Raw genomic sequence first — 132,815 nt, forward strand, 5'->3', positions numbered from 1 at the left:
CCAGAACTTGCACTTGAGTGTGTTTGACTCCAAAAATCATTTCTCTATTTCTTCTCATTTTGGAAAAAAAAAAAAAATGGAGACGGGGAAATTGCAGAGAAATTGACTGCCTGTCTGAATGGAGGCAAGGCTCTTCCCTTGAAACACAGTATAAAGTGGGAAGCTAAGTCTTTGGAGCCTTCAGAGTGTTCCTGGGCTGACCTAGACTGAGTCCAAGTGCATATTGTGAAGAATAAAGCCCCTCAGAGGGGACACTAGGCATCCAGGACAGCCTGTCTCCCAGTCTCTTCTCTCCATTCAGCTCCTGACCTGCAGCATCCTTAGAACCTGAGCATAGGCCAGGCTCAGTGGCCCATGCCTGTAATCCCAGCACTTTGGGAGGCAGAGGCGGGTGGATTGCTTGAGACCAGGAGTTCAAAACCAGCCTGGCCAACATGGCGTAACCCCATCTCTACCAAAAATACAAAAATCAGTCAGGTGTGGTGGCACATGCCTGTAATCCCAGCTACTTGGGAGGCTGAGGCATGAGAATTGCTTGAACCCAGGAGGCAGAGGTTGCAGTGAGCCAAGATCATGTCACTGCACTCCAGCCTGGGTGACAGAGCAAGACTCTGTCTCAAAAAAACAAAAAAAAACAAAAAACAAAACCTGAGCACAGAGACCATATCGAGCCGCACAGAGGCTTGCCGAGGGCAAGATGAGCCTTGAAGCAGAAAGGTACAGATGGAGAGACACCAAGATTTAGAGACAGACAAGGAAGAACTGGAGATCGTCACAGAGACAGAGAGAGATACAGCCAGACAGAGACAGCGACACAGATTCACAGGCCCTTGACAAGACACTAAGAGGTAGAAACAGGGACATGGAGCAGCCAAGAGTAGAGGCCAAGGGGATAGAAGCCGGGAGGTCACGAAGCAGAAGAGCACTCAGTGGCATCCGTCGCACTCGGAGGGTCCAAGCACCCAGCAGAAATAGGGGAGGCACTTACTGAAGAGGCAAAATAAGCCCTTTCCAGGATGCTCTGCATGGGGGCTGCACACAAACCTACAGTCCCACTCCTGGGTAAGAACGTGCACACAGCCCATGCCCAGGGGTTCAGCCCATCCCTGATGCCCTTTACCCACCCTGGGGATGACCCAACAGACTGCCATCTTGAGCTCAAGTGTCTTCTGGGCCTGGACTTTGGTAGGCCAGTGCTTTCCCTGACCTTGACCCCAGTAGTGGTGTCCGGGTGATTTAGGTGGCGCTAGCCCTCCCCTCAATTACCAGCAGTCGTGAGCAGTCCTAAACAGGCAGGCAATCTTCATAAGACAGCACGTTTGCTATGCAAAGCCAGCAGGCAGTGTCTCAAGCCCCCATCCCGCCAGTCCACACTCCAGCTTCCCTCATATGGAAATCTTCCAATTCCCACTGTCCGGTCATGCCCCCAGGCTAGATAATTGGATGACTTTCTTGAAAAGGTCCCTGCTGGTTTCCAGCCGTGTCAAGGGTACAAAGTAAACAGGAGATGCCTGGCCCCTAGCACACAGTAGGCACAATCATGAAGACACTGCGGGCAGGGACCCCTCTCTCCTCCTGGTCCCCTTCTTACCCCACCCCCTGGGCCAGTGCCAAGAAGGCCCAAACTGGAGAAGAGCAGGGACTTTGCCTCTTCACCTGGGCAGACAAGGGGCACGGGGAAGGCAAGGAGGCCCCAGGGCAGGCCCCGAGTCTCACTCCGATCTGTATCCCCGCTTGCCCCTGCCCCAGCCTCAGATGGGCCGTGGGCTTCTCTCTCCGGGAAGGTAATGGCTTCTGGCCTGAAACAACTGAGCCACTGAGCCACTTCAGATTCGGTGTCTCCTCTTCTCCCCACCCCTACACACACACTTGGTGGCTGGAGGGAGGGAAGGGAGTTCAGGCTCCCCTCCCCACAGGGCAGGCTGCCCCAGACTGGCTCCCCATCCGCTCTGTGCTCTCCTAGATGATGAGCCTGAACAGGGTGGGGAAAATTGCAGTGGATCCCAAAAGTTTCCCTTCTCCCCAGCCATCCTCCTTTGCGGGAAGGGGTTTCAAGAGCTCATTGGCTGTTGGATTCTTTCTGCAGTCTGCCTGTTCTGAACTAAAAACCATAGTAACGATAATAGAAGTTCCTACAGCTTGAGCACCTACTAGGTGCCAGCCACTCTGCTACCTGCTTTACATTTTCTTTTATAGATCCTATGAGGAAAGTATTGTTTTCATCCTTATTTTAAAGATGAGACCTGAGGCACAGAGCGGCTAAGTACCTTGCCCAAGGATACACATCCACTAAGGAGTGCAGCAGGATCTGGACCATGGCAGGGCTCTGGGGAAGAAGGCCATGGTCCAGCCCCCACCTGGAGGTTCCCTGGGTGTGGGGGGCCTAATTTTTCCCAACTTCACTCCCTCTAGCCCCATAGGCCTGGGAGCATCCCTGACTTGTGCACCCCTGGGACGGGGCTCCTGCCTGCATGGGCCTCTGCCCACAGCCTGGCTGCTGATTAATTGTGACCAAGCACTCTCTACAGCCACCTAATCAGATCTGCCCCATTGGTGACCAGAGGAAGGCTTTCTAAGAGTGAAATTGGGCCCAATTGCCCCATAGGGGCCTAGACATCTTAATGGGGGGTTCGGCTGCCTGGTGGGTCCTGTCCAGTGGATCAGGGATGCCCCAGAGAAGAGGGTTTGGTGGGATTTCTTCTCAAGGGTCTGACTCTTCTGGCTTCTCCTCCCAGGGACTCCGAACCAGAAAGGCTAGAGGAGGAAAAGCCAGTGAGAGAACCAGGCCCAGACAGGGCCAGGGCTTAGCTATGGCTACACAGGGAGGGGAACATGCCTCTCTCCCCCATCACTCTCACTGACCCCAGTAGCCAAAAATACCCAGAGCACATCTTCACCCTGCCATAGAGCGTCCCATCCCACCATGACTGGGATCCCAGGGGTCAACCCAGGCCATCTCAAGGTGGATCCCAGACTCTGGGGATAACTCACACACACACATACACACACCCCCTCTGTGTGTGTGACAAGAGTAGTGGGTGTGATGGACACACAGGTGTACACATGCACGTAGCATGGGGGCTGGAGGCAACAGCCGGTGCCCTGCTTGCTAAAGACTTATTGACCCTGACCTCTCTTTCCTCATTGATCCAGTCAGCCACAGGGTCACTCCATCACTGCCTAGGGCATGGGGTGGGGTGCCCTCCATGCCACAGCAATTACCCTCTGCCACTCTGGGTTTTTAATTTAAATTTTTTTTCTTTTTATAGAGACAGGGTCACACTATGTTGCCCAGGCTGGTCTCAAATTCCTAACCTCAAGCGATCCACCTGGTCAGCCTCCCAAAATACTGGGACTATAGGTGTGAGCCACAGCGCCCAATTCCCTGTGCCACTATGGCAACAATTCAATGTCTACCATCTGTCCATTCAAAGGATTGGTCTCTATCAGGAGTTGCGTGTGTGTGTGTGTGTGTGTGTGTCAGAGACAGAACAGTGCGTCCATCACCATTGTATGTGTCCATGATGAGTGCCTGTCTGTGGTCAGTGTGTGTCCACAGTCATTGTGTGTGATGTGATGCTTGTGCGAGGGGTGTGAGGCTAGAGATACACATTCCACTGACCACAAACACATGCTGTATAAAAACATATATTACCATGGATGTACACAGACTGTGGACATACACTAAGCATGAACATATGTATGGACCACGGACACACACTGATCACACACAATGGGCGTTTTACAAATGGAACGAGTCTGAGCCTTTCCCACATCCTGAGTCGGGTAGGCTTGGAGCTGGGTTCTGTGTCCTTTTTCTCGATGGGTAAAAGGAAGCCACTCTCTCTCTCCCCTGCCTCCTCCCTGATAACACCTCAGGGAAGGGGCAGGCCCAGAGGGGCCTGGTGAGGAATGTCTTGGATCCCCAGCCCTGCAGAGAGGACTCCTTAGCCAGAGTCACCAAGAGGACTCAGACTGTTTCCATGCCAGCGTCCTGCCTCAGTCTCTTCCACCTACCCTGAGAAGGCCCCAGTTGCAGAAGCCCAGACTGGGCCCAGACTCCAGAGACAGGCCACACTCAAACACACACTCACGGACAGTAACACACACTTGTCCTTAAGGTCCTTCAGAGGAGAGAAGCTGCAGGGAGGTCCGTGGGAGAGCCCAGGTGCAGGGCTGTGCACCAGTCCTACGTCTACATAGGCTGGCAGGGACACCTTGTGTCACGGAGGGATTCTGCTGGAACCACAGGGAGGCAGGCATCTGAACATCAAATTGTACATCTGTGAGTCTGCGTGCGCTTATGAGCCGGCACGGGCCTGGCTATGTGTGCTGGCGCGGCCCCGTGCGTTCGCGAGTGTTTTGGGGCTTGGGAAGGCGATCGTGGGCAGCGCGCGGGCGCCCGTGGGCTGGTGCAGGCACGGCTATTGTGGCCTGGGTGTGCGTGTGAGTGTGCGCGCCTGGAAAGTTTGGCTGTGGCTGTGGCACGGCAGGCGCGCCCGCTCCACCCTTTCGCGGTTGCCCCTGCAGGCAGGTCCTCCATTCACCCGGCTGGAAGAAGTCCCGGCAGCCAGCCGGGGGGAGTCTCCGTCCCCTCCGCCCGAGTAAACTTTTCCCAAATCCGCCAGCCGCTTAGGGCGAAGCCGCCCCCGAGGCCTAATCCGCGCCCCCCGCGGATCTGCATAATCGGGTTAGCGGCCGCGCTCCCTCCCGCTCCCGCCGCCGCCGTCGCCGCCGCGCGCGATTCTCTCGCTGTCACTTAGGGAGGCTCAGCGCGATTTGCGGCCTAATCCCCCGGGATCGCTCGGCCGCCGCTCCCCGAGGGGCCGCCAGATTGTTCCCTTCATAATTGATTGACTCTATTTGCCGGATTGGGACTTCAAAGGGCCGGCGGCGCAGGGGCGCCTGGGAAGGAGCAGGGCCCGCGGCGGGCGGGGCGGGGGCCTGGCGGGCCTGGCCCAGAGCTGCAGCCCCGCGGCTGCGTCGCCCGGCCTGGGAGGCCACAGCATGAAATGCACAAGTGACGAGGCGGTGACCACGTCCCGGCCTGGCACCGCGCTCAGAGCTCCCCGGGTCCCCTCTCTGAATCCTCCTCACAACCACCTCAGAGCCTGCAGGGTATGTGATTAGCCCCACTCTCCAGGGGAGAGAACAGGTTCAGAGAGGCCTCTTCCCTCTTCCAGCGCCTTCTGTGCACCCAGCGGGGTTTAGGGTTCGGCAGATACCCCTGTGAGCCAGACCGACCCTGTCTCTGCCTCCGTGGAACTTAACTCTAGTGAAGGAGGCAGGCGACACACAGGAAACAAGAAATAAATGAACAGAAAATAAGGCAAGGTGATGTGGCAGTGGCTGTAGGGGAAGGAGAGGTAAATGGGACTGAGTGGTCAAAGACGGCTTCTTAAGGAGGCGCGTTTTGACTGAAACCTGCATGGCATGAAGGAACCCGCTCTGAGAATGTCTGGAGGACAAGCATTGGGGCAGAGGGTAAAGCATTTTGGGGGAAGTCCTCAGCCAAGGGCGCACTATTAGCAAATAGTAATGCAGAGACTGAAACTCGGGGCCGCCTGACTCCAAAGCCCAGAGGCTGAAATGCCACATTTTTTTTTCACCCACCCAGCCTAGACTGATCCCAGCCTCCACAAAGGCTAAGCTCTTCACAAAAATGCCCCATACCCACAGGCACAGGCAGGTGCAGTGGCTCACACCTGTCATCCCAGCACTTTGGGAGGCTGTAGTGGGTGGATGGCTTGAACCCAGGAGTTCAGTTTCACACAGCCCACCCCACTGCTGGCCCTTGTGAGGGATAATTTTATTTATTTATGTATCTATTTATTTATTTAGAGACAGGGTCTCATTCTGTCACCCAGGCTGGAGTGCAGTAGTGGTGTAATCACAGCTCACTCCAGCCTCAACCTCCCAGGCTGAAGCAATCCTCCCACCTCAGCCTCCTGAGTAGCTGGGACTACAGGCAGCTGCCACCATGCCCAGCTAATTTTTTGCTTTTGAGTTTTTGTAGAAACAACGCCTCAACATGTTGCTCAGGCTGGTCTTAACTACTGAGCTCAAACAATCCTCCAGCCTCAGCCTCCCAAAGTGGTGGGATTACAGGCAGAAGCCACTGTGCCCGGTCCCCACTGTGTAGTTCCATATCCCATTGATCAAAGGTTGCCTTAGTGGATGGACAGCCCTTTACTCAGAACCTTCCTGCACCTAGGGCCTGTTGTTTCCCTAACTCCTGAGGAGCCAGGAACTGGGTAGGGGGTAATTAGAGGGGCCCCACTCCCTGCCCAGCCAGAGCCACGCTCATAGGAATCCCTAGCCCAGACTTGGGAATCCCCAGAAACGCTTAATTAATTCTTGATTACTCACTGTCTCTGCAGCTGCCATTAACTGCCTCCTCAGCCTGGGCCCAGTTAGGCCATGTAATTAAATTAGCACAGCAAGAACACTTCCAGGCGAGAGCAAGGTAGGCCTGCTGGGCCTTGCAGAACTTTTAGGGGGCTGATGAGGAAACCAAGGCTCAGAGACACCAAGGGGAGCACCCAGGGTCACTCACTAGGGCTAGAACAGAGGCCCAACTATACCTCCCAGGAATTAGTTCTGGTTCCCTCGTCCCACCTCTCTTGAGACCTCTACTCTTAGCATGTATTTTAAACCTTAAATGTCTTTAAAACGACGAGAGATTTGCTGCTGTCCTTAATTAAATTTATGCCAATTCACTGAGCTTTTGGAGGGATGGATTTGGGACAGGGGAGGGGAGACCGGGATTTATATAAGGTGGGAAGCAGAAGACACAGGCTTTGCAGCCTGGAGGCTTTTCCCACTTATAGGATCAAAGGGGTGGGGCAGGGAGAGATGGGGGCAGGATTCTCCTAGCAGGGTGGTGGCAAGGGAGGGAGAAGGACATTAGAGGCCCTGTCCACAGAGGCTCCCTTGAGTGAAGGGAGGGGAGGAAGTCACTTTCCTTTTTACAGAGGAAACCAGAGAATATAGAATCTAGCCTAAAAGAACACCCTAACGTTGGAAACATATGCATTATAAGCCGAGGCAGAAGGGGCTGGAGAACTTGGTCTCCCTGTTCAGAGTGAGGAGGGCCTAGCTGGAGTCTCCACCACTCCATCCTACCAGCCAGGCCTCCCTCCCTGCATCCTTCCCTCCCTCAATCCTGGGAGATGCTGGCTGACAGCCCTCCCTCCCCCCAAACCCAGCTCCTTGTCACTTCAGAAAATCAGAAATAAGCCTTAGTGATTAGAGGGAGACGAGAGTGAGATGGGGCTTAGAGGCCCAGGCTCAGGGAGGTGTTAAGAGGCGAGTGGGACTCAGAGTATTAGGGGGGCAGAGCTAATAGCTTCTCTGGCTGCCCTCCCCCGGGGACTGCAGTACCCAAGGAAGAAGGGAGAAGAGGAGGGGAAAGAAAGAATGAGAAGATATGGGGAAGAATGTGTGGAAGGGACAAAGGAGGTGAGGAAAGAGGGGGGCTGAAGGAGAGACAGGAGCAAGGTAGGAGGGAGGGAATTGAGAAAGGGGTGAGGCACGGAAGTAAAGGAGAAGTGAAGACGGAAAAGAGATGAGGGAAAAAAAGTACAAATCAAATTAGATGAAAATAAAATAATAATCTTTTTTTTTTTTTTTTTTTTTTGAGATAGCATCTCAATTCATTGTCCAGCCTGGAGTGCAGTGACACAATCATGGCTCACTGCAACCTCAGCCTTCGGCTCAAGCAATCCTCCCACCCTCCCACCTCAGCCTCCCAAGTAACTGGTACTACAGGCGTAAGCCATCACGCCCAACTAATTTTTGTATTTTTTGTAGAGACAGGGGTTTCACCATGTTGCCCAGGTTGGTCTTGAACTCCTGGGTTCAAGCCATCCACCCACTACAGCCTCCCAAAGTGCTGGGATGACAGGTGTGAGCCACTGCACCTGGCCAATAATTATTTTAAAAAAGAGAGTGCCCAATACTGATGAAAGTAGGGTGAAATGGAGACTCTTGGGAATACAAATTGGTACAACCTTGGAGGTTCTGGAGATAAAGGGCAATTATTGATTAATTATTTGGCAATAATTATCAAAATTTTAAATATGCATCCCCTGTAGCCAAATAATTCCAACTCTAGGAATCTGTCCCACAGAAAACTTACAGCAATGTGAGTACAGAGGTGGTCCCTGCAATGATGCTTGTCATTGCCAAACACTGGAAACAATTAAATGTCCATCAAGAAGGGGCTGATTAAATACATTAGAGGGTGTCCAAACCATGGAATACTATGTGTCCAAGGAAAAGGAGGAGGTATAGAAAGATTCAGGAGAGGTACAGAGGGAAAGTAGATGAGGGAAAAGAGAAGTACAAACTAAATAAGATATCACTGGTTGGTGAAAAGCATAAGTATGGGCTGGGCACGGTGGCTCATGCCTGTTATCCCAGCACTTTGGGAGGCCAAGGCAGGCGGATCATTTGAGGTCAGGAGTTTGAGACCAGCCTGGCCAACAGGGTGAAACTCTGTCTCTGCCAAAAAAAACAAAAATTAGCCGGGCATTGTGGGCATGCCTATGATTCCAGGTACTGGGGAGGCTGAGGCTGGAGAATCGCTTGAACCCCGGAGGCAAAGGCTGCAGTGAGCGAAGATCACACCACTGCACCTCCAGCCTGGGTGATGGAGCAAGACTCTGTCAGAAAAGAAAAGAAAGGGAAGAGTAGGTATGAATAGTTATATGACTATTCATATACAGTGTGATCCCAATTTGAAGATGTTTAAAGAACACTTAAAACTATGTTGGGGGGTTGTAAACGTGTAGAATCCAACATCGGGAAGAAAGGAGAACCCCCAATTACTGACAGCAGGATTTACAGGATGGGAGGTAGAGCAGGATTTAGCTTTTCATTTTCTTTTCTTTTGCATTATGTTTTTACAAGTTTTTGCAAACCTTATGTATTGTGTATGTACATTTAAAAACAATGATTGTTTTTAGAGAGGAGTAGGAAAGGGGTCGGGAGAGAAGAGTAAGAAGGAAAGAAGGTGGTATAGGGCAGGAGGGAGCACAGAGGGGAGCAGGCTGGCTGCAACAGAGTGCTAGTGCATGGGTTGGGGGGTTGGCCAAAGGGCGGGAGTACCGCCCAGGAAGTGTCCAAATACATTCCTCACCCCTGTCCCCACCACAGAAAATCTGACTAAGGCCTGAGTAATTGAAGGCTAATTGGGTTTTAGGCTTGTTAATGCTCCTGTGAATGTTTGCACTGAGGAGAGCCAGTCGATTGGATAAATGACTCCCCGTGGGACACAACGGTGGGAGGAAATGCGGAGCAAGAAGGGCCTTCTGGATGATGAGCAGGACGGCAGAGTTTTTGAGCCCACTCCAGAGGCAGGGGGTGCTGTGCACAGACAGCTGAGGAGCCCTTAGACTTCTGTGGGGCAGGGGCAGTGAAAGGGAGGGGCTGGTCCAGGTATGTTCTGAGGCCAAGCTCTGGTGGGGGCAGAGTTCTGGCAGGCAGTAGGGAGGAGACCACGAGGGAGGCAGGGACTGGCAACCCCAGCCCAAACCCTACAGACTGCAAGGTCAAGGGTCTGGTCTCCAAAGGGAGGGAGGAGATAGGTCTACCAATGATAGGCACTGGGGGGCTACCAGGGCCTCTGCCCACACCCAGAGAGCAGGTTATTTGGTTTGCAAAGAGATAGGGTCCCTTTTAGAATGATTTCCTGGGCTGGGCTGGAGTAGACCCCTTCATATCCACTGAAGCATCATGCAGTGCCTGGGTCTGAGGCCACAACCTACTCCCCCAAATTCCCCTCCACTGAGTCCTTGTTTGTGACCTATCCCCTGGGCTAAAGGGTCTCTGAGGCTCTCCCATCTCTGACAGCAGGTGGTGTTGGCTTCCGATTGTTGACACCAGAGGAGGCATCCTGAAGGGATGTCAGGCCCAGGCAGCTAAGGAAGAGAGAGACAGAGACTCTTAAAGAAAATGGAAGGTTTTGTTTTGTAGAATTGTTGTTTGGAGGAGTTGTGGGTGTGTTATAGGGGCTAGAAATGCCATCTCCCTAGGAACCCACAGAGAGGGCCTTCCAGGGGTAATCCTCACCCTCAATAATCCCCTCTTCTCTTCTCCAGGGTCAGAAATACAGGATGAGATTTAAAAGATCAGCTGCACATTTGTTTCCTCCTCCTCCTCCTCCTCCTCCTCAGGCTTGACTCGGGGACTAGGGCCCCTGGGACAAGGCAGGGAAACGTTTAATGAGTTTGTATTCCCCGAGAGCACAGTGACTGACAGCTGCCCTGGGGGTCACCGCTCTTCTTGTCCTGGAAGAGGATGCCGCAGCTGTGGGGCGGGTTCTGTGTGTCCCTGTGAGTGCCCGCCTGTGCCCCTGTGCAAGTGCACCTGGAGCAGGGCTACAGAGGGACTTCCCAGGACCTCCCTGCTTGTGAAGAGGCACTGCTGCCAGTATCTGGGAAAAGGGGAAGAACTTGGGGGACTGCTGTCCTTTGGGCAGCAGGGTCCCTCTGGTCTGAGCCGCAAGCCTCAGCCCTCTACCTGATCTCCTTAGGTAACCCTCCGCACACAACTTGGGCCAGGTTGATGGGAGGGAAGCCAGAGGCTGCCCACAGTGGGGTTTGGAGGAATCAGGGGACATGGTCGATGTGGAGGCCTGTGTCTGCATGGGTAATGAGACCAGGGACTGGCTTGTCAATAGCATTTAAGTACTTTTCTCCCATTTTCAGGCCAGACTGAATTATTTATTCGTTTCTAGTCAATCGCTGGTAATGTCATTAGCATTTGTCCATCAAAGGTAGGGAACAGAGTGGGAGTGGTCCCCCTCCACTGACCCCACATCCCAAACTGACGCTCAAAGGTCAATCCATCCCCTTCCCTGGCCCTGCTCTCAAGTTACCCTGGGACCAGCAGTTTTCGGAGGCCCTGCAGGCAGGAAGGTCTCCATTCCCACAGAGCTTCAAGCCTGATGGCACCAAGGAGCCAGCTATTCTCCAATGCTCTCTCCTGTTGTTCTCCAATGCCCTCCCATTATTAACACAGAGACCCTTTCCCCCCACATGCAGGCATCACGCTGGCTGCCTGCTTGGAGAGCCAGCCAAGGCTGGCAAGCAAAGACCCAGCTGATGGTGGGACCAAGGACCCAGTAGAGCAGGCAGCTTGGGTTGGCGCCGGCCTCTTCTCTTGGCCTAGAGGCCAGCCTGCAACCTCAGACTCAGCTCTCAGTATAGAGTCCTTCCTCCCTGCTCAGAGCAGGTTCCCAAGTCAGACTTCTGCCTCTCCTCTCAGGCCAGACTCGTGGGGAGTTGGAGGGAGGTGTGATTTGTTTCCAGTCTTAGATGAAGCTCTCAGGCCAGGGTTCTTTCTCATTCCTTAATCAGCTCCCCAGACAGAATCTGCCTCCCCCTTGAGGCCAGGATCCCAGACTGGCTCTCCAGGGCAGGACCTCTCTCCCCGCTTGGCCCATGGGGCTGCTACCTATACCACTAAAATTAAAGGAGCCCCGAGGAGGATTAATCCTCAGAGAAGGGACTGCTGGTCCTCACCTGACATCCAGGTCAGGAGCTCCTAATCCAGACCCTTCCCTGATCAATCTAATCTTCTATCCTCGAACCTGGGACTTAAGAAAGTGAAAGGTGAGATTTCTTACAGAGATCGGGAAGGGAGTGTGCAGTGGGGTCTTTGGAAATGTTCTGGGGAACAATGGCCTGGTGAGGCAGTAGGGACACTGCACTGGCCAGAGGGACAGGTTGAACTGGGCTACCCTTGCAACAGTGGCCTCGGCCCCTCTCACATCCCATTCTGCTGCTGGGATGGCCTTTCAGAGGTGTCCCAGATTGAAGTGGGGAGGCCAGACTCCCACACTAACCAGTCACCTGTGGACTGCCCCCAACAAAGGGACATAACCTTGTGTGAGGCCAGCTGAGGACACTTCCCCAGGAAGGAACTCGACCGTGAGGCCACAGCGGCCAACACTCCCAGCACTGCAAGAATATCTCGGCCCTCGAGGGCAATCTGGGCAGCACCACAGCATCCACTGCAGACTTTCTGGGCAGAGGGATGAATGGGCCCTAGCGATGGCTTGGTTCATGGAGAAGTAGGTGGTAATGAAGGTTGGTGGACATGGCTAGATGGGGCAGTTTTGGCAGACACAGCAGGATGAGAAGTTTTGAGGTTATGTGGAGGGCTGGGGCTCTGTGGAGGACAAGGCAGAGCAGGATGGTTTGGAGGGACATGAGACAAAAAGTTTGGAGGACAGAGGGAGTGGATGGGTATTCATGCTGCTCCTGTTGGGCCTGGGCAGCCCAAGTGGATGGGAAGAAGCCCCCCTCAGCATGACAGCTCCTCAGTCGCTAAGCAGGATTAGCCTCCTCTTCCTCAGAAGGAGGGGCTCCACTCCTGCATCAGCCACCAGCTCTGGCCCTAATCCCCCTCGCTTTCTAATCCACCCACGACTTTCTTAGGCATTAGCGTTGGGCTCTCAGCTCCCTAAGCCCCACCCTGAAGATGGGAGCCAGGCTCTGAAGGGAATTAGGCCAGCCTCAGAGGATGGCTTGCCAAGCAACTGGAGGGAAGCTGAGAGCACCACCCACCCTTCAGCCTTTCCTCCTCTGGGGCTCACCCCCACCCCCAACCAGGGACCAGGGTGTCAGAGGGATCCCTACCAGCTCCCTGCTAGGATCAGGTGAGGACAGGGCAGAGGGGGCTGAAGAGGAAGAGGCTCCCCACCCCTCAGGTCGTTGCCGAATCCAGAGGGGATGCTAAGCAAGGATACAAGGGTAACCCATAGCTTGGCAAAGGCAGACAGAGTGGAGCTCAGGAGACGGTGCCAAGAGAGAAACCAGAAGGCAAACTGAGGTCAGATTTTGTAGAGCCTTGAATGCCAGCTGAGGGGTTTGGCTCTCCCCTGGGGATGCTGAGGAGTCATGGTGGGATTCAGAGCAGTTGGTTTGGTGCCTATGAAGCCTGGCTGGGGTGGGCTGCAAAGGAGAAAGGGCGAAGGAGTGGGTGGCACTCTCCACCTCCCTCCAGTTGTCTGGCAAGCCGTCCTCTGAGGCAGGCAGAGGCTGGGGTGAGGCTCTTGCTGTGATGTCAGTAACAGGCAATGAGACCCCGAAAGAACACCCAGCACCGGCTCCCAGGCAGCCAAGAAGCACAATGCCCTGTGTGGCAGCAGGGACAGGTGCAGCCTGAGTCTGGAGGGTGGGGGCTCCACATGCACCTGTGAGGGGCAGAGCTGGGGGCACCCAGGGAGAGGTAAGGTAGGGCAACAGCCCATTACCTCTCGGCAGCTGCCCTCCAGAGCCTCATAATCGTCTATTATTCCAACTACTAACAACAGGCAGCAAGAGTCTGGCTGCAGTACGGGACGGGACGGGAAGGAGTGGCCTGGGAGGCGGGACCTTCACCTGCCCAAGACACCCCTTCCCGGAGTTGGGAGACCCATCAGCCCCACTCCAGGCCCTGAGAGTGGCCAAGAGCTTCTTTCCTATTAGAGAGGTCCAGGCATGGAGCTGAGAAGGCAGGGAGGGTGCCAGTCTAGAGGTGTCCAGGTCCCAAGCACCAGGAACGGCCTGTGGTCTGTTCATGAGCTGCTTCCTGGGAAAACCTAGCATCTTTCTCTCCCCTTCAGACCCATCCCTTCCTACCCCCACCCCCCAGGCTAAGTTGTCTGCAGATATTGCGGGGGTGGTTATTAGTATTCATTAAGCCAAAAACTTACTAAAATTCTCCTTATCCTAACCCTTGGCCTGGGCAGCTGTTGTTCACCCATTTTTTACAGATGAGATAAACGAACTTCAAAGGGAAGTCACTTTTTCTAGACCCACACAGCTGGTGATGACACTGAAACCAGGGAGGCAGAGAAGGAAGGACAATCATGTACAATCCAGGAAGGCAGAGTAGTACAGTGGTTACAAGTGTGACTGTCGGAGTCTGATGGATTGGGGTTCAAGTCCGCACTCCGCCTGCCTCTTTCTAGCCGGGCAACCTCCCTGAGCCCGAAGTTTCTCGTTCATAAGTGAGTTAATCATGCCAACTCACAGGACCCCTACAGCACGGGCCTTATAGGAGAATAGACACACTGTGATCCAGTGGGATCTCTGGGGGGATAGTGGCTGTTGTCACTGCCCAAGGCCACTGAGTGGACAGGTAGAGAAGCAGGGCCTGGTTCCCAGCTCTGTCTGCTTCCAAAGCCCTCAGATGCACCTTCCAGAGGTGGTGGTAGGCAGCTGGGGTCCCCAGACTCTGTGAGGGGTTGGGCAGTAGGGCAGATGAGTCAGGGTATTGAGCGGGTGGTGGGATGCTAAGAGGCTGAGAGGTTCATCATGGCAGGTCCGTTAGGCCATCCCAGCAGAGCCCTCTCATTGGGCCTCGCTAATGAGCCTCCACTGGATTATCCGCTCCCACCTCCGCTCCGTTTACTCTGTCAAATCGAGTTTGCATTTTAAATGGGAATTTGACAAGACGGGCAATTTGTCTGCTGACGAGGTTAATGGGTGTTAGCCCTGCGGACTAGGGAGGGAGAACCCATGTCCCTGCACAGTCTGGCCTCTGCTCAGATCAGTGACCCTGGCTGCTGCTCCTCTTCACTCTGCAGCCACTCTGGGCCTCCGTGTATCCAGAGGCTGTCCCTGTGTCTAGCTCACCTCCTCCAGGCAGCCTTCCCAAAAGCACCCTGACCTGGGTCACCTCAATTAGTCAGGCTGGGTGATGTCCCCTCCACCTGAATGCAGATAGGATTCCTGAGGGGTGGGCCATGTCATCCCCTCTCAGAGGAGGGGCCTCCTCTCTCAGCCCAGGCTTCTAGGGCAGAGCCAGATTTTCCCTCAGAGTTGGGTTCCCAAGGGCTGGGGTGTCTTCCCTCCTGCTTCCCCCTACTCCCCACTCCCATATGGAATTTGGAATGGAGCCAGCAGAGCTGGTGTTGCCACATCCTGAGTTTCAGTGCTGGGATGCGGACTGGTTGGCAAGAAAAGGTTTTGAATCCATCACCTCCAAGCCAGCACCTTTGTGGAGCAACTCCCAATGTTGGGGCTAACAGGAGAGCTGGGGAACGACCTGAGACGTCCTGATGAGGCCCGAGTTGACCTCTTCCACATGGGTTCCTTCCCAAGATCCTCTCCCTCAAAAATGAGCAAGAATCCAGAACCCAGGGGCTGGACCAGGCCAGGATGGGTTGGGGCTATAGAAGAAGCAGCCTTGGCCTCCCCCTCCTCCTGGGCGCCCAGCGCCCTTCCCCACCCCAGCTAATGTGCCACAATTACTTCCTAAGTGCCCAAACAAATGTGGCTGCTGGGGAAAGTGACACGGGCTCCAGGTGATGGATTCGTGCCATCGGGGAGCCGGGCGGAGCGGGCTCCGAAAGGGGGGGCAACACTAATATTGTATCAGCGTCGGCGCCGGCGCCACGAGCCGGTGATGAATATGTGTCACTTTACACGGCGCACACTCGGGGGCCTGGCTGCGCAGGCATGGAAAATAGAGTGTCTGGGATTAATGATATTGAAAATGATAGAGAGCAGATTGGAAATGGCTTCGCCCGCCCGACCCGCAGAGATGGAAACGTACCTCACAGCTATCTGCCCAGGCCTGGCCCCCCACCTGCCCCCCTTCACCTTCCACAAGCTGCAGAGGCCCACAATGAGGACCCTGAGTCTTGATCCTGCCAGGGGCTCCTCAGGGTGGCACACATTGGGGTGGGTACACCTGTGAGCAGAGACACAGAAAACAAGAAAACCTCAGCCCCAATTCACCTTTGACCTTGGTCCCAGATGAGCCAGACCCCAGTCACCCAATGAACCTTGGCCTTGTCCACAGACCAAGCCCTGACCCCAGTTCCAGCTGAGCCCTGCCTCTGGCCACGCCACAGAGTGAGTCTGCAGAAGCTTGAGTCTCTCACAAGACCATGAGGGTGGAGGTAGGGGAGAGGGGTCAAGGGTGGGGGTGGGTGGTTGTAGAGGTGAGGCTGGAGAACATGGACCCCTGAGTGTAATGCACCCCACTGCCAGAGGGAAGGTCGAAGCCCAGTCTGTTACTCCATGGTGTGGATGCCCCAGCAAGCAAGCAGGTGAACAGGTGTCTTCTCCATTGATGTCATTCTAAGTGTCTATGTTGGGTTACATGACTGTGTCTACACACATACGTACATACTTGCAGGTATGTGTACATGTATGTGTGCATCTGCTCACAAATACACCTGTGGGGTTGTGTCTGGCATGTGCAGGAATGTCCATAACTGGGTTTGTCACTTTGTGTGCCTTGGTGTGTGTACAGCATCTCTGAGGACTGTATGTGTATGAGTGTGGCTTGCCTGAGGCCACTCTGTGCATGGAGATGCCTGTGGTGAGCACACATGTGTGTTTTTGTGTGTGTGTGTCTAAATGTTTACCCATAGATGAAGGGACTCCAGCATGTGGCCATTAGTTAAGAAAAACTCTGTTTTATGAGGCCTGACCCTGGTCATAGGCTAAATTCCCAACATCAGGACAAGATGCCTTTCCCTGTTGGAATAGACACTATTACACTAGAATTTGATCAAATTTCCCAGATGGACAGAAACCCTGAGACCATCAGTCCAACCTCAACATCCATCCCAACATCAGTCCCCATCCAAACCAAGGTCAGAGGATGCACCTACATCAACATTATTAATTCAGTCAACAAACACTCCTTGAAGGCTCATAACATGGCAGGTGCCATCTCTGGTGAGCAGAACAAACACAGTTCCTGACCTCATGGAGGTACAACCCATCAGAGGAGTCTGACCCTGAGCAAGTACACAGATGAGGAAACACAACGACAGTGTGCAAAAAGGGCCACAAAACAGGTGTTCAGAAGACTGTGATAGAGATTCATGGGGTGACCTGGCATTTAATCGGGGTCGGCTCCTCTGTGCAGTGACATTTGAGCTGAGGAATGAGGAGCCAGCTCTGTGGAAAAAGGGGAACAGAAAGAGCACTGGACATATTCTTGGTCTTGTCAGGAGACAGAGGTGGGCAGAGAGACAGGAGGAGAGGCTGGGGCCAGCAGGGGCTTCGATTTTGTTCACCATGGGAGGTAGAGCCACTGGAGGGGTTAAGCAAGAGAGTGTCATAATCATATTGCATTGTGTTGTTTTTATTTATTTATTTAGAGATGGGATCTTGCTCTGTCACCCAGGCTGGAGTGCAGTGGCTATTCACAGGTGCGATCATAGTTCACCGCAGCCTGGAATTCCTGGGCTCAAGCCGACCTTCCTGCCTCAGGAAGAGCACTCTGTTGGGTGGATGAACACTTGGAGGTATTGATAACAGAAGCTGGTAAACCTTTCTGAAAGTTCTGGTATCCACACCAGGCCCAGGGTCCATACCCTCCCAGCAATAGCAGCAGCGTGCACACATCACAGCCATCACTAATACCACCAGCTGGTGCTTCCCAGCCGCATCTCGAGGGCCTGGGGTTCCCTGTCCACTTTCTCTCAGTCCTGCTACTTTACTCCTGCCTGGGAGAGTGGCCCTTCCTCAGCTCCACTCTCTGTCCCATGGGGTTGCCTGGAAATGCTCTCTCCCCAGACCACCTGGATCTTCCCAGCTCTACTATCATCCAAAGAACCAGACCTGCAAAAGCTAGGAGTTCCTATGAAGATAGGAGAGAAGAAGGGAGCTTCAAACTGGTAGTGAGAAGCCCTGGTCTGAGCAGAGAACCCTTTGTGCCCAGAGTCCATTTCTGGAGAAAGAGGCACAACTCCCAGGGCAGCCCCACCCCCAGCTGTAGGAACTCTGAACACACCTGTCAGTGTCCCCACGGGGTCCTATTGCACTGCACAGCAGAGAGCCGACCTCCTGAAAAGAGAAAATACCAGCACAGGGCTGGCACAAGGGTAGCGCATGGGAAATGTGAGTGGAGGGGAAGGACAGAGTCCCATACTGGGTGCAGGCAGAGCTGGGTGACCTGACTGCACCCCAGTCTCAGCACCAGCCCCCAATCCTACCCTGTTGCCTGCAGCCCGGGGCAGGCAGGCTCCCTGTTGGCAGTGACTCTGTGTTTGGAGGAGGATGAGGGGCTGAGCCCTACCCCGGGCTGCCTTCTCCCTCTCTGCTTCCGTCTCTTTCTGCTCGCCTGCTTTCTCTCTCAATCTCTCTCAATCTCTCTTCGTCTCTGCTCCTTTCTCTCCCTCCTTCCCTGCCTCTCTCCCTGAGTCATTTGCAGAGCGGAGATGGCCTAGCCCATCTGGGAGCGAGAGCGCGGCCCGGTGACGGAGGCGCAGGTAATAGCCAAGTGGAGGAGAGAGACGTGGAAATTTATGACATTGAAAATGACTGAGAGAGAGTGTGTATGTGAGTGTGGGAGAAGGAGAGGGCAGGAGGGGCGGGAAGGGAGAGGGAGCTCGCTCGCATGTGCTCTCACCGCACTCACGGCCCTACCCCTCCCACCAAGGGAGACCAACCTTGTAGAGAGGAGAGGACAAGGGTGAGCGGGAGGAGGCAGCCAGACCAAAGACAAAGGCAGACAGACAGACAGATGGTAGGACAGGGAGGGCAGGTGAAAGGAGGGGAGGGAGAGGAGCAGGTGAGCCCAGGACACAGAGCAAGGCTGAGAATCACTGTGGAGAGCCGCCCAGAGTGTCTGGCTTGTCCCTGTCCTGGCCCCCCCACCCCAACAGGAGCTCTGCTCTGAGGGGAGGGTGTCCCCATGGCATATGGTAGCATGGAGGCTGGAGTCTGAGCTGGAGATTTTCTAAAGGAGGAGGCCCAGAGGAGGCCAGGCATGCTCCAGGTTGTACAGCAGGTCAATGACCACATGGGGCCTGAATCCAGAACTTTCTCCCAACTTAGGCTCCATGTCCCACAGGTGCTGGGGTATGGGGAGCTAGGAGGTAGAGGAGCTAGATCTTGTAGCCATCTGCCCCTCCAACAGCTCTTCCCTCTGGACCATGGGAGGCAGGGGAATGGCCAGAATGACCTCTCCATATCCTCTTGTAGTCAGAAGAGAATCTGTTTCCTTGGGGTGCTAAGTCCATAATCCTCTCTTCCATAGCCACCCTCAGACCACCTGGGACTCTGTTGCTGAGGACATGAATAATTAGACATCCTCCAGAGAGCTGATCCCCTCACCTCCACCCATGGCCACCCAGACCCGCAGACGACACTCCACCCCTCAGCCCCACTCTGCTTCCTCTTGGCTCTCATGCAGCTGAGTCCCCGCCCTGCCCCAGTCACCATCCCTTGCCCTGGGACTCCATTCTTTGTTCAGATACCCTCCCTCTCTGGGCCTCAGTTGCCTCATCTGTAAAATGAGAATAACAATACCTTTCTATGCCCATTATCCTGGAGCTGGAGGAGCAAAGACAAGACTCAGAGGGTACACCTCAGTCTCCTCAAGTCTCAGAATTCTTTTTCATTGGAGCATGGAGGTTATCTTAACTCCAGAGGAGTTGTCAGTAGTTGTGGCTGATTTTGTGGGTGATGTCGGCGGAAACAGGACTCCCAGGCATCCCAATAATATACACACTCAGCCATCTCCCAAGGAAGCTGGTGTATCAAGTAGTCAAAAGGTAGAATCCTCCATGCCCAGGTGCAGGAGAAGGTTGAGTCCTAAATATGCGGGAGGCTGTGTCCCAGGCAAACAGCAGAGGAGGTCTGATCTCGGCCCTAATCCTCTAGCTCGGGCTCTGGCAAGACAGGTGGCTTCCGGCTCTTAGAGACCTTGCCCCCTACCCCCAGCAACTTGGGGCCTGACTGAACAGGTATCCAGGTTTCCCTGACTGGAAAGTAAAAGAGGTTACTCCCCACTCCACATCCCTGCCCACTTCCCCCAACCAGCCTTCAACAGGCCCCCCCCTTCCCTCTCTTTACCTCCCTCTCCTGCTCCATAGCACTCTGGAACATGTTCTCTGATTAACCTCTCCCAGCCAAGAGCATTCAAAGAGGCTGTATAGTGCAGTGGTTGAAAGCACCAGCTTTGGGACCAGAAAAGCCCCAAATCACAGCTCTGCCCTTTGCCTGGGTGCACTTGGGCTCATCATTTAACGTCTCTGAGCCTTGTTTCCTCATCCTCATCTGGCAAATGGAGCCATAAATGCCCGGGTCAAGGATTGTGTGAAGATCACATGAAGTCATGAAAGCAAAGTGACTGGCACAGAGGAGATGCTCAGCAAATGCCAGCTGCCATCTCCCTCCCAACCCCGTATTACATTTAACTGTGTCTTAGTTTTCTGCTGCACTTAGAGGATAAGGATGAGAGCTGAGGGTAGGGAGAGAAGAAAGAGCAGCAGCAGTAGCAGCTTCAGGAGGCTCCTGATCACTTAGAAGAGACAAAGACTGAGCTAAAGTAGGAGAGACTCAGGTTAGCCCTGAGAGGGACTTCCCGTACTGAGACCCTGGAGGAAGCCACATTTCAAAGGCCCCGCGTGTTTAAGTTCAGTCTGTTCCCAGGACCATATCCTCATCCTAGAGGCAGCTCTGAGGAGGCAGCAGCTGCCCTGTCTGGGGAGCAGTGGGGGAGGTGAAGAGTTCACTGGGCTCCGGGGCTGTGGGCTGCAGGCCTCCCACCCAGCCCTGGTGCCCTGGCCTGGCCCATTGTGGCCACATAAAAGGTGACGGATGGTTAATAGGGGAGATAACAGGATTCATAAGGGAAATTTATCGGTCACTCCGGTGGTATAAATATGTTTATAGCGGACCAAGGGGAAATGAAGAAGCCCCAATAAATCACCATGAAGCCACCAGCCACTAATAGGCAAGCAGCAGTGGGAACCCCAGTGTTGGCGATTGCAGACACCCCCTCTGGCTGCCCGCTAATGGCATGGTGGGGCTGGAGACTCATCAAGCTGGACAGATGCCCAACCCACGCCATGGCGGGAACAAGACCCCAGGGGCCACCTCTGTTGGACCTGAGCTGCCCTGCCTGCTGTGCACCCCCCACTTCCCCCAGTCTGGATTTGGCCAGGCTGGAAGGGCTGCGGGAACAGGGCAGTGGGTATATGAACCAGGTCTAGGAGGCTTCATGGTGCCTAGGTTAAAGAGTCTCTGGAGTCAGAAATGACTTCAAAACTTTATCTGCCGTTTTCCAATCCCTGCCTGTCTTAGAATTTCCTTGTTTGCAAAATGACTTCGCAACCTTAGAAAGCTGTTGTGTAGAGTAGAGAGATAATCCATTATCATAGCGCTTGGTATTTTGTAGCCTCAAAAATGGCACCTCAGCCTCCTGAGTAGCTGGGACCACAGGCATGAACCACCACGCCCAGCTAGTTTTTAACTTTTTTATAGAGACAAAGTCTGTTGCTCTTGAGCTCAAGTGATCCTTCTGCCTTGGCCTTCCAAAGTGCCAGGATTACAGGCATGAGGCACCTCCCCTGGCCATCCCCATTTCATAGATGAGGAACCTGAGGCTCAGAAGTTAAGAAGCTTGCCTGGGATCCCACAGTTAGAAGAGAAAGGCTCTGTTTGATTCCCAAGCCTAGAATCTTCTCGTTGCCCCAGTGTAGGACCCCATTCCTTCCTCAAAGTCACGGGGGGGGGTTCCCTGAACCTCTTCCCCCAGAAGAGACCTAGGATTTCAGGGGCCATGAAGCATTCAAGTCAAAACCCCGGGGCTCTGGCAGTGACTTGCTGGTGCTGATGACAGCTCTCCATCTATCCCTTCTCTCCCTGCCCCTGCTACTTCTTGACCCCTCTCCCCCAGCAAGGGCTCAACTCAGCTCCTGTGACCTCACCCCAGTACGGTGGTTGCCTAAAGACTTCCATCTGATCTGTATGGGAGGTCCATATCTGGGCTCACTGGCCCTGCCGGCCCTGCCATCTTTGTCACAGCCTCATGTCTTCTAGCTCAGCTTACTCCTTCATTCATTCTTTCAGAAACATTCAAGGACCTTCTTCCAAGGGCACAATACCCAGCAACATGGACAAGGCCTGGCCCTATGGTGAAGTCAGGTCTGGATCATGGAATTGAATGGGGTGTGTTGCCAGGTGTCATGGGACTAATGCCTGTAATCCCAACACTGGGAGGTTGAGGTGGGAGAATCGCTTGAGGCCAGGAGTTCCAGATCAGGCTGGACAACACAGCAAGACCCATGTCTACAAAAAACTTAAAAAATTAGCAGGGCATGGTGGCATGTGCCTATAGTCCCAGCTACTTGAGAGACAGAGGTGGGAGGATCACTTTAGCCCAGGAGGTTGAGGCAGCAGTGAGCTATGATTGCACTACTGCACTCCAGCCTGGGTGACAGAGTGACACCCTGTCACTAATAATAATAATAATAATAATAATAAGTGTATTGTGTTGAGGCTAAGGCAGCACAGAGGCTGGGGAGGACTGGAATCACAGAATGGGTAGGGAGAAGGCAGGAAAAGCATTTCCAGAGGAGGGAACAGCTTGAGCGGGTGGGGAGGAAGCAGGACTTTCTGGTCCCACTGGCGCCGGCTGGTCTCCCGGTTTCTCTCTCAATGCTGAAAGGCTGCGCATCATTTCCTACATAAGCCCCACATCACTTTGTCCCTATCCTCAAGCCCTCCTCCCTTTATTCGTGGTCACGCTGTTCAACCATCATTCTTACCTCCACTCTGGACAAAGCCTCGGCCTCCTCCCCAGTTTCCTGCCAGGACGGCGAGTCCCTCTGCAAACTACGCCCAGCCCAGCGCTGCCTGAGCCCCACTTACACAAATGCCAAGGGAAGGGGAACAGGGCCTTGGAGGTCTTGAGACCCCACCTCTCCCTGCCTGCTCGGGGGAAGGGAGGGACTGAGCCGCCTTGGCCCCGGTCCGGCCCTCCGCGCATCTCGCTGAATCTCGGTCTCTCCCCGCCTCTCCTTCGTGTCCCAGACTCTCCAGTCCCGGCCTCTCCGGCTCTCTCCCGGTCTCGGGCTCCGTTTCTCCGTCTCTCTCCCTCCCGAGGCCTCCTCCCCAGCTGGGCGGGGTAGATCGCTCCGTAAATAGGCGGATGGCCCGGGGCGCTGCGGGCGCAGACACTCGTTTTTAGAGCCGGTAATTGACTCCTTTCAGTTGATAATTCATGGCTTGCATATGCGCTTTAATGCGGGCGCCCCGGGAGGCGCGGCAGGCAGGGCGGGAGCGGGGCGCGGGCCTGCGCGGCTGCCCGTCCGTCCGTATACGCGGGAGACGTGGTCGCTCCCACCCGGGCTGCCTGCCCAGCGCTCCCGAGGCCGCGGGCGACGGAAGGGGCGTGTGCTGGGTGGGACGCAAAGGCCGAGCGGTCCCTGGGCGGCGCGGGGCCTACTGACTGGTCCTTCAACTGAATGCGGGCGGGGGCATGCGGGCACCCCTTCCACATGCAGCCAAAAGGGAAACTGAGGTTCAGAAAGGGGATAGGTCTTAGGCAGAAACGAGATCAGAATTCAAGACCCCCTTCCCGGAACGTCCTAGTAAGGGCCCTTAGCTTTTCTAGAGCCCCTCACCCTGAGAATGCTCCTGTTTCTCAGCTAAATTCCTCCACTGGAGTGACCCACCCTGTTGCTCTCTCACAGGCAGCGCATGAGGCACCGCATGAGGGGCTGGCTCTTCCCCGTGAATTCTGGGCACAGACACCCAGACCTGAACAGGCCCCTCACGCCACAGCGACTGGGGAGCGGGAGCCTGAGTCCCTCCCACCTGCTCCCTGGGCTTCTGAGGGTCTGTGTCATCCTTCTGCTGGGCAGACGTTATCTTCAGCCCCGTGTTACAGATGCTTAGAGAAGCCGGAGACTTGCACAATGTCTCAGAGGAAAGAGAGTAAGAACCTGGACCGTGTGTACCCGGACCAAGCCCTCCATGGTGGAAGGGATAGGAGTGGGAAGGGGAGGAGGAGACATATGGTCCAGGAGGTTCCATATGTACCCACACATGGACCTCAAAGAGGCCCCCATATCAAGACAGCAAATGACATCCACAGTCACAGATCACGGAGTGATTTCAGATGAAGACGGTGCTGGCAGGTAGTTGTCAGGAGTCAGAGGTTAGGGGTCGCACTGAAGCTGGCGCTGGAGGTGGGGAGGAAGGAGGTTGTTGACTCCAAACATCAGCTCAGAAGATATTAGAGAAAGCCCAGGCCGAAAAGAAGTCTGTGCCTAGGATAGGGCTTCCCATTTATTCAGTCCTTCGAGCCGGTATCTGCCACCCCTTTTCCCCAGGCTAATTTCAGCCAAAAGAGAATTCTACCTCCTACATCTTAAAATCTGCAAATATTTAACCTGAAGCCAAAGTGCCTGGCTAATTCCTGCATCCCTCTATCTCTGTCCCTCCACTCGTTAGTTTCCCCCATCAGCGCAATGGAGCTTGAGCAAAGGATCTCACTGGAGACTTCGCAGCGACAGTGGGTCTGAGAGCAGAGGGCAAGGGCTGTCTGGGCCTTGTGAAGCTCAATGCTGCCCCCTGGTGCCCAGAATACCGCAGCCAGCAATGGGATGCAGGAAGGAGAGGCAGGAGATCTCCCACCTTTTCCAAGCTACTCAGACCTGGTACAGGGCAGGGAAGACAGGGCACCAGCCCTACTAACCCCATCTGAGGGGAAACTCTGAAGCTCCCTCTCCTGCAGAGATCTCAGACTCTGTGGTAGAGTTGATGTAGGGGGACAGGTGACGTCAGCAGTAGCCCTGTCCATCCTGCACCTGGACACCCCAAGTGGTTCCTTCTATGGGAGACAGAGGCAGGGTTGCCCCCTCTGCTGTGCAGTTCCTGGAGTCTTCATCTGAGTTAAGTTCTTTTAAGTCAGGCTTTTTTCTGCTTGAAATTTCACATTTGTGTTCAGAGGGGGTACTCAAAAAATGTAGCATGGATGGATGAATTCCATTCCTTTGCATTGTCTTCAGAAGGTCTGTGCTATCAAGCACAGGGAAAAGTGAGTTCATTAATTTGCATAGTTGGCGGAAGTAGGGCTACAAAGAGGAATGGGATGGGGGAAGGGAGAGATTTGATGGGAGGAGGATCTCAAGAGAGTTCAGATGAGGGGAAAATAATGGGGGGGCGGGTTATGTTGGAGGGATCAGGAAAGGCTTTCTGGAGGAAGTGGTATTTGATACAGGGTTTGAAGGACAGAGAAGACAGCAATGGGGTTCAGGTGGAGGGAACAGTCTGAACAGCGACACGGAGCCAGAAGAAGCATAAGGTGGGCTTGTGCTGGTGAGAAGGCTCCAGTTTGAGGCAACGGAAGGAGGCAGTGCTGTGGTGGAGCCATGGGAGACGAGGCTATGGAGGATCCTGGAGACATACTGATGTCAGACCAAGGAATTGGTGTTTTGCGGCAAAAGCACTGAACTGTGAGCCAGGGGTCTAGGTCCTAACCCAAGCTCCACTATGACTGTGTTCCACTGTCTCAGCCTTGCTCTCTGGAGCCCTCTCCAGACGTCAGTGGGAATCATGGCAAGTTCTTAATCAGGGCAGTGCCTAGAAATCACAGCTCACAGAATGGTCAAGCTGGTAGGTACCACAGACCTTATCAAATCTAACCCCCTCAATCTGAAACTCAGATGAGGAAACTCAGGTCCAGAGAGATGAAGGAACTTCCCAGCATCACACAGCAAGTCAGGGACAGAGCCAGGACTTGGACCCAGATCTCCAGCCTCTTTGTTTGAGGCTCTTTCCCCACTGCAGGTTGGGGTAGCATCAGGGGGACTGAGTTGGAGGAAAGCAGCTGGAGGCAAAAGACCTCCGGGAGGTTACAGCCTCACCCAGACCAGAGATTATGAGGCTGGGGCCAGTCAGAAAATGTTTATTGAGCTCCTCACGCTGCTCCTCATCCTGGGCCCATCTGAGGAATACTGAGCATCCATGCAGAGGGACCAACAAATAAAAGGAACCTGGTGGGGTTCCAGAAGGAGGAGACATAAGGAGGACATGGTATTCATGAGAAGGAAGGGGCATCAGGAGGACACTTGGGTGAGGAGCTACAGGAGTAACACCAAGAAAATGTTTAGAAGGTCTCGCTATGTTGCCCAGGTTGGTCTCAAACTCGTGGCCTCAAGTGATCTGCCAGCCTCTGCCTCCCGAACTGCTGGGATTACAGGTATGAGCCACCACAACCAGCCCCATGTTTCTTGAGCTGTTACTCCGTTAAAGGAGCCTGTCATTTGGGCCCCCTCTGATTCTTGACCAAGGTGTCCACCTCCTTCATGAACCAGAGACACAGCTCCTCTTCCCATGGCAAAGCAATGCACTGCACAGCCACCGGAAGTCTGACGGATCCTCTTACTGCCTGCCAGGAGAGAAGGTCGGGAACTCAGAGCCTGCTTCCTGCTCACAGGCCCCTTGCCTGGCTCTTTTCATCACCCATGCTATTCTGGGCCTCTGTACCAAGGGTGGGTCTAGGTGATGCTTTAGTCCAAACATCCCTTTCCCAATCGATATTAAGGTAAAGATGACCTAGCTCCCAGAATTCCAGGCTTCCTCAGCTCTTGGTGAAACCTGAAAAGACTGTTCTGATTTTATTGTCCATAGTTCTCCAGGGTTAACATGTAAAACTTGCTCCCTGTGCAGAATGCTGATTATAATGATGAAAGAAAAAGCTGAGCATCCACCCAATGTTCAAGCAAGAGAAAGAAGAGTGTGCTAATCCCTGATCCATAGCCTGGTTACCCTTCCACAGTGAAAGCATTGCCTTGGCCCAAAACAGGCCCAAGAACATGGGGGCTAAGCCTGAGTCCCTGCCATGAAATCCAAACATCCTTTTAGGAATTCAAACCTGTTTTCTTTGCTTTCTGATGATACCATTTGAGGCCTTATTTGCCTTTGTCTCTGGAGTCAGATCACCTGCTTCAAGTCCTAGCTCCTCCACTTCAATTGGCTGTGTGGCTTTGGCCCTGTCCCTTAATCTGCCTGTGCCTCCATTTTCCTCATTTAAAAAACCTCACAGGAGAGTTATGGAATTTAATGATTTAATATTTATACATGGCACTTTTAAACAGCTCCTGGAACAGAGTAAGTGCTCAAGACACATGAGATAGTGTCACTATTGTTATTTTCTCAGAATTCAGGTCAGCAGTTCCACTGGGTAACTCTAGCACTAAAATCAATTTCCAGAAAAAGTAAGTTACTTAATGTCTGACTCAGATACGTGCATATGTTTCAGAGTCAGCCTCTTTCTCTTCCTCTATCTCCTTCTCTCTCTCACCAAAGTCAGGTGTGTTATTTTAGACCCTGCAGTTAAATATTTGGTAATATTTTATTTCATGAAACCACCTTTGACTTACTAATCATAGTATTCATTGAACACTTCCTACATGTACGACCTTATGCAAATTGCTTCATTCTCTTTCTCAAATTAATTAACCTTTAGCACAACCCTACAAAGTAGATGTTTTTATTCCCATTTTCCTGGTGAGGAAGCAGAGGTCCCAAGAGAGGTCATATCCAGAGCAGATACACAGTAAGCTCATAACTAGTGGCTTTTGCCCTGCTCTGCCCTCCCTGCCTCTAAGATCATTTTTACCTATGGCAATGCAAAGAAGGCCAGGCACAATGGCTCACACCTGTAATCCCAGCATGTTGGGAGGCCGAGGCAGGCAGATCACTTGAGGCCAGAAGTTTGAGACCAGCCTGGCCAACACGGTGAAACCCTGTCTCTACTAAAATTACAAAAATTAGCCGAGCATGGTGGTGCATGCCTGTAGTCCCAGCTACTTGGGAGGCTGAGGCAGGAGAATCACTTGAACCCAAGAGGCAGAGGTTGCAGTGAGCCGAGATCATGCCACTGCACTCCAGCCTGGGTGAAAGAGCAAGACTCTATCTCAAAAAAGAAGGAGAAGGAGAAGGAGGAGGAGGAGGAGGAAGGAGGAGAAGGAGGAGGAAGGAGAAGGAGGAGGAGGAAGGAGGAGAAGGAGAAGGAGGAAGAAGGAGAAGGAGGAGGAGGATGAGGAGGAAGGAGGAGAAGGAGAAGGAGGAGGAGGAGGAAGGAGGAGGAGAAGGAGGAAGGAGGAGAAGGAGAAAGAGGAGGAAGAGGAAGGAGGAGAAGGAGAAGGAGGAGGAGGAGGAAGGAGGAGAAGGAGGAGGAAGGAGAAGGAGGAGGAGGAGGAAGGAGGAGGAGGAGGAAGGAGGAGAAGGAGAAGGAGGAGGAAGAGGAAGGAGGAGGAGGAGGAAGGAGGAGGAGGAGGAAGGAGGAGGAAGGAGGAGGAGGAGGAAGGAGGAGAAGGAGAAGGAGGAGGAAGAGGAAGGAGGAGGAGGAGGAAGGAGGAGGAGGAGGAAGGAGGAGGAGGAAGGAGGAGGAGGAAGGAGGAGGAGGAGGAAGGAGGAGGAGGATGGAGGAGGAGGAGGAAGGAGGAGGAGGACGAAGGAGGAGGAGGAGGAAGGAGGAGAAGGAGAAGGAGGAGGAGGAGGAAGGAGGAGGAGAAGGAGAAGGAGGAGGAGGAGAGGGAGGAGGAGGAAGGAGGAGAAGGAGAGGGAGGGGGAGGAGGAAGGAGGAGGAGGAGAAGGAAGGAGGAGAAGGAAGGAGGAGGAGGAAGGAGAAGGGGGAGGAGGAGGAAGAATAAGGAGAAGAAGAAGAGGAAGAAGAAGAAGAAGAGGAAGAGTAAGAAGAAGAAGAGGAGGAGGAGGAGGAAGGAGAAGGAGAAGAAGAAGAAGAAGAAGAAGAGGAAGAAGAGGAGGAGGAGGAGGAGGAAGGAGGAGAAGGAGGAGGAGGAGAAGGAGGAGGAGGAAGGAGAAGGGGGAGGAGGAGGAAGAATAAGGAGAAGAAGAAGAGGAAGAAGAAGAAGAGGAAGAGGAAGAAGAAGAAGAAGAGGAGGAGGAGGAAGGAGAAGGAGGAGGAGGAGGAGGAGGAGAAGGAGAAGGAGAAGAAGGAGGAAGAAGGAGAAGGAGAAGGAGAAGGAGAAGGAGGAGAAGGAGAAGGAGAAGGAGAAGGAGAAGGAGGAGAAGGAGAAGGAGAAGGAGAAGGAGAAGGAGAAGGAGAAGAAGAAGAAGAAGAACCACTGGTTTTGCAAAGTTTTCTCCCTTGACATCGGTGGGGCTGTCATGAAGGTCAAATGATGTGTCCTCAGGGTTGGGGTGAAACTAGCATAAGTGCCGAAGGGTAAACACCAGCCCCGCCCTACTCTCTCCACCGCCACCCGCCACGGGCCCCAACCCGGATAGAACCAGCCCTGGTTAGTCCCCGCTGCGGGAGAGGCTCGGAGAAGGAAACTGACCTCCGAGAAATTTTTGTCAGAACTATCTCCGTAGTACCCCTTGTAGAAGGCCAGTTTCCCCTCGTCCTGACAGGCATCACGCCCGCGGGAAAGTCCAGGAGGTTGTACAGGGTCATGTAAGACTGGCTTTCTGCAGGAAGATCCAGATAAGCCCAGGAAATCGTCAGCGCAGACTCAAGTGCGGAAGAATGTGGGTGGGCGCCCCCTCCCGGTCCTTCTGGGAACTTCAGCGCTCTGGGCTCGGAGTAGCCAGTTTGCGTCAGGAGTCATCTTGACAATGGCCTCAGGCTCTCCCCAGGGTGAAGGGAAGGAGGGAATCTGCATTGCAGAAGCCTTAGTGCCAGGCACTGTGCTGGCCTCATCACATTGCTGATTCCTTGAATCCTCTTCACTCTGTGAGGTGGGGATTACTATTGACTGTGTACAAGTGAGGAAACCGAGGTGGCAGGATTAGGGCCTTTTCCAAGGCTACACAGCTATTGGATGGCAGAGGATTCAGCCCATGCCTTCCTGTGCACCGGACTTCAAGATAGTAGGGGTGTACAGCGCCACCTGGAGTTGAAAGGACAGCTCTTCTACAGCAGCCAGCAGTGTGTAGGGAGAGTCAGGCGTGGGATGCGCCTTTGGCTGGCCACGGTGGGGGGACCCAGGAGGACACGTTCTTAAGGTCAGGGGAGAGGAGTCAGGTTCGGATTTGGAACTGAGTTTCATCCTGCCTTGGGCAGCACCTCGGAGACCAGCACCTGTGCATGGGACCCAGGGATGGCTCAGATACTACCCTGTCCTGAGCCCATGTTTTGGGCAGGCTGGGCTGAAGACACCTTTTGAAGTGGGGCAGCAGAGAACATGTCAAGAGTAAATGGATGGGCCGGGCGCGGTGGCTCACACCTGTAATGCCAGCACTTTGGGAGGCTGAGGTGGGTAGATCACCTGAGGTTGGGAGTTCAAGACCAGCCCGTCCAACATGGCACAACCGTGTCTCTACTAAAAACACAAAAATTAGCCAGGCATGGTGGTGCACACACCTGTAATTCCAGCTACTTGGGAGGCTGAGGCAGGAGAATTGCTTGAAACCAGGAGGCAAAGGAGGTTGCAGTGAGTCGAGATTGTGCCACTGCACTCCAGCCTGGGTGACAGACCAAGACTCTGTCTCAAAAAAAAAAAAAAAAAGGAGTAAATGGATGTGCTAAGTGGAAGAAGCCAAACACAAAAGCTTCATACCCTTTGATTCCATTTGTATGAAATTCTAGAAAAGGCAAAACTATGGTGACAGAAAGCAGATCGGTGGGTGCTGGGGTTAGGGATAGCGTGAACTGCAGAGACATGAGGGAAATTCGGGAGTGATGGAATATATACCATATAAATTCTAAAAATATATTCTGTATTTCTGATTATAGTGGTGGTTATACAACTGTATACATTTGTCAAAATTCATCAAATTACACTTAAAATCGGTGAATTTTATTGCGTGTGAATTATACTTCCATACAGTTCAAAGTGAATGGAAATTGCTAACAGGTACAAGTTTTCCTTTCAGGGTGACAGAAATGTTCAGACATTTTATAATGGTGGTGGTTGCACAACATTTTGAAATACTAAAAACCACTTAATTGTACACTTTAAAATGGTGAATTTATCTGACTTTTATCTCAATTTAAGAAATATTTTTAAAAAGTGAATGGAGACAGAGAGCAAGATCACAGAGGCTGGGGCAGGACTCGGGAGTCCTGGACTCCCAGGACCCCACTAGGACCCACTGTGCTAGGGAGGAAGAGCCTATATAGAAGGCAGAGCCCAGAACTGGCACCAGCAGCACATCCAGGTCCAGGGACCTCCACTTGGCTATGAACTCTTGCTGATATTCCTGCAGGGACAGTGAGGGGTGGGAAGGGTAGGACGAGCAGGGGTTACTGTTTGCCAGACAAGGTCAGATGCTGCCAGGCAGCACTGAGTTGCACACCAGGAGGAAGTCTCAGGCTATGAGCTTCGGCCTGAGATACCTGTGGAGGTTCAGGGTCTTCCCAGGGACAGAGGTGAAGGAATGGGAAGCTGAATCTCAGGTCACAAGGATTTGCGGACAATGCTCTAGGGAGATGGACTAGAATAACTTCTGAGGTCACCAAGCGCCCCCACCCAGGTCCAGTTGGGCTTCCTCTGCAGGCCAGGCCATAACTCTGACCACTCAGGGCACTACCCAGGTGTCTGCGGCCCCGGATCCAGCAGCCCCTCAAGGTCTTCCCAGGCATGCATTGCCTCCACTGCTGTGTGCTGCTCCCACAGTTTCTTGGGTGTCCTGAAAGAACGAGGAAGACTCTGAGAAATTCAAAGGTCAGCATGGGAGGGACCCCTTTTATACAAATGGGGACATGGCACCCAAGGCCTCAGTGCATGCTGCAAATCAACTGATGGGATGGGAGTGACCCTGTGTCTTGTCCCCTGGCCAAGACATCTTGCCTGCCCAAGGTCCCCAAGAGCACACATCCTCTGGTCAATCTACCCCTCATTCCACCAGTCGCAGGAACTCAGGGGCTCCCTCAAAGGCCATAGGCTCCTTACCCTAATCTGTGAGGCACCCAGTTAGCCCTCAGGCCACTCCAGCCCAATTCTGCCCAGCATCTCAACACCAACCCCACCAGGCTAAGCCCAACAGCAAACCCAAGCCCACACCAGAATCCTCTCCCAAACTAATCTCTAACCCTAACTCTAGCCCCACCCCAACTCCAGCCTCAGTCCCAACCCACTTCCAAATCTATCTTTGCACCAACCCCAACCCAAACCAACTGCAACCCCAGCCTCAGTCTTAAGCCCAACCCCAAATAAAACCTAATCTCAACTTCAGCCCCACACTTTACCTCAACCTAGCTTAGCCTTAATTCAGAATTTTTTTTTTTTTTCCTTGAGACAGAGTCTCTCTCTATCACCCAGGCTAGAGTGCAGTGGCACCATCTTGGCTCACTGCAACCTCCACCTCCTGGGTTCAAATGATTCTCATGCCTCAGCCTCCCGAGTAGCTGGGATACAGGCACATGCCATCTCACCTGCTGATTTTTGTATTTTTAGTAGGGACAGGTTTCATCATGTTGTCCTGGCTGGTCTTGAACCCCTGGCCTCAAGTGATCCTTCCCGTTCAGCCTCCCAAAGTGCTGGGATCACAGGCATGAGCCACCACACCCAGTGTTAATTCAGATCTTAACTCCAAATCAAGTCCCAACACCAATCAAAAGTCTCAATATAACGCTAATGTCAGGCATGATCTTAAAACCCTAATTAAAGTCCAAAATCTAAATAGTTCCCCCTCTAAGTGGACACCAACTCTAGCCACATGCCCCTCCTCAATTCCCACCATCCCATGGACAACCGTTGTGGGTAGAAGCTGGCTCTAGGGAGACTCATCCCACTCCACGAATCTCTTCAAGATGCTGGCTAGTTCGGGGATCCTAGAGGGGGATGAGATGGTGAGTTCAACTTCAGAACCCACAGGGAAACAGCCAGCCTGCCCAGGAGGGGGTCCAAGAAGGGTGGCATGAATCAACACACTGACATGGAACCCTCTGATCCTCAACAAGCCTACACCACTTCACCAAGCCCTGAGCTTCTCCGAGCTCACACCAGCCCTGCAGCCCTCCAAATGCCCTTCCCCCTTTCTGAGCCTCCTCTCTGAAACCCCCTCCCCTCTCTGTGAGCACCCTACTCTTTTAGCCCCATCCCCTTCTTTCACTATTTTTTTTTAATTAATTTTTTTTTAGACAGAGTCTTACTTGTCACCCAAGCTGGAGTGCAGTGCACAATCTCAGCTCACTGCAGCCTTGACCTTCTGAGCTCAAGCAATCCTCCCACCTCAGCCTCCTGAGTAGCTGGGACCACAGGCATGCACCACCATGCCCAGCTAGTATTTTTGTTGTTGTTTTTGTTTGTTTGTTTTTCCATTCTTTCTAGAGAATGGAGTATCGCTGTGTTGCCCAGACTGGTCTCAAACTCCTGGGCTCAAGTGATCTTCCTACCTTGGCCTCCCAAAGTACTGGGATTACAGACAGGAGCCACCGTCTACCCAGCCCTTCATTCTTCTTCCCCATTTGAACCCCTCTCTGAGCTACCATCATTCTCTGGGCTTCATCCTCCTCTCTGACCCCACTTCCTCTCCTTCTGTGGGCTCCCTCTGCTTTCTGAGCCCTTCCTACTCCCTGTGCCCCTGCCCTTCCAAAGCCCTCCCTGACCAGGGCCCGCATTTACTATGTACCTTGGAAACCAGGCCAAGAAACACTTGACAGGGTCTGGCAGGCAGAGCTGGTTGACCATGCCCCTTATGCTGGGATCCACAATGTCCGCCTCTCTGAGGAACCAGTCACAGATGGGTCAATCACAGCCTTTAGCCAATGGCCTGCCCCCACAGCCAACCAACTTCCACTCTATAGACAAGAAGAAGGCCAAACCCAAAGATGCACTTCTGCGCTCAGCCCCACCCCCGGAACAGGTGCATCCTAAAGACAGGCGCAGTGGGTGGCTTGCTGCATAAGGTCACACTGTTAGCCAGAGGCATCCCAGCCCAGGCCCCCAGTTTCCCTCCTGGGACTCAGGTTGGCTCCAGCCCCCTTCCCTACCTTGTTTCCACCATGCCCCACCCTTGAGTCCCAGCAGATAACGTACAGCTTCTCTAGAAGAGTGGCCTCTCCATCAGTAAACATCCCCCCTGCATATAAGTCTTTGATGGCATACTCTGCCCGGGGGGTGGAGAAGGGGATAACCTGGGGAGGCAGAGGCAGAGTCAGGATCCGGAGCTTCCCCAACCCTGCCTGGTTCTCTGTCTCTGTATTCCCCAAGATTTCAAGAGGGATGCCACATCATCTCGTGCATCTCCGTCCAGCTCAGTGCCTCAGCATGCATGGGAGGCCTGTGTCACTGGTCGCTCTCCTGCCACCCCACTCCCTCACCCCACACACAGATGCGACAGAACAGAATGAGAGCAGCCCTCATTTCCTTCATGCTTCACTGTGATCCAGCCAGCATGCCAAGTGCTTTATCTATGGAACCACATTTAATCTTCACAGCCACCCCATTGGGTAGAAAACAAGCGCAGGGAATTTAAAAGGCTAGCCCAAGATCACATCGTAGAATCTCAAAGGGGAAGTGAGGCCAGGACAAGCCACTGGAGGCAGGGCAGGTGGGGGTAGGGCTGGGGTGGGGATTTTGGAGACAGAAAGCTCCTTACGGCCCCTTGATGGAGGCAACAGAGACCCAAGCTAAAGGAATTATAGGAGTGAGTTCCTGAATCTCCACCCCTGAAGGAAGAAGACACAAAAGCTTGACGCCTTCCTTACAGGGTAGGGCTCACCCTATCCCCACCTCCACCCCATCAGTCTTCTCCAGGAAGCATAGGGGAAACACAATTATCTCAGCACCTCAAACTCAGATGTAGCCACCTTTGTCTCCAAGGATGGCGCTGCCCAGCATCCTCGCACTGGCCCGGCCTCTCTCTCACCGAGGACCAGGTGAAACTATCTGGTGTCAGCCAAGAGGCTGGAGCAGCCAAGAGGTGAGCTGCACAGCCCTGGCCATGCTAGGGGATGGCTGGATGTAACCATCTGATTCATATTAGCCAGTTCGAAGGGGCCAGTTACTGGTGTAAACCTGGGGGCACAAGGGGCTGGGTAGAGCTCGGAGGAGAGATTGGGCTGGGGACAAGGTGGCCCCACCGTCTCCAGGAACCAGACTTTAAGGGCAGGGCCTTGGTCTACAGCTGTCCTCACCAAGGGGGGAATCCACGTGGACACCCCAAGACCCGCAGGAACCTCCCTATATACTCTCCAGGCTCTAGGTGCTCTGGGGAGCCCCCTGGAAGAAGGAGAAATAGATGCGATAGGTGATTGGGCGGATGGGGTGGATAGTAGATAGATGGTAGACAGACTCCTGGGTGGGTGGGTGGATGTATGTATGAGATGATGGGTAGCTGGGTGGGCAGAGGGTTGAATGCATATGTGGGTGAGTGGATGAATGGATGGTTGGAGTTGAGTGGGTGGGCAGGTGAGTAAGTCATGCATAGACAAAAATATCTTTAAGCTAGAGAAATGTTAGGAGAAGATGAGGATGGAGATCAATAGGGGCAAATACCCAGACTAGGGTCTGGGGTGGAGGGCCCCTAGTCCTAGGAAGTGGGGTGCTGCCAGAAAGGCTGCCACCCCTCACCCATTACACACTGCATGTCTGTAGGGGCAAATCATGGATGATATACAATGATCTCAGGTTGATAGTGCTAGGAGGGGTGTAGGGAATCGGAGGAACAGACATTGCCAGGAGGTAGACAGAAACTGCCCTATGGAGAGGGTTCTGCTGGGTTCAAAGCCAGCTCTACCAGTTACTAACTACATGATCATAGGCAAGTCATTTCACTTCCCCTCAGCCTCCCCAGCTGTAAATGAGAGGAGCACTGCTCATTCTGTAGAGTGTTAGGATGAGACACATTGAGCCTGGCACACAGCTGGTACAAGCAAATGTTGTTGAATGAATTAATTAATAAATGAAGGCTGCTGTAGACAGAAGGGTGTGGAGTGATCTCCCAGCCTAACCTCTTTATTGTACTGGTGGGGAGGTTAAGGCCGAGAGAAGAGATGTGACTTGGCCAGGGTTACCTAGAGGGCTAAAAGCCCAGCTTAACTGGATGCCACATCCTCTGAACCACACTTGCTGAGTATTCTACCTGCATGGGTTGAGTATATGGCACTGGAGGCCCTCTTTGGGGTCACTTACAGCTATGGCTCCAGATAGCCAAGAGGCCAAAGCAGCTGGCGTCCAGCAGGGGCAGGAAACAAACTGGACTGAGAATGTGGGCTTCTCACTCACTGCAGCCTGGGGTGGGTAAGGGGGTCTTCACCTGGGAAGGTGAGATGGCAGACAGGTCAGGGAGGAATGATGGTAGGGGGCAAGGAAACTCCCAGGTCTGCTCTCCCACCTGGCTTACCTCCTCCCTGAAGGGCATCCGGGGCACAGTGGGGTCCAGTCGGTACATGTCTTCACTCAGCAGGGTTCGCAGGCACAGCGCCAGGCTCTCCACGTCCCGGGTCATGGGGACCGCCACTGTGGTCACTGCACAAAGAGGAAGGGAGAGAAGCAGGCACCTCTCATTTTGTTTGTTTGTTGTTGTTGTTGTTGTTGTTTGAGACGAAGTTTTTCTCTGTCACCCAGGCTGGAGTGCAGTGGCATGATCTCTGCTCACTGCAACCTCCGCCTCCTGGGTTCAAGCAATTCTCCTGCCTCAGCCTCCCCAGTAGCTGGGATTACAGGTGCCCGCCACCACACCTAGCTAATTTTTGTATTTTTAGTAGAGACGGGGTTTCGCCATGTTGGCCAGACTGGTCTCGAATTCCTGACCTCAAGTCATCTGCCCACCTCAGCCTCCCAAAGTCCTGGGATTACAGATGTGAGCCACTGCACCCAGCCAGCAGCTGTCATTTGTTCTGCCCTGGGCATCCCAACTGCCTGGCTTCAGAGGGTGGGTTCCAGGGTCATGGTCAAGACAAAGGAAGAGATTAAAGCTAGATAGCAGGACAGAAGCCCTTCTCAGAGGGCCAAGAGTCACTGGACAAGGGGAGGCCGGGTGGGAACCATGCAGTCCCTCTCCCAGTCATCATCTGTGGGGCCGATCTGTCTGGAGATATAAGCTGAGCAAAATGTCCTTGGGAGAAAGACGGGCAGGTTCATCTTTAAATGGGGTGACCACAGGCACAGACCAGGACTTACCCAATTTTCTCCCCTTGATGACAGAGGCAATTCCAGTGTAGCTGCAAAACACTCCCACAACTCAGCATGTGAAGGGAGGTGCCAGGGTGCCAGGAGGCTTGAGCTCCCCCAGGGTGCAGCCCAGAAAAATAGGAGCTGCTTCAACCTTCTGTGACTCTCTACTGCTCACAGCATAAAGTCTGATCTCTTTGACTGCCTTTCAAGGCTCTAACTCTCCATGGCTTCCCCTTCTAGCCCTTCCACACGTGCATATTGCTGCAGGCAAAGTCAGCCACTTACATACTATCTTACAGCCTTCTAGACGCCACATCATCTCTGCATGTCCAGCCCTCAAAACCACGTTCAAATGCTGCCTCCTCCAGGAATCCTTCCCTTCCCTTGCCCTGCTCTGAAAGTCAAGAGTATAAGCTTTTAATAAATCTCTGTTGAAGAAAATGTCAGCTTCCTCTTGTGCATTCCCACAAGCTCTGACCCTCTCTTAGAGACCTGATCACTTTCTGACTAAGTCATTTCTGTGTCTAAGAGCACAGCAGGGGCAGGGGCAGGGGCTGGGTCCAAGAGTGTCTGTGTCCCCAGTATAGGTGCCATGGTGTGGGTACACAGAGTGGAGTTGAGAGATGGGTGGATGCGTGCGTGCGTGCGCGATGAATGGGTGGATGGATGGACGGATGGATGGATGGAGAGATACAAATGTGGATTGATAGACGGATGGATACACAAATGGATGGATGGATAAATAAATGGTTGGAAGGAAGGGTGTGTGTAAGTTTTTCAAGGGCTACCCAAGTAGCTAGTACCCAAGGAACTGTTATGTCTGACACAGTAAATACTCAATAAAAATCTTTTAAATAAATAGTCGTTGAATGGTAAAATTAATTGATGGATAGAGACTGAGATGATGACCACGTGGTAGTTGAATGGATGACGGACGGATAGATAGATAAATGGACAGATTGATGAGTGAGTAAGAGAAGGGGTATGTGGATGGAGAGTTGCATTGATTAATGAATTAATGAACTGATGGATTAATGAGTGGAAGGTCATTAATTACTTCTACATTAATTACATTGCTGCTGCCTGGACAAAACATGGTATGTTTGGCATGGCTACTGCGGGAGTTATTTGAAGCCCTCGTATCCACGTCCCCTAATACTGAGCTGGGTAGATGAAAGTTGATGGCAGGAGCAGACCCCTCTACTTCCCCTGGTTCCTCTAGGCAGGTCCAAACCCACCCCACCACCACCACACCACCGTCAATGGGTACCTGAGGTGGGAACCTGCGGTCCAGAGGCCATAAACACCACAGAAGCTGGCTGATATGCAGATGCTGTCACCTGTGTCAGTACCCATGTCTAGGATGGACCCTCTTTCTGCCATCAGAGCTCCCTCTCCCCCTGAGGAGCCCCCACATGTCTTCTTTAAGTTCAGTGGGTTCAACGTCTGGCCATAGATGGGGTTGCTGCACTCAAAGCTAAGGGAAGCAGAAGAAAAGGAGCTGAGAGTGAAAGCCTCACTGGGCAGACCCCTCCCCATATGGGGGCCAACCACCCTCCAGAGTCAACCCCAGGGCTTCCTGGGCTCCATGAGCTCCTCCCTAAGGCTGAGGCTTCCTGGACTCCCTTCCAGCTGGAGTGAGGGGTCACTGCTGCAAGAAAGACCAAGATCAGACACCAGCCATGACTCCTAGTATTAGGACCAAAGAGCCCACAGCTCTGCCATCAGAACTGAGAATATGTTCCTCACGAAACATAGATGCTCTACAGGCTGAGTAGGGAAGGGAGAGAATAAGTGATAAGGAGAACAATCAAAGAGAGAAGGCTGGATAGAAATAGAACAATTTGAGAGAGAAACTGGGATAGAAACAGAGTGTAGCTTTACAGAACCTTGGAGCCCGAAGGGCCCTTATAGACTGTGGAGTCCATCCACATGTTCTACGATAAAGGAATTCAGCCCTGGGGACAGAAAGGGCTGGCCCAAGAACCCTGGTCTCTGAAGTCTGCATGACTAGCCCCCTCCTCACCCTCTGCCCTGAAATGGGACTTTAAAGAGCTGTTTCAGCCCTGGGCTTATCCCAGCCCAGATTCCAGCTAGCCCGCTTCAGAGACCTGAGCAGCGTCTGTGGGACGTTGGTCTGAACAAAGGGGATGGCTCCTTGGGCCTTGAGCACTTTCACAATGACCCAGTCCTTGGTTGCAGGCTTCTCCGGGAACTGGGCCAGGAGGCAAGTAGATTCATGGCCCTGCAGGGAAGGAACATTACCTCCAGCCATGAGGGTCAAGGGGGAACCACCCAGCTGGCTGATTTTCAGCCCCACTCCACCCCCACTCACACACACTCTCACACCCTTGGGGACACAAGCACGGCACTTCACGGATGGCAAAAGAGTGTGGTGGCTGAGAATTTGGGGTTTGGAGCCCAAATTCTGGGTTTAAATCTCAGTTTACCACTTTGTAGCTGTGCAGTTTTAAATGACTCGCCAGTATCACACACTGAGCTCACCAGTGTCACACAGAGCTCCAGGCACATTCATGTGCATGTACACCCCATGCTCACCGTGCAGTCATAGGTGTCCTTGAGGCTCATGGGGACCCCATAGAGAAGACCTCTCTCACTCGTCTTAAGCTTCTTCGATGCCTGCAGTTCCTCCTTACATTCCCCCAGGAAATCCATCAGGCAGTTCGCCTCCTGGTGCACCTTCAGTGCCTGAACAACAGTGAAGACAGCAGGCAACAGCCCCAGGTGAGGCCAGGACCAAAGCAGGGCACTCGGTTGCTCTGGCCCCTCCTACCACCCTGAGGTGACTGTGGCATGTGCCACCTCATAAGTCAGTGACAGAGTTACACCTGCCCCCCACTCCTCTGAGTAAAACAATGACAGGTGACATCCCCCACTCCAACGCAGAGCCCCTGGCTTGGACCGTGTGCCCTGGCCACCACCTGCTCTAAGTAGCTACAGAGGATGCTCTCCAGACTCAGCTCTTCAGTCCGAAGCTGCTGGGCCAGCTCTGCCAGGGGCAGCTGCAGGATTGGCTGGGGGTCCAGGGCTGGCTCCTGCAGAGATGAGATGGAGTAGGCAGATTTCAAAGATGGACCCGCTAAGGCCCACTCCCACACACTCCACATGACATCCCATACTCCCCTACACACACAGCTGCACACACGTCTGTGTCGCTCAGTACATGTTCCAGCACTCGTGCTTAGCACTGAAAGCATCTGCTGTGTCTCCAGGTTGTCATGAAAACCCTCCAAGGGCACGATGTTCTCCTCTGCCTCTGCCCCCAGTGGCCAGCCTAGGGCCTGGCATGGAGAGGGGCCTGCCCCTTCATGCTGCTCTTCAGAAGGGTCACAACTGGAGTGGGGGTGACTCCATTCATGACATCATGAGGCTGGAGGTTATGGAAGTGAAGTTCAGCCCGAGTGGGTGGCAAGAGAGTTGGCATCATCTTGGCCATGGCCTTGGTCAGCTGGGTAACTGGAGATGGACCCCTGCCCCTCCCATGGCCTATGTTTCCTCAGAGAGGGAAGGACTAGGAGTCAATCCTGAGTCAGCCCCTCAGCTGCTCTGAGCCCTGTCCTTCAGGATATGAGGGGAGGCCTGATACCAGCCCCTCAGAACTGCGGTCCTGGGCAGGTGTGAATGACAAAGGTCTAGCACACAGCAGGCACTCAGGAAGGCAAAGTTATCTTCCTCTCGCCCCCCTCAGCTCTGGTGGAGACCCCGACGCCTCCAAGCTGGAGTTTGGGTTGGGCGGGAAGATGTCACAGTGGGCTTTTCTTGGTCCTGGAGGTGGGAGAAGGTGGAGGCAAATAAATTTCCCTGGGAGGTTAGGATCCCCTGGCTCCAGTCTGCCCTCTTTCGTTCCTCAAATCACCCAGTCCTCCCCTCTGCATTGCGTCCCTTCTCACCAAGCGCACGAAGACTTCTCGGTTACTAAATCTTATGGATTCAGGTTAGTCTTCATCTCATTCCTCAGCAGCGTCTGACACTTTCCCTCCCGAAGCTCCCTATGCCCCCGACTCTGCTGGCCTCCTCCCACCCTCAGATGGCTCCTTCTATTTCCTGAAGTGGTGTTCCTCGGGGCGTGACCTTTTCTCTCCCTGCCTGCCCACTCTCCATGGGTGACCTCGGCAGCCAGGTGCACCCCAAGGATACGCAGACCACCTGTTTCTGTAACCCAGGCCTCTCTTCCGCCAGGACTCAGACCCCTTTACCTACCCACATATACACGGACTCCCCAGGACTCATCTTTTTACAGCCAAATCTGTTCTTCTTCTTGAAATTCCCAATAGATGACATGCATGTCACCAAAGCAACAAACCTCAGAATCACCCTAGGTCCTCCCTCACATCCAAGTTCTGATAATAGTTACGCTAGCTAATATAATCATACTAGGATGTGTTCTAACACTTAACAGTGCCAAGCCCTATTCCAAACACTACATATCATCACTCATTGCCTATAATGAGTTTTGGGAGGCCGAGGTGGGAGGATTTCTTGAGGCCAGGAGTTCGAGGCTGCAGTGAGCTATGATCGTGCCGTTGCACTCCAGCCTGGATGACAGATGAGACCCTGTCTCCAAGAAAATTGTAAATTAAAGATTTTAAATATATAATAACTCATATTACCCCTTGCAACAACCCTAAGAGGTAGGTCACATCGTTTTCTCATTTCACAGCAGAAGATGACACTGAGGCACAGAGAGCTCCTCTTTGTCCAAGGATACACAACCAGTAAGTGGCAGAGTTGGACCCAGGCAGTCCGACACCAGTGACCACATTCTTAACCACACGCACTGCCTGCAGGTGGTTCTGCTCCTTCATATCTCTCACTTCAGACCCTCAGGCCTCCTGCCTGCCTAAGGACCTCTCTCTGTTAGCTCATCGGCCTCCTCACTGGCCTCCTTGGCTTGGCCTCCACTCCTCCAACTCAACCTCTTCCCTGCAGCCTGGGCAATCCTTTTAAGATCTTACAAGGCCCACTCTGAAAATAGGTCCCAGTTGCCCTCAGGATAACATTGCAGCACCATTCTCACCAGCACCACTTGCAAAGCCTTCACCGTAAACGTGTAACATGGGTTTCTGCTTTGATGTACACAATTCCCGTTGACCAAGTACTCAGAGTATCACTGTGGGGCTGGGAACCCTTGGCTAAATGCTGTTATTACTGTTTCCATTTCCCCAGTGAAGGCAACTGAGACCCAGAGAGACTAACTCTCTTGCCCAAGGTCAGAGGACAGGGGAGCCTGGGCTTAAACCCAGACCATCCATGTCTTAACCACTACCCTCTCCTGGCTCCTGGGGCATCCTGCGGAAGGGAGGCCTTTTAAGGTGCCAGGCACCGGACCAGGCTCTTTCTCTGCTTGGGTCCAGTGGGCCTGTCTCTCTTGGCCTCTCCCATGCATGCTGCCCCAGCCACACTGCCCAGTCCCTCTCCTTGTTGTGCCTCAGCTCAGAGCTACCCTGCTAGTATGCCATAGGGACTCTCAGGAGGGTCCAGACACAGATCCATGGACAGGGCTAGCATTCAGCCAGGATGCCCTGCCACAGCCATGCCAGTGGCTAAACTACTGAAACATTTCTGAGTCACTTGGCAAAAAGCTGTTCTGCTGGGCACCCCCACCACCCTAGTTGTCCTAGCCCCTCCCCAGGACTCCACCCTCTACACAGTCCAGCAAGTAAAGTTAATGCCCAGCCCAGGAAGGACCCTCTAGGCACAGGGACTGTGGAGGGCCAGCTTGGGTTCATCCCTTGCCCTGCGCCCTCCAACCCTAAGGAGCCCTAATGGGCCTTGCCAGGGACCTCCCTGCACTCACAGGTCCATGGATGCACCCCAGAGACATCAGCAGCTTCACACCAGCCCCCATTTATCTATTTCTACCTGGAGAGAGGACACCCTGGTGGCACCCCCATGGGCAAGTGCCCAATGTGCTCCTCTGGGCCCCTGAGGCCAGTCCTCCCCCACAGCTGCCCTTGCATGGCCATATGTGGGAATGGCAGCCTCTGGGGGACTTTGACTCTCAGGGAGCTTGGGGAGAGGTGGGAAGAGCAGGCAAGGGCAGGGGTTAGGGGTGGCTAATGTGACCTCTGCAGATGGCTGCTGAGACCACAACAGACACTTCAGGGACCTGGGAGGACAGAATATCACATCCATCTAATAGAACGTATTCAGCTCACCCGAAATACCCACTCATCATGGACAACAACATTAGCTTCATTCCTAAAGTGAAAACAATCAATTGTACAGACAGTCCCAACTTACCATGGTTCAACTTACGATCTTTGACTTTACAGTAGTGCAAAAGCGATTGATATACATTCATTAGAAAGCAGTAAGAGGTCGGGCGCGGTGGCTCATGCCTGTAATTCCAGCACTTTGGGAGGCCAAGGTGGGGGGGATCACCTGAGGTTAGGAATTTGAGACCAGCTTGGCCAACATGGCAAAACCCTGTCTCTACTGAAAATACAAAAGTTAGCTGGTGTGGTGGTGCACACCTGTAATCCCAGCTACTCGGGAGGCTGAGGCAGGAGAATCTCTTGAACCTGGGAGGCGGAGGTTGCAGTGAGCTGAGATCGTGCCACTGCACTCCAACCTGGGCAACAGAGCCAGACTCTGTCTCAAAAAAGAAAGAAAGAAAGAGAGAGAGAGAAAGAAAGAAAGGAAGAAAGAGAGAAAGAAAGAAAGAAAGAAAGAAAGAAAGAAAGAAAGAAAGAAAGAAAGAAAGAAAGAAAGAAAGAAAGAAAGAAAGAAAAAGAAAGAAAGAGAAAAGAAAGAAAGAAAGAAAGAAAGAAAGAAAGAAAGAAAGAAAGAAAGAAAGAAAGAAAGAAAGAAAGAAAGAAAGAAAGAAAGAAAGAAAGAAAGGAAGAAAGGAAGAAAGGAAGAAAGGAAGAAAGGAAGAAAGGAAGAAAGGAAGAAAGGAAGAAAGAAAGAAAGAAAGAAAGAAAGAAAAGAAAGAAAGAAAGAAAGAAAGAAAGAAAGAAAGAAAGAAAGAAAGAGAAAGAAAGCAAGCAGGCAAGAAAGCAGTAAGATCCTCTCTTGATTCTCGATGCTGGTCAGTGCCAGCAAGCCCAGCTCCCAGTCAGCCAAGAAATAACATGGGAAACAGCGGATCCTCTACAGGGTACTGTGTTGCCAGGTGATTTTGCCCAACTGTGGGCTAATGGAAGTGTTCTGAGCACATTTCAAAAAGGCTAGGCCAAGCTATGATGTTAGGTAAGTTGGGTGTATTAAGCGCATTTTCAACTTACGATATTTTCAATTTGGGATGAGTTTATGAGGATGAAACTTCACGGTAAGTCGAGGAGCATCTGTATGGTGTTTGCTGTGTACCAGGCACCACTGAAAACATTTATTAACTTGTTTGAGTGCTATCATTACAGTCACCATACCGTTGTAGAGATGAAGAAGTTAAGATACAGAGTAGTCATTTAACTATAAGTGTTTGCTGGGCTTGGTGGTTCACGCCTGTGATGCTAGCACTTTGGGAGTCTGAGGTGAGAGGATTGCTTGAGGCCAGGAGTTCAAAACAATGTAAAATGAAAAAATCAAACAAAATAAAAAGTGTCAAGAGTTAGGATTCAAACAACCAGCCCAGTAACAGAAGCCACACTCTTAGCTGCCGTGCTAGACAACTTCTAATTAGTGTTAATGACAGTCTAATAACAATGTTTATTACTTAGTTGACAACAGAGATGCTTAACTACATGAAATCTAACACTGTATTAGAAAAGCTAGAAAACTGTGAGTGTAATTGCTACTGGTTCAGCAAAAGCTGAGAGAGGACTCCACCCAAGGAACAATATCATTAACGTTAAGAGAAAGACTCTCCTTAATCAGACTGCAAATGACCTAATGACTACAATGTATCAGGAGTGCTTTGAAAGACAGGGACATCTTTCAAAAGATGACAGCAACATGAAAAGATCCTCACAACAAATTCTAAAAATCAACAAATTAGCCAGGAGCGGTGGCTCACACCTGTAATCCCAGCACTTTGGGAGGCCGAGGTGGGCGGATCACCTGTGGTCAGGAGTTCAAGACCAGCCTGGCTAACATGGTGAAACCCCGTTTCTATTAAAAATACAAAAAAGCAAAAAAAATTAGCCGGACGTGGTGTGGGTGCCTGTAATCCCAGCTACCCAGGAGGCTGAGGCAGGAGAATCACTTGAACTCGGGAGGCGGAGGTTGCAGTGAGCCGAGATTGTGCCATTGCACTCCAGCCTGGGCAACAAGAGCAAAACTCCATCAAAAAAAAAGCTAAAAATCAACAAATTATTTGGAAATTATTAGAGTAATTTGATGAAATTTTGAGCCTCAAGTTATATCACTTTTTTGTCATTTTAATATATAATTTAGTTTGGAGCTAACCCTCCCCTCCTGCTCCATCCCACAGCACCATGAACATCCGGCCTTCTCTGTACTCAGGGTGCTGCCTCCAGCCTAGTTTGAAAACAAAAAAATGTAATGTAAAGTTTTTATTGAATTGATGTATTATTAATAGTTACAGCCGGGCACAGTGGCTCACGCCTGTAATCCCAGCACTTTGGGAGGCCGAGGTGGGCGGATCACGAGGTCAAGAGATCAAGACCATCCTGGCCAACATGGTGAAACCCCGTCTCTACTAAAAACACAAAAATTAGCTGGGCGTGGTAGGACTTGCCTGTAATCCCAGCTACTCTGGAGGCTGAGGCAGGAGAATTGCTTGAACTTGGGTGGCGGAGGTTGCAGTGAGCCGAGATCAAGTCACCGTACTCCAGCCTGGGCAACAAAACCAGACTCTGTCTCCAAAAAAAAAAAAAAAAAAGTCCAATGTGGTGGTTAAATGTTAAGTATCATAAAAACCATCAACTCTCAAGGTGGCCAGGCTCTGCCTGAGGTGAGCAGAGCTTCCTGGCCATGAGCAGCTTAAGCAGTTCCAACCATGAGCAGCTGGTCCATTTACCCGAAGGGTCCTAAGAATATTATTTTCTATACGTTCTACAGAAACACTGCCTCATCTGGGGCTTCCCCCTCCCTAGTACTGCCTTTCTCATTTATCCTTTCAGAAAACTCCTACAGGTGCCGTGAGGTTCAGCTCACTCACCACCTCTCTGGGAAGCCCCCCCCACATGATCCTCTCCAGACACACCAGCCACCCTCCTGCCAAGTCCCCCGTTCTGTGGGCATCTGGCCTCACCACACTCTGCTGTGCTGCCGCCCGGCATAGTCTGCACAGCTCTGCCTCCACCACGCCCCACCCAGGTTGGAAACATTTTTAGCACAAGTGTGAGCCAGGCATCAGATTCATCTTTATAATGAACCTGTCCCCAGAGTTCAGCACAGGGCAAGACCCGGAGAAATTCCCTGGGAAATTTTACTAAACTCAGTGGAATTGGATTTGTTTGCTTGAGCCTGTGAGGGTTTGACCTGTGTCCCAGCCTTGCACCTCCCCTCGGACATAAAGGTGGACACCTGAGGCCTCGAGGGTATCACTGGCAGAGAGAGGGTGACATGACTGAGAAGGTACCCAGGACAGACCTGTATAGCTCGTTGGGGAGACAGCAAGGTGCTAAGAGCCAAGAAATCTGAAGCCACGATGGGAAGCTGGAGACACCACGAGTGACCTCACTCCAAACCTCTTCCACTCCTCCAGTCAACCAGACATATATCCCCTCCAGGTCCCCAGCCCAGCAGCCCAGACATCCACATGTTCACCAACCAGATGTCCGGACACACACCAAACCAGCTGCCCCCACACATCAGACACACAACCACACACGAACACTCTCCACCAGACATTCAGACCCACACCAGTCACACGTAGCTAGATGTACACACTCCAACCAATAGCCCAACACATGCGCACCCAGCCAGGCACATAACCACACAGCCAGATCAGACACACAACCAACCACGACACAATGAAACGCCAGCAGGAGGCACACGAAAGCAGGCCCTTGTCCGAGGTAAAGGAAGCTATACCCACCATCGCACACAGATGGGGCCTCCACAAGCACACAGGATGCTCCATCATGCCCATTCACCCCTGCAACCCATTAGCCCACACTTCCTCCTCATCAACCAGGGAGGGGCAGCTGCTCTCTGGGGGCAGATTGATTTATCCAACTAATTAGCCCCAATTAATATTAATACACATACTCAGCAACTGCAGCAGCTCAGACAGAGAAGCTGCCCGTTGGGGCCATCAATCACCGTCCGGGGGGAAGACACTCAGGAACTCCAGAGCATGGGAACAACGCCTCAGGCACTACCCCAGCCCCCACCTCTGGGCGCCCAGACAGAGTCTACCATCGTCAACCAAAGCTGGAGACCCCGAGAGACCATGAGCCCATCCCCCCTCTGGCAGCTGGGGACTCCAAGGCCCAGAGACCCGTTGTCACATCCTCCAGGCCACACAGCAAATCCCAGGCTCAGTCTATGTTTTTCTCCATGTCCCTCCTTCCCGCCCTTCTCTCTGCCACCTGGGGCAGGCTTTGCTGATACATCTATGGCTCAGCCACTTGGCCTGCCAGTCTCAGCCTAGCCAGCCACAGAGGCTATCCCAGCGAAATACCCCCACCCTGAGTTGCCAAAGCAGCCTTTTAAGACCTGCAGTTTCCTGGGAGACCCCGTCCCCAGCCCCCTGTGCTCTTCACTTCTCAGGGCTCAGCAAGTGTTTTCAGAGCTGAATGGGGTTGGGGTAGGAGGGGACAGGTAGACTAGCGTTCCTTTCTTGGGGGATTTTGGAGTGCTCAGGGGCTGAAACAGATCAAGCCTCCCTCCTCCAATTGCCTCCATCAGTTTATCTTATTTCTGCAAATACCCTAAATGGGCACCTCCCATGTTACTGAGCCACGTGCCAGATGCTGGAAGAACAGAGAAAGAATACACTGCCCCCAATCTCCAGGGTCTCAAAGGCCGGGGATGGAGGAGAACTGGCAACCACACACAGAGCTGGCATGGGGAGAACTGAGGGTGGGGAAGTGCCCACCCTGTGTCAGCGGGGGCTAGGGCCATGGATGGGAGGGGCATCCTGAGGTCCTCCTGTTGGGATTGAGGGCCAACGCCCTCTGTGGCTGGGGGCCTCCAGGGCCTCCGGGACCTGCTGCCGCAGTCATTGGGCCAGGGCCTCCATCTTCTGCAGTGCTACCTCCCTCCGTTTCTGGGCCCTGGGGATCTTGTTCTGGGCTGGAGCATGCCACCAGGTGAGCAGGGAAGTCCCCAGCAATGCAGCCCCCAGCAGGGCCAGCAGGAGTAGCACCGCCAGGGAGTCACACAGCCAAGCCACTCTGGGTATTGCGTGACCTATGTGGATCCAGCTGCTCTTTCTTCAAGAGTACGTCTCATTTATTTGTCAGCGATGCTGCCAGGGCACCCAGGCACATCTGGGGCCCTGGGTGTGGCAGTGATCAACCTCCTCCTAGTTCTTACCCCATCTGGACTTCCTGGGGACAAAACCCCTATCTCTCAGGCCACGCAGAGGAAGAGGCTTTGGCAGGTGGGCTTGAAGAGGGGCCCAAGCCTGCAGCTGGGCAGCCGACCTCACCTCTGTCGCATCCTACTGCCACCCATACTACCTCTCGGATCCCACCCCTCAGACACCCTACTCCAACCCTCAGGAGTTATGGATGGGGTTGCTCCTGGGGTTCCCATCGCCTTCAGGATTCTCCCGAAGCTCCTTTGTTCCGCATAAGCAGACACATGGAGGTGGAGTGAACAGGCCTTGTTCACCTAGAGTGGAGATTCTGGGGGACAGGCAGAGAGGAAAGAAAAGAACACCTGGAGGAACGGGCTGGGCTCATCAGGCATCCACTCCAGGGGAGATGATGCCAAGACATGAGACCAGCCAGCCCAGCTGGGCTTCCCCCTGAACTCCAAAGCAAGACCACGACTCTGATCTCGGGTTCCAGCCTCCCCAGTCTATTGGCTCTCCCTGCTGGTGGAGGGGAGTTGTGGGGGTAAGGGAGATGACTTCCCAGAGGAGGAACAAAGACATAAGGAGACTGGAAAAGTGGAGCAGAGGGGCCCTGATGTGGGAACCATTCTGCTCTCCTCAGGGGCCTCCATCCAGTTTCCATCTCAATGGTCATCACTGAGGCTGCAAGTCACCGTACCCAGGAGAATGGCGCCTCTGCCCTCCAGACCAGGAAGCCAGGGCAGCAGCAGGTTAGGGTGGGAAGGAACTGAGTTTGTGGTTGGTAATGTTAAGTCTGAGTACCCGAGGGTCTAAAGGAACAGATGTGAGGTCAGCAGTTGACTAAGGGGTGACCCTGAAGTCACCCACCCTGTAAAACTATCATCTCCATGAGGCCTCCAGACCAGCCCTCCTCTGTCCTTCTGCCATTTTCTTCCATAGCCCCCACTCCACCTTCATGAACTCCAGCTCTCCCCCATATCCTCAGCTCCCCCAGGCCACTTGTCACCTGCACCACACCCCATGGCACAGCACTCTAGGCCTTGTGACCTCACCTTTTCCTGGGTTACACCCTTCCATTACCATATACCTCATTTTATCTCATCATTACACTTATCATTAGCTGAAGTTTTCTTGTTGATCTGTTACTTACCTCCCGCCTCCCTCCCTAGAAAATAAATTCCATAAAAGCACAGAGCAGGCCAGGTGCAGTGGCTCACACCTGCAATCCCAGCACTTTGGGTGAATCACTTGAGCTCAGGAGTTCATGGCAAGACCCCATCTCTACAGGAAATGCAAAAAAATTAGCTGGTGGGTGGGGGGAGCATAGATCTTGTCAGCCTTTTTCAAAACGCCTGGCACGATCAGGTCCCACGTGGTCCCATATGTGTTTAATGATATCGCTTCAGTGAAGAAACGATGGCAGGTTGAGCCCTCCATTCCTACCTTGACTTCCCCGCTCTGTTGTCACTGCTAGCTCTTTCCTAGCAGTATTTAACATGCTAAGTCTCTCCTATCTTGGGGGATGAGAGAGGACTCCCTCAGATCTACACCCTCCCTAATTACTACCCATCTTTTGTCCCCTTCCTGAGCTTTTCCACTTTTCTACACGGGCTGCCTTTACTTCTTCACCTTTTACTCACTCCTCCACCCAACGAAGTCTGGCTTGTGCCTATATCATCCCGGTGATCTCCTCGAGGGTAAATCAGCAGAATTTAGAGTTGTTGGCTTCACCCTTCTTGAAACACACTCATTCCTTGGCTCGGGTGACAATGCAGTTTTCAGCTTCAATGTTACTTCCTCCAGGAAGTACTCCCTGACACACACATACACACATCTCAGGCAGGATCAGGTCCCACGTGGTTTATTCTCATAATACCTAGGGCTTCTGCTTGATTACACTTCTAATGAGTGTTTCTGTGTAATTCTACATTTGATGTCTGTTTTCTGGTAGAATGGAAGCTCCATTCAGGCAGGGACTATTTCTGATTGGTTACCCTGAACATACTGTGGGAAGAATTCAATATTTTTGTTGGATGGATGACAGGATGAATGGAAGGAGCAACCCTCACTGTTTTTCAGAGAGCAACCCTCTCTGAATTTCAGTTTCCTTATGTACAAAATGGAAATAATAAGCCCATTTTCCAAAGGAGATAATGGGTTCAACTCCACAGCCTAACGGATGTTGGATTCTATTAAGACACAGTCCCTGATTTCTACCAAGTGCAGAAGTGCAAAAAAGCTCTTTCAACACAGCCTGAGAGAGATGGAGGAGTTAAGAGGATGGGAGAAGTGGATAGATGAGGATCTGCAGACCAGGAGAAAGCTATAGGTTGGATGGGAGAAGTGGATAGATGAGGATCTGCAGACCAGGAGAAAGCTATAGGTTGAATGTAGACTGGGAGTTATTTGTCCGCATGGGCACTAATCAAGATCATGGCTCCCAGGACTTTAGGAGGCTAAGGCGGGTGGATTGCCTGAGGTCAAGGGTTCGAGACCAGCCTAGCCAACATACTGAAACCCCGTCTCTACTAAAAATAGAAAAAATCAGCTGGGCGTGGTGGCAGGCGCCTACAGTCCCAGCTACTCCGGAGGCTAAGGCAGGAGAATCGCTTGAACCCGGGAGGCAGAGTTTGCAGTAAGCCAAGATCCTGTCACTGCATTCCAGCCTGGGCAACAGAACAAGACTCTGTCTCAAAGAAAAAAAGAGATCATGGTGGTAGATAGGTAAATGTGAAAGGAGTAAAGGATCAGGGACTGTTTGGAAAATTCCCTATTGGAGGTGAGAGGAGGAAGTAATCAGAATGGACCAAAATGGGTTCCCTAATAGCAAAGTCACCCATTGCTCCATTCAACAAGCCTTCTCTGGGTACCCACTGAGTACCAGGCACCATGCTGGATGCTGAGCATACACAGCCCCGATCCCAAGTGGTTTCACCTTCCTGAGGTGCCCAGGGTTGCCACCCCAAATCTATGTGTAGGAAACTTGGAAGGGCCCAGCCAAGCCCAGCCAGAGAAATATGAACTAAATATACATCTCGCTGGGAAGCTCATAACTCAGTTATGTGTCCGTCTCTTAAGGGTGCAGGTCACGCCCTTTCCTTGGCCCTGCTCTGATCCATAGGTTTATTATGGGTGACTTGGATGAAGTTGCAGAGGTCCAGTGCTCAGATTTGTGGATACATAAGCACAAGTTGGGAGGAAGAGCGGAAACAGCCAGAGCCCTTGGGATAATCCTAAAAATGGTGTCCAACAAGAACAAATGGCAAGTACTTTGGTTGTGTTCTAAAACTCCAATATCGCAGCCACCAGAAGAGAAAAGGGAGAGTGGACAGGGACATGGCAGCCATCTCCTGTAAACAGATGCTGGCAGAGGTGCACAGTACACAGCATTGCTTCTGTCTTCAAAGTGTTGTGGTCGCCTAGCACAGAAGCTGGTGCCCAGAGAATGTTGAATGCATGTTCTTGTGATGATTGTACAAATGAGGAAGGTACAGTAAGTTTAGAGCTGAGCGTGTGGGTTTCAAGTCTTCTCTGCAACCCATAATGATCAGCCTTCAACAAGTCAGCAACCACCTCTGAACTTCAGTTTCCTTATGTATAAAATGGAAATAATAGGTCCAGACACGGTAGCTCACACCTGTAATCCCAGCACTTTGGCAGGCCAAGGTGGGCAGATCACTTGAGGTCAGGAGTTCAAGACCAGCCTGGCCAACATAGTGAAACCCCATCTCTACTACAAATACAAAACACAGCTGGGCATGGTGGCACTCGCCTGGAGTCCCAGCTATACTCAGGAGTCTGAGGCAGGAGAATTGCTTGAACCCAAGATGCGGAGGCTGCAGTGAGCTGAGATCGCACCACCGCACTCCAGCCTGGGCAGCAGAGGAAGACGCCGTCTCAAAAAAAAAAAGAAAAAGAAAAAAGGCCAGGCACAGTGACTCACGCCTGTAATCCCAGGACTTTGGCCAAGGCAGGGGGACCACCTGAGGTCAGGAGTTTGAAACCAGCCTGGCCAACATGCTGAAACCCCATCTCTACTACAAAGACAAAACATAGCCAGGTGCAGTGGCAGGCACCTGTAATCCCAGCTACTCGGGAGGCTGAAGCAAGAGAATCACTTGAACCCAGAGGCGGAGGTTGCAGTGAGCCAAGATCACGCCATTGCACTCCAGCCTGGGTGACAGAGCAAGACTCTGTCTCAAAAAATAAAAAGAAATTAAATTTTTTAAGTGGAAATAGTAACGCCCATTTTCCAAATGAGATAATGGGTATTCAACTCCACAGCCTACCAGATGTTGGATTATTTAAAGACACAGATCTTGCTTTCAATCACGTGCAGAAGCACAAAGAAGCTCTTTCAACACAGCCTGACAGAGTTGGAAGAGAAGAGCAATTGCCCTCACCTTGGATGAGTAGGCAATCTTTGGGTGGAGACCCCAGGAACAACACTCCAGGCACCGCAAGCACCAAGAGCAAAGGGCACGGAGGTGGGGGACCACTCAGTGTTCTGAACATTACCTGCAGGCCACATGGCTGGGATGTGAGCACTGAGGAAGGGGAGGAGATGAGGCCACAGGGGCCAGCTGCAGGCTCAGGTTAAGCACGGCCTTGCAGATCATAACAAGGTGTCTGGACTTGGCACAAGTGAATCCAAAGATTTTAAGCATGAGGTTGCCTAACTGTCATGTGAAGGATTGTTGGAGATGTCCAGTCTGGAGCCCACAGAAGCCAGGCAAGAAGCTGTGGCAGGCCAGGTGCAGTGGCTCCCGCCTGTAATCCCAGCACTTTGGGAGGCCAAGGCAGGCAGATCACCTGAGGTCGGGAGTTCGAGACCAGCCTGACCAACAGGGAGAAACCCTGTCTCTACTAAAAATACAAAATTAGCTGGGCGTGGTGGCGCATGCCTGTAATCCCAGCTACTCGGGAGGCTGACGCGGGAGAATCACTTAAATCTGGGAGGCAGAGGTTGCAGTGAGCTGAGATCTCACCATTGCACTCCACCCTGAGCAACAAGAGCGAAACTCCATCTCAAAAAAAAAAAAAAAAAAAAAAAAGGAGCTGTAGCAGTGGACCCGGTGAGAAGGGGAAAGGCCATGAAAACAGGCAGTAGCCACCAGCACACTGGTGGTCAGGGAGGTCTGAGGAGGAGGCTGACTTGTGCTCTCACTCTTCTGGCCATCATACTCACATACTCACTGGGGCTCGGCATCGACAGAAAGATCTCATGCAGTTGCTGACAAAGACTGGCCTAGGTTTCTGTTCCAAGCCCCCCACTTCTAGCTGTGGGACCCTGGGCAAGATAGGAAACCTTTCTGTAAAAGGAGGCAAAAATGCCTATCACAGGGTTAACAGAGGATTAAGTGCCCAGAAAGTAGATGGCTCATAGTAGTTACTCCGTAAATGTGGTCTAGGATTCCCTTTCCCCTTTTTTCCTGATCAAAAGTCATGCTATCAATCCAGGCATTACATATTTAGAGGTCTTCATTAGCACAACTCTCTGTCCCCCTTCTCTTCACTCAACAAATCCCTCCAGAATGTGAGCTCCACAAGGACAGGGGCCAGGACTGCCTCATTTTGCCTCATTTGTCACTGCCAGCACCCAGCACAGTGCCTGGCCCCTCACACAGGCACACTTTATCATCCCAGAACTTGTGGAGCACCATCCTCCAAGCCAAGAACAAGTGATGAACAAGACAAAGCACGGCTTTCAGGAAGCTTATGGTTTAGTGGAGGAGACAAAAAAACATAAAAGAGCTCAAATAGTGATAATGCTATAAAGAACAAAGGGTGGCCAGGCGTGGTGGCTCATGCCTGTAATCCCAGCACTTTGGGAGGCCAAGGAGAGTGGATCACCTGAGGTCAGGAGTTCGAGACCAGTCTGACCAACATGGAGAAACCCCATCTCTATTAAAAACACAAAATTAGCCCAGCATGGTGGCGCATGCCTGTAGTCCCAGCTACTCGGGAGGCTGAGGCAGGAGAATTGCTTGAACCCGGAAGGCGGAGTTTGCGGTGAGCCAAGATCCCACCATTGCACTCCAGCCTGGGCAACAAGACCAAAACTCCGTCTTAAAAGAAAAAAAAAGAACAAAGCGTAACCTGTTAGAAAGTAACAAGGGGCCAGGCACGGTGGCTCCCGCCTGTGAGGCCCAGGCAGGCAGATCACCAGGTCAGGAGTTCGAGGCCAGCCTAAAGGACAAAAAATTAGCTGGACATAGTGGCACACACCTGTAATCCCAGCTACTCAGGAGGCTGAGGCAGAAGAATCGCTTGAACCCAGGAGGCAGAGGTTGCAGTGAGCCGAAACTGTGCCACTGTACTCCAGCCTGGGCAACAGAGCGAGACTCTGTCTCAAAAAAAAAAAAACAAAAAAACAAAAAAACAGGAAAGAAACAAGGGGTCGGGTGCGGTGGCTCACGCCTGTAATCCCAGCACTTTGGGAGACTGAGGCAGGCAGATCAGGAGGTCAGGAGCTCAAGACCAGCCAGGCCAACATGATGAAACCCTGTCCCAACTAAAAATACAAAAATTAGCTAAGTATGGTGGCAGACACCTGTAATCCCAGCTACTTAGGAGGCTGGGGCAGGAGAATTGCTTGAACCCAGGAAGCGGAGGTTGCAGTGAGCCAAGATCACGCCACTGCACACCAGCCTGGGTAACAAAGCAAGACTCCATCTCGGAAAAAAAAAAAAAAAAAGAAGAAAAAGAAAAGAAAGCAACAAGGGTGGCCATATTTTATAAATGGGTGAGCAGGGAAGGTGACATTGGAACCGCTTGTTCCAAGCACAGGGAACACCTAACATGAAAGCTCTGCAGCAGGGCCCAGCTTGAAATGATTAAGGAATCAAAGCTGGTCCCGATGGCTCACATCTGTAATCCCAGCACTTTGGGAGGCCAAGGTGGACAGATCAAGAGGTCAGGAGTTCGAGACCGGCCTGGCCAACATAGTGAAACCCCGTCTCTACTAAAAATACAAAAATTAACTGAGCATAGTGGCGGGTACCTGTAGTCCCGGCTACTCACAATGCTGAGGCAGGATAATCACTTGAACCTGGAAGGCAGAGGTTGCAGTCAGCCAAGATTGTGCCACTGCACTCCAGCCTGGGCGACAGAGCGAGACTCTGTCTCAAAAAAAAAAAAAAAAAAAAAAAAAAAAAAAAAAAAAACCCAAAACAAATAAACAAAAAACAAAAAGAAACCAAAAGGTACTCACGTGGCTGCACAGTGAAAGAGAGGAAGAGACACACAAGATGAGGCTGGAGAGGTAGGTGGAAACGGCACATCACGCAGAGCCTTGGAAGACACAAGGAAGAGACTGAATTTTTATTCTAGGAGGAACGGGAAACCATTGGAAGGTCTTAAGCAGAGAAATGATGCACTCTGATTAATAGTTTTATGTTTTATTTATTTATTTGTTTTAGATGGAGTTTCACTCTTGTTGCCCAGGCTGGAGTGCAATGGTGAGATCTCAGCTCACTGCAACCTCTGCCTCCCGGGTAGAAGTGATTCTCCTGTTTCAGCATCCCAAGTAGCTCGGATTACAGGCATTCACCACCACACCTGGCTCTTTTTTTTTTTTTTTTTTTTTGTAGAGACAGGGTTTCACCATGTTAGTCAGGCTGGTCGTGAACTCCTGACCTCAGGTGACCCACCTGCTTCGGCCTCCCAAAAGGCTGGGATTACAGGTGTGCACCACAGCACCAGGCCGTATTTAAAAAAAATTTTTTTTGAGACAGAGTCTCACTCTGTTGTTGCCCAGGCTGGAGTTCAGTGGAGCGATTTCAACTCACTACAACCTCTGTCTCCTGGGTTCGCGCAATTCCCCTGCTTCAGCCTCCCAAGTAGCTGGGATTACAGGCACGTGCCACCACGCCTGGCTAATTTTTGTATTTTTAGCAGAGACAGGGTTTCATCATGTTGGGTAGGCTGGTCTTGAACTCCTAACCTCAAATGATCTGCCCACCTCAGCCTCCCAAAGTGTTGGGATTATAGGCATTAGCCACCACGCCTGGCCTATTTTATTTATTTATTTTTACCAAGACTGAGTCTCACTCTGTTACCCAGGCTGGAGTACAGTGGCACAATCTCGGCTCACTGCAACCTCTGCCTCCTGGGTTCAAGCAATTCTCCTGCCTCAGCCTCCTGAGTAGCTGGGACTACAGATGCACGCCACCATGCCTGGCAAATTTTTTTTGTATTTTTAGTAGAGCCAGGGTTTCGCCATGTTGGCCAGACTAGTCTCGAGCTCCTGACCTCAGTGATCCACCCGCCTTGGCCTCTCAAAGTGCTGGGATTACAGGTGTGAGCCACTGCGCCTGGCCTGATTTATACTTTTAAAAGATCATTCCAGCTACTGTGTGGAGAATGGATTAGAGGGCAGCCAGGGTTGAAAGAGGGGAGCCCAGAAGGGAAGTCACTGAAGCACCCAGATGAGGGAGGTGGCTCGGACTAGAGCGTCGTCGTGGAGATGAAACACAGTGGCCAGGTCTAGCCTCAGTGACCACTTCCTCTCCCCTCGGCAGCATTTGGCCCCTTGTCTATCCTGTCCCCAAGCCCTAATCACAGGAGGAATAGATGTGTTTGTGTCAATGTCCACGTCCCCAGAAGCCCAGGTTTGACTCAAGTCAGCTGAGGTCTGGACATGGCCATGCTGAGGCTCCAAGGGCTGAATCAATGAACCAGTGAAGGCACCTCCACTCTGCAGCCTCATGTCTGAAAGCACGAGGATATTGGTAACTGAAAGAGAGAAATGGGGCAGGAAGAGGAAGCTGGGGCAGATGGTAGTGGTTTTATGAAAGAAGCAAAATTATAGCAGCGGTTACAAGAAATCAGGGCAAAGCACGGCATCTACCTAGTTGTCCCAATCCAGGTGTCCCCATATAGGTTGGGTCCTCACATCTGCCCTGAAAATGGCCCCACAGAGGCAGGGATGGCACTGGGAGAGAGTGCAGGCGCCAATGGGTATGGCAACCTGGAGGGCAAAGGCCTTCTGGAGGAATAGGAAAACCAGGGTGGAGAAGGAAGTCTTGCGAAGGCAACTCTTCTAGAAAGAATTTGAATACAGGTAGAAGCCGTGGATCTGCCCTACCTAGAGGGCTCAGGCTCTGAAACATCTCCAGCCAGCAGGAGAATTAGGGCTGGGGCCAGGGAAGAGCAAAGCAACTGGGCTAATGGGGTTAAGAAACTCCTAGGGTCAGCCGGGTGTGGTAGTCCACACCTGTAATCCCAGCACTTTGGGAGGCTGAAGCGGGCGGATCACCTGAGGTCGGGAGTTCGAGACCAGCCTGGCCAACACGGAGAAACCCTGTCTCTACTAAAAATAAAAAATTAGCCGGGCATGGTGGTGCATGCCTGTAATCCCAGCTACTCAGGAGGCTGAGGCAGGAGAATCACTTGAAACCAGGAGGCAGAAAATTGCTTGAACCCAGGAGGCGGAGGTTGCAGTGAGCCGATATCACACCATTGCACTCCAGCCTGGGCAACAAGAGTGAAACTCTGTCTAAAAAAATAAATAAACTCCTAGGGTTGGCTACAGATGCCACCTTTCTACCAGCCAGGTGACACAGTCCAGTAAGAGGTGGATGGCAGACCAGCTGAGACAGCTCACCTCCATCCTGTCAATTCCCAAAGGGCCCCATCTCTACCCCTGGGCCAAGGTTCAGGCCTTAGGTCCCTCTCCCCAAATTAGGGATCATGGAGCAGCTTTCTTACCCTTCTATAGGTTTTGCCCCACGAGTCTAGTCCTCAGGCTGAGCTATGATCTTTCCAGAGTCTCACTGCCCTCGAGACAGAATTCAAGTTCCTGACCTGGCTGTCCAAGTCCACCTTGATCTGTCCTCACCTACATCTCTGCTTCCCCTGTGCCCACTCAACATGCCCGCCATTTACCAAACCCACCCTGATCTTTGGGCATACTGTCCTTTCTCTCTGAGATGTCCTCAACCCCTAGCTCAGTCTCTGGAAAACTTCTAGACTCAACACACATCCACCTCCTTCAGGAAGCCTTCCCAGGCCAATCCAGGCCTTGGCCAGCCCTGAGAGCACACTCTACCAGGTCACCTTGTCTCATGCCGGCCTCCCCAGGCCCATGGGCTCCTCTGGCAAACAGCACCAGCTCAGGGCCAACACGTTGGACTCTCTGCAACCCAACTCAGTGCTTCCCCTGCTGCCCTGTGCTAGCCACAGAGACAGAGATGTAGCAATGGGGTCCCTGCCGTCAAGGAAAGCCAGTGTGGTAAGGCAGGCAGACACACCCCCCAATGCCCACCACACAAGGCAGACTGGGAAGAAACAGCCCATATACTCCAGGGCCCAGAGACAGGAGGAAAGGCCTCCTGGAGAGAGAAGAATCTGAGCCAGGTCTCAAAGCATGGAAAGCAGAGGAACAGAAAGAGCTTTCTAGGCAGGGAAAGGAGCAGAGGAAGGAAGGAGACCAAGGGCTGTGTCCAGCAGAGCAGGGTTTAGTATAGGTGAGAGAGGAGGGGCAGGGCTGAAGTGCTGGGGCATACAAGCTTGCACCCCTCCTGTGGGCGATGAGCACCAGGGGAGGTTGTGGAGGAGGAGACTGGCATGGCTGGAGCCTGGGTCTGCATGGTCAAGCCATCCCTGCTTTCAATAGGCTCCAACCCCCACCTTCACGATGACGCCCAGAAAACACACAGACGAGGAGCTGTTTCTTGACTGTTAGTTGGGCCCTGGCCCATGTCATACCCACGGGCTGCCACATGGGGGTAGAGGGATCAGGACGAAGAGAGGGGACCAGAGCAGGGACGGAGGTCCAGACTCAAGGAGTCGGCGCTTCTTGCAGGGGGTTGGGGGAGAGGACACAGAAGCCTCTGCCCCATGCAGGACATTTCCTTGCTGTGGCAGCAGGGCAGCTGTGCCCTAACTAGGCTGGGCTGCAGAGAGTGTGAGTCTCAAGTCCTCCAGAGCCAGAGTCATCCGGATGACTGCTTTTCAGGGGTCATCAGTCGCTCCACCTCCCGCATGAACCGCAGACACAACTCCTCCTGCCAGGGCAGAGCCACGCACTGCACGGCCACGGGCAGCCCCACACTCTTCTTCATGCCCTATAGGGGACACAGGCATCAGGATAGGGTTAGCGAGGCAGGACTCCCCACTCCCAGGCCCAGGAAGCATGCCAGCTAGAGAGAGGCCGCAAAGCAGGACCAGGCCACAGTCCTTCAGGTCTTGTTTAAGAAAGGCTGGCAAACCCACAGTGCTGGTACTGTTTCCTCCACAGAAGTCAGAGTCAGGGTGGGGAGTGAGTTCAGCTGAGGGACAGGCCAGTCCTCACCTTCTGCAGCACCTTGTCCCAGATATCCCCAAAGTAGCCCCTGTAATGTTCCATCTGGGCCTCGTCCTCAGCAGTCACTGTGGTGACAGGCACCACCCCTGCAGGGAAGTCCAGGCAGTTGTAGAGCATAGTATAGCTGACGGCCCCTGGAACACAACACAGGCAGCTGCAGCAGGCCCCAGGAATCTCAGTGCCAGCTCTGGGCCTGAGTCAAACCTCATATGAAATGGCACCCTGTGTCTACAGCCAGAGAAAGGCTGTCTCCCAGGACTGAGGTCTGAGTGACAAAGCCCAGGAATTTAGATTTCAGGGCCAGGCTGGACATCCCACTGATGCTTGCCCCATGCCTTTGCCCATGTACTTTCCCCACTGGGAATGTTGTTTCTGTTTTCTTTTTTTTTTTTTTTTTTGAGACGGAGTCTTGCTCTGTCGCCCAGGCTGGAGTGCAGTGGCCGGATCTCAGCTCACTGCAAGCTCCGCCTCCGGGGTTTACGCCATTCTCCTGCCTCAGCCTCCGGAGTAGCTGGGACTACAGGCGCCCACCACCTCGCCCGGCTAGTTTTTTTTTTTTTTTTTTTGTATTTTTTAGTAGAGACGGGGTTTCACCGTGTTAGCCAGGATGGTCTCGATCTCCTGACCTCGCGATCCGCCCGTCTCGGCCTCCCAAAGTGCTGGGATTACAGGCTTGAGCCACCACGCCCGGCCCTGTTTTCTTTTCCTCTTCCTTTTTTGAGACAGAGTCTCACTCTGTCACCCAGGCTGGAGCGCAGTAGTGTGATCACAACTCACTGCAGCCTCGACCTCCTGGGCTCAAGCAATCCTCCCGCCTCAGCCCCCCGAGTAGCCAGGACTACAGGAACTTGCAACCACAACCGGCTTATCTTTCTATTTTTTGTAGCAACAGAGGCCTCACTATGTTGCCTGGACTGCTCTTGAGCTCCTGGGCTCAAGTGATCCTCCAGCCTCAGCCTCCCAAAGTGCTGGGATTATAGGTGTGAGCCACCGCGCCTGGCCCCTATTTTCTTGATTTATCTAAATCCCACCTGGACTTCAAACCACCACCTCCCCAAACTAGATTCTGTAATTCAAGGTCCCCAACTTGAATAGTGCTGATGACAGAAAAATCAAACCCTGCCAGGGCATCCCACGTGACTCCCATGTCTCCAGCCAGCCAGACTGTGGGCCCCTGCAAGGGCAGGGTCCTCCCCGAGGGCTCCTCTTCTTCCATTTCCTGGCAGCCCTGCAGGGCACATGGCCAGATTCATAGAAGGGACAGGGAGGGTGTCGGGCCTCACCTGTGGCCTTGCCTGGGGCATTCAAGTCCAGAGCAGGGCCCAGCATGGGGGTCAGCAGCACATCCAGGTCCAGCGCCCTCCACTGGGCAATCACAGTTTTGCGGTACACCTGTGGGGGACACAGCGCACCGGGTGAAAGCATGCAGACCTGGCCCCCCCCAGGCTCTCTAACTCAGGGACTGTGGCTAGGGTGGCTCTGGCCCCAGCACCTGCCCCTGAATCTGAAAGGAGCCACAGTGGGACACAGGTGCTCCCGGCAGGCGGTGCTGCTTCTCAGAGGGCATCGCTCGTTCCGCCTCCAGGAAGAACTGTGGACATGCCTCTTCCTGCTGGGGTGGAGCCACACACAGGCAGCTCCAGAGGGGCAAAAAGGCGGCCAGGATAGGGGCCCTGGGCTGACCCAGCCGCAAAGGATGGGCATCTGGGCAAGTAAGGGTCAGAGAGCTGGGCCCGAGTGGTGGTCCAGGGAGTGGAAGGGGGACGACAGGCCAGTCTGGGAGCCCCGTGGGGGCAGTGGCCGCAAGACCCTGTTAGTGGGTGCCCTGTCCAACTCCACCCTCCCCCTGGCACCCTGCTCCAGTCCAGAGGCTCTGGTCTCACCTCAATCTCGTGCTGCAGTTCCCAGAGTTTTCCAGCCGACCTGGGCAGAAGGAGTGTGGTCACCAGCCATCATGGTCACAGCCATGGAGATCAGCGACATCAGACCCCTACTGCCAACCCTCCAGATCTCACCCCTCCGTGGACCCTTCACAACCCCATGGGAGCTGAGAGGGAAGTTCAAACCCCTACTGTCTGGATGAGAAAATCAGGCCCCAGAGGGGCAAAGGCTGTCACTTGGTGACTCCACAGCAGAGCCAGGACTAGCTCAGGCCTCATTCCTCGCCACCCTCAGGACACAGGAGAGGCCATAGATGCCGCCAGTCCTGAAGCCTGGTGGTGAGGGAAGGAGTGAGTCCATGGGATGTCAGGGCCTGAAATGGGGCAGTTTACACCCTGCTTTTCCAGCCCAAGCCACTAAGAGGCAAGTAGGACCTGGCAGAGCTCAGGTCAGCTCAGATCTCTAACAGTAGCATCTCTCCCAGGTGCCCCACCACCAGCCCAGGCCAACCCCGACTTCCTGGTCCTTTCCACCCACACCCCAGCCAGGTCAACCTCCTCTCCTCCAACTCCCCCATCCTCTTGTCCCCCTCAGGCCTTTGTTCTCCGGCCAGAACTGGACCTTGCCAAGACAACTTCAAAGTCCCACCTGAAGGCCACAAAGGTTGCCCCCCTGCCTGGGCCACTTCCAGCCTCAGAGCCTACTTCCCTCAAGTCCTTTCCTGTCAGAAACTACCCAGACCCAGACTCGGGTCAGGACAGGCAGGGGCAGCAGCTGGGCACAGAAGAACCCTCACCGAGACTTCATGTTGCTGAGGAAAGCTGACAGCCTTGGGAGCTGCACAGGACAGATGCAGGGTCGGTGACTCCGCTCTGGGCCACAGCAGGTGTCAATCTTCTTCAGGTCAAGCCACTGGGGACCTGTCCCTCCATGCCTCCCCCCAGGGCCCAGGTCAGCCCCCCTTTCAGCATGCAGGTTGGCTGAAGATCGCAGGGGACAGGGGAGGAGAGCCATCTGGGTGGGGACTGGAGGGAAGAGGAGGGCATGCCTGACCAAACCAAGAGAGGCTGAGGAAGGGCATGGGGGATCACGTGATAGGAGGCCCTAGGTTCCTCCCAGTCATCCTAGCCCCTCTACTCCTTGTGCCCTCACCAGAGGCTTCACCAGGAAGGCCAGCAGTCCTTTAAGCCACTGGGGAAGCTTCAGAATTGAGACCAGGTCCCCCAGGCAAGAGTCCACGAAATCACCTTTGCTGGGAAACAAAAGGCTGGGTCCAGGCACTCCCATCCCCGCATCCTTCCCGGCTTGCTCACCCAGCCCACAGCAATCCCGTTCTCTATGCAGGGATACTGTCCACCTCCTCCTCACCAGATTCGGCTCCCTCCTTCCAAACATGCCGTTTGTTTCTACTGATCCTTTGGGATGCCTGGGCTCCAACCCACACCCACGGGAGCTCCCCAAGGCAGGACTCAGGGTATCCCTCTCCAGCAAACCCAGCTCAGAGCTCTAAGAACTGAGGGCAACGTCTCCCTGATGAGGCCTCCCTGAGGGTGCCTCCCCTTTGACATGGAGGCCAGCCTGGAGGCACAGGTGGCACAATCCAGGGCGGGCTGCCCATGAAGCATGGCTCTGAGGCTATCTCTGGCTCAAGATCTCAGGGAAAGGTCTCAGGCAGCTGATCCTGGGGACTCATTCCCAGGGCCAGAGTGAGGATTGACCCCTTCCACTGATGCCTGGACCACACTTGGCTGCCAGGGGAAGGAAAGGAACTTGACAGGCTGGGCCCTTGACTGAGTAAAGCTGCAGGGCCAAGCTTCAGGCTGCAGGGCTAAGTTCTCCATCGGTGAAGTGGAGGAAGGAGGACTGTGTTCTGAAGGGTTCCAGTCCATCCAACAGAGGTATATCACCAGGAGGGACCTTCACAGGCCTGTCCTCTGCCCCTGACAACCTTTAAGGACTAAAAACAGCCCAGAGGAACCAACTTCCCTAAAAATGAGCTCTGCAAAGTCCCTTAAAAGGAACCTGGTCCAACTCACCCACTTTACAGGAGAGAAAGCTGAGGTCCTGCTCAAAAGGAAGACTTGGCTCAAGTCAGACAGAGCCTGGAGTCACCCAAGTCCAAGCCCCCACCCTCCTGCCTGGATCTTGCCCTTGCCCCAAATCTTTCCCAAACAGAGAGGCAACCTCCTGCCCACCTCCTACCTCATAACAAGCTCAGATCAAGGATAGGCCACAGATACTCAACCCAGCCTCCTCCCCTCGGGCTGGCACCCTGGCAAGGGATCTCCAGGGTCAATGTGTCCAGCTGGAGGGACAGCGAGGTCCCTGCCCAGAGTGATCAGGCCTTTGTTGGATTCAGCTAAGGCCCATCCAGGTATCACCACACCCTGCTGCTCCCCCTGGGTCTGCCTACTTTTCTGATCCCACCAAGACCCCAAAGCCCACTATCACTCACAAGTTCTGTAGGAAGGTGTGGCCACCGTCACTGAAGAGCCCACCTGTTGACAGGGTCTCCAGAGCATGGGGTATGTTGCTTGGCAAGAAGGGAACCAGCTGCAGGGATTGAGGGGTGTAAGGCCTCCTGACCTAACCACTGGCTCCATGATCCCCATGCTGTCTGGGTGGCCCTGAGGATGGACTGGACCAACTCTGCCCACATGATAGTTCTCACTAGAGCCACAAAGGCAGCCTTACTGACCCAAGAAAACTCACTGTGGAATGCACAGCATGAGAGAAGTCTGGAGCCACACATAAAGTTGTATAAATGACCAGACCAAAACCCATGGCCCTGGGAGCCTCTGGACAGCTGTGCACCACTGCCTACAGCTGAAGAGCCTCCCCGCATGCAGTGCTCACACATCACACAGCACAGGGCTGAAGTTCTCCCTTAAACACTCACTCCAATACTCTTGATCAGCCCTCTATATACTTGTCCCACAGGGCCACAGTTCACCCTGATGACAACACCATCAGAGTGCTAGGATGCCAGGGATGGAGTAGTCATGGGTACTAGGAAGGCTTCCCAGGAGGAGAGGAGATGCCAGTAATTCTAGGACCCTGCAGTCATACCGTGTGCCCCGCAGCCTCAAGGCTCTGTTTGGTCTCCAGCACGGCCCGCTTCATGGCCGGGGTGGGCATGGTATAGTTGTCAGTCTCATAGTACCCCACACGCAGAGGCTGAGAGCTGGTGTAGATCTGGAGGGAAAATACAGGGGATAGGGCAGGTCAGGAGAAGACAGCCCTAGGCAGGAGCCCTAGAGATCAGAGAAACTACTCAGCCCCAGACACAGCTGCGAGGCTGCAGTCAGCGAGGCCAGCCCCTTCTGCATCTGACCCTTTCATAAAACACCTTCACAGTGACTCAGGTGGGCAGAGCAAGGATAAGGATTCCTACTGGTCATATGAGGAAACTGAGGCTTGAGGTCTCAATAGGGAGATTAGGTGGGACTGGGACTTGCCCAAAGCTACCCAATGCAGAGTGACAAGACAGGTCTGGAATGCAGGCATCCTGTCTTCTGTGCTGAGGCTCTCCACCACCTGTCCTGGCTCTCATGATAAACTGTTCCAGACTTCCAGACAGGGACCTCATCTCCTCCTCTTCTCCGAGGAAGGACTTCACAGCTGCCTATTGCCGTGGGTTCGGTTAGAATATCTCCCTCTGCCTGAGGAGGGGGAGTTCACCCTACCCAGCCCAGATCTGCCCTGCTGCCCCACTCCCAAGAAACACCAAGGCCCAATCTCCTTCCTGTCCACAAACCCTCAACCTTTCCAAGGCAGCCTTGGCTGGGGCGAGGGCAAGAGGTCTGTACAAGATAGACAATCGCTGGACTGCTGAGAAATGGGGCTTATGTCACACAGCTTACTGTCTACATTAATGTGACTTCACTCTTCCTCTGTCTACACCAATCTAACTTTACAGCTCCTGAACACTGTGTTGGAGTGGGCACAGAGGATGACCTAGGGCCCAGCACCTGCCTCACTGGGGACATCTGGCCCCGGCCTCAACCTGGCTGTTTCTGGCCTTCGACCCCAACAGAGAAAGAGAGAACCAGGACCAGGGCACAACCAGAACACTCAAGAGAGCAAAATACTGGTCTCAGATGCCCCGCAGTAAGGGATGAGCCGGGAGGAAGATGATCACTGGCCACTCCCCCACCTCCTCCAAATAACACACATAAGCACAAATAACCTTCCAATTCATTCCAGATACACCCATCAACTCTTCAACAGGAAGCATCAGCTGACACCTCTCGCCTCAAAATCCACACCCTGCTATGCCCACCAATCCTTAACATGGGCGATCATATGATGACCCCAACCCAATCTTAACCAACCCCCATGTTGAATGATCCACCTTAAACCAGACTTCAAAATCTCAGCAGATCTCCCCACCCTTCCTGCCCTCTGAGATGCTACTAAGGCTTTGCAAGACAGTGCTGCCTCGCCAGAGAAAGCAACAAGTCCAGCCTATCTCGGCAACAGGCTGTTGCGGTGGTATTCTGGGGAGCAGCACGCCACGCTGCCTGCAGACCCCGGCTCACACAGCCTACCTCTGGCAAGAACGGGCTACATGAGCTGGGGTCTGCAGGCAGCGTGGCATGCTGCTCGCCAAAATGTGGACAGGAATGCTGTTAGAAAGGCCGCTGTTTGCTGAAGGTCAGCGGGCTGGGAAGTGATTCCTGCATCCCTGGTGCCAGCAGCAGAGGCTGGGCGCCTTTGAAAGCCTGTGGATTTCCAAATGCAGGCAAGGGCTCCATCTGGTGGCCGTCTGTGGAGGAGCAACCCGCCCTGCCCTCAGAGCCCTGGGGCACGGTTCTCAGGAGACAGGGCCTCCAAGCCCTGGGGTGGCTGTCTAGGTTCAGCAGTCCACACCCATGCCCACCCAGCCCTGCTCACCTCTTCCCTGAAGGGCAAGGGAGGCACAGTGGGGTCCAAGCGGAACATGTCCTCGCACAGCAGGGCTCGCAGGCACAGCGCCAGGCTCTCCACGTCCCGCGCCATGGGGCCCACGGAGGGGCGCACTGTGAGGCAGAGAGGGGAGGGAAGTAAGCAGACAAGGAGGGAGGAATCCAGACCTAGAGCAGCCTGGGGGCCAGACACTGCCCTGCCACCTGAGAAGCATGGGCGCAAGCGGGTCAGGCCGACCCCCACCCTCCTAGGGGAGAGCACCATGGACCTCACCTGCCTCCTGTCCATAGACACAGCCCTTCAGGCCACTCTTGCTGGATAAGAAACATAAGACGCTGGAAACAGGAAACGGCCACCCGCCGCCATCCCCACACCCACAGAGCAGCTCTGAACACTCACCGCTTTGGAAACTAGGACCCATGCCCAGCCAGTGGTACTGTAATGCTTCCTCCCAGCAAAACCCCGGAGACCGAATCCCTGCCTAGAGCCCAGAGAGGTTGGAAGCTAGGCCAAGGTCACACAGCAAGGGGCCCAGAAGCGCCCTCCACCCACCCTACCTGAGGCGGTTCCCTGTGGGCTTGAGGCCGCAGATGCCGCAGAAGGAGGAGGGGAAGCGGATGCTGCCTCCCATATCAGTGCCTAAGCCCAGGGGGGAGCCTCCAGACCCGATGAGGGCCCCTTCACCCCCTGAGGAGCCCCCTGGGCTTTTGGAGGACTTCCATGGGTTCACGGTCTGGCCAAAGAGGGGGTTACTGCAGTCATAGCTGGAGGAGGCAAGAACGGGTCAGCCTGTGTCATGCTGGGACCGGTGCCCCTGCCCCACCCCGCCCCAAGACCCAACCTGAACATGGACTGGGGCACATTGGTGTGCACGAAGGGCACGGCACCCTGCAGCTTCAGCACATGCACCACCACACTGTCGCACTCCGCCGGCGCCCCTTCGTTCAGGCTCAAGCCCAGTGTGGAGTCCTGGCCCTGGGAGGAGGGATGGGCACCAAAAGGGACATGACCTGTGAGTCAGAGCCCGTGGGCAGTCCAGGGCCAACTCTAACAGCTGTCACACAGGCCAAGACAGGTATACCAGTGTCCCCTCGCAAGGCCTTTGGATATGATACCTCCTCTGAGGGCCCAAAATTATCCAAGATACAAAGCAGGCTGGCAGGGATGGAGGCGACAATGGAGGCCTGGCGCTGAGGCAGAGCATACCTTGTAGGTGAAGCACTCCTTGAGGCTCACAGGGACGCCATAGAGCAGGCCCTGCCTTGGGGCCTGGGACAGCTGAGTCTCACAGTCAGCCAGATAGGATGTCACACAGTTGGTCCCTTTGTTCACCTCCCAGGCCTGAGGAAGGGGAAGTAGACATAAGGTAAAAGGAGGCTGGCCTTTTTAAAACATTGTGGTGAAATATACATCATGTAGAACTGGCCTTTTAAAGTATACCCAGGGAGAGGGGAACCAGCAACATGGCCCAGAGCCTGGGGCACAGAGGATGCCCTAGGGCCCGGCATCTGCCTCACTGGTGACATTTCGCCCAGGCCTCATCCTGGCTGTCTCTGGCCTTCAACCAGGACCAGGGCACAACCAGGACACTCAAGGGAGCAAGATACGGGCCTCAGATGCCCCCCAGGCAGGGGGTGAGCTGGGAGGAAAATGATCACTGGCCACTCCCCCACCTCCTCCAAGCCACATCTCTACCCAGTGAGGCAGACAGAAACCAGACAGGGGCAGCCCTCGTCACTGGTCACACTGAAGGGCAGCCACATAGCAGGGCTAGACCAGACTCCTGCCTCCCGGAGCCCAGCACTCTCTCCTCTACCCCACGCCTTCCCCACATGTAGCCCAGTCAAGCCTCCCCTTACCCAGGAACTCTTGAATTTGATAATCAAGTCACATGGAGTAGGAGCTTGACAAAAGGGAAGAACATGCTAATAGCGGAAATCTGCCTAGAATGCTCAAACCGTACCACACAGGGTCCTACAGAAGGAAAGGTGAGGGCGGAGTGGGATGCAGCTTTCAGTAAATACTCCTACTCCTGGGGGTCATCTGGGGGAAACAGGGTGGGCTGTGTTGCCATATTTGGGCATGTGCAAAATCTGTCCCTGGGGTACCTGAGGCAGGAACAGAGAAGGCCAATCTAACCAGATTGACTAGATGAACTAGGAAGGGCAGGAGCCTCTTCAGGGACATTGACAGGGAAGAAGCAAGACCATCTGCTGAGACTGTGTATGTGCCCCTTCTCAGCGACACCAGCCCAGCATGCTCTCGCTCCCTCAGCTGCAGCCCCCACAGCATTGTCACATACACTGCACCCAGACAATTCACCTGTCTAGGGGTCACACACGCCCTTTCAAGAAATCATGCAGGCCACACTCACAAAGCACAGTTTGTCTCTCCCTCTTTCCTCCCTCCCTCCCTTTCTTTTCAAGCATATTTCTTGAGCATTTATTATGTGAGATGCAACATGTTGAGCACTAAGGTTCAAAGACAAATAGATAAGCTCTGTCCACAAAGACCCCACATGGGAAAGAGATAGAGAAGACAAGCCTGACATTGTGATGAGAAATGTGCTGTTAGAATGAGAGCAGGCCTGGAAGAGGAAACCCTGCCTCAGGCGGCGAATGGAAGATGGTGCCTCCTGCTCTGAGCCCTGAAGGCTCAGCCAGGGGAGCCCATGGCACGGAGAGGGGCAAAGAAGAGGGAAACAGCCTTCCAGGTAAAGGAGCCCCACCCAAGCCAGTGCAGAGCTGCTGACACCCCAAGCTCCAGAAGGCCTTGGCCAGAGGTGATGCCACACACAGAGGAGGAGTACAAGAGATGGCCTGAAGAGCTGGGGACACAAGAGGGCACTGACCAGGAGGATAGTGCTTGGGAATGGAGGGAGATGGTGGTGGCAGGCCAGGGTGGCCAAAGGGGATGGATATAGGAGAGGGCTGGGTAAAAGAACAGGCCAGGCGCGGTGGCTCTCGCCTGTAATCCCAGCACTTTCAGAGGATCACCTGAGGTCAGGAGTTCCAAACCAGCCCAGCCAAATAAAAATACAAAAATTAGCCAGGCATGGGAGTGCACGTCTATAATCCCAGCTACTCAGGAGACTGAGGCACGAGAATCACTTGAATCCGGGAGGTAGAGGTTGTAGTGAGCCAAGAACATGCCACTGCACTCCAGCCTGGGTGACAGAGCGAGACTCCCATCTCAAAAAAAAAGAAGGGGCCGGGCATGGTGGCTCACACCTGTAATCCCAGCACTTTGGGAGGCCGAGGCGGGTGGATCACCTGAGGTCAGGAGTTTGAGACCAGCCTGATCAACATGGTGAAACCCCGTCTCTACTAAATACAAAAAATTAGTCGGGGCCTGGGCAGAGTGGCTCATAGCTGTAACCCCAGCACTTTTGGAGGCCGAGGCAGGTGGATCACTGGAGGTCAGGAGTTCCAGACCATCCTGGCCAACATGGTGAAATCCTGTCTCTACTAAAAATACAAAAATTAGCTGGATGTGGTGGCGGGTGCCTGTACTCCCAGCTACTCGGGAGGCTGAGGCAGAAGAATCACTTGAACCTGGGAGGTGGAGGCTGCAGTGAGCCGAGATCGCGCCACTGCATTCCAGCCTGGGCAACAGAGTGAGACTCCATCTCAAAAAAAAAAAAAAAAAAAAGTTTTATTTAGCCTGGCATAGTGGCCCAAGCCTGTAATCCCAGCTACTTGGGAGGCTGAGGCAGGAGAATTGCTTGAACCCAGGCGGTGGAGGTTGCAGCGCGCCAAGATTGCGCCATTGAACTCCAGCCTGAGCAACAAGAGCGAAACTCCTCTCAAAAAAAAAAGGGAAGAGACCAGAGACTTGTTGACCAATGGGGTGGAGGAGGGAGGGAGAGGGAAATCTGGGCTAAAAGCCAGGTTACTAGCTAAGACAGCATGCTCAGTGTCACACACACACACACAGATACACACACACATACACACACACGCTCTGGTTCCTTCCTTCCCTGGCAGTCCCTGGCACTGTAGGTCCCACCATGGCACCCAGCAGGACTAACTCCCAGGCCAGGTTTTCTCACTAACTCCAGGCCAAGTTTTCTCCACAGCCTGTGCAGAGAGTGGGAGGGGAAAGGGAGGAGCTGGCCTTGGCTGGCCTTACCTTTCCCACATAGGTGAAGAGCACAGCCTCAGGGGAGAGCTCTCTATTGTGTAACTTCTGCACCAGCTGAGGCAGGGGCAGGGCTAGCAGCGCCTCTGAGTCCAGGTCTGGGTTCTGTGGGGGACAAACTCGGATCAGTCCTCTACTCACCGAAGTCTCATGAGCCTGCAGCAGACACCAGTGGCCCATGCCCCAGCAGCTCTGGCATGGCCCAGCCTGGGCAGGCCCTTGTTTGCCATCCCTAGAGAATGCAGCTCTATCTCCTCCAGAAGCCTGTTGAAGTGGTGACCAGCGAGCCGACCTGCCCAGGTATTTTTTTTTTCCCCCTTAGAGACAGGGTCTGGCTGTGTTGCCCAGTCTAGACTCGAACTCCTGGGCTCAAGCGATCCTCCCACTTCAGCCTCCCAGTAGCTGGAACTACAGGCACATGCTACTGTGCCTAGCTTCAGACTGATGATTAAACCACTACAAATATACACCAGCAGTGGCTGCCTTCTGTGTGCCAAGCACCACGCCGATATCATCCATGTTTTGATTAAGTCTTACTGCCATTCCCATTACACAGATAAACTGAGGCTCAGGGACAGGTGCCTTCTTGCCCGCCAGCCATCCACCTGCACCTGACCCCATGCCATCCCCACACCCACAGAGCAGCTCTGAACACTGCCCAGGGGGTTGCCAACCTCTAGCAGGGAAGGGCAAAAACAAGAAGACCCCATGTTGGGAGGCTGGATCTGTGACTGAAGGCCACACCCCAAAAGGGAGGGTTTCCACATTCATTCCACAGATGTGTGTTAGGCACCTGCTCCGTACCCAGCACCACACTAGGCTGAGGTTCAGCCATGAACAAGAAGGCATGTCCAAGTGAGCTCACACAGGGCAGGGGCAGGGTGAGCAGATGATAGGCAAACAGATGAGGTTTTCAGACAATGAGAAATAAAGACAATAAAACAGAGTGTGGTGAGTGGGTGGCACATGGGAAGGATGGAGAGGGAGGAGCTCTCCGCAGGAGGAGGCACATTTGGGCAAATGCAGGCAGACCTCTGTCTGCCAGACCTCAAGGGCTCCCAGAGTCTCTGGGGTCAGCCTGACTGCAAACACCCATCCAGTTCCTCCTTCCTCCTTCCCCAGGGCATTGGGTTTGTTTTTGTCTGTTTGTTTCAATAATTTATTTATTTTTTCGAGATAGAGTCTTGCTCTGTCACCCAGGCTGGAGTGCAGTGGTGTGATTTTGGTTCACTGCAACGTCCGCCTCCTGGATTCAACCAATTCTCTTGCCTCAGCCTCCGAGTAGCACCTGCCACCATGCCTGGCTAATTTTTTGTATTTTTAATAGAGACGGGGTTTAGCCATGTTGGCCAGGCTGGTCTCGAACTCCTGACCTCAAGTGATCTGCCCCCACCTTGACCTCCCCAAGTGCTGGGATTACAGGTGTGAGCCACCACGCACGGCCTCTCCTCAAGGGTATTGGGTTAGTGAGTAAACACTGACCCAGGCGGGTTAGTGAGTAAACACTGGCCAGGCGGGCTCATTCCTGTAATCCCGGCACTTTGGGAGGCCGAGGTAGATGGATCACTTGAGGTCAGGAGTTCAAGACCAGCCTGGCCAACGTGGTGAAACTCCGTGTGTCTACTAAAAATACAAAAATTAGCCAGGCGTGGTGGTGCACACTTGTAATCCCATCTACTCGGGAGGCTGAGGCAGGAGAATCGCTTGAACCCAAGAGGCGGAGGTTGCAGTGAGCCGAGATCACGCCACTGCACTCCGGCCTGGGTGACAAAAGCAAAACTCAGTCTCAAAAAAATAAAAATAAAAAATAAAAAACACTGAGTCATAGCCACCATATCTCACCCCACCCTCCCCTGCTCTTGTCAAGGTCACCAGAGACTTCCTTGTTGCTAAACTCAAGAGATACTTGCCTCTTTATCTTACTCCATATCACTGAGACCTTCGAAAGTACTGAGGCCACACGCCTACTCTCTTCAATTCTTCCTGGACATGGAGACACTACACTCTCCTGGTTTCCCTCCTGCTTCTCTGCTACTGCTTCTGTCACTCATTTATGTAGTGAGTCAACAAACATGTTCCAGAAATCTACTGTATGGCAAGGACCAGGTTAGGGGCTATGCATCTAGAGGTAACCAAGACAGACATGGTCCCTTTTCAGAGACTACATTCAAGAAAATAAACAAATTAAATAATAGATAGATCATGCATGATACACGTGAGACAGCAGAGAAATGGAGTGCTGTGACAAAAATGACAGAGCACTGACTTAGGGTGGGCAGGCCTATCTGAAGAAGCCACGCGTCAGCTGTGATTTGAAGGATAAGAAGATGCCAGATGTGGGGAGAGACAGAGCTCTGGGTACTTTCTCTTCCCTCTCTGATTCTGGGAGAGGGCCTCCCCTCCTCCTGCTTCCACTCCTCCCACCCCCCAAGCCCTGCTTCTACTCCTCCCCTCCCCCTCCTCCCCCTCCTCCCCTGGCCTGCTTCCCCTCCTCCCCTCCCTACTTCCTCTCCTTCCCTCCCCCATTTCCCCTCCTCCCCTCTACCCTTCTCCTCCTCCCCTCCCCTGGCTTCCCCTCCTCCCCTCTGCCCTTCCCTTTCTCCCCTCCCCTGGCTTCCCCTCCTCCCCTCTACCCTTCCCCTCCTCCCCTCCCCTCTTACCCTCCTCCCCTCCCCTGGCTTCCACTCCTCCCCTATGCACCTCTGACTCCAGGCTCTCCACCCATCCCATATCCCCCAGATCCCTACCCAGCCTGAGGCAATGGAGCCCAAACCAGCTCACTGGGCTATTCCTGTCACCTATCCACCTTCCCTGTCCTTCCTCTAAGCTCATCGCCTGCCCGACTTTCAACCATCTCCTCCTTGTGTATCCTGTACCCTGTACTCAGGGGAGGCCACGCCACTCATCCAGGTGTTCAGGAAAGGAAACAGGTGTCCTTCTGGCGCCTCCCTTTCACCCCACCTGCATCCAGTCACCAAGCTAAGTAGCTCTGAAAAATTGTCACCTCTCCATCCCCTCAACCAAGGCCCTCACCAGGCCTCAGACTCATCCTTATCACCTGGGTCACACGGGGCCACCCAACTGCTGCCCTGCCCAGGTCCTGCCCCTCCAGCCCACACTTCCCTTGATGGCCAGACCCAAAACCCAACCAGGCCTTGCTTCTCCCCTTCAAATCCCCATCTCATCACACCACAGGCTCCAGAGCATATTCCAGGAGGTGCTTCCAAGCTGTGTTCCTCTCAGACTCCTGTGCACCTCTCCCCACCCAGGGACCACTGCCCCATTCCACCCCCCACACCCCAGAGCCTGGTGCCCGCCCTCTCCAAGCACATGCCACAGCCTCTGCCCCTGATGTCCTCAGTATCAGGAGCACTTCCCTGAATTCATTGAACTGATACAACACTTAGTTTGGATTTTTTTTCTAACACAGGGAGCTACAAAGAAGAAAAAAATGGGTTCAAGATTTCTCCCCAAACACACCAGATAATCCTCTTGATATATTTTTTAAAGGTATACAAAATGAAAAGTGAGCACTCCCTCCACCCCTGCTTCCCCTTGCACAGTCCCTCCTCTATAAAGGAAAACTATAATTAACAGTTTCTGGTGTGATCTTACAGGAAAAGAAAATATTTATGAAAAACCCACCATGTCAACAGTTGTCTATATATATATTCCTTTTTGCACAAAGGAATCATACTATACACACAGTACTGCATCTTGACTTTCCCATCTCACAATGAAAATCAAATTTTTGCTTTATTTTTGTTCTCATATAAATATAGGTTCACTGTGTTTTTTAAAATGCCTAAGAGTATGGAGAAGGATGTCGAAATCAGCAGAGCATTCACCACCCTGGGATAATTGCCACCCGACAGTCCGGTCACCATCTCCCATCACCATCACCTTGTAGTGAACAAGGTGCCCACAGAGTCCCTGTGCATGGCAGCTAGCACCTCTCAACATGCTCCACTCCGTGCTCAGCACACATTTTCATTCTTTCCTATGTTCTTCCCCGTTGACAGTTAATGACACAGTTGCTAACAGCTATTTTTAAATCTTCAACTAGTGTCAGGCAGCTGAGACATTTCTCCTAGACACCAAAGTAAGTCTGCACCTCCAGGAGGCCAATCGGTGAACATGTGGAAACCTGATTTTGTGGAGAATGCAGGGAAGTATAGTATACAGGTAACGTCTAAACCTGTGGCCACCTGCATGTACAATTTTTCAAGAGAGGGATACTCTACCAGTCACTTAGGGGGCATTGCCCCTCCTCCATCTGTGTTGTTTTCTCTGCTGAACCACAGTGCCAGCGGGATTGATAAGCGGGTTGTAAGAGACGTGGGAAAAAACATTCAGGGTAAAACAAAAGTGCATGTACAAAGGCATAAGGGCATAAATAGGTGTTCTGTGATGTCTCTCCCAGCTATACTATTCTATTGATGGTGGTCCTTCTCTTCAGTCTAGAAAAAGATACCAAAACTTATTCAGGGGACAGGGTGGGGAAAAAAATGGGTCAACAGAATTACCAGAAACACACCTTTCTCTAGAGTTGCCCAAGAGTTTAGAGAGAGGTGAACTATTTTGTGAAAATGCAGGTGTTTAGGTACCCCCTCATCCAGCTGTGTCCTCCCTGGACACAGCTAAAAATCCGGGAGTGGTGGCTCACACCTGTAATTCCACCACTTTGGGAGGCCGAGGCAGGCAGATCACCTGAGGTCAGGAGTACGAGACCAGCCTAGCCAACATGGTGAAACCCTGTCTCTACTAAAAATGCAAAAATTAGCTGATGTAGTGGCAGGCACCTGTAGTCCCAGCTACCCAAGGAGGCTGAGGCAGGAGAATCACTTGAACCCAGGAGGCAGAGCTTGCAGTGAGCCGAGATTGCACCAGTACACTCCAGCCTGGGCAACAAAGTGAGAATCCATCTCAAAAAAAAAAAGAGAGTTCAAGAGCCTGGCCAACGTGACGAAACCATTTGTACTAAAACTACAGAAATCAGCCAGGCATTGGCCAGGCGCGGTGGCTCATGCCTGTAATTCCAGCACTTTGGGAGGCTGAGGCGGGTGGATCCTGAGGTCAGGAGTTCGAGACCAGCCATGGCCAACATGATGAAGCTCTGTCTCTACTAAAAATACAAAAATTAGCCAGCCATAGTGGCGGACGCCTGTAATCCCAGCTACTAGGGAGGCTGAGGCAGGAGAATCGCTTGAACTTGGGATGTGGAGGTTGCAGTGAGCCGAGATCGCACCATTGCACTCCAGCCTGGGTGACAGAGCAAGAGTCCGTCTCAAAAAACAAAAAAACAAAATACAAAAAAAACCAAAAAATCTTACTCCTCCTTCAAAGCCTACAAAGCTATTGTCAATCAGGACCCTGCTCCTTTGCTGATTACTCAAAACCACAGTCATTGGAAACCCAAAAGGTAATTTTCCGCTTCTCCTCCTGAAAGAGCCGTTTCAGAGCCAAAACTTCTGTCTGGAATAATCTGCTCGTAAAAATAATGAAGAGCAGTTGCTCCAGAGGAAAACCATACAGATGCTGCTGTTTGGAGTTGAAGTGCAGGAAGACCCATCCTGCTACCATCCCACACCCCTGCTAGCCAGGTGGATTCCTTGGAACCAGGAGGGGAGTTCTGCAGGCAAGAACTGTGAGCATATCCCTGCTAGTGCTGCCCACGCCGCTCTTGGAGCTGGCAGAACTCAGCTGGCTGCACAGAGCCGGGGATAAACAGGAGGATCTCTAAGGAGGGCCTCCAGAGCCCAGCCAGAGAGGGCAACTAGACAGTGAAGAACCTGTGCTTGTGTAGGGGAGATGGCCAATTTGGGTTGACCACCAGGGCCCTCCCACTAAGAAACCCTAAAAATGGACTGATGGTGGACTTTTCAGCCAGCTTGGTGAGTGGAGGCTGGAACCAGATATATATATATATATATATTTTTTTTTTTGAGATGGAGTCTTGCTCTGTCGCCCAGGCTGGAGTGCAGTGGCACAATCTCAGCTCACTGCAAGCTCCATCTCCCGGGTTTACGCCATTCTCCTGCCTCAGCCTCCCGAGTAGCTGGGACTACAGGTGCCCGCCACCTCGCCCGGCTAGTTTTTTGTATTTTTTAGTAGAGACGGGGTTTCACCGGGTTAGCCAGGATGGTCTCGATCTCCTGACCTCGTGATCCGCCCGTCTCGGCCTCCCAAAGTGCTGGGATTACAGGCTTGAGCCACCGCGCCCGGCCAGATATATTTTTTATCTTACTAAATAAATATGAGATATCTTTGCCCCAGGGATGGTTTGGAGTAAATTCATACATTACAGCCAACCAAAACCACAACACATGTGGGGAAGAGAAAGAGATCAGACTGTTTCTGTGTCTATGTAAAAAGAAATAGACATAAAAAACTCCATTTTGTTCTGTACTAAGAGAAATTCTTCAGCCTTGAGATGCTGTTAATCTGTAACCCTAGCCCCAACCCTGTGCTCGCAGAAACATGTGCTGTGTTGACTCAAGCTTTAATGGATTTAGGGCTGTGCAGGACGTGCTTTGTTAAAAAAGTGTTTGAAGGCTGTATGCTTGGTAAAAGTCATTGCCATTCTCCAATCTCAAGTACCCAGGGGTACAATGCACCGCAGAAGACCGCAGGGACCTCTGCCCAAGAAAGCCAGGTATTGTCCAAGGTTTCTCCCCACTGAGACAGCCTGAGATACGGCCTCGTGGGAAGGGAAAGACCTGACCGTCCCCCAGCCCGACACCCGTAAAGGGTCTGTGCTGAGGAGCATTAGTGAAAGAGGAAGGTCTCTTTGCAGTTGAGATAAGAGGAAGGCATCTGTCTCCTGCTCGGCCCTGGGAATGGCATGTCTGGGTGTAAAACCCAATCATACATTCTATTTACTGAGATAGGAGAAAACCGCCTTATGGCTGGAGGTGAGACATACTGGCAGCAATACTGCTCTTTACTGCACTGAGATGCTTGCGTAAAGTCAAGCATAAATCTGGCCTACATGCACATCAAGGCACAGAAACTTTCCTTAAACTTATTTATGACACAGAGTCCTTTGCTCACATGTTTTCCTGCTGACCCTCTCCCCACCATTACCCTATAGTCCTGCCACATCCCCCTCACCGAGATGGTAGAGATAGTGATCAATGATACTGAGGGAACTCAGAGACCAGTGCCAGCGCGGGTCCTCCGTGTGCTGAGCGCTGGTCCCCTGGGCCCACTGTTCTTTCTCTATACTTTGTCTCTGTGTCTTATTTCTTTTCTCAGTCTCTCGTCCCACCTGACGAGAAATACCCACAGGTGTGGAGGGGCTGGCCCCCTTCAATGCAAGGCTACACCCTGGGCTGGCATGCAAGGGTGCATTCCTCATCTCTCTCTCCTGTTCCTCTTCATGAAAGTGTGGCTGAAGAGTGCAGCCAGGGACCTAGGTTCTAGTTCCAGCTCTACCCCAAATCAAAAATCACTTGCGGAACATCTGCTGAACACAATTTTCTGTGACTCTTTCTGTCTCCCACCCAGGCACACCCTCCTGAATCCTGCAGTTCCCAACCTGGAAAGCCTTCCCACCTGTCAGGTCCCACACACAGCAAGCCCTCCCTCTCTCAGCACATAAGACCACTTCCCAGAGTTCAGCATGTTGGCTTTAACTGGGGTCTGTGCTTCACACAGCCGGAGGAAAAGCCCCTCTTCAAGCCACGTCTTCCAAACCCTCAGCCAGGCCCTTCCACGCCCCAAAACCCACATACTGAGGTGATCCAGAGGCAGCGCAGGGAGAAGAAAAGTTTGTTGACAGACCACCCAGGGAGGGCTGGAACTGAACCTGCTCATGGAAAGGGTTTGCCAGGGGTTGGACACCACAGGCCGGCAGCAGAAGCCAGAGAGACTTCCCTTCTAGCCTGGCTTTGCCAAGATCTCCCTGTGCACTTGGCAAGTTTCTGTCCGGCTCCCTCTTAGGATCCAAATGCACAAATCAAGAAGCTTGAAAACTTGGCCGGCCGCGGTGGCTCACGCCTATAGTCCCAACACTTTGGGAGGCCGAGGCAGGTGTATCAACTGAGGTCAGGCATTCGAGACCAGCCTGGCCAACATGGTGAAACCCAGTCTCTACTAAAAATGCAAAAACTAGCCGGGCATAGTGGCGGGCCCCTGTAATCCCAGCTACTGGGGATGCTGAGGCAGAAGAATCGCTTGAACCTGGGAGGCAGAAGTTGCAGGGAGCCGAGATCGCGCCACTGCACTCTTGCCTGGGAGTCGGAGCAAGACTCCGCCTCAAAAAAAAAAAAAAAAAAAAAAAAAAAAAAAAAAAAAAAAAAAAAAACAACACAAAAACAAACAAACAAACAAAAAAAAACACCTCTAAGCTCTCCAGATTCCCTTGGCCATTACACTCTGCGATTCCAAAGTCCTCAACCCCTAGCATCCTACTGGTTGTCACGCTTGGGTTTTCGCATTCCAATAAGGCAGTAAGATTCTTTGGCACAAAGCAAAACTCCTCTTTGACCCAGTGAGGGGAAGGCCTCTTCCACGACCTGCCTTGACACTATCGTTTCCTTTCCTCCCCCTGGCTCTACCTGGCTTAGAAAGTGCGGAATATCTTAGGGCGAGGAGAGATTCTGGAAAGCTACACATCTGCTCTGCCCGCCCGCCCCCCTGTCCCTCCGCGGGTCTGGCGGCTGAAAGTGCTGCTGCGTGTACCCTCAGGCCGCGCCCACACCACCACTCTCAGGCAGTCACCTGGAGCCGGAAGCGCTGCGCCGCCTTGTCCATGTTCTCCAGGCACGCTCGCTGCCTCTGTCGCGCCCGGGCCACCGCGCCCCGCGCTGCCCGGCGCCCAGACCAGCGCAGGGCCACGGCCGCCGCCACGAAGCAGCAGGCCAGGGCGACCCCGGAGGCACCAGGCAACGCGGCCCACAGCTCGTACTGCCCCATGATCCCCGTAGCCTGCTGCTGCCAAGGACGACAGTTGAAGCCGCCGCACGCGCGGCCGCCAGCTCCGCCGCAAAACCCGGACTGGATCAGCCGGGATCCCACGCCCGCCTGCGCGGGAGGGGCGGCGGAGCGCGCCAGCGGCTATCAGAGGCGGCCCGCCTGGCATGGCCCCCAGCGACGTCCCGCTCCGGGCCAAGCCGAGTAGGCGGGTCAGGAAGGGCTACTGTTTCGCGTGGGCGACCTCCCAAGCTTGAGTTTAGCCCCGGTTGGGCGCCACAGCCCGGGCCCAGCCTCTGCCCCGAGCACCCCAGAGCCCCAAATGCTCAAGACTGCGCCCCAGCCGGAGCCCCCTGCCAGACACGCCAGCTGTTAGATATGAGTTCTAAATTTCTCTTCAAAGAATCAATATGTCAGTATGTTCAATTGTTTGCCTTCTTTTTTTTTTTTTTTTAAGAGGGAGTCTGGCTCTGTAGCCCAGGCTGGAGTGCAGTGGCACGATCTCAGCTCACTGCAAGCTCCGCCTCCCGGGTTCACGCCATTCTCCTGCCTCAGCCTCCCGAGTAGCAGGGACTACAGGCGCCCGCCGCTACGCCTGGCTAATTTTTGTATTTTTAGTAGAGAGGGCGTTTCACTGTGTTAGCCAGGATGGTGTGGATCTCCTGACCTCGTGATCCGCCCGCCTTGGCCTCCCAAAGTGCTGGGATTACAGGCATGAGCCACCACACCCGGCCTGTCTTCTACTTTTAAACTTAACTTCCTCATAAAGCAATGTATTTTGATTACCTGCTCCTGCCTGCCTCATTCTTCACCCTGACTCATTCTGATTTCCTGCTCTGCCATAACCATTTTTCCCGCCAAACCACTCACCCTGTCACTCTCTTTAAATTAGCCAATTGGAATTAGTTTAGCCTATAGGTCTAACCCTAGCCAACAGGGAAAGGACACAGCAGCAGCAATCACGTGGGTCAGGCATAAGAACCCCCCTTCCCTGCCCTTGTCCAGGTGTGTGCTCACCATTGCTCCATCTGTGAGGGCGCACCCTTCTATAGAAGTAAATTGCCTTGCTGAGAAGAAAAATAAAGAAAATGTTATATTCTAGTGCTATTTCTTTTGTGGCACTGAAACTTTATTTATAACAATTTGGGGGCTTGCCTGTGATTACATTCCCCTCTGAGGGCGGTCTCTGGTTCTCTCTCATGTGGAGGCATGCCCCACCCTCTTGTGATGGCCTCAGGGGTGAGAAATCAGGACACACTCAGTGAGCTCTCAGCAACTTGGAAACAAACCAGCAGGCAACCTAGGGCAAAGGATCCTCACACACTGCCACGATGACTCTGCACAGACCAAGGAAGGAGAAGCCGCAGGAGCTGGTAAAGTACTTCCTTGGTGGTCAAATTCTGGAAGGCTAAATGTGTGTGTGCATGAATGATCACAAACAACCCTACTTGCAGTGTCGTCCATGTGGATGGTGACAAGTCCTACTACTGGATGGAGTGAGTGGGTCCTCTCCCCTGTTCCGTAGCTACCTCATATGGCTTAGGAAGGATCCTGCCATGGGATTTACACCAGAATGCCAATGCTAAGAGGGGGGCCTAATTCTCCCTTGGGGGAGCAGCCAGAGAGGATAACATGAGTGGGAAGTATGCAAGGGACCTTCAGAGTGGGGAAGGGATAGAAGTAGTAAGAGAGAGATAGAAGTAGTTGACCTCTTTCGGTCAACCTTCCAGGGCAGCAAGACAATACACCCCCTGGTTTGAGGGGTTGAGCCTTCCAGGGCAGCAAGGCAAGACACCCTCTGATATGAAGGGTTCAGCCTTCTGGGGCAGGCGAGGCAAGACACCCCTGGTTTGAGGGGTTGAGCCTTCCACAAATTTCAGGGGGTCAAACCTCACACAAACCTCCAGTAGTAAGAAAAATATTCAGAACTCCCCTTTCCTTTCTTCTCAGGGGAAGAAAAAGTAGCTCCACTCCTGATGGTCCCTTCCCTAGGGGAAGGGGAAGGAGAGGGGAGAACAACAGTATAAGCAGCTGGCAGAGGCAGGGAAAGACCAGCAGAGGGGAAAGAGAAACTGGGAGAGGAGGTTGAAGAGAAAGAGAGAGTCAAAGAGAGAGATAGAGAGGCAGAGGGAGAGACAGAGGGAGTAAGAGAGAGAAAGAGAGAGACAGAGAATCAGAGAGAGACAGAGAGAGAGAGAAGTAGTAAAGAGAAAACAGTGTACCCTATTCCTTTAAAAGCCAGGGTAAATTTAAGACATATAATTGATAATTGAAGGTCTTCTCCATGACCCTATAACACTCCAATACCACCTTGTTGTCAGTGTAAACAAGGGTGTAGCCCAAAAGCACTGAGGCCACTGACAACCTATAACCTCCCTAATCAAAATTCCTTAACCCAGTAACCCCTAGATGGCCCAAATGCATTCAATCTGTAGCAGCAACTGCTTTGCTAACAGAAGAAAGTAGAAAAATAACTTTCAGAGGAAACCTCACTGTGTGAGCACACCTCATCAGGTCAGAACTATCCTAAGTCAAAAGGAAAAAAAAAAAGGTAGCTTACTGACTCTAGAACCTTCAAGTATGAGGCTATTCTGTTAGGAAAAAATGATTTAACATTAACCACTGAAAATTCTCTTAACCCAGCAGGTTTCCTAACAGGGGATCTAAATCTTAATTAATTACCATGCAAAGGTCCGACCAGACCTACGAGGAACTCCCTTCAGGACAGGACGATAGATGGTTCCTCCCGGGTAATTGAGGGGAAAAGACACAATGGGTATTCAGTACTCCTGACCTGAAGTAAATTGCCTTGCTGAGAAGAAAAAAAAAGAAAATTTTATATGCAAGTGCTATTTATTTTGTGGCACCAGAACTTTATTTATAACACCAGCCAACAAGACTGGGAGCAGCGACAGATTGGGTTCACGGACCTCTTTAACCTCCAAAAACACTGTAGCAGCATCTTTCCTGGAGAGCCAGGAGGCTGGTCATGCACCACAGGGCGCCCGCCTCTCCCCAGCACAGGGCTTCTGGTGTGCCAACCCAGGACAGACACAAGAAGAGTCTGTGGGGTATCCACACCCTGCCCCTCCTTTTTCCCAAACCCAGGACCCTGGGTCTCTCACCTGGGCTCTTCGTCACAGCCCAATCCACCCATTATTTGTCCTTTGGCTCAGCCACTTCCTGCAGACTGGCCTTCCCAGGGTCACCCTGTCCCAGTCCTGGACACTTCTGGATTTTACCTCCAAGAAGCAAAAGTCCTGGGCACTTCTGGATTTTACATCCAAGAAGCAGAAGGAATGCCAGACCAGGGGGGAGTCTGGGGACCTGGTCCCCTTCAAAGGGGAATGAATTACATGGACACAGACACACACACACAGCCTCCCTACTGCTGTCCTGGCCTCTCTCACAGAACTTTACATGCTTTATCTCAGTTGTTCTCCCAAAAACTTTATGAGAAAAGCATTTTTGGCTGAGCACGGTGGCTCACACCTGTAATTCTAGTACTTTTGGAGGCCAAGACAGGCGGATCACCTGAGGTCAGGAGTTCAAGACCAGCCTGACCAACATGGTGAAACCCCGTCTCTACAAAAAATACAAAAATTAGCTGGGCGTGGTGGCTTGTGCCTGTAATCCCAGCTACTTGGGAGGCTGAGGCAGGAGAATCGCTTAAACCTGGGAGGGGGAGGTTGCAGTGAGCTGAGATCACACCACTGCACTCCAGCCTGGGCAACAGAGTGAGACTGTGTCTCAAAAAAAAAAGCATTTTTATGCTCATATTACTGATGAGGTAACTGAAGACAAATGGCATTAAATAACTTGTGTTCCATAGAACTGATATTTATAAATTAAGTATTTAAAAAATAAAAATAAAGTAACTTTTGTGGGTTACACAGGTGGCTGAGTGGGTGGGGATTCCACTGGGAAGCCGGAAGCCAGAGCTCTTCCCCATCCATCAGCACCATCATTACTGCCCCTGGAAATGAGTCATAAAAGTTTAGAATGTGTGTATCTTTGGGTTGACATGTAGCTTTTTTCATTGCATTGTGGCCCTATTTGTCCTGACTTGTTTACTTAAAGTATGATGGGGCACAGGTAAGTGCTTTGTGCCAGGAAACACTGTCTCCTGAAACATGGGGAGGGGCTGCAGTCCTGGATCCTGGTTGTTTTTACCTCTCTGAATCTGTGCCTTTACTTATCTAAGGGGGCTAGTTATGATACCTACCTTTCAGGATTGTTAGCAACACTGCCTGGCACTTAGTAGGCCCTCCATAAAGGATTATGAATGCAGTGAAAGGCCCACCTATGGAGAGACTTGGTTGTTACTGGAAGAATCCCAGCCTGAGGGTCTTGAGTCAGGCTCCTGAATATGTTAAGCAAGGTCCCAAATCCTTGTGCTTCTGTCTTCAGTGAGGATGGAGGGCCTCTGTTCCTACTCAGCACTGATGACCCTTTACAAGCTTCAAGTCCCTAGACCTCAGTTTCCCTAGAAAAAGAGAGCTGACAGGTGCTCATGATAGAAACAGCAATCTGAAGTGGTTCTTATGAGGTCACCTCACCCCATTTCCTGAGTAAAAGAATGGGATTCTAGCCCTCAATTCACCCTTCATTTTTTGGGTGACTTTGGGTAACTCAGTTCTTCCTTTTGCAAAACGAGAAGCATTTTTCCAGACCCTCTCTCCTTCCCAAAGGGAAAATAATATATAGCCCTAGAGAAACACTGGCCATTCCTGAGGCTTAATTACCAAGTTTGTAACGTGTTGTGAGTAGGGCCAAGATTTGCTACTTTCGGGACTCCAGTTACAAAGCATTCACTCGTGTTTGCTGAAATGATGGCTTCTCTAAGCAGAAAGCTCCCTGGGGGCATATTAAATATGATTTAATTTACAAAAAGGGTCTAGGGGTTAGGAGTGGGTTTGGAGGCCAGTGTACCAAGTCCTGGACTGATTCTAATGTTCAAGTCACAGTGAGTGGCCACTTTGTTCCTGTGAGAGAGGATCCAGAGACCCTTCTGCCATCCAGAGGTTCAATTCAACCGACATCCACTGACCCCTGCTACTATATGCTGTGCGCTAGGGAAACTTCAACAAACACTAGACTGAAAATCTGGCCTGAGTGGGAAGAAAAAAGATGTGCATAGACCAAGACAGGCTTTGGTGGAAATGCAGAGATCATGCTGCATAACCCAGAGGGCCTTGGATTCTGGGCCCTTGGACTGTGTTGGGGACAGTCTTTGGGAGAAGCAAGATGGCATATGGTTTAGAGCAAGTGTTTTAGAGCTTGGCTCTAGAGTAGGGCTGGCTAGTTACCCATCCTTGTTGTGTGACTCTCTGTGTCCCCATTTCCTTACCTGTCAAATAATAGTAATAATAGTACCCCCCCCACACAGCAAATGCTCTAGTACTATTATAAAAATCAAATGAGTTAATACATGTAACACAGCCAGAACAGGGCCTAGCATATGCATAGTAAAAAATCTATGCATGTTAATCATTATTATTATTGTTGTTGTTATTACTTATTAGAAAAATAGAGGCCCATAGAGAAGGGTTTTATGGCTTGAGAATCACAAGCTCAGGAACCAGACTGCCTGAGTTCAAATCCTAACTCTGCCACTTACTGGGTAACCTGGAGTAAGCCACTTTAACCTCTTGTGCCTCAGTCTCCTTATCTGTAAAATGGGGATAACACTGGTGACAATCTCACAGAATTGCTGTGAACACTAACCAAGTTAATCCAAGCAAAGAGCTTGGAACAGCACCTCATCCACTGTAAGTGTTCAGTAAATACTAGCTCACTTTATTTTAAGCAGAGATGTATGCAATCCAACCAGTATTTTGGGAAGGCAGTATGGAGGAGGGTTGGGAGAGGCAAGCTGGAAGCTGAGGTCATGGACTAGAAGAGCAGGTGGATTCAAAGATCCAATGGGCGTGGGTTTCCAGAGTTCCACCTGTGTTTTCCAGAAGGTAACACCACTTCATTCTGTGAGCCATAACTTGCCGTCAGGTCATTCATGGAAGAGTTACTGCTGCCCACAGCCCCTCTAGCAGACCCTGGTAAGTTTCCCTGCCAGCATCTGCAGTCACCTGGTGATGGTAAGTTATTCTTATATGTCTTCAGCTGTTGAGTGGGAAGACAGGTAATACCTTCCCTGGCACCCTCTGAGGTGGGGGCAGGGCTGTCCAAGGGAGAGAAGAAGGGAAGGGAACTTCTCAGATTCCAGAGGGTGTGAAGTCTGTCTTTGTTCCAGGGGTAGGAGCAGCAAATGCTCTGCTTCTCCATTTCCTTTCTCTTCTGTGAGCCTTTCCCAGGGGCCTACTAAAGGGGAGGATGCAGTCCTGCTCTAAGGAACTGCTATGATTTGAGTGTATGTGTCCCTCACAATTCCTACTGAAACCTGATCACCAAGGTAATGGTATTAGAAGGTGGAGCTTTTTGGGGAGGTGATTAGGTCAAACGGGCCCTGGCCTCATGAATAGGATTAAAGACCTTATAAAAGAGGTATGAGGTAGCTGTTCACAGCCCCTTTCCCCTTCTGTTCTGCCATGGGACAACTCAGTCATAAGACACCATCTATAAAGCAATGAGCAAGCTGTCCCCAGACACCAAATCTGCTGGTGCCTTGACCTTAGACCTCCCAGCCTCTAGAACTGTAAGAAATAAATGTTCTACTCTTTATAAATTACCCATTCTCAAGTTGTTTTTGTTTGTTTATGTTTGTTTGTTTTTTGTTTATTTTTGAGACAAAGTCTCACTCGGTTGCCCAGGCTGGAGTGCAGTGGTGCGATCTCAGCTCACTGCAACCTCTGCCTCCCAAGTTCAAGCGATTCTCCTACCTCAGCCTCCCAAGTAGCTGGTACTATGGGCGCACACCACCACACCCAGCTAATTTTCGTATTTTTAGTAGAGACGGGGTTTCACCACGTTGACCAGGATGGTCTAGATCTCTTGACCTCGTGATCCGCCCACCTCGGCCTCCAAAAGTGCTGGGATTACAGGTGTGAGCCACTGCACCCGGCCCTTCTCAAGTATTTTGATATTGCCGCATGACTGGACTAAGGCAGAAACTCATAGCCCCACATAGGAGAGAGGATTCCACACTCAGAAGCACTGCCTGGGGTGCTGACAATTTACAAAGCACTGTCAGGACTTTGAATGCAGATATCTGGGCCCCCTACCAACCCCTACACCCTCCTCTGAGTTTGGGGAGAGTTTGTCTCCTGTGCTAAGTTGATAACATAAATGACCCCAATAATCCAGGACCCCTTGTATCTGTGCTTTCTGCAAAGTGATTTTGTAACTCCTCTCCCCAGGAGTAGAGTCTATTTCCCTACCCACGCAAATCTTTGTGATTTACTTTAACTAATGGAAAGTAGTGGAAGGAATTTTGTGCTACTTCTTAGCCCAGGCTGTAAGAGAACTGTTTTGTCTCTCTCTCTGCTGGAACCCTGCCACTGCCATGAGAAAAAGCCCAAGCTGGAGGACTAGAAATCATGTGGAGAAAAGCCAAAGCCTGCTTAGCCCATTTGCCCTTGGTCAGGCCGTTACACAGTGAGACAGCCAAGATGAGCAGAGCCACCTGACTGCAGATACATGAGTGAGTCTTGCCAAGCCAACTTAGGTCAGCAGAAACACCCGCCAAACCATAGACTCAGAGAAAAATAAATGATTGTTTAAACCACCACTTTGAGGGTTGGTTCATTACAAAGCAATAGTTAACTGATACACCTCCTGATCTTCATTGCCCAGATAAGTAACCGAGGCCTTACAGACAACCAGTCACTTGCTCAGTGCTACACAGTCAGTGGAGGGCCCAACTGTGAATCAAACCTGGATCTTCAAGACTCAAAATCCCTTGGCCAGGCGCAGTGGTTCATGCCTGTAATCCCAACATTTTGGGAGGTCAAGGCGGGAGGATCACTTGAGGTCTGGAGTTCAAGACCAGCCTGTTCAACATGATGAAACCCCATCTCTACTAAAAATGCAAAAATTAGCTGGGTGTGGTGACACACACCTATAGTCCCAGCTACTCAGGAGGTTGAGGCAGGAGGATCCCTTGAACCAGGGAGGCAGAGGTTGTGGTGAGCCAAGATTGCACCACTGAATTCCAGCCCGAACAGAGAGAAACTCCATCTCAAAAAAAAAAAAATCTTTGCTATGGCCAGGCATGGTGGCTCACACCTGTAATCCTAGCACTTTGGGAGGTCGAGGGAGGAGGATCCACTGAGCCCAGGAGTTTGAGACCAGTCTGGGCAACATAGGGAGACCCTGTCTCTATTTTTAAAAATAATTTTTTTTTTAAAAACCCTGCTGCCTTGGTAACAAGGACACCTACGACTAGACTGTGGAATCATTATTAAAGGTTCCCAATCATTAACTTGGAAACCCACCAGCCATACCTCACCTTCAATCTGTTTTCCTTAACCTGTTTTCACTCATGCCTTCTTTGGATACACATGAAATACATGCTGTCTCCCTCCTATAATGTATTTGAAACTGTGTGGTTAGTTTCTTTACCATTCGGTACCTGAATTTCCTCATCTAAAAAATGGGGATGTTGTACTACCCCATTGGTTGCCATGGGAATTAAATGACTTAATGTTAGGGAAGTGCTTAGAACAGTGCCTGACATGTAGCAAGGACTATATCATTAAATAAAATAAAAATGTGACAAAAACTGATTCACAGCAATGGCAATTTTATTAGGAAGACATTTTTATTTGGATCATGAGAGCGACATATATTTTTCACTTTGATCTGGTGACATCAGTCTGAGTGTTGAGTCAGCTTGTCTGCCATAAGCTCTTCTATCCAAGTTGGTGTGGGAGAAAACATCTTGTGGGTGGCAAACCAGTTTTTGAAAACCAGACGTGCAGAAAAGCACATCTCTCATCTTGAGAAGCAATCTTAGGTCATTATCACACATTTATGTCATATTTCACAGAGACTATATTCTTGGTAGGTTGTATGCAAATCAAATCCTAAGGTAAGTCTATTATTATTTAAAGAGCTCTAGTTGGGTGCGGTGGCTCACACTTGTAATCTCAATACTTTGGGAGGCCAAGGTGGGTGGATCACTTCAGGTCAGGAGTTTGAGACCAGCCTGGCCAACATGGTGAAAACCCATCTCATCTAAAAATACAAAAATTAGCCGGGCATAGTTTCATGTGCCTGTAATCCCAGCTACTCAGGAGGCTGAGGCACAAGAATTTCTTGAACCCGGGAAGTGGAGGTTGCAGTGAGCTGAGATTATGCCACTGCACCCCAGCCTGGGCGACAAGAGTGAAACTCTATCTCAAAAAAAAGAAGATTATAGTTGATTTTTTTTCTTTTTCGTTTTCTGCCTTGCAGCTATTTCATCGTTTGTGTCTTGGTTTACTTGACCTTCCTGTCTCAGCAGAAGTATGCTTTTCTCTGGGAAGACTTCCCAGAATTCCCTTATCTGGATCAGGGCCACTTCTCTATGCTCTCAAAGCTGCCTGTGTTCCCTGGTGCAAGGATTTATCATACAGTATTGAATCATCTGCTCCTGTGTCTGTCTGGACTCTCCTCAGAGCAAGCACTGGGTCCTACACCACCTTATTCCTTGCACGATGAACATGCAGTGAACACTGCATGCCGGGCGTGGTGGTGGGCGCCTGTAGTCCCAGCTTCTTGGGAGGCTGAGGCAGGAGAATGGTGTGAACCCGGGAACCAGAACTTGCCGTGAGCCGAGATTGCACCACAGCACTTCAGCCTGGGCGACAGAGCAAGACTCTGTCTCAAAAAAAAAAAAAAAAAAAAATTAGCCAGGCATGGTGGCAGGCGACTGTAATCCCAGCTACTCGAAATGCTGAGGCAGGATAATTGCTTGAACCTGGGAGGCAGTGAGCCAAGATCGGACCACTGCACTCCAGCCTGGGCAACAGAAGAAAATTTTGTCTCAAAAAAACAAAAAAAATCTAGGTGGCAATGTTATGCTGGTGGTTAAGGACAGAGCCTCTCCTACCACTGTGCCACTGACTTGCTATGTGACCCTGGACAAGTCACTTAACTCTAATAGGCCTCAGTTTTCTTCTGGTAAAATGGGGACAATAATACTGACCTACCTCAAAGGGCAGTTTTGAGGTATGACTAATGCTTTTTATAAAGCATTTTGGGATCCTTCAGCACAGGAATTCTCAAGACCTGAGTATTTTTTATAATAACAATGTCCACCATGAAGTTGATCTGTCTATGTGTCCCAGATGCTATCATTAGTCTACACGGTTCTCCAAGAGACTGAATGAATCCATTGGAGAAGTGGTAGATGACTGGCCAGAAAAATTTGAGAATGCTTAAACTCATTCCCATGGAAACATACATAGGATATCTTTTCTTTGATTAGGTGGGATTTCTCCCTTTTTACGTGGCATAGTAGTTATTTGTGACTTAAGAATAATTTTGGAATAATTTCTATTAATATCAACTCTGAAGCTAGTTATACTGAGATTGTGTTTGTTCATAACAAAAGTGAAATGAATCTAAAAAAAAAAAGACACCACCTCTGTGCACATTTCATTGGCTAAAGCAAGTCACGTGACTATGCCTACCTGCAGAGGGAGTGGGGAAGGCAAGCCTACCACGTGTCCAAGAGAAGTAACTAGGTATTTGTGAGAAGTTCTAAGGCTTACCATACCCACAAATTGACTTCTTGACCGCTAATGAATCATGGTTGTGAGCCATAATTCAGAAAACACTCATTGAAAGGTTTCGTATGCTAACCTACAATCTGGCTCACTACAACTTCCTTCTACTTGTCCCAGCTCTGCCCCTGGGGATACTCAAAACACATCTGCTTCCCCTGCCTCAGAACAATCCTAGTTGGAGACAGCATCTCTCTTCCTTAAGTCTGTCTTTCTCCTGGTGAAATACTCCCAATTCCCCCAGTTCTCCCCAGAATGAGACTTTCAGTTTTCTCTCCTTCCTGGTCACCCTCTTCAGCCAGTACACCTCCTAAAGTGTCACCTCAAAATATGGTCTAAACGGGTTGGAGCTCAAGAGTTCCCATTTACTCAGAGAGATAAGGTTGAGTAAGCTTAAGGACAGGACCGACTTTCAGAAGCAATTTCTGTAGAGCCAGCTATTTAACTTCCTCATTCAGTAAATTCTGATAATCATATTCCCACTGGGGGGCCCATGAAATCTGATCAGATCGTTTTCCAGCTTGAAACTCCCACAATGGCTTCCAGTGACTCAGGATAGAATACCTATTCCTTCAAGTGGCCCAGAAGGCCCTGCTGTAGGTTGGCTTCCGCCTGCTTCTCCAGCCTTGTGTTTCACAACCATTCCTCTCTCCCTACACTGCAGGATACTGGACCTCTTTCAGAATCTAGAATATCCTCTTTCCCAACTTCACATTCACACGAACTGTTCCCTCTGCTAGAGCACTCCCAACATCCTCCTCTGCCTCACTGATTTAACTCCTCTTTATTTTCAGCTCTGTTTAAACATCTCTTCCTCCAGGCAAGGATAGGTCCCTCAGGTATATGCACATTACACTTCTCTCAGTACTTGGCTCACTCATAATTTACTTATAACTAATTGTAATTGCTTATAATTTACTTGTAATTACTTGTCTATCTTGCCCACTAGATTGTACATCCCATGAGAACAAGGACTTTTTTCTGCTGTGTTCACCACTCACTCCTACAATTAAGCTTAGCACATAGGAGGTACTCAAATGTATATTAACTACCAAATAGGTACTAAGCATGTTGGTACTTGGGGGTTAGGGATGCAAAAATAAATACCAGCTTACTGTCCCTAACAATTCCTAGTTTGGGGATGGGTAAAGAAGAAAAAGTGGCCATGGAAAGTGCTATATTCATTGTATTATAGAGAGGGTTGGGGAGCACAGAAGAGGATCAACCCAGCATTAGAAGGATTAGAGAAAGCTTCCAGAGGGGTGGAAATCTGAGCTAGCAAGAAAGCACAAGGGAAAAGGCATTTAGGTAGAGGAGACAATTTGTCCTGACACAGAAGCATAGGCTTATGTTATGCATGGATAGACAAAGAATTTGTGTAAAAGGGGAGCAGCAGGGCATGACAGAGACACAGATGAAACAGCATCAACAACCAGGGATCAGGGCAAGAGTCTGGACTTGATCCTGCTGGCAATGCAGAGAGAACAAAGGATCTTTCTGTAAAAACGGGTTCTCGCTATGTTGCTCAGGCTGGTCTCAAACTTCTGGCCTCAAGCGACCCTGGTGGCCTTGGCCTCCAAAAGTGCTGGGATTACAGGCGTAAGCCACCATGCCCAGCCTAAAGAACAAAGAATTATAAGCAGATGAATGACACTCAGATTTGTTACTTATTAACACAAATGACATATGTTAACATTTTATTTAAATTTACTTAACCATTTCCAAAACTTACTGGCTTAAAACAACCACTACTTTATTTGTTCACAATTCTGGGGGTCAGCGATTTAGGCTAGTCTTGGCTGGGGTCACTCATGATGTTTGGGTCACCTAACTGTTTAACTGAGCTTGGGAGGTCTAAGACAGCTTCCAGCACGTGTCTCCAGCAAGTTGGTCCAGGCTTCTTCACAGAGCAGCAGAAGAGCTCCAAAATGAGCATGGAAGTTGCAAGGTCTCTTGAGGCCTACACGCAGAAGTTGCACAGCATCCCTTCCACCAGACTTCATTGGTCAAAACAAATCATAAGACTGGCCCAGATTCAAGAGGTGGGGAAACAGACTCCATCTCTTACTGACAGAAGTAGCAAAGTCACATTGTACTGGGACAGAATGGGAGGAATTATTGTGATCAACGATCACACAATAGATAAGGGGTGGCATGAGAGGATGGGGAAGAATGAAAAAATTTAGGGCTGATTAGAGTAATAGAAATGAGTTTTGAGGCTACTGCCATTGATCAGTGAGAAATGATAAGGCCCTACCTAAGGCAGGAATGCTAGGAAGGGGAGAAATATAAGCAACATTTCAAGAAAGAAATTTCAGATTGCGGCTGGGCGCAGTGGCTCATGCCTGTAATCCTAGCACTTTGGGAGGCCAAGGCAGGCAGATCACTTGAGCTCAAGAATTCAAGACTAGCCTGGGCAACATGGCGAAACCCCATCTCTACTAAAAATACAAAACTTAGCCAGGCGCGGTGGCACGTGCCTGTAGTCCCAGCTACGCAGGAGGCTGAGGCAGGAGGATCACTTGAGCCTGGGAGGTGGAGGTTGCAGTGAGCCAAGATCATGCCATGGCACTCCACCCTGGTGAGAGCCAGACCCTGTCTTAAAAAAAAGGACAAAGAAATTTCAGACTGTAACTTTTTGAGTTACTTAAGCAATCTAAGCTTGTTTCCTTCTCTATAAAATGGGACTAAAAAGAGTGTATCAGCTGACTCTGGATTTGCTGCCTATAAGTTAGCCTTACTCTGCAAGGAGCAGTATTGTTCAATAAAAGACTGCTGTCTAACACCACTAGCTTGCCCTTGAATTCTTTCCTGGCTTTCTCCCAGGCTAAGCCCCAGTTTTGTGGCTTGCCTGCCCTGCAATAAAAACACACCATAAAAATAGCGCAAAGAAAAGCCACAAAATGGATGAAAATGTTCAAATTAACAAATAACTCTTTCAAAGTTTTATAATAAATAGGCAACAACAAAAAAGAGCATATCCTAGGGTTTCTGTGAAAGTAGGAAACAATGATGTAAATAAAACAATGCTTTTTTCACATGGGCCTAGCTCAGGTATATTCGATATACAGTAGTGATTACTGTCACAGCGTCAAGGATGGCTGCAGTTTCTGGCATGGGCAGCAGGGCAAACGGTGGTGTTAAGTTTGAAGATGAAGAATGCAGATGGGAAGAAGGGCAGATTGGCAGGGGTGAGAGTGGTGATTTGTTACTGGGGGTCTCTGCTTGACCCCCTTGCCTTCACTAAAGACCCTCAAATTTGAGATCTTCTAATCCAAAGGTTCTTAACTTGGGGTTTACAGATGGGCCTTAGGAAGTACCCAAGCCCTTGAAATCTTATGTAAAATGCTATGGTGTTTTTTGTCTTTGTTTTTCTGAGAACGGCCAAAGCTTTTACCAGTCTCTCAAACAGATCTGTGACTCCTAAAACGTGAAAACCATAGCTCCAAGCTATCAATCTATATTGACCCATAGCTGCCCCAGTACCTGACCCTCTGCTATGGTTGAACTGTTGCAAGTCACAAGGAAAGAGGAGCTGATGAACAAGACTGAGGCAATACTGCTAAGCTTCCAGGTCTCTCAATATGATCCCTCCTACATTAAGCCATATTTTGCATTATTATTCTCTGTGGGCTTGGTTCTCTACCCACTTCTCTCTCTCTTTTGTTTTTTTATTTGTATTTTTAGTAGAGAAGGGGTTTTGCCATGTTGGTCAGCCTGGTCACGAACTCCTGACCTCAGCTGATTCACCTGCCTTGGCCTCCCAAAGTACTGGGATTACAGGCATGAGCCACCATGCCCAGCCAACCCCTTCTCTTTTTTTAGGGATACCTCAGGTGTACAAAATTGAATTAATCATAATCTTTGTTTATAACATACTTTTATCACTTCATCATGAATAACATATTTTTATACATAACTTTTTATTAACTTAGCTGTTTTAATAATGCAATAAGCACCAAATATAAAAGCGAGAGCCTTAACAATAATCTAACTTTATGTTCCCTCTAGCCCCATCCTATCCCCCTATCTGTAAGAACTATTATACTGAATCCCATAGTGAGAACCATTCTTTCCTTCTTACATGGCTTTATTGCATACATGTTCTTTTTACATGTTTTTAAATTCTTAGTTGTATTTAATTTTATAGCACCACTAGTCATTAGAGAAATGCAAATTAGGACCACAATGAGGTATCAAGACACATCCACTAGAATAAAGTTACTTATTATTTATTTTTGAGACAGAGTCTCCCTCTGTTGCCCAGGCTGGAATACAGTGGTGCAATCCCAGCTCACTGCAACCTCTACCTCCTGGGTGCAAGCGATTCTTGTGCCTTAGTCTCTCAAGTAGCTGGAATCACAGGCATGTGCCACCACACCTGGCTAATTTTTGCATTTTTAGTACAGACGGGGTTTCACCATGTTGGTCAGGGTGGGCTTGAACTCCTGACCTTAAGTGATCCACCCACCTCGGCCTCCCAAAGTACTGGGATTACAGACATGAGCCACCCCACCTGGCCCAGTAGAATAAAGTGTAAGGTTGATAATCCTAAGTGTTAGCAAAGATGTGGTGCAACTGGACCTCTCATACATTGCTGATGGCAATGCAAAATGGTAGATCCACTTTGGAAAACAGTATGATGGTACCTTATAAAGTTAAACATACATTTACCATATGACCTAGCAATTCTTCCCCTAAGTATTTACTAGAAGAAAACATGGGCTGGGCACAGTGGTTCATACCTGTAATCCTAGCACTTTGGGAGGCTGAAGCGGGTGGATCATCTGAGGTCAAGAGTTCGAGACCAGCCTGGCCAACATGGCAAAATCTCATTTCTACTAAAAATACAAAAAAATTAGCCAGGCATGGTGGCAGGTGCCTGTAATCCCAGATACTCAGGAAGCTGCGGCGGAAGAATCGCTTGAACCTGGGAGGCAGGGGTTGCAGTGAGCTGACATTGCACCATTGCACTCCAGTCTGGGTAAGAGAGTGAGACTCCATATCAAAAAATAAAAAAAAGAAAAGAAAACATGTACTCACAAAATTATATGCCCAAAAGGTCTTAGCAGCATTATTAATAATAGCCCAAAACTGGAAGCAACTCAAATGTCCATCAACTGGTGAAGAGATACACAAAATGGTGGTATGTCTGCACCATGGAATACAATTCAGCAATAAAAAGGAACAAAACATTAATACAACAAAGTGAATCTCAGAAACATAAAGTCAATGAAGTCAAACACCAAAGACTACATATTGTATGATTCCATGCATATATGCAAAAATTTTCCAAGACCAAATATTTGAAAGGATTATCCAGGCTTCACAGAGCATAATCACGTAAGATTTTTATTTAAAGGCAAAGGACACAGGGCAGCAAGAGAAAGACTGGGTAGGTAAACATCAGGAATCTCAGAACTTCCCAAATACAAGCTCCCCATGGCCCTTATGTATATGTGGACTGCACTGCAAAGTGCCTTTGGATTGAATCATCATGATCTATGTGAGGAATCCATCCTGGTTTTGGAAGAGCTCAAATCAGAAGTTCTCAGCAGGGCTTTTATGTTGCTCTGGCCGTGTAATTAAGCCAGACATATGTAACTGGTTAGACCAGCTGCAAATAATCAATAAAAGGAGTAATCAGTGGAGCTTCAGACTCTATTATTATTATTTTTGAAAAGGAGTCTCTCTGTAGCCCAGACTGGAGTGCAACGGCGCTATCTTGGCTCACTGAAACCTCCGCCTCCCAGGTTCAAGCAATTCTCCCTCCCCAGCCTACTGGGTAGCTGAGATTACAAGCACCTGCCATCACGCCTTCTTGTATTTTTGTAGAGATGGCGTTTCACCATGTTGGCCAGGCTAGTCTTGAACTCCTCCTGACCTCAGGTGATCCACCTGCCTCAGCCTTCCAAAGTGTTGGGATTACAGGCATGAGCCACGGCACCTGGCCGAGCTTCAGACTTTAAACAGCACATTATAAACAGCACATTATAAATCCCAATGCCCTTTTTTTTTTTTTTTTTGAGACACAGTCTCACTCTGTCACCCTGGCTGGAGTGCAAGGGCACAAGACGGAGTCTCACTCTCTTGCCCAGGCTGCTTACTGCAGCCTCAAACTCCTGCGCTCAAGTGATCCTCCTGCCTCAGCCTCCTAAGTAGCTGGGACCCACATGCACATGCCAGCACATCCAGCTACCTTTTTTTTTTTTTTTTTGAGACAGAGTCTTGCTCTGTCGCCCAGGCTGGAGTGCTGTGGCGCAATCTCGGCTCACTGCAAGCTCTGGTTCCCAGGTCACACTATTCTTCTGCCTCAGCCTCCCAAGAAGCTGGGACTACAGGCGCCCACCACCACGCCCGGCTAATTTTTTGTATTTTTTAGTACAGACGGGGTTTCACCATGTTAGCCAGGATGGTCTTGATCTCCTGACCTTGTGATCCACCCACCTTGGCCTCCCAAAGTGCTGGGATTACAAGTGTGAGCCACTGTGCCCAGCCTACTTTTTTTTTTTGGTAGAGACCAGGTCTCGCTATATTGTCCAAGCTGATCTAGAATTCCTGGGCTCAAGTGATCTTCCCACCTCGGCCTTCCAAAGTGTTGAGATTACAGGCATGAGCCACTGTGCCTAGCCTATTTTCTACATCTTGATGGTGATGGTGACTATACTATTATATACAATTATCAATATTTATTAAACAAGATATTTAAAATGTATGAACTATATTGTATGTAAAGAATAACTCCACAGAAAAGAAAAAAACCTTTCATTCAGAAAGGGCATCATGCTACATTTACTCTTCTGGGATTAAACTTTTTTCACTTAATTATTTTATTGCTCAGATTTATCCATATGGTTAAGTATCATTATAGTTCATTTGACAATTGTATAATATTCTATTATGTGAATATTCTAGTTTACTTGTCCACTCTCTTGCTCATGGGCATCTGGGTTATTTCTAGGCTTTTGCTTTTGTGAATAGGGCTGCTATGAATATTCTTGTACATGTCTCCTGGTGTACATGTATGAGTTTCTCTAGGATTTATCCCCAGTATTGGATTAACTGGGTTATAGGGTAGCTGAATGTTCAATTACAGCAGATAAACTGTTTTCCAAAGTAGTTCTCTGCTTTTCTTATCTAGGTCTGTCTGTCCCCAATTAGATCATGACTCTAGAGGCAGGGGACCCTCTAATTTTGAATTACCACTGCTTAGCATTCAATTAGCACCAGGCTGGATATCCAGGAGTCCAAGGGCAGAAGCCCAGGCACCTGAGGCCTTTTAGCCTCAGCAAATACTAAGTACTATACAGAGTGAACAGCATGCAGGGACCATATGGCACGCACGGAGCCTGGTTAGGGTCCCACTCAGAGCACTAACCATGCCCCGTGAAGCTCCATCTTCTAGCTTCACCTGATTTTGAGTCTCAGAGATCTTCCAGGGTCCTCAATTACACTGCAAATCCCAAAAGAAGGCTTAACCTCAGTTAAAGTCCCTCCTCAACTGACACCTCTAATACCCAAGTAAGGATGAGCAGGAAAGGCTGAAGGGACAAAGAGTGGCAGGAAGAGGAGGAATAAGGAAAGTGGAAAAGTCAAGAAGCCTTCAGGTATTCTAAAGTTACATACCCTTTTCTGCACAGGACCAGTTTTCCAGAAAAAAAAAAAAAAGTTTAAAAAGAAAATATCTGCAAGTGACCCTGAGCAATTTTTTATATCCCTGCCACTAAAGGTTATTTTCCTTTGGCAAAAGTTACAAAAACAACATATCGAGTATGCAGTCAGTAAATGATGAAATCTTGCCCTGAACACAGTGTGTGCAGTGAAGCCCTGTGATGCTGAGGGAAGAGTTAGGGATTAGGGGGTGGGCCAAAGAAAAGGTACCAGAGTTCAGCTGCAGACTAGAAACAACAGAAAGTCTGGAATACAACAAAACGAAACATCAGGAGATTCCTAGGTGTTCAGAAAGCAAAAGGAGAGTTACCATTCCAAAGGATGAGGAAGCCCAGTAATTTCCCACAATCCCAACTGCTACATCTCCAAGAGCTCCCTAACTACCTGTCATACACGAGGTCTGGGAATACTTGCTAGAAGAATGAACAAAGAACAAGGCACGCATAAGAGTATGATGGTTTTGTAGCAGAAGCAGCCTCCTAAGCCACATTTGGGCAGCAGTATTGTTGACAGCAGGAATGGTCAGAATTATTCAGCTCAGAGGGCTTTTCCAATGTGAGTAGGTAAGCAGATTATTTTGCATTGGCTTAGTATTTTTAGTTACTTGGTCCTTAAATTAGATCATGGGCCATATGGAAAACCCAGGCGGGCTTAATTGAGCCTACTGGCTGCTCAAGACTGATCAGGTGGAACTCACTTCAAGGATGACAGGGGCTCAGTAACTGGCTGGTACAAGTGGAACTAATGGCATGTGCACTGACATGAAGTCCTCAACTGTAGCTCCAGGTCTATAGAGCTTCAACAACTTTATTGGCCAAATACTTCTTCCTATGTTTACAACTTAGTGTAAGCCTGCTCACTGGCTTCTCCTTCTAAGCCCCTAAGGGGGCAGTGAACTTTGGTACAGGCCTGGATATGGGGCAGGGGGTAATGAGTGAGTTAGAAATCTGCTGATGTTCCACAATTGGACAACAGGACAGAAAATCTTCTACTTCTTACTGCCAAAAACTGCAGAAAGACACGAACAGGATGGAGACAGGACCCAGAGTGCATCTCTGCCACTGGTCCCAGTTTCCAATTTCTGGTGCCTCCAACAGAGTATACCCTTTGTCTTCTTGCTTCAGGGATTAGGTGATGCTATGTCAGCCTATGCATTTTGCAGAAGTACATAGGGCCAAAATTGGCCATGAGGTTTGGTATTACCAGCTCCCCAACCTGGCAGGATGAGAAGAAACAGAATGTGTCCATGAAAAGCCTTCGGAAGTGAGTCAGATCTTCCACCTGTACCTGGATACTGTATTGATTGGCCAGGAGCTCAATGGCACCTTGCACCACATACTCGTTCTGTAAGTGTGAGAGTGAGCAGGTGGAATAGACAACGTGGCCTCCTGGTTTGGTGGCAAGGAGTCCAGCCCTGAAACCAGAAAGAGAAAGAAGCAGTGACTAGTGAGCTTCCCAGCAGTAGAAGAGCAACATAAGGAGCTGCAAACATGGATAAGGGAAGGCTACTATGGGATGGGTAGCTGGTTAGACAGCCTCTCAAGTCCCTTCCCCAATGACACTGCCTGAAAAGCCATTCTCAAGGCAGATAGCAACCCAACCTTACTCCATGAGCTCTTCACTAGGAAGTCTCCTTACAAGGACCCCTTGAGCTCTGTGGATGGACCAAATTGCTATGCTGGCTATGGAATGAGTCCTTACCCTAGTAGTTATTTTTCAAACATGTGCTACTCACTGGTACTGAGGATGAAATAGCATGAGTGAATCTGTGCAGCCCACTCTAGTATATATGCCCTACTAGATAGAGTTGTTTTTGTTTTTGTTTTTTGAAACAGAGTCTTGCTCTGTTACCCAGGCTAGAGTGTAGTGGTGCAATCTCAGCTCACTGCAGCCTCCACCTCCTAGGTTCAAGTGATTCTCCTCCCTCAGCCCCCTGAGTAGCTGGGACTACAGGTGTGCATCGCCACACCCAGCTAATTCAGATAGGGTTTTCATGTTCCAGAGATGATCCCATGATTTTTGTCTCCTCTAGGCAGATCTCCAGCCATAAGATTCCTGTGTGGGTTATGGTCTTGGTAAGAGCTTCTAGTCCCCCAGTCTCCCAGGTGACCAGACTCCCAGAGCACTCTGGCACAAAGTCCTGAGTTTAAAAATCTGTCACTCACGCAAGAAGCTGCATTTGCAGCACAGGCAATATCTGTCGCTCCTTCTTCCTTGACCGCTTAAAGATGTTGTTTTCCTCCTCATGAAGGGAGTGGCGGTCTGTGGTACAGGGCACATCCACCAGCACCTACCCAGAGTGTTAAAGGGTAAAGTATTAAAGATCCTTATAGGCTTCTCTTCCTTAGACCAGAGATGTTTTAGGCCCCTGGCCCAAGTTTGTGAAATATTCCCTCTGCCCATCCCTCCTTTGCAGAGTACCTGACAAAGTTCTTCATTTTAACTTGGTAGACAATTGTGAAATAATGACTGGGGAAAGAGTATATCTGGGAATATTCATGGCTGGTCAAAAACCCAAAATTAACACATAAACAACTATAATTTTTTTTTTTTTAGAGACAAATATTGCTCTGTTGCCCAGACTGGAGTACAGTGATGTGATCATAGGTCACTGCAGCCTCAAACTCCCTGGGATCAAGCAGTCCTCCCACCTCAGCCTCCTGAGTAGCTGGGGCGACAGATGCAAACCACCACTCCAGACTAATTGACTAATTATATATATATATACACATACACACACACACACACACACACACAATTTTTTTTTTTTTTTTGAGATGGAGTCTTCTGTCGCCCAGGCTGGAGTGCAGTGGTGCAATCTCGGCTCATTGCAAGCTCCGCCTCCTGGGTTTACGCCATTCTCCTGCCTCAGCCTCCCGAGCAGCTGGGACTACAGGCACCCACCACCATGCCCGGTTAATTTTTTGTAGTTTTAGTAGAGACAGGGTTTCACCGTGCTAGCCAGGATGGTCTCAATCTCCTGACCTCATGATCCGCCCGCCTCGGCCTCCCAAAGTGCTGGGATTACAGGCATGAGCCACTGCGCCTGGCCTAATTTTTGTATTTTTGTATTTTTGTAGAGACAGCATTTTGCTATGTTGCCCAGGCTAACTATAATTCTCTAAACAGTACACTTATGATTTGGTCATTTCTGTATTATACTCCAATAGGAAAGTTATTACAGTCTGGACAACATAGTGAGAGTGAGACCCCACCTGTACAAAAAAATTTTTTTAATTAGCCAGGCGTGGCGGTGGCATGCACCTGTAGTCCCGACTACAAAAAACTAGCCAGGTGTGGTGGCATGCACCTATAGTCCCAGCTACTCAAGTGGCTCAAATGGAAGGAATACTTGAGCTCAGGAGGTTGAGGATGTGGTAGGCCGAGATTGTGCCATTGCACTTTAGCCTGGGAGATACAGTAAGACTTTGTCTCAAAAAATAAATAAATAAAATAAAGTTATTAGAAAATTATGACAGGAGGCTGGGCACAGTGGTGCACATCTGTAATCCCAGCACTTTGGGAGGCTGAGGTGGGTGGATCACCTGAGGTCAGGAGTTCGAGACCAGCCTGGCCAACATGGTGAAACCCCGCCTCTACTCAAAATACAAAAATTAGCCAGGTATGGTGGCACATGCCTATAATCCCAGCTACTCGGGAGGCTACGGCAGGAGAATCGCTTGAACTTGGGAGGCAGAGGTTGCAGTGAGCCGAGATTGCACCACTGCACTCCAAGCGAGACTCCGTCTCAAAAAAAAACAAAAAAAAATTAGCCGGGCGTGGTGGCAGCACTCTTGTAGTCCCAGCTACTACTCAGGAGGCTGAGGTGGGAGCATTGCTTGAACCTGGGGGGTGGAGGTTGCAGTAAGCCAAGATCGCACCACTGCACTCTAGCTTTGGCGACAAAGCAAGACTTCGCCTCAAGAAAAAAAAAAAGAAGCTTACGACAGGACACAAAAATAACCACAAAACTTAAAAGGAAACAAGACTCCTTGAACAAGTCAGCAGAAACAGAATCCAGTAAAACTGAATTCCCAGTTTATTTGTTTGTTTGTTTTTGGGATGGAGTCTCACTCTGTCACCCAGGCTGGAGTGCAATGGCGCGATCTCAGCTCACTGCAACCTCCAACTCCTGGGTTCAAGCAATTCTCCCACCTCAGCCTCCTAAGTAGCTGGGACTACAGGTACACGATACCACACTCGGCTAATTTTTATATTTTTTTAGTACAGACGGAGTTTTGCCATGTTGGCCAGGTTGGTCTCAAAATCTTGACCTCAGGTGATCCACCCGCCTCAGCCTCCTAAGGTGCTGGGATTACAGGCATGAGCCATCATGCCTGACTGACCCCAATTTGTTTTTTCAATGAGACTAGTCAATTGCAAGAGTGAGAAAGGGAGAAAGAGTAGGAGTGAGATGGGGAGAAAGAGTAGATGAAGTTCCATCTATAATTGATTGTCAACAATAGTTTTGATATAGGAATTATCCAATGTAGAATTAAAATATTAATATAAACCTTCCTAGATAACAAAAGAAGTTAAAAGAAAAACAAAACAGCAAGGACAGAGACCCCACAGTGAAAGAAACATGGTAAATAAACACAGTAAAATAATTTGACAGGGGTCAGGCGCAGTGGCTCACACCTGTAATTCCAGCACTTTGGGAGGCTGAGGCAAGCAGATCATGAGGTCAAGAGATCAAGACCATCCTGGCCAACATGGTGAAACCCCATCTCTACTAAAAATACAAAAATTAGCTGGGCGTGGTGGCGCGCACCTGTAGTCCCAGATACTCAGGTGGCTGAGGCAGGAGAATCGCCTAAACCCAGGAGGCAGAGGTTGCAGTGAGCCAAGATCGTACCACTGCACTCCAGTCTGACAACAGAGTGAGACTCCATCTCAAAAAAAATTAGGCCGGGAGCAGTGGCTCACGCCTACAATCCCAGCACTTTGGGAGGCCAAGGCGGGCGAATCACCCGAGGTCAGGAATTCAAGACCAGCCTGGCCAACATGGCGAAACCCTGTCTCTACTAAAAATACAAAAATTAGCCTGGCATGGTGGTGGGCACCTGTAATCCCAGCTACTCAGGAGGCTGAGGCAGGAGAATTGCTTGAACCCGGGAGGTGGAGGTTGCAGTGAGCCAAGATTGTGCCACTGCACCCCAGCCTGGGCGACACAGCGAGACTCCGTCTCAAAATAAATAAATAAATACAAAAATTAGTCGGGCATGGTGGCGGGTGCCTGTAATCCCAGCTACTTGGGAGGCTGAGGCACAAGAATTGCTTGAACCCGGAATGTGGAGGTTGCAGTGAGCCAAGATGAAGCCACTGAACTCCAACTTGGGCAACACAGCGAGACTCTGTCTCAAAAAATAAATAAATAAAATAGTAATAATTTGACAGAGCTGAGATCAAAATCATCAATGGCATCAATTGCTTAAGTCAGCAATGAAAGAATAAAATTTATAGATTGGCTCACAAAGCAAAACCTGTCTATGCAGCATATAAGAGATACACCTAAAAGGAAATGGCCTAAATACAAAGGGATGAGCAAAGGTACAGCTGCAATGTTAAATAAGAAAAAAGCTGTAGGAGTTTCCCCGACCCAAAAAGGAGGATATGTCTATAGACTCCTTCCTTACTCCTTCTCAAGTGTCCTGAGTCGTGGCCACAACTCTTAGGAAGATGGCTACAAGATATACTTAGGACCACTGGACTCCTGAGCCCCTGATGCAGAGAAAGAGCAGAGCTATGTAATTTCAAGGGGACTATAAATCGATGGCAATATAACTGAATATCTTGGTTCTAATATATCTAATATTGCTTCAGTGGTGTCAACAGTGGAAAATGTTCATTTTGAGAGGCCAAGGCGGGCAGATTGCTTTAGCCCGGGAGTTCGAGAACTGCCTGGGCAATATGACAAAACCCCGTCTCTATAAAAAATACCAGAAAAATTAGCTGGGCATGCTGGCACATGCTTGTAGTCTCAGCTACTTGGGAAGATGAGGCAGGAGAATTGCTTGAGCCCAGGGAGCAGAGGTTGCAGTGAGCCGAGATTGTGCCATTGTACTCCAGCCTGGGCAATGGGAGTGAAACCCTGTCTCAAAAATAAAAAAATATGTTGATCTCAGTCACAGAAGAAAGAAAAGGAAGTTGTACTGTTGCACTACACTTAGGAAACATTTAGGGAGGGTAGTCAAATCACTCCACATCAGATATGGCACGTGCATCTTCACATCAGGCACTGGCATGGATGTCAGTCATAAATAACCAGTCCTGCCAGGATAGTGCTCCCACTGAATCTCAGCCCTGGGCAAGTGTCTAACAAATATTATTTATATTAATATAAATTTGTATAATATTGTATTATAAGGGAAGATAGAAACATGTTCAAATAAACATCATATTATTTGAAATAGAGCTCACAAAAAAAAGAAAGTTGTGAGTTGGGGGGAAGGGTTAGTGTCTTCCATGAACATGCAGAGCTCTGAGGTCCTGTCCCTTCTCCAGCTGATGGACAAGTGGAGCTGGGAGAAGGATGGAGTTACCAAGAGTACGTAGAGCCCTGAGGTAGTATTCTTCTTTGCATCTAAAGTGCTTAACGCAGCTGGGCGTGGTGGCTCACACCTGTAATCCTAATGCTTTGGGAGGCTGAGGCAGGAGGATCACTTGAACTCAGGAATTCGAGACCAGCTTGGACAACATAGTGAGACTTCATCTCTACAAAAAGTTAAAAAATTAGCCAGGCATGGTGCACGTGCCTGTAGTCTCAACTACTTGGGAGGTTGAGGTAGGAGGATCCCTTAAGCCCAGAAAGTCAGGACTGAAGTGAGCCATGATTGCGCCACTGCATTCCAGCCCCAGCAAGAACTTGTCTCAAATAAATAAATAAAAGTACTTAACACTTGCCTACCACAGCAGAGTATATTGTACACAACTAGTTTTTTTTTTTGTTTTTTGGGGTTTTTTTTGTTTTCTTTTGAGACAAAGTCTCGCTCTTGTACCCCAGGCTGGAGTGCAATGGTGTGATCTCAGCTCACTGCAATCTCCACCTCCTGGGTTCAAGCAATTCTCCTGCCTCGGCCTCCCGAGTAGCTGGGATTACAGGTGCCTGCCACCACACCCGGCTAATTTTGTATTTCTAGTAGAGACGGGGTTTCACCATGTTGGCCAGGCTGGTCTCGAACTCCTGACCTCAGGTGATCCACCCGCCTCAGCCTCCCGAAGTGCTGGGATTACAGTCGTGAGCCACCGTGCCCGGCCACAACTAGTTTTTCAACAAACAAATTAACAAAGACATCTTCAAACATCAAAGCTGTCAAGTGAAATAGCAGGTCACTCATTCTATATTGTTCCAAAATAAGTAGCTAGGATCAATGAATGGAAATAATAATTATAATAATGGTAAGGATTGTGATGATTATAATACTAGTGAATGTTTTCTATATTCCAGACATGGTGCCAAATGCATTCTTATTTAATTTTCACCTACAGGATAGGCACTATACTATTACCCTCATTTTACAGATGAAGAAGCTGAAGTTTAACTGAAAGTTAAGTAACTCACTGAAACTTCTCTGGCTGATAAGTAATGGAACCAGGTCTAATCCAAGCAGTCTGATTCCAGAATCCTTGCCCTCACTCATATACTATGCAATCTACAGATTGCAGTAAGAGGCAGAACTTTCTAACATTGTAAGTGTTCAACAACAGAATCTCAGTGTGCACCCATCAGTGGATGTGTTTAAGCATAGGCTGAAAAATGATGATGGCTCCTGCTTGCCTAATTTTCACCGCCAGGTACTATACTAAGTACTATACTAAGTGCTTTCCCTGGATACTCACTGAATCTGCACAATAATCCTAAGTGGTAGGATTACCCTGTTTCACAAACGAAGAGGTTGAAGTTCAGCAAGATCAACAGTTTGCCTAAGGTTAGTAAGTAGCACCCCTGTAATGTAGAAATTGGTCAGGCTGACAGGAGAGGTCATGCTCTCTCCACTATGTTCCGCTGCTCTCATATCAAGAAAAATGAATAGGCCAGGCGCAGTGGCTCACACCTGTAATCCCAGCACTTTGGGAGGCTGAGGCGAGTGGATCACTTGAGGTCAGGTGTTCGAGGCCAGTCTGACCAACATGGTGAAACCCTGTCTCTATTAAAAAAAAAAACAAAATTAGCCAGGCGTGGCGGCACACACCTGTAATCCCAGCTGCTTGGGAGGCTAAGGCAGGAGAACTGAACTTTGAACTGAGGCTTGAACCAGGGAGGCAGAGGTTGCAGTGAGCCAAGATTGTACCACTGCACTCCAGCCTGGGCAACAAGAGCAAAACTGTCTCAAAGAAAAAGAAAAAAATGAGTAGGGGATTCCTACACAGGCAGAAAGCAAGTCTCAAGCCTATCCAAGATTCCATAAGCCTTGGTCTTTCTTTCAGTTTCTTAGAGTGGTAGAGGCAGAATGGTGAGAACTAGACAGACTGGGTAAATCAGGTGACAACACAGAGACCACAGCTATATATTTTATATATTTTTAGAAATATGTGTTCTAAACAAATATTTTTAGAATATGCCATTTAAAATAAAATAAATAACTTAAAAACATGAAAAGACTGGCCTGGCACAATGGCTCACACCTATAATCCCAGCACTTTGGGAGGCTGAGGTGGGAGGACTGCTGAAGCTCAGGAGTTCAAGACCAGCCTGGGCAACATAGTGAGACCCCATCTCTACAAAAAATCATTTGCTGGGCATGATGGCACACTCCTCTAGTCCCAGCTACTCGGGAAACAGAGGCAGAAGAACCCCTTGAGCCCAGGAGGTTGAGGCTGCAGTGAGCTGTGTTCACACCACTGTACTCCAGCCTGGGTGACAAAGTGAAAACCTGTCACTCAAAAAAAAAATTTTAAAGTAAATATGGAGACTTTCAACATGATTCATAATAAGAGATTGTAAATTAGATACTATCCATTTGGCAAAAAAATTAAGTTTGATAGCATCAATGTTGGCAGGATGTGGGAAATCAGTACTCATTCCTTATCAGTAGGAGCGAAACTGGTTTAACTTCCACAGAGATTTAGCAATCCTTATCAAAATCTTAAATTGATATAAACTGTTATTCAACAACTATACTTCAAAAATGTCAACAAAATTAAAAAAGGACTTAACCCCAGGACACATTATTAAATGAAAAAAATACAAAGTTCAGAAGAGTGAGTACAATATAATATACTACCGGCCAGGCGCAGTGGCTCACGCCTGTAATCCCAATACTTTGGGAGGCCGAGGCGGGTGGATCACGAGGTCTGGAGTTCAAGACCAGCCTGGCCAAGATGGTGAAGCCCCGTCTCTACTAAAAAAAAATACAAAAATTAGCCGGGCATGGTGGTGGGTGCTTGTAATCCCAGCTACTCAGGAGGCTGAGGCAGAGAATTGCTTGAACCCGGGAGGCAGTGGTTGCAGTGAGCAGAGATCGCACCATTGCACTCCAGCCTGGGCAACAAAAGTGAAACTCCTCAAAAAAAAAAAAAAAAAAAAGAAACAATCGTTATCTATAGGGTGGGGAAGTAGGGGGCTACAGGCCAAAAGAGAGAAACTCACTTTTCACTGGATACTCTTTTGTGCCTTCTGAATTTTGTACCATGTGCTGTACTAACATTCAAAAATAAATAAATGAGTTTATTCATACTTATCTTCGTGAGGCTTTCTGAGCAACCAAGTGACTTGAGAAATAAAGTAAGCCTAATAACTTTTTTCCCCACTCAAATAGGTTCAAATTCTCTTTTTTTTTTTTTTTTTTTTTTTTTTGAGACGGAGTCTGGCTCTGTCGCCCAGGCTGGAGTGCAGTGGCCAGATCTCAACTCACTGCTTTGCTGCCAACTGTCTTTAATGGAGACAATAACAAGTCATCTAAGCTGATTCTTCTTTTGGTCAAATCACCGATGTAGAACTGGCTGGTCCAGAAACAGCTCTACATACTCAAACATAGGGGCTGGATCCTAACCCCTCAGGCCCTGGAGCCAGGATGGGGAGCCCACATTAAGCCGGATGCATGTCCTAAATCAAGAATCACTCACCCGGTCATAGGTGTCCCCCTCCAGTTCTCCCCATTTCCTGCCATCCCATGAGGTAACTCGAACTCGATTTCCATCCCTGATCTCTTGAGGCACATAGCTGTGAAGGATCTTCTGTAGTCTGGCTATTCGGGAAGTGGAGAGATCATTGGCAGCAAGATTGCCTGTGGAAATAAAGATACTTCAGAGGCCATGGCCCAGTGAAACATTCCACCAGCAATGGCACTAATGGAGTCAGAACAATTCTCAGGCAGTCCCAGCCAACACAAACCCCAGCATCAGGAACATTTATTATGTGCATGGCACAGCATCAGTCATTCTGGAGTGGGGTTGCAATGGCAAACACCTACATGGGCCAGAAAGTTATTTAAGTCAATGAATAAAGCAGACCAAGTAAGACTCCTTTCCTTTCTCCTTTCCTGTCCCCTCTCCCCTTTCTCCCCCTCTCTTTCCTTTTCCTTTCCTATTCCCATTCCTTTCCTCTTTCTCCTCTCCTTTCCCCTTTTCCTTTCCTTTCTCCTCCCCTTTTCCCCCTCCCCTTTCCTCCCTTTCCTTTCCTTCTTTTCTTTCCTTTCCTTTATTTCCTTTTCTTTTCTTTCTCTCTCTCTCTTTCCTTTTTCTTTTTTTTTTTTTGAGACAGTCTCATTCTGTTACCCAGGCTGGATTTCAGTGGCACACTCTCGGCTAACTGCAACCTCCACCTCCTGGGTTCAAGCGATTATCATGCCTCAGCCTCCCGAGTAGCTGGGACCATGGGTGTGCGCCACTTCACCTGGCTAATTTTTGCATTTTTAGTAGAGATAGGGTTTCATCATGTTGGCCAGACTGGTCTTGAACTCCTTACCTCAGGTGATCCCACCTGCCTTGGCCTCCCAAAGTGCTAGGATTACGGGTGTGAGCCATTGCACCCAGCCACATTCTTTTTTTTTTTTTTTTTAAAGACAGGGTCTCTGAGTCTGGGCACAGTGGCTCACGCCTCTCATCCCAGCACTTTGGGAGGAGGCCAAGGTAGGTGAATTGCTTCAGCCCAGGAGTTCGAGGCCAGCCTGGGCAACATAGCAATACCTCATTTCTACAAAAATAAAAATGTATTTAAATAATTTTTTAAAAAGAGACTGAAAGGCCAGGAGCGGTGGCTCATGCCTGTAATCCCAGCACTTTGGGAGGCCAAGGCAGGCAGATCACAAGGTACGGAGATCGAGACCATCATGGCTAACATAGTGAAACCCCATCTCTATTAAAAATACAAAAAATTCGCTGGGCATGGTGGTGGGTGCCTGTAGTCCCAGCTACTCGGGTGGCTGAGGCAGGAGAATGGCGTGAACCCAAGAGGCAGAGCTTGCAGTGAGCCAAGATTGCACCACTGCACTCCAGCCTGGGCGACAGAGCGAGACTCTGTTTTTTAAAAAAAAAAAAAAAAAAAAGAGACTGGGTCTCATTATGTTGCCCAGGTGGGTCTTGAATTTCTGGCCTCAAGCAATTCTCCCACCTCAGCCTCCGAAAGTGCTAGGATAATGGGTATGGGCCACCATGCCCAGCAAAGAATATTTATTTCTAAAAAAATATGCTCTCCCACTATTCTGGAAACCTATGGCTCTCTTCATCTTTGGTATATACTACAGTGGATTTACCCAAAATTATTCTCCTCTTCCCCCTTAGGAATAGAACCTCAATTTTTTGGAAGGGGAAAATTGCCCCAGAAGACTACAGTTCTCAACGTTTCTTTAGTTTCGCTCTTGTTGCCCAGGCTAGAGTGCAATGGCGTGATCTCGGTTTACAGTAACCTCCACCTCCTGGGTTCAAGCGATTCTCCTGCCTCAGCCTCCCGAGTAGCTGGGATTACAGGCATATGCCACCATGCCAGCCAATTTTGTATTTTTAGTAGAGACAGGGTTTCTCCATGTTGGTCAGGTTGGTCTTGAACTCCCGACCTCAGGTGATCTGCCTGCCTCGGCCTCCCACAGTGCTTGGATTACAGGTGTGAGCCACCAGACCCGGCCAAGCCTTTCTTTCACAACTAAATATGACTATATGACTAACTTTTGGTCATAGTTGTAGGCAGAAGTATTGGATAGGAATTCTGGGAAGATATTTTTAAAAAGCTAACATAATTGGGAGATGAAATGAGTCTCTTTTGCCCAATCCTTTCCTCTTGACTCAAATATGGATGTGATGGCTGGACTTCCAGCAGTCATTTTGGACCATGAGGCCTTGCCTTAGAGCTTTATTAGTTGTATATCTTCTCCCTCTTAAAGGGAGGGAGGCTAAGGCTAACACTAGCAACAAAATACATTGCAAAAGGAAAAAGGGAGCTTAAGTCCCTGATGATTGTGGAGCCTCCATACCTGGAGTGCCTATATCTCAGCTTCTCTTATGTAAGAGATAAATTAATGTTTCCTCTTTAAGCTAATTAGTTAGGTTTTCTATCAAATGCATCCAAACCTAATTCTGATTTACCGTCTATCTTTCATTTTCTCTTTATTGATAGACATGAGTTCAAGAAATATCTCACTTTGCTTAGTGCTACTATGAGAAAAATATTGCAAGTTTGATGATAAATGACAGTTGATACCTAGCCTCTGAGTCAAAGAGCAACAAGGGAGGGTGCAAGAATGCAAGATGCGAGTGTCCACCTTATCTAATGGGAGTGGTCACTACTATGAACCAGCTTAGTAATACCACAAATAAATGTCTCCTTTTTTTTAATTTTAATGGAGACGAGGTCTCACTATGTTGCCCAGGCTAATCTCGAACTCCTGGACTCAAGTATTCCACCTGCCTCGGCCTCCTAGCTTGTGCTGGGATTACAGGCGTGAGTCACTGCCCCCGGCCAATGTCTCCATTTTTGAGGGCACTCAAAGAAGTAAAAATTGTATTCTCTGCTCTAGAGGAATTTGCAGAAGGATATGAACTGAGAAAAAGAAAGATGGGTTCCAGTTCTGGCTCTACCTCTAATTCTTGTATTATTTATTTAATCTCCACAGAACTCAATTTCTCCCTCCATAAAATATGAGGGCTAGACTAAGTAAACCCTAACTTCCCTTCTTATACAAATTCTGTGATCCTGTCTTCCTCGAATCAAGAGTCGTCATTTGGATAAGGAGCTGGGATGAAGGTGAGGTGCTGATAGTTAAGCACACCTTAGAAGAACAACTCTCAATAACTTCTTCTTTGCCCTTCTTCCTCCTCCTAGTTCAAGTTCCTCCTCCTCCAAGTAATCCTACCCTTACTCATCTCCCTTCTAATGGATTCCCACAGCATTCAGTCAGATCAGAATTGTCCAGCACATCGGCTGGGCTCTCTTGCATTGGATTCATTAAGCCCATGACCCATCTTTTCTTCCCTCCCTCTGGACTTCCAGAAAATGTGATACCTGTCTGAATCAACCAATGCCTATCATAAGGCTGGATGCTGACTCAAACTGTGCAAGCCGGCTGACAAGAGTTGGAAAACAAGGGTCTAGGCCCAACAGAAAGGCTTGGGCACAGCGCAAGAGAAGCCTGGCTGAGCTCCACTGCACTCCAACTTGGGTAGAAAAGCGAAACTTCGTCTCAAAAAAAAAAAAACAAAACAAAACAGTGCACAAGGCCTTGGCTGGGCTACTTTACTGAGACAAATAAGATGTGGGCCTATCCCCAAGGAATCCACCTTTTTTTTTTTTTTTTGAGACAGAGTTTTGTTCTTGTTGCCCAAGCTGGAGTGCAATGGCGCGATCTCGGCTCACTGCAATCTCCGTCTCCCAGGTTCAAGCGATTCTCCTGCCTTAGCCTCTCCAGTAGCTGGGATTAGCCTGCTACCAGGCCCGGCTAATTTTTTGTATTTTAAATAGAAACGGGGTTTTACCATGTTAGCCAGGCTGGTCTTGAACTCCTGATCTCAGGTGATCCACCCGCCTCAGCCTTCCAAAGTGCTGGAATTATATGCGTGAGTCACCGTGCCCGGCCAGAATCCATCATCTTTAAGAGGGAGAAGATATAACTAGTAAAGCCCTAAGGCAAGGCTAATGTTGCAAGGGCGATACCCATGCTGTGGGAGCACAGGAGACAGGCATCATTTCTGAACCGGCCAGCAGAAGTCATAAGGAAAGACGTCCAAGAAGTGGCACACTTGAGCTGAGGCTTGAAAGTCAAAAGGATGGCTGGGCATGGTGGCTCACACCTGTAATCCCAGCATTTTGGGAGGCCGAGGCGGGCGGATCACAAGGTCAGGAGGTCGAAACCATCCTGGCTAACACGGTGAAACCCTGTCTCTACTAAAGTACAAAAACAAATTAGCCAGGCATGGTGGTGGGTGCCTGTAGTCCTAGCTACTCAGAAGGCTGAGGCAGGAGAATGGTGTGAACCCGGGAGGCAGAGCTTGCAGTGAGCCAAGGTCGCGCCAGCCTGGGCGACAGAGTGAGACTCTGTTTCAAAAAAAAAAGAAAGTCAAAAGAATTTGGACAGCCAAGGGTGAGGGAATTCCAGGGAGAAAATTTAACAAGAGCAAAGGCAACAGAGAGTAGCAGAGTAAGGTTAAAACACATAAAGCCTGGAAGAGTGACATATAAAACATATAAATGGTGACTGCAGGTAGATCTTATCATTTTAGCTAGTAGGCTAAAGAAATGGGCTTAATCTTAGAGGAAAAGTAAACAGATGAAGAGGAGTGTGTGTCATGTGATCAACTGATCAGAGCCCTACTTTAATCTGACTTCAGAGAACTTGTTCAGCAATCTTTCTTGACCAATTGACAGAGAAAGAGAGGAACTAATGAAAAAATATACAAGCTTAGCAAGTAAGTACTACCCTCCACTCTGACTTTGGGACTAGAGAACCTACCATATTCTTTTCGTGTGTGTGTGAGACAGGGTTTCACTCTGTCACCAAGGTTGGAGTGCAGTGGCACAATCTCGGCTCATTGTAACCTCCACCTCCCAGGTTCAAGCAATTCTCCTGCCTCAGCTTCCTGAGTAGTTGGTATTACAGGCGTGCACCATCACACCTGGCTAATTTATATATTTTCAGTAGAGACAGGGTTTCACCATGTTGACCAGGCTGGTCTGGAACTCCTGCCATCAGGTGATCTGCCTGCCTCGCCCTCCCAAAGTGCTGGGATTACAGACATGAGCCACTGCACCCGACCGAACCTGCTATATTCAATGTACCTGGGACTAGATGAGGTGGGGAGCTCTCTCTGCCCAACACACCAGCACCCCGACTTACGGCAACAGCCAGTCTGAAGCAACGCTAGTGTCTTTCCCCCAGGAGCTGCACACAGGTCAAGCACGATGTCCCCAGGCTGCAGGCCAAGGGCCAGGACAGGCAGCAAGGAGGCAGCATCCATCAGGTAGTAGTCCATGACACCCAGGCTGCCAGGTCTGGAAAAGAGGAGACCACTTTATTGTTAAATTCCAGGTCAGGACACCCACTGGGAGTCAAGGCCACCAAGTCCATGCCCTCTGGGGCCTGAGCTCCAATCAGCAAAAATTCATTTCTCAGACCCATACTCACTTATTCACTTATTCATTCATCTATACGGGAGCCAGAATTATTATTTATTTATTTATTTATTTATTTATTGACAGAGTTTCACTTTTGTTGCCCAGGCTGGAGTGCAGTGGCACGATCTCGGCACACTGCAATCTCTGCCTCCCAGTTTCAAGTGATTCTCCTGCCTCAGCCTCCCGAGTAGCTGGGATTACAGGTGCCCACCACCATGCCTGGCTAATTTTTTTATTTTTTTTGAGATGCAGTCTCGCTCTGTTGCCCAGGCTGGAGTGCAGTGGAGCAATGTTGGCTCACTGCAACCTCTGCCTCCCAGATTCAAGTGATTCTCCTGTCTCAGCCTCCCGAGTAGTTGGGATTACAGGCATGTACTACCATGCCCAGCTAATTTTTTGTATTTTTTAGTAGAGACGGGGTTTCACTATTTTGGCCAGGCTGGTCTTGAACTCCTAATCTCACATGATCTGCCCGATTTGGCCTCCTAAAGTGCTGGGATTACAGGTGTGAGCCACTGTGCCTGGCCAATTACTGTTTTTAAATAGCTGTCTTCCTCACTAAACTGGAAGCTCTATGAAGGCTTGTGCATCAAGGCACTTGAATGCCTAGTATTTGGTAGACCATTTTTTTTTTTTTTTTTTTTTTTTTGAGATACAGTCTCGCTCTGTCGCCCAGGCTGGAGTACAGTGGTACGATCTCAGCTCACTATAATCTCCGCCTCCCGGGTTCAAGCAATTCTCCTGCCTCAGCCTCCCAAGTAGCTGGGACTACAGGTGCACACCACCACACCCAGCTAATTTTTTTTTTTTTTTTTTGAGACAGAATCTCGCCCTGTCACCCAGGCTGGAGTGCAGTGGCATGATCTCAGCTCACTGCAAGCTCCACCTCCCGGGTTCACGCCATTCTCCTGCCTCAGCCTCCCGAGTAGCTGGGACTACAGGCGCATGCTGCCACGCCCGGCTAATTTTTTGTATTTTTAGTAGAGATGGGGTTTCACCATGTTAGCCAGGATGGTTTTGATCTCCTGACCTTGTGATCCGCCTGCCTCGGCCTCCCAAAGTTCTGGGATTACAGGCATGAGCCACCATGCCCAGCCACCCAGCTAATTTTTTTGTATTTTAGTAGAGACAGGGTTTCACCGTGTTGCCCAGGCTGGTCTCAAACTCCTGAGCTCAGGCAATCCGCCCGCCTCATCCTCCCAAAGTGCTAGGATTAGAGGCATGAGCCACCGCGCCCAGTCAATATTTTTAAATAAATAAATCAGTCTTTCAAAATTTATTCTTTTAAAAAAATAAATCAGTCTTTTTGAAAGTCCGATAAAGTCTTTCAAAAAGTTGTAGGGTATCGATTCCCATACCCTACAACTAACATTGAGCTCTCCTTAATTGTTAAAGCAGAATTCAGCATTTGATTCCACAGTCTTTTCTCATGCAACTTCATATACATGAGGACTGAATCAAGAAACTGGAAGTTCTTTCTTTTTCCCAGTCTAATACCAAGTTTGTGCCCCTATGCCAGCCCTATTTCCTAGGAAAGTCCCACTACCTCTTTGCTACCATGAAGTTACTTTTCGTATTCACTTTGATGGGTGGCCGTGAGGGCAAAATGAGAAGACTGCTGTGAATAACACACATTTCAACTTGAGAGAGCCCAGTGAGTGCTCATGTAAAAGGTGGCTGTTTTCTACCAGAGACACAGAGCAGAGTGGGTTCAAAGTGCAGGTTCTGGGTCTAAATATTAGCCACATCACTTACCATCTGAGGGACCTAAAGCAAGTAAGAATCTTAACTTCTGTGTACCTCAGTTTCCCCAAATGTAAAAGAGGAGCAATAATAACTACTTCATAAGGCTGTTGACAGAACAAAAAGAGATAACATATACATAGCACCTCAAAAAATGCCTAGTCTGTATAAACATGCCATAAATATTAGCAATATTATGGTCCTTATTACAGAGAGTAGACGCTGAGTCTCATCATATCTACTTCCAGCAGGCACTCAGGACTGCTTGTCACGGCTCCAGATCCTACCTGGCAGGAGGGAAGCGACTGACATCCCCTCTGGCAAAAGTGAAGCATCGAAGGTTCGGACTGCAGGCCCAGGAGGCAGGGGATGGGGCTGCAGATCGGCCACCCTCAGACTGCAGTTCCCAGTGGGAGATGGCTTCATTCACAAAGTCCTTGGCGCTCAGCTGCTCCAGCTTAGCACTTACATGATCCCAGGCAGCAAAGTTATTGACCAGTGCACCATACTTCTGCTCTGAGAGGAGGCTGACACGGATTGATGGCCAAAGATCTCCAAACTGCACACTGTAAGTCATGTCAAAATACTGCAAAGCCAGTCGAACGGCAGGGAATTTGGGCTCTGTGGCAGCCTAAAAGAGAGAGGACAGGCTTATTGGTTTTCCCAGTCTTGCCTCTACCCCCTACTACCTGACCCCATCTCAGAGTCTAGGGGCAACTTGGATCCAGCTAGTGCCCACTCCTGCTTTTGCATCCTGCCTTCCTGCCAGAGAAGTGTGAGAGGGAACAGTAGTAGAGGGTGGGCCTTCCCATCCCAGGGTTGTCCAATAAAGATGTAACTCTCATGGTACTGTGCAGGGGTCATCAAGGAGGGGGACCTTGGAGTAAGAGGAACTTAGAAGAATGGGAGCTCAGGAGAGGACTCTTGAGGAAAGCCTGCAGAAGATTAGGAGAAACTATGGAGGCTCTGGGAAGCTTTGAACTTAAAAGCAAAAGGCCCTTTTCTTCTGAACAGTCCTATTAGAAAGCACTTTCATGTCTTCTAGCTTATGTGAGCACTACAACTGATAGCTCAGTAAGATACAAAAAAAAATTAATAACGTTTCAATGTGATGAAGAGATGCGGGTAACTTACCTAGCGTCATGCAGTGACCAGCACCATAATGCTTAGAATCAGAGGGTTGAGGGTCATGTTGGGAGAGTTCCCAGACCCCAGAAAGGTAGGATAAGGAGGGCACACAGAATCCTGAGGTGTGAACCAAAACAGGGACTTGTAGGATGACTGCTATGGGGGTAACAGGGGACAAGAGGACAAGAGCGAGGAGGCAGAGTAAAAGAGAAATGAAGACTTCAGATGAGGAGTCCACAAGTTGGTCCTAGTTGCTGCAGCTGGGATGCTTGTTATAGCTGGCAATCTTGTTACTATCTATGCCTTGCTCTGGCCTAGATTTTTGGTCTGGTCAGAACTTTTGCTCTGGCCTTCATTTCTTGTTATGGTGAGGACTCTCACTCTGACTGTGACTTTTGCCCCTGCTGGGACTCTTGCTCTAGCCTTGACCTTTGCCATGTTGGGGACTCTTGCTCCAGTTCCAACTTTTGCCATCATAGACTCTTGCTCTTGCCCTGACCTCTGCTAATTTGAGGACTCTCACCCTGGCGCTCATTTATGCTAAGCTGGGGACTCTCACTCTGGCCGTGACTTGTGTTTTGTTGAGGACTACTGCTCCGGCCCCAGCTTCTGCTAAGATAGGGACTCCTTTTCTGGCTTGGACTTCTGCTCAAATGATGGCTCTTGCTCCGGCTCTGACTTCTGTCATCACGAGGACTTGCTTTGGCTCCGGCTTTGGCTTTGGTGGGAACTCCTGCTCTCACTGTCACTACTCTGGCATTCCCTAATAATAGTCGAACTACAGCTGGGATTGGTGTTACAGCTGGAATCCCTGGATGAAGGCAAAGGGCAGCTGTAGGGAATCTGCAGGGGCTCTTTGCAAGGGCCTTGAGAGGCCACAGGGTAGATATGGAGGCCACAGGGGACAGTATCAGGGTAGGCCCGGACTCGGGGGACAATGGGTAAACTTCGAGGATCAAAGGGTGTTCTCAAAGGGATAAAAGAATAGATGTGGGTAGAACAAGGAGGCATCACAGGCTGACGACGAGGTTGGGGTGGGCCCCTAGGAGTGCTATAGGTGTCACACCGAGGCACAATGGGAGGGGGGCCTTTCGAATGATTGAGGGAGCCAGACAGTGGGCAGGGATGGGGGGTGGAGGGAACCACAGAGTATATATGGGTATTGCAGGGGGGCCCTATGGAGGGCCCATGGGGGCTGCTCTGAGCATAACTATTGGGCGAGACAGGATCACAAGGCAGGCAGAGGGGAAGAGAAGTGGGGATAACCGTTTTGAGGGTTCTACGGACCACAGTCGGTAAGGCAGTCCCTGGGGGAAGTTCTTTGGGGCTGGAATTTGAAGGAGTTGTGATGTATGGCTCCATACAAGAAGGACCAGAGAGGCAGGAGGGAAGTGGGGGAGAGGTGCAGGCCTTAGTGGGCTTGGGCTGGCTAGAAGGGGTGTGCTGGGGAGTGTTGACTAGGGAGAGACATTTGTGGGGAGTATGTGACTGTCTTAACTCTGGGGATTTAGGGGACTCCGGTTGGGGGGAAACTGGGGTGGGAAGAGGGGGTTCATTATAGCTTCTGCGGGGAAGTGACGGGGGTGGAGATATAAACTGGTTGCCCAGGGGTGAAGGGAAGGAAAGGACAGAATGAGGACCATGGGGACGAGATGGTTCCTGGGAACAAGGGGGACCAGTTGTGGTGCCCGGAGTTAGGATGAGGTAAGAGTTCCCACTTGGCTCCCAGGAGAGAAAGGACTCAAAGCAAGCCTTCCTGGGAGCCTGGGACTGGGGTGACCAAGGAGAATCAGTACTCCTGGGGTGCAGGTGGATGGCATAGCAAGGACTCCCAGGGGTAGGCATGTAGGCCTCTGAAGAAAGATGGGAGTAATGATAAGAGCCCTCCTGAGGTGACCTGGGAAAGCCAGGCCTACCTGCCTGAGAAGAGAGTGGGGAGCCACAACAATTTTTCTCAAGGGGCAGGTCAAGCTGTGGTTTGGGTTCACAAGAGTCTAGAGGCCTAAGGCTGCCACGGTAAAAGCTGCCAGTAGGTGGGGAAGATGCTGGGGAGAGAAGGGGGTCATTATAACTTCTCCCTGAGGACCAGTGAGAGGGCAGAGAGATCATCAGCCCAGTTTCCAAAACTCTGTGAGAAAGGGTTGAGGAGTCCATAGGACTAGTTTCCACTGGCCGGCGAGCAAGAGGAGGTGAAATCGTGACGCAAGTTTCCGGGGTCCTATGTGTAGGAGGAGGTGAAATCATGGGTCCAGTTTCCAAGGGTACATGAGTGAGCTGAGGGGAGGTCACTGGGCTCGTTCCCGGGGACTGACGAGCAAGGGGAAAGGAGGTTGCCGGGCTGGTTCCAAAGGCTGAAGGGCATCTGCTGGAGTAACAGAGATTAGTGCGCTGGTCAAAGTACGCGCCTTGAAGACAGGCACGCCGCATTCTCGAGGGATTCATCCAGCTGCAGTAAGGGGTCCGCTGACAGAGAGGGGGTGACCCCGGAATGCTGAACTGCTCAAAATAAGTGCTGGAGAGTGGGGAACCCGAGTGGCAGGGCTCGCGGCAGTAGGTCTTTTCCAGGAGTGGGGAAGAGGACTCAAAAGAACATCTCCCTGACTGCGAGGAAGGTTGTGCGGGTGGAAGAGATGGTGGAGGCCGCGAGGGAATCGGCTGGGGTGGGTAGGGGGGCGTGCCAGTCATAGAAGAAATTCCAGGGCTTCCAGGGAGGCAAGAAAAAGGGTCTCTGGAGAAGCAGGGAGATTCCAGAGGATGAGAGGATTCGTTGCACCTTTTGCCAGGGTTTGGGCCGGCAGTACGGGCAGGGTGGTCGCTGTAACCTTTCCCGGTCGCCAGAGGCAGTTCGAGGTTGAGGAAGGGGCTGAATCCTTTCCTGCAAGGCGGCGGAGACCCAGGAGTGCAGGGAAAGTCGCTATGGTATTTTCCGAGGGGTGAGGGCGACCGGGCTGGAAAATCAATGAGGAAAGGAGGAGAAGTCATGTGGGGGAAGAATGGGCAAGGGAAAAGGGGAGGGGAGGGAGGGAAGTAAAAGGGGTAGTGGGGGACAGAAAGGTATGTGGACACAGCTGAAGAACAAGAGACCGTGACATCACTAAAAGAATGAAGGCGAAGGTGATGACGCAACTTAGAGGGGCGGAGTCAGGAGACTGCAGACGTAACAAGTGGAAGAAACAAATGCTCGGGACAGAAAGAGTGAGGATAGGGGCGGTGACGGAACAGACGTGAGAGGGAGGTGCCTCCGGATGCTCAGATAAGTACTTGGGAAAGACGCGTAGGCGTTCTAGAGGGCCGGGAAATGGAAGGACTGGAGAACTTTCCACCCTCACTTTTCCCTCCTGCGCCCCCAGCCGGACCTTACCCATTTTTTCTTATGTCGATGTCTCCGCGGGACCGTCGCGAAGTCCACACGCTTCAGCAGCTCCCGGACACCCCTCAGTGTCAGCGCAGCCATGTCGGCGTGCGCCACTGGGTAATTCCGACCGGAACCGCAGCGGAAGACTCGCGTGTTCCGGGGAGGTGGTGAGCGCCACCCGGCGGGACACTAGCGAAAAAAGGGGAAGGAAATACTTCCGACGTTCTCCCAGGACTCCGCGCGCCTCTACAGACTCCGCCCCGCCAGGGATCCCCTGAAGGCTGCTGGAAAAAGAGCAACCTGGCACCCAGAATGATGACTCTTCCTGGATGCTTGGAGCAGTGCGAGGGTCTCCAAAGAAGCCCCTAGCCCACTTAGGGGATCAGGGAGGATTAGGAGCTGGTGGTTGAGTACCGACAGAGTTAGCTAGGCGAAAAGGGAAGGGAAGGGCCTCCTAGGCCGAAATTGCATGGAGGAAGATCCTTAGGTAGAGGAAAATGAGACCAGACTTGTAGGCAGAAGATTTGCAGTGAAACGAATGAAGCTTAAGTTTCAGGACCTATCATTTGCACGCCCCCTTTCAAGGAACTATACCTAATTTGTATTATTATAATTTTTTTCTTGAGACGGAGTCTCCCTCTGTCGCCCGGGCTGGAGTGCAGTGGCAGGATCACAGCTCTCTGCAACCCTTGCCTCCTGGGTTCAAGCGATTCTCCTGCTTCAGCCTCCCAAGGAGCTGGGATTACAGGTGTGCACCACCACACCCGCTAATTTTTGTATTTTTAGTAGAGACGGGGTTTCACCATGTTGGCCAGGCTGGTCCCAAACTCCTGACCTCAAGTGATCCACCTGCCTTGGCCTCCCAAAGTGCTGGGATTACAGGCGTAAGCCACAGTGCCCGGCCAAGTTTTTTTTTTTTTTTTTTTTTTTTTTTTTTTTTTTTTTTAAACTATGCCTTCTCAAATTCTGGAAGCGTTAGGCCCCACAACATTTGACATCACTGAATCCAGTGGAGAGGAGGGACATGATCAGAAACTGTTTTTAAATGATCATTCAACAGCCAATTATCAGGGTGGGTAGGAGTGAGAGAGGGAGATCAAAAGGCAGGGAGATTGGCTGGGATTACAGACATTGTTACCAGAGAGAGGGTTCTTGGATCTCTCACAAGAAAGAATGTAGGGCGAGTACGCAATGCAAAGTGAGAGCAAGTTTATTAAAGTAAAAGAATAAAAGAATAGATGTTCCATAGATAGAGCAGCCCCAAAGGGCTGCTGGTTGCCCCATTTTTATGGTTATTTCTTGATGGTACCCTAAACAAGGGGTTATTCACACTTCCTCTTTTTAAGAGGAAGTCTCGCTCTGATGCCTAGGCTGGAGTGCAGTGGCTTGATGTGATCTCGGCTCACTGCAAGCTCCGCCTCCCTGGTTCACGCCATTCTCCTACCTTAGCCGCCCAGTAGCTGGGACTACAGGCGCCCGCCACCTCGCCCAGCTAATTTTTTGTATTTTTGGTAGAGACAGGGTTTCAGCCTGTTAGCCAGGAGGGTCTCGATCTCCTGACCTCGTGATCTACCCGCCTGGGCCTCACCAAAGTGCTGGGATTACAGGTGTGAGCCACCATGCCTGACTGCCTCCTCTTTTTAGACCACATAGGGTAACTTCCTAACCTTGCCATATAAACTGTTGTGGCGCTGGTGGGAGTGCAGCCATGAGGATGACCAGAGGTTACTCTTGTAGCCATTTTGGTTTTGGTGGGTTTTGGCGGACTCTTTTACTGCAACCGGTTGTATCAGCAAGGTCTTTATGAGCTGTATTTTGTGCTGACCTGTCTCAAACTGTGGCTTAGAATGTCTTAACCGTCTGGGAGTGCAGCCCAATGGGTTTCAGCTAAGGGAGGAGACCACCCCTCATATCATCTTATGCCCAATTTCTGCCTCCAAAGAAAGAAGTAAAAACTAAAAGGCAGAAATGAAAGCCACAGGCAGGCAGCCAGGTGCCGCACCCTGGGCCTGGTAGTTAGAGATCTAACCCTGACCTAATCGGTTATGTTATCTATAGATTATAGTCATTGTATAGAAATGCACTATGAAAAACCCTATCTTGTTTTGTTCCAATCTAATTACCGGTGCATGCAGCCCCCAGTCAAGTACTCCCTGCTTGCTCCATCAATCACAACACTCTCACATGCACCCCCTTAGAGTTGTGAGCCCTTAAAAGGGAGAGGAATTGCTCACTCGGGGGGCTCGGCTCTTGAGAGTGAAGTCTTGCCGATGCCCCTGGCCGAATAAACCCCTTCCTTCTTTAACTCGGTGTCTGAGGAGTTTTGTCTGCAGCTCGTCCTGCTACATTTCTGTGTTCCCTAACCAGGGGGCGAGGTGAATGGTGGATGGTCGAGGCAGCTCCTTAGGCGGCTTAAGCCTGCCCTGTGGAACATCCCTGCAGGGGACTCCGACCAGCCCAAGCGACGCGGATCCTGAAAGCGCTGCTGGGTAGGCATTTGCCCCGGTGGGACGCCTCACCAGAGCAGTGTGTGGCAGGCCCCCGTGGAGGATCAACGCAGTGGCTGAACACTGGGAATGAACGAGCACTTGGAGTCTGGACATCTAAAACTTGGTAAGACTAGTCTTTGAAACTTGCCCACTCCATTTGAGTGGAAGCGTGGCCTGATCCCCCATGGTGTGCCTTTATCGGCACTTTGGTTTTGGTTTTGGTTTTGATTTGGTTTGAATTGCTTGACAGGACCGGTCTTGGGAACTTGCCCACTCCATTTGAGTGGAAGCGTGGCCTGATCACCCACGGCGTGCCTTTATCAGCACTTTGGTTTTGACTTGGTTTGAATTGCTTGACAGGATTGGTCTTGGGAACTTGCCTACTCCATTTGAGTGGAAGCATGGCCTGATCACCCACAGTGTGCCTGTACCGGCACTTTGGTTTTTGTTTTTGACTTGACTTGGATTGCTTGGTACTTTGGTTTTGACCTGGCTTGAATTTCTGGATACTCTGATTTTGGTTTTGATCTTGGTTTGGTGTAAACTACAAAAGTGTGTGTGTGTGCCCTTTTTACCCGTTCTTTGTTTTGTGGTGTGCATGTGGTGTGAGCATGGTGTTTTGTCTAGAGGAAACATGGGTGAGGCACAAAGTAAGCCCATCCCACTAGGAACTATGTTGAAAAATTTCAAAAAAAGGATTTAAGGGAGACTATGGAGTACTATGACACCAGGAAAACTTAAAACTTTGTGTAAGATAGACTGGCCAGCATTAGAGGTAGCTTGGCCATTAGAAGGAAGCCTGGGCAGGTCCCTTGTTTCAAAGGTGTAGCACAAGGTAACATGTAAGCCAGGGAACCCAGACCAGTTCCTGTACATAGACACTTGGTTACAGTTGGTTTTAGACCCCCGCTCCCAACACACAATGGTTGAGAGAACAGCAGCATAAGCAGCTGGCAGAGGCAAGGAAAGACCAGCAGAGAGAGAGAAAGGAAAGAGACAGAGAAGAAAAGAGGCAAAGAGAGAGAGAGGAAGAGACGGAGAGGAAGAGACAAAGAGGGAGTCAAGGAGAGAGACAGAGAGAAAGACAGAGGCAGAGAGAGAGAGAGGAAAAGACAGAGGCAAAAAGAAAGTCAAAGAGAGAGAGACAAAGTCAAAGAGAGAAAGAAAGTATATAAGTAGTTTAAAAAAAAAAAAGTGTACCCTATTCCTTTAAAAGCCATCATACCAATTCTAATTTGGACAAAACAAGGTCTTATTAATAGCAAAGGATAATTAAAATCCCAAACTTACAAGGTTTTCAACAAAAGTAAAGTTTGCTAAAAGTTAATAGTGTAACATGTATTATAGTAACTTCTATTCTTATGGCCTTAGACAGTCTAGTCCACAAACATAAAAAAAGGTTTGCTTTGGAAAAGAATGGTTATCATCTTTGGAAAAAAAAAGAGGGGAGAAGGGGGGGCGGAATTTATATAAAAAGAGTGTTATATGGTAAATTCTTGTCCTGAAATAAATTAACTGGTTGTTTAAAGAAAGAAGTGTTTGTAATAAATCAGAAAGTTAAGGTATGTGGAAAAATTGCCTGTAAAAGTTGTGACAGAAAAAAAAAAGGTTATAAAAAAAGTGTTAAAAAAGGAATTTATACCAAAAAAAATGTATAATTTAAAAGTAACTAGGCCTCCTGAATGTAAAACTATTGGGGGAAAAAAAAAACAAAACAGTTTATGTGCAAGGTGTATAAGAAAAGCAAAATATATCTGTGGTAAAAGGATTATAAGGAGGCATAAGAATGTACATTTTTACCTACATTAAAAAGTTTTTAAAAATTATTGTTTTGAAGGTTTAAGCAAGTTTTAAAACGTTAATTGTAAAGAACATTCTGTGTGTAAACATATTAGCTAAAGTTAAAGAAGTATCATCCAGTTTTTCTGTGAACTGGACATTAAAGTAAAAGCATAACAAGTTTTTCTTAAAGTACCAACCTGCTCTTTAGCGAAAATTATAAAAGGTTAAAAAGAGTCTATGAAATCTTACCTTATGGTCAAACATTAAAAATTAAATAAATATGTCTACAAGGTTTTATTAAAATTAGGTTTAACATTAATAACACGCTAATATAAAGATAACATTTAGCTTATCTGGTATAAAAATCATACGAGAAGCATTGTTAAATGTAAAATGGTATTTGGCTTTCTTTGGTTTAAAAACCAATAAAAAATAGGAGCTAAAGGAAATTTCTCAGTAAAAAGGCACTAAGGACTGTAAAGTCCACTGCCAAGGTCCCCACATTTAAAACAAAAGGTCAATTTCTTAAAAATTATGTACTTGGTTTATCTTCCACTTTCTCAAAAAAAAAAAACAAAACCAACTAAAAGTCTTTTAGCACACGTGCCACCCCTAGAATTTCCGGTAAACCAGCACCAGCCTGAAGATCACGTTCTCATCGAAAGGTGGAAAGAAGAAAAACTCGAGCCAGCCTGAAAAGGACCCTACCTTGTGCTGCTAACCACCAAAACTGCTGTTTGTACAGCAAAAAAGGATGGACTCATCACACCTGAGTCAAGAAAGCGCCACCCCCTCCAGAGTCGTGGGCTATAGTCCCAGGGTAAAACCCTACCAAACTAAAGCTAAGAAAAATTTAACTCTTTTCATCTATTCTATTACTCTTTCTTCTTTCCTCGTTCTATTGCTGACCATCTAGTTATTAATATAACCAAGTCAATTTTGCCTCAAACTATTGCATTTAATGCTTGCCTTGTTATACCCTGTGAGGACTTGCCAAGTCAAAGACAGCTTTCTACTTCAGAAAAGTACCTCTGTCCCTCCTGACTCTCCTCAGACTAGACATTAGTAAACTAGGACCATTTAATCCAGGGACATCTCGATAAAGACCCCAGTGCTAACCAGGAGTCTTGCCCCCTGATGTAGAGCTTTCATGCCATAGTTGGTCCCACATTCTGTGGACCACTAAAGAGCAAGGATGGACTGCCCCAACCAGTTTTTGTAATTTTCCTAAAACCATACATTCATTTTACTAGAGGATCATAGAAGTTAAAGACCTAAAACAAACTTTAGCAATTAAGACAGGATACCAAGATGGAAATGCCTGGATAAACTGGATCAAATATTCCATCTGCACGTTAAACAAAAGCAATTGTTATGCTTGTGCACATGGCAGGCCAGAGGTCCAGATTGTCCCCCTTCCACTAAGGTGGTCCTGCAGTCGACCAGGCGTAGGCTGCATGGTAGCTCTTTTCCAGGATTCTACAGCCTGGAGTAATAAGTCATGCCAAACTCTCTCTCTGCTATATCCCTAAGTCCAGCACCCTGCGGTTCAGCCCCCGAGGGCCATCCAGCTTCCATCTCCCAACACTAAGTTCACTTCATGTCTGTCACAGCAGGGAGGAAACTTAGCATTCCTTGGAGACCTGAAAGGATGCAGTGAGCTTACGAATTTTCAAGAGCTTATCAATCAGTCAGCCCTTGTTCATCCCTGAGCAATGCGTGGTGGTATTGTGGTGGGCCTTTACTGGACACTCTGCTGAATAACTGGAGTGGCACTTGTACTTAAGCCCAATTGGCTATCCCTTTCACCCTGGCATTTCATCAACCAGAAGGAAAAAAAATAAGACATCATAAAGCGAGAGAAGCCCCTTATGGGTCTTTCGACTCTCATGTCTATTTCGATGCAATTGGAGTCCCACGAGGAATACTAGATCAATTTAAAGCTTGAAATCAAATAGCTGCAGGATTTGAGTCAATATTTCAGTAGATGACAGTTAATAAAAATGTAGATTAGATAAACTACATCTATTACAACCAACAGCAACAAGCTTTTCATGAGTTAAAAAGAAAAACTCATGTCGGACCCAGCCCTGAGGCTACCTGACCCGACAAAACTCTTTACGCTGTACGTGTCAGAAAAAGAAAAAATGGCAATTGGAGTTTTAACCCAGACTGTGGGGCCCTGGCCAAGGCCAGTGGCCTAGCTCTCAAAACAACAAGACATGGTTTCCAAAGGCTGGCCCCCAGGTCTAACGGCCCTAGCAGCAAAGGCCCTGTTAGCACAAGAAGCAGATAAACTAACCCTTAGGCAAAACCTGAATATAAAGGCCCCCCGTGCTGTGGTAACTTTAATAAATACCAAAGGATATCATTGGTTAACAAATGCTAGATTAACCAAGTACCAAAGCTTGCTATGTGAAAATCCCCACATAACCATTGAAGTTTGCAACACCCTAAACCCCACCACCTTGCTCCCAGTATCAAAGAACCCAGTTGAACATAACTGTGTAGAGGTATTGGACTCAGTTTATTCTAGCAGACCCAACCTCCGAGACCATCCTTAAACATCAGTAGACTGTAAGCTGTACGTGGACGGGAACAGCTTCGCCAACCCCTGCAAAGTAACTCTGAAGAAGACGACAAGCCCTGCTCCTGTGACACCCAGAAGCTGACTGGTCCATGCACAGCTGAAGCATGAGGAAACTCATTGCAGGACTCATTTTCCTTAAAATTTGGACTTGTACAGTAAGGACTTCAACTGACCTTCCTCAGACTGAGGACTGTTCCCAGTGTATACATCAAGTCACTGAGGTAGGACAAAAGGTTGCTACGGTCCTATTATTTTATGGTTATTATAAGTGTACTGGAACTCTAAAAAGAACTTGTTTGTATAATGTTATTCTATATGAGGTATGTAGCCCAGGAAATGACCAACCTGATGTGTATTATGACCTATCTGAGCCTCCCATGACCACAGTTTTTAAAATAAGATTAAGGACTGAGGACTGGTAGGGGCTCATAAACGATACGAGTAAAGTGTTAGCCAAAACAGAAGAAAAAGAGGTGCCCAAACAAGTCACCTTAAAATTTGATGCCTGTGCTGTCATTAATAATAAGAAGTTAGGAATAAGGTGTGGTTCTCTTAATTAGAAAAGAGGCTATATGGCAGAAAATAAGTACATCTGTCATAAATTAGGAGTGTGTGGAAATAAATGTAAATACTGGTCTTGTGTCATTTAGGCCACTTGGCTTAAAAATAAGCAAAAAAAAAAAAAGGATCCAGTCCACCTTCAGAAAGGAACAAATGGCCCTTCCTGTACTAAGGGACAATGTAACCCTTAGAGCTAGTAATAACCAATCCCCTTGATCCTCACTGGAAAAAAGAGGAGCGTGTGACCTTAGGAATCGATGGGGCCGAACTGGATCCTGGAGTAAGTATCTTGGTTCGAAGAGAAGTTTACAAACGCTCTCCTGAGCCAGTGTTTCAAACTTTCTATGATGAACTAAATGTGCCAGTACCAGAAATTCCAGGAAAAACAAGAAATTTGTTTTTGCAATTAGCCGAGCATGTAGCACAGTCTCTCAATATCACTTCATGTTATGTGGAGGAACTGTAATAGGAGATCAATGGCCATAGGAAGCCCGAGAATTAGTACCTACAGACCCAGTTCCTGATGAATTCCTGGCTCAAAAGAATCACCCTGATAATTTCTAGGTACTAAAAACCTCAATTATTGGACAATATTGCATAGCTAGAGAAGGAAAAGAATTCACTCACCCCATACGACGACTTAGTTGTCTGAGACAGAAACTGTATAAAGGTACCACAAAAACAGTCACTTGGTGGAGTTCAGATCACACAGAAAGAAATCCATTCAGTAAATTCCCAAAGTTGCAAACCATGTGGACCCACCCGGAGTCCCACCAGGACTGGACAGCCCCCACTGGATTATATGTGGGCGTAGAGCTTACACCAAATTACCTGACCAGTGGGCAGGTAGTTGTGTTATTGCCACTATTAAACCATCTTTCTTCCTACGGCCCATAAAAACAGGCGAACTCCTGCGCTTCCTTGTCTATGCTTCCCGTGAAAAGAGAAGCATAGCTATAAGAAAATTAAAAAATGGCCGGGCGCGGTGGCTCAAGCCTGTAATCCCAGCACTTTGGGAGGCCGAGACGGGCGGATCACGAGGTCAGGAGATCGAGACCATCCTGGCTAACACGGTGAAACCCCGTCTCTACTAAAAAGTACAAAAAAACTAGCCGGGCAAGGTGGCAGGCGCCTGTAGTCCCAGCTACTCCGGAGGCTAAGGCAGGAGAATGGCGTAAACCCGGGAGGCGGAGCTTGCGGTGAGCAGAGATCCGGCCACTGCACTCCAGCCTGGGTGACAGAGCCAGACTCCGTCTCAAAAAAAAAAAAAAAAAGAAAATTAAAAAATGATAAATGGTCCCCTGAGAGAATCATACAATATTATAAGCCTGCTACTTAGGCACAGGACGGCTCGTGGGGATACTGGACCCCCATTTACATGATCAACCGAATCATACGGTTACAAGCTGTCTTAAAAATAATCACTAGCCAGGCACGGTGGCTCACGCCTATAATCCCAGCACTTTGGGAGGCCAAGGCAGGTGGATCATGAGGTCAGGAGATCGAGACCATCCTGGCAAACATGGTGAAACTCCGTCTCTATTAAAAATACAAAAAAATTAGCCGGGCGTGGTGGTGGGCGCCTGTAGTCCCAGCTACTCGGGAGGCTGAGGCAGGAGAATGGCGTGAAACCAGGAGCCGGAACTTGCAGTGAGCTGAGATCTTGCCACTGATCTCCAGCCTGACGACAGAGCGAGACTCCGTCTCAAAAAAAAAAAAAAAAAAAAGAGAGAGAGAAAAATAATCACTAATAAAACCGGCAGAGCCTTGACTTATCTGGCCCGGCAAAAAACTCAGATGAGAAATGCTATCTATCAAAATAGATTAGCTCTCGACTACTTGCTAGCAGTGGAAGGAGAGAGCTGTAGGAAATTTAACCTTACACATAGATAATCAAGGGCAAGTAGTTGAAGACATGGTTAGAGATATGACAAAACTGGCACATGTGCCCATGCAAGTGTGGCATAGATTTGATCCTAGGGCCATGTTTAGAAAATGGTTCCCAGCGCTAGGAGGATTTAAAACTCTTATAATAGGAGTTATAATAGTAATAGGAACCTGCTTACTACACCCTTGTTTGCTACCTGTACTTCTTCAAATGATAAAAAGCTTCATCGCTACCTTAGTTCACCAAAATGCTTCAGCACAAGTGTACTATATGAATCACTATCAATCTGTCTTGCAAGAAGACATGGGTAGTGAAAATGAAAGTGAGAACGCCCACTAATAAAATGAGTGAGAGTCTCAAAATGGGGGAATAAGGGAGGAAACCACCCCTCATATCGTCTTATGCCCAATTTCTACCTCCAAAGAAAGAAGTAAAAACTAAAAGGCAGAAATGAAATCCACAGGCAGAAAGCCCGGTGCCGCACCCTGGACCTGATCGTTAAAGATCGACCCCTGACTTAATCGGTTATGTTATCTATAGATTACAGACATTGTATAGAAATGCACTGTGAAAATCCCTATCTTGTTTTGTTCCAATCTAATTACCGGTGCATTCAGCCCCCAGTCACGTACCCCCTGCTTGCTCCATCAATCACGACCCTCTCACGCGCACCCCCTTAGAGTTGTGAGCCCTTGAAAGGGACAGGAATTGCTCACTCAGGGAGCTTGGCTCTTGAGGGAGAAGTCTTGCCGATGCCCCCGGCTGAATAAACCCCTTCCTGCTTTAACTCAGTGTCTGAGGAGTTTTGTCTGCGGCTCGTCCTGCTACACAGCCTCATTTTACCCAACTGCTATTTAAGATGGAGTTGTTCTGCTGGGCGCGGTGGCTCACACCTGTAATCCCAACACTTTGGGAGGCCGAGGCGGGTGGATCACGAGGTCAGGAGATTGAGAGCAGCCTGACCAACATGGTAAAACCGCGTCTCTACTAAAAATACAAAAATTAGGTGGCATGCGCCTGTAATTTCAGCTACTCAGGAGGCTGAGGCAAAAGAGAATCGCTTGAACCCAGGAGGCGGAGGTTGCAGTGAACCGAGATCGAACCATTGCACTTCAGCCTCGGCGACAGAGTGAGACTCTGTCTCAAACAACAACAACAACAAAAATTAGCTGGATGTGGTGGCACATGCCTGTAATCCCAGCTACTGGGATGACTGAGGCACAAGAATCCCTTGAATCCAGGAGGCGGTGGTTGCAGTGAGCCGAGATCGTGCCACTGCACTCCAGCCTGGCGATAAAGTGAGACTCCCGTCTCCAAAAAAAAAAAAAAAAAAAAGAGTTGCTCTGGTTCACACGTCTCTGACAAAGTGAGCCGCTGCTTCCAGCTGAAAGCTCTTTCTTATTTGGCATTTGAATGTGGAATTTTGGAATTTTCTTATTGGCAACAAATACTGTCAGTCATTTTCCTTGAAGTGACAGGCTCACTTTGTTCATTTTTCAAGAAAAAGGCTGGCTGTCGCTGTGGCTCATGCCTGTAATCCTAGCACTTGGGAGGGCGAGGCGGGTGGATCACCTGAGGTCAGGAGTTCGAGACCAGCCAGGCCAAAGTGGTGAAACCCAGTCTCTACTAAAAATACAAAAATTAGTTGTGCATGGTGGCTCATGCCTGTAATCCCAGCTACTTGGGAGGCTGAGGCAGGAGAATAACTTGAACCCAGGAGGCAGAGGTTGCAGTGAGCTGAGATCATGCCACTGCACTCCAGACTGGGCAACAGAGTGAGACTCTGTCTCAAAAGAAAAAAAAAAGAAAAATTCTATTATATTAAAATATAATTGATTTTTTCTGTTGACCTTGTATCCTGAGACCTTCCTAAACTCAATTATTACTTTTGGTAACTTTTTGGAAATCTATTCAGGTTTTCTACGCATATGGTCATGTCTTTTGTAAATAAAGACACTTTAACTTCTTTCTTTTCCATCTATTTACCTTTTTCTTCTTTGCTTTATTCCACTGGCTAGGACTTCCAGTACACAGTTGAATGTAAGTGGTGATGGTAGACATCCTTGCCTTGTTCCCATTCTTAAGAAGAAAGCATTCAGGCCGGGCGCGGTGGCTCAAGCCTGTAATCCCAGCACTTTGGGAGGCCGAGACGGGTGGATCACGAGGTCAGGAGATCGAGACCATCCTGGCTAACACGGTGAAACCCCGTCTCTACTAAAAAAATACAAAAAACTAGCCAGGCGAGATGGCGGGCGCCTGTAGTCCCAGCTACTCGGGAGGCTGAGGCAGGAGAATGGCGTAAACCCGGGAGGCGGAGCTTGCAGTGAGCTGAGATCCGGCCACTGCACTCCAGCCTGGGTGACAGAGCGAGACTCCGTCTCAAAAAAAAAAAAAAAAAAAAAAAAAAAAAAAAAGAAAGCATTCAGTACTTCACCATTATATATGATATTAGCTATAGTTTTGTGTGTGCGTGCACCTGCATGTGTATAGATGTCCTTTCTTAGGTTTAGAAAGTTTCCTTCTATTCCTAGTTTGCTGAGATTTTAAAAAATCGTGATAGTTGTTGATTTTCCTTAAGTTTTTGTTGTTGTTGTTCTATTAAGATGATCATACAGTTTTACTCCCTTTTTTTTTTTTTTTTTTTTTTTTTGGCAGAGTTTCGCTGTGTCACCAGTCTGGAGTGCAGTGGTGCCATCTCGGCTCACTGCAACCTCTGCCTCTTAGGTTCAAGCAATTCTTCTGCCTCAGCCTCCTGAGCAGCTGGTATCACAGGCATGCACCACCACGCCCGGCTAATTTTTGTATTTTTAGTAGAGATGGGGTTTCACCGTGTTGGCCAGGCTGGTCTCGAATTCCTGACCTCAGGTGATCTGTCCACCTCCTAAAGTGCTATAATTAGGTGTGAGCCCCTGTGCCCAGCCAGTTTTACCTCTTTATTCCATTACTATGATGAATCATATTGGCTGACTTTTCAATATGAACCAACTTTGTATTCTTGTAAAAAACACATTAATTCCTGATACAAATATACTATTTTTTTTTTCTTTTAAACAGAGTCTTGCCCTGTCACCCAGGCTGCAGTGCAGTGGCACAATCTTAGCTCACTGCAACCCACGCCTCCCAGGTTCAAGCGATTCTTCTGCCTCAGCCTCCTGCGTAGCTGAGACTACAGGTACATGCCACCACACCCAGCTAATTTTTATATTTTTAGTAGAGATGGGGTTTCGCCATGTTGGCCAGGCGAAACTCCTGGTCTTGAACTCCTGACCTTAGATGATCCACCCACCTCAGCCTCCCAAAGTGCTGGGATTACAGGTATGAGCCACTGTGCCCAGCCCAGCCGATGATACAGTATTCTTTTTAAATATTGTTGGTATTCTTGGGTCTGAGTTAATGAGTCGTATTGGCCTGCAGCTTTTTCTTCTTATAAAGTCTTTGTTTGATTCTGATATCATGGTAATGCTGGCCTTATGAAATGAATTTGGGTGGCGGGCACCTGTAGTCCTGTAGTCCCAGCTACTTGGGAGGCTGAGGCAGGAGAATGGCATGAACCCGGCAGGCAGAGCTTGCAGTGAGCCGAGATCATGCTGCTGCACTCCAGCCTGGGCAACAGAGTAAGACGCCGTCTCAAAAAAAAAAAAAAAGAATTTGGAAAATGTCCCTTCACTTCTATTTTCTCTCTTTTTTCTTTTTCTTTTTTTTTTTTTTTTTTCTTTTTTTGAGATGGAGTTTCATTCTTGTTGCCCAGGCTGGAGTGCAATGTCATGATCTCGGCTCACTGCAACCTCCACCTCCCAGGTTCAAGCGATTCTCCTGCCTCAGCTTCCTGAGTAGCTAGGATTACAGGCACCCGCCACCGTACCCGGCTAATTTTTTTTTTCTTTTGTATTTTTAGTAGAGACAGGGTTTCACCATGTTGGTGAGGCTGGTGATTTTTATTGATATATAATAATTGTACATATTTTGGGAGTACATGTGATATTCTGATACACATATATGATGTATAATGATCAGTTATGAAGAGATTGGGATATCCATCACCTCAAACACAAACATTTA

At 50.1% G+C, this 132,815-nt stretch overlaps 4 protein-coding genes and 1 long non-coding RNA gene across 13 annotated transcripts; 1 reads left to right on the plus strand and 4 right to left on the minus strand.

Annotated features, from left to right (window-relative positions):
* The first annotated feature begins 21,663 nt into the window (after positions 1-21,663).
* On the plus strand, positions 21,664-25,316 carry LOC119624453 (uncharacterized). Its single transcript, XR_005240593.2, has 3 exons — positions 21,664-21,929; positions 23,456-23,890; positions 24,207-25,316. It is a non-coding gene; the product is annotated as an uncharacterized lncRNA (long non-coding RNA).
* Positions 25,317-30,362: 5,046 nt separating this feature from the next.
* On the minus strand, positions 30,363-43,752 carry LOC103224886 (vitamin D3 hydroxylase-associated protein-like). 5 transcript variants are annotated; one of them, XM_073007339.1, is made up of 9 exons: positions 39,733-43,752; positions 39,350-39,499; positions 38,902-39,035; positions 38,061-38,267; positions 36,018-36,142; positions 35,807-35,930; positions 33,303-33,471; positions 32,424-32,502; positions 30,363-31,358 (listed from the first exon to the last, which is right to left on the minus strand). In XM_073007339.1, the coding sequence occupies exons 1-5, from the start codon at positions 40,006-40,008 to the stop codon at positions 36,070-36,072; spliced, it is 840 nt and encodes a 279-aa protein (XP_072863440.1). In that variant the 5' UTR covers positions 40,009-43,752; the 3' UTR covers positions 30,363-31,358; positions 32,424-32,502; positions 33,303-33,471; positions 35,807-35,930; positions 36,018-36,069. The 5 variants fall into 5 exon arrangements, with proteins under 5 accessions (XP_072863440.1, XP_037855159.2, XP_037855152.2 ...); XM_037999231.2 differs by having other exon boundaries at positions 30,363-32,502; positions 33,303-33,395; XM_037999224.2 differs by having other exon boundaries at positions 30,363-32,502.
* Positions 43,753-58,858: 15,106 nt separating this feature from the next.
* Positions 58,859-79,416, minus strand: LOC103224888 (fatty-acid amide hydrolase 1). 2 transcript variants are annotated; one of them, XM_007978899.3, is made up of 15 exons: positions 79,150-79,415; positions 70,417-70,530; positions 67,492-67,626; positions 67,127-67,260; positions 66,843-67,049; positions 66,559-66,599; positions 66,274-66,398; positions 64,447-64,572; positions 63,833-63,930; positions 62,530-62,629; positions 62,174-62,214; positions 61,380-61,419; positions 60,780-60,888; positions 59,485-59,630; positions 58,859-59,257 (listed from the first exon to the last, which is right to left on the minus strand). In XM_007978899.3, exons 1-15 carry the CDS (start codon positions 79,342-79,344, stop codon positions 59,126-59,128), a joined length of 1,743 nt encoding a protein of 580 aa, XP_007977090.1. In that variant the 5' UTR covers positions 79,345-79,415; the 3' UTR covers positions 58,859-59,125. The 2 variants fall into 2 exon arrangements, with proteins under 2 accessions (XP_007977090.1, XP_007977091.1); XM_007978900.3 differs by having other exon boundaries at positions 59,000-59,257; positions 59,485-59,582; positions 79,150-79,416.
* An 8,606-nt stretch (positions 79,417-88,022) lies between these two features.
* NSUN4 (NOP2/Sun RNA methyltransferase 4) lies at positions 88,023-119,621 on the minus strand. 4 transcript variants are annotated; one of them, XM_037999203.2, is made up of 7 exons: positions 119,453-119,621; positions 115,251-115,594; positions 112,943-113,097; positions 107,745-107,905; positions 99,842-99,966; positions 98,964-99,090; positions 88,023-92,604 (listed from the first exon to the last, which is right to left on the minus strand). In XM_037999203.2, exons 1-7 carry the CDS (start codon positions 119,543-119,545, stop codon positions 92,524-92,526), a joined length of 1,086 nt encoding a protein of 361 aa, XP_037855131.1. In that variant the 5' UTR covers positions 119,546-119,621; the 3' UTR covers positions 88,023-92,523. The 4 variants fall into 4 exon arrangements, with proteins under 4 accessions (XP_037855131.1, XP_007977092.1, XP_072863441.1 ...); XM_007978901.3 differs by having other exon boundaries at positions 88,023-99,090; positions 119,453-119,619; XM_073007340.1 differs by lacking the exon at positions 119,453-119,621 and adding an exon at positions 118,865-118,959 and having other exon boundaries at positions 88,023-99,090.
* Positions 116,476-118,857, minus strand: LOC119624446 (sperm head and tail associated protein-like). Its single transcript, XM_037999188.2, is given in 2 exon segments — positions 116,476-116,787; positions 116,789-118,857. Coding segments are annotated over 2 exon segments (2,211 nt in total). The 5' UTR covers positions 118,777-118,857; the 3' UTR covers positions 116,476-116,564.
* Positions 119,622-132,815: the final 13,194 nt, after the last annotated feature.

Source organism: Chlorocebus sabaeus, chromosome 20 (assembly GCF_047675955.1).
Source record: "Chlorocebus sabaeus isolate Y175 chromosome 20, mChlSab1.0.hap1, whole genome shotgun sequence".
Taxonomy (NCBI): domain Eukaryota; kingdom Metazoa; phylum Chordata; class Mammalia; order Primates; family Cercopithecidae; genus Chlorocebus; species Chlorocebus sabaeus.

Excerpts from the sequence above, each read along its gene's own strand:
- LOC103224886 (XM_037999231.2), bottom strand. The coding sequence starts at position 40,008 with ATGCTTTCAGTGCTAAGCACGAGTGCTGGAACATGTACTGAGCGACAC. Across the intron at positions 39,500-39,732 it reads TCTGTAGCTACTTAGAGCAG|GCACTGAAGGTGCACCAGGA; the intron begins GTGGTGGCCAGG and ends ACTGTTGTTCAG. Across the intron at positions 39,036-39,349 it reads AGGACACCTATGACTGCACG|GGCCATGAATCTACTTGCCT; the intron begins GTGAGCATGGGG and ends CCTTCCCTGCAG.
- LOC103224888 (XM_007978899.3), bottom strand. The coding sequence starts at position 79,344 with ATGGGGCAGTACGAGCTGTGGGCCGCGTTGCCTGGTGCCTCCGGGGTC. Across the intron at positions 66,600-66,842 it reads CCCACAGGGAACCGCCTCAG|CAAGAGTGGCCTGAAGGGCT; the intron begins GTAGGGTGGGTG and ends TTTCTTATCCAG. Across the intron at positions 59,631-60,779 it reads TGCCCCAGGCAAGGCCACAG|GGGCCGTCAGCTATACTATG; the intron begins GTGAGGCCCGAC and ends GTTGTGTTCCAG.
- NSUN4 (XM_007978901.3), bottom strand. The coding sequence starts at position 119,545 with ATGGCTGCGCTGACACTGAGGGGTGTCCGGGAGCTGCTGAAGCGTGTG. Across the intron at positions 115,595-119,452 it reads ATCGACATAAGAAAAAATGG|GCTGCCACAGAGCCCAAATT; the intron begins GTAAGGTCCGGC and ends TCTCTCTTTTAG. Across the intron at positions 99,967-107,744 it reads AGGGGGACACCTATGACCGG|GTGCTGGTGGATGTGCCCTG; the intron begins GTGAGTGATTCT and ends CACTCTGGGTAG.